Source organism: Mesoplodon densirostris, chromosome 5 (genome assembly GCF_025265405.1).
Source record: "Mesoplodon densirostris isolate mMesDen1 chromosome 5, mMesDen1 primary haplotype, whole genome shotgun sequence".
Classification (NCBI taxonomy): domain Eukaryota; kingdom Metazoa; phylum Chordata; class Mammalia; order Artiodactyla; family Ziphiidae; genus Mesoplodon; species Mesoplodon densirostris.
Genome location: NC_082665.1, coordinates 145,656,568 through 145,787,535, shown reverse-complemented (window position 1 = coordinate 145,787,535; position 130,968 = coordinate 145,656,568). Strand labels below are relative to the sequence as shown.

The window sequence follows — 130,968 nt, the reverse complement described above, 5'->3', positions numbered from 1 at the left end:
TATCATGTTATACTTTCAAGAGATGTTTTATTCACTACTCATATTGTATAAGAACCTTACAATCTATGCTTTCATTTCACCCATCCTAGCCTTCTTGATTTTGTTGTCATATATTTTACTTATATATATATTATAACCCCCAAAAGCCATTGTGGTTTTTGTTGTTTAGACAATTATCTTTTCAGTGAGATTTAAATAAGAAGAAAAAATCTTACAGGCTTACCCTTTTAGTTACCATTTCCAGTTTTCTTCATAAATGTACATATCTGCATATTTGAATTAGGATTGTAGATTTTCATACTGACCATCTGTTAGCAAATACAACTTCTATCTTCCTTCCTTTCCATTGTTTGATACTTTGCAAGCTTTGAACATCTTGACGCTTTTTCCATCTGTGGTGTGTCATATCTCTCTTTGATTGTTATAAGATCATCATCATTCAACTATGCTTTGGAATGTTCCAGAAAGACAGCCCATTCTCCCCTCTGTATGAAGAAGAATGTGCCATGAGCCTGCTGGTAAAATAAGTAAATGGAGTTTAACAATTTATTGCAAATGAATTGAAATCTGAACAGAGGTTTAAGGGATCATGGATGCCAGGGAAACTTCTCTTTCCTGAGGAGAGGCCATTCCGTGATTTCTGCAGGTCAGAATAAAGTCATAAGCCTGAAGAAATTTGCAAAGATATTTGGAACCTAGTTCCTGATGAGATGGAAGTATGAACACAGGATATTTTCCCCTCAGTGCTTTGCTCATAGTAGACAACAAATATCCACTCATTTCTTTAATAGGTAGAGGAATAAAAAATTATTATTGGTCCTCACACACTTGAGTTAATGTGTTCTCCCTCCCAGATTTCATCACTTTAAGCCTTATTGGTTGTTAGGAGATTGTAGACTTTGTCCCCAAGAGAGGGATGCAGTGGACAACTGTTATTCTTTCTGGCTGTCTATCCCCTTTGAACTGAGCTTGAGGAGACCCCACTGTATGGGTTAGGCCAGCTGGACGAGGGGAGCTCCCTTTCCCAGCTTCCCTTGCAGCAAGAGATCAGCCTGAAGCCCACTCTGCCAGTCAGATGCCCCATGCCAGCCTGTGATTCTGAAGCTCATGGTGTGAAGAAACGGGTCCCCATGGGATCCACTCAGCAAGCGTGGTAGCAGTGTGGGTTTCAGTGCCAGCAGGACCCTGCAGTGCCTGTTCCTACTTCCCCATGTGATCCGAGCATTATTCCTGACCTGAAGCCACTTTCTCTGGTTTTCTGGCTCATCCGGTAATTCTGAGAGTTATGTAATGTTCGCTAAACTTTGCTACATGGACCAGCAGGACAGGCATCACCTGAGAAAGCATTAGAAATGCAGACTCTCAGGCCCCACCCCAGACCTACTGAATCAAAATGTGCATTTTAACAAGATCCCCAGTGGCCTGAATTCTCAACTCCTCCACTGAAGGTTTCCATGATTTGTGATTAAGAATCTGCTGATGAGGGTACACGTCCCTGGTGCCCCAGTGTCTTCATCCATATATTGAGAAGGTTGGACTTGATGACTACTGAGGCTTCTTCCCACCCTGACCTTCTGGGTTCTTTGAATTTTAAAAGCCCCTCCTTAAGGGGTTCACTCCTCCAGTTTCAGCCCTGCCAATCCATTTCTACCTAAATCTCATCTTGTTACTTTCCTTTACCTATAAGATTAAGTACAGCTATTTATCACGACATGTAGACAGTGTAACAAGACACCCTGATTTGCCCTGTACAGTTGTGGTTTATTCCTGTTATTTCTATTTGCTCCCAATGTGTCTCATTTGGATCTAAGGCTAGGCAAAAAGTTCTTAGACCTGACACCAAAAGCATGATCCATAAAAGGGAAAAATGATAAATTGGATTTAAGTAAAATTTAAAACTTTTGCTCCATGAAAGACTCGGTAAGGAAGATAGAAAGACAAGCTACAGGGTGAGAGAAATATTTGCAAACCACATATTCAGCAAGACTGGTAGTATTTAGAATATATAAAGAACACTCAAACTCAAAAGTTAAAAGAAAAAACCACAATGCAGTTAGAAAATGGGCAAAAGACATGAACAGACACTTTACTGATATACAAATGGCAAATAAGCACATGAAAATGTGTTCAGCATCATTAGCCATTAGGAAGTACAAATTGAAACCAAAATAAAATATCACTGAGCACCTATCAGAATGGATATAATAAAAATTAGGGGCCTTCCCTGGTGGCACAGTGGTTGAGAGTCCGCCTGCCAATGCAGGGGACACGGGTTCATGCCCCGTTCTGGGAGGATCCCACGTGCCGCGGAGCGGCTGGGCCCGTGAGCCATGGCTGCTGAGCCTGCGCGTCCGGAGCCTGTGCTCCGCAACGGGAGAGGCCACAACAGTGAGAGGCCCGCGTACCACAAAAAAAAAAAAAAAAAAAAATTAAAAACTGGAAACAATCCAAATGTCCTTCAACAGGTGAGTGGTTAAAGAATCTGTGTCACATCCACACCATGGAATACTACTCAGCAATAAAAAGGGATGAACTATTGATACGTGTGACCACCTGGATGAATCTCCAGAGAATGATGCTGAGTGAAAAAAACTATTCCAAAGGTTACATACTGTATGATTTCATTTATATAGCACTCTTGAAATGACAAAATTATAGAAATAGAAAAATAGTTACCAGGGGTTAAAGAGAGAGCAGGTGGGAGAGAACTGGGTGTTGCTAAAAGGCGCAGCTGCAGAGATCCTGGTGGTGAGGTTCTGTATCTTCACTGTATCAATGCCAATCTCCTGTCTGTGACATTGTACTATAGTTTTGCAAAACATTACCATTGGGGGAAACTGGGTAAAGGGTACTCAGGACCTCTCTGTTTTATTTCTTACAACTGCATGTGAATCTATAATTATCTCAAAACAAAATGTTTAATTTTTTAAAGTGTCCCAATTTAAAGAATAATATATGGTCACTATAATTATAGGGAACCACCATGATCTGACATTTGTTTATGTCTCCAACTCCTGTCCTGAAACTTCCAACTTGCACTTCCCGCCACACAGGACTGCCTGTGTTCTCCGCCCTCCCCCGCCGACTCTACTGCTTCTCACCTCCCCCTGCAGCTGAGGCCCCTGTGCTTCTGGTGGAATCATAGATGCCTTTCAGACCCTGATTTCATAAAGACACCTCCTCCATCACTCAAAGGTTAGAATGATTACCTTAGGGCTGGCCTGAGGCATGTGCGTGTCTCACACAAGCTATAAATAAATGTGGCGGCCCTTCGATAGTTTAACAACGTTTGTTCCATGTGTATTAGGTGGATGCACTCTGGGTATTTTTAATTTCCCCTCCAGTGTGCTGTGTGCTTCCACAGAAGTGGGACCACAGTACATTCTGTCAGGTGCGGACGTCTGAGTTACTGGTACCTTGTTTTCAATGTATTCACTGATATCTTTGTCGTGGATGTAGAACGATAGCTCAATGGTTTGCTACCCCACACACTCTGGCCTGCCCGTCCCTATGGCTTCGCTGGCTGTGGTGGTTTGGGGAAGGTCAGGAGAGTCCTTTCAGCAGACACAGCTGCCCCAGTAACACACCTGCCTGGGTCAGGTGTGCCTTCCTCCTAGCTTTCTTGAACCCGTCTCTATTTGCCACCTGCGCTGTCTCTCAAAATGACAGGTTGCCTTTGGGGAACAGGATGTCCTGCTCTTTTTATATATACATATAAATTTATTTTATTTATTTATTTTTGGCTGTGTTGGGTCTTTGTTGCTGCGTGCAGGCTTTCTCTAGTTGAGGCGAGCGGGGGCTACTCTTCGTTGCGGTGCACAGGCTTCTCATTGCAGTGGCTTCTCTTGTTGCGGAGTGTGGGCTCTAGGCTCGCGGGCTTCAGTAGTTGTGGCTCGCGGACTCTAGAGCACAGGCTCTGTCGTTGTGGCGCACGGGCTTAGTTGCTCCGCGGCATGTGGGATTTTGCTGGACCAGGGCTCGAACCCGTGTCCCCTGAATTGGCAGGAGGATTCTTAACTACTGCGCCACCAGGGAAGTCCCCTGCTCTGTTTTAAAGTTCCCCTGAATGTCTAGATTTTGTCATAAGACCCAAGTCCTATTCTTCATCTTCTCCGCGACTCAACACACTGTGAGTCTTTAAAGATGAAGAGGCATTTTGGGCGGTCTCAGTTTCTTAAAAACCATTCTCTGCTCTGTGTTCCAGCTTCTTGACGCTATTTTCTTTTTTTTTTTTTTTTCTTTTGCGGTACGCGGGCCTCTCACTGTTGTGGCCTCTCCCGTTGCGGAGCACAGCCTCCGGACGCGCAGGCTCAGCAGCCATGGCTCACGGGCCCAGCCGCTCCGCGGCATGTGGGATCTTCCCGAACTGGGGCACGAACCCATGTCCCCTGCATCAGCAGGCGGACTCTCAACCACTGCGCCACCAGGGAAGCCCCTTGACACTATTTTCACTTGCTGTAGAAAAGACGCTTCTCCCTGTGTCTGTGCTGGACACACAGGATTTCAGTACAAGGGCTCACCTTTCAGGCGTCTCTCCTGTCTGATTTCAAAACTTTATTCACTCCAACCACTGAAATAGGTTTGCATTTGCTCCACAACACTCAAGGGCAACAAAGTCCACGTGACAGTCGGCCCTTGGTATCCACGGATCCGAAGATTCAACCAACCACGGATAGCAAACATTCAGATTAAAAAAAAAAATCCAGAAAGTTCCAAAAAGCAACAGTTGAATTTGCCACATGCTGGCAACTATTTACATAGCATTTACATTGTATTAGGTAGTGTAAGTAATCTAGGGATGATTTCAAGTACACAGGAGGATGTACAGTAGGGTATATGCAAATGCTACACCATTTTATATAAGGGACTTGAGCATCCCCAGATCTTGGTATCTGCAGAGGGCCCTGGAAATAATCCCCCCACTCACCTCAGATACTGAGGGACAACTGTGATTTCTTTTCTCTTAATTCAAGTTCAATCTGGCTCTCAGCCCCAACTTAGCAGGACAGTGAGATGCCCAACATAACTAATGATTGGGGATACCCTCTCTTCCCCAGGGTCACCCAAGAAGCCAGTGGGATTTGCACAGTCCTGAAAACTTGAGGAAATATCTCTGGTCTTCAGGTCATCACAACCACCACTGAGATTCTCAATGTCCATGTGGTCCATTTAAAATGGGTGGTGTCACCTCCTGTTGCCTAGCTTGGGCACAGCATTTGTTCACTGCTGGTCCCCGATGTCACACACCCTAGGGTCCCGTCCCCAGCATCTGTGCCTTCCCTCAGAGGACCTGCCATGAAAGTGAAGCGTCATCCTCACCTTGCATGCACTCACCGCCGCCAGCTTCCCCTTCACCCCCTAACGTCACACCCCGGGCTCCAGCCTCTACTTGTCCCCCTCAAAGAGAGCCGAGCTTAACCCCCTCCGCGTGGCACTGTCTTCTGGGTGCCGGGTCACTGGAGGTGCTCCACTCGTCACCCTAGAACTCACCTTTCTGGGGAAGCCGACGGCATCTTCCTACAAAGCCCCTGACACTCTGCCTGAGGACTTCTCCAGCTGCAGAAGTGTGCAGGGCCCAGCGTGCAGGCCAGAAGTGTCCAGATGCCAACGCCCTGGGAGCCACTTCAACCAATGACGAATAGCACTTGGGGGATAAGTCCGCCAGCCCCTGGCCCCTGGGGTGGACAAAGCAGAGCTGTGTTTCCCACGATCTCCCAGGTGGCCAGTGAGGGACAGGGGTGGCAAGTGCTTTCCTTCCTGCTCCCGTTTCACTCCCTTACCTGTGACTCCAGGGATCGCTTCCCATATTGTCCCAAATCCTTGTCTTGGGGTCTGCTTCTGGGGACCCTGACCTAAGGCTGCTGACAGTTTCTGTTCTGGGCTCTGAAACCCCAAAGCATCAACATCTCCAGAGGTAAAGAAGTCCAGACCCGCTCTGCCCTTATCTGTTCAGAGAGGCAAGAGAAGAGAGGAAAATTACCTTCTCTGCCTTTGGAGAGTCACCTGCTGCAAAAAGGACATAAGAAATGAACAACCAATACATTTTCCTGCCATAGAACAATTACTTACTGAATATCTAGTTCACGTCCAGCCTGATCCATGGCCATCCGTGGGGGGATAAAGAAAAAAAATGAGAGGGAAGGGGTATATATGTGTATGTATAGTTGATTCATTTTGTTGTATAGCAGAAGCTAACACAACGTTGTAAAGCAATTATACTCTAATAAAATTTTTTTTAATTTAAAAAAAAAGAAGAAAAATGAGGGGCTTCCCTGGTGGCGCAGCAGTTGAGAGTCCGCCTGCTGATGCAGGGGATGCGGGTTTGTGCCCCGGTCCAGGAAGATCCCACGTGCCACAGAGCGGCTGGGCCCGTGAGCCATGGCTGCTGAGCCTGCGCATCCGGAGCCTGTGCTCTGCAACGGGAGAGGCCACAACAGCGAGAGGCCCGCGTACCGCAAAAAAAAAAAAAAAAGAAGAAAAATGAGAAGGCATGGATGACCCAGACATCAGGAGAAGAACATTAACATCTGCGGGTGGGAATGAACACTTGGGGAGCACCTTGTGTGTTACACTCACCGCCCCTGGTATTTATTAGATAAATTGGGGCTCGGAAGAATGCAGTGACTTACTCAAGCTGAAGGTCACCCTATCCCACCTTGATGTGACCAGACATTGGCCAGCAGAGTCTACTGTCCTGATATGGGGGCTCCAGGCCACAAGGAAGGGACGTTGGCTAGAGCAGGTCCCACATTTGACATGAGTGAGGCCAGCTTCTCTGACTTGGCTGAACGTTTTAAAATCATGGACTCCAGGCCCACCTAACCCTTCTAGATAAATGATAAAATGACCACTCACGAAACAGGTCAACAATAGTGCGGGGAACACCTGATTCATTGCCCACCTAAGTGACCCAGGGGCTATAGGGGTCACACATAACAGAATTGGTGGACACTTCTCTGTAGCCAAGTCAGCAAGGGTCACAGCCACTGAAATTGGGGACCCAGAGTCCTCTCGGGGCCACTGTTGATGGCTGTCCACTTATTGTGGACTCCACACCCGTAACTTGTATAAGAGCCTGACGGGGCCGAAAGTCTCTGCTGAGACAAAGCGCAGGCTGTGTTTGGTCGAGCAACTTCTCAAAGACACAGTCTGTGTGGAGTGCGCCTTCCCTGGCTTTCCTCTTCTAAAGACCAAGAGTTTGCAAATATTACAATGAGAACTATGCATTAAAATTTTATACACTAATATATATTTTACTGAACTTTTTAATAACCCATGGAGAAATGGTTTTAAATAATTCAATATGGTGTTGGCCCCGAGCTGAACTATGTTACAAGTAACCATGTATAAAATATGACATTCATATTGCATACCTTCATAGAATAGATGTTTATCTTGATGATAAGCCATTTGAATTCAAGTAGTGTGGGAGTTAACGGTTGTCATGGCCGGGTCTTGTTAAGGTTTTACACAAGACGTCAACAGCAACAGCGACATAAAGACACGCGTTCACCTCTTGCTGTTTATAAACGAACCAAGTGGAGAGTGAATAGCTTATTCATCAATAAAAGTTTTAAATGCCATTTATGAAGCAGTTGAATGACTGAGGAAATGTGTCGCCAGTGATATATGTTCATTCTCAGAGCCAGCTTTAGGATTTTATACCAAGTCCAGCATGAGGATGGAGGGTACCCTCCCCACCCAGCAAGAAGGCCATTGTCAGAAAAAGGTGCCCCTGACATATAGTAGGTGCTCAGTAAATTCCTATCAGATGCACCTTTAAACTGCTGCTTTAGGAAGAAGAATTTAAGAATCTGAGTGGTTTCCAAACCTGGTTACATATCAAAACCACCTGGACATTGCGTTACAAATACAGATTTCTAAGCCCCACCCAGACACAGAGTCAGAATCTCCAGATTTGCAGTCCAGGAATCCCACCCCAAGTCCAGAGTAAATTTGCCTTTCATTAAATTTGTACAAGATTTTTAGGCAGAAGATCTTAGAGTTGGAAGCAACCCTGGAGATGACCTAATCCAACCCTTAAAATCACAGCAAGTTTGTGGGAAAGCTGGGACCCAAATCCAGTCTTCTGCCTCCCATGCCAAAGCTCTGAAATTCTTTCCAGTAAGACTGGGCCGCTAAACTGGGGCATGTGTCCACTGGTTGAATTAGTCAGAACTCTGTTGGTTACAAGTGAAAGAAACCTAATGCAAACCAGTTTAACCCCAAAATTAAGTGGCTTTAGGTATAGCTAGATCCAGAGATTTACATGACCCATTGGGACTTTGCCTCTTTCCATGTTTCAGCTCTGCTATCCTTTGGATTGATTCACTCCCAGGCAGCTTATCCTACTAGGCAGCCCCAAAACTTCCAGGCTATCTCGCAGCAGTTTAGCCATCCTAGCAGGAATAAGCCTTCTCATCCCAGTAGTAGCAGCTGAAGTCCTAAGGCTGATGCTTATTGGTTCAACTTGGGCCACGTGTTCACCCCCGAGCAAACACTGGGCTCAGAGGAATGTAACCTGATTTAGGGGTCCAACCCCAGGGACAGAGGGCAGAGTCTGACTGTGGACAGAGAGTGGAGAGGGATGGTTCTCCCAAAGGGAAACTGAGCCATCAGTACCAGAAAGGGACGGAGACAGGGCAGGATAAACAACAGCTGTCTCCACTCCAAGACTGTGCTGGCAGGATGTGAAGTCACAGGGAAACGCGGGCACCTTTCTGCAGCTTCTATTTTACTCCTGGAAAGAAGTTTAACACACAACATTACGTTAAAACAAGCCCAGAAGTTGAGTGCAAAAGCCTCATGAATTTTTAAGATGAAACAGGTAATTTTCAAAGAGCCCTCGAGCTTGTAGCAGGCTGTACAGGCTCACCCCAGACTCCCAGGGGCCCCAGCAGGAGCTCAGTGGATCCGCTCACTGGTGGAGTCTGGGAGGCCTGAACCACAGAGCATGGCCCTGAAACGTGGCTTTGAATTATTCATTATTTGTTCTCGTGATACATGTGATATCTCCCCACCCTGGTTATAACTCCCTCATGGCAGGGCCTGTCCCTTATCCCTCCTTGGGGAGCAGATCTTCCTTTGGGTAAAAGAATTTCAGAGACTACTCCCACCTCTAGCCTCAGATACTTTGCCTAGACTGAGTCCCACTGGAGGGCCGAAATAGGGTGCCCTGAGCCCAAGCTGAAGAGAAGTAGAGACAGAAGGTGTAGCCCCGGCCCCATCAGGCAGGCTGTGCAATGCAGCTGTTCAGTGCGGCTCCTGGCTTCCCTTGCCCTTACTTTGACAGTTGAGCTGGAGGACATGGGTGGGAGGCCACCCACTCATCCCACCAGGCCCTGTTCCTGGACACTGGGCTGTCAGAGATGAGTACCACAGTGTCTTTGTTCCCAAGGTGCGCCGCCGCCACCCCCGCTAAAACCAGTCTGAGCAGAAAGCTGGGCAGTTTCTTAAGCATCAGGATCACCATGGACGGTTGTTCAGGTTGAGCACTGCACAAAGGGCCCAAATGAAAGGCGAGTGGGACTGAAGTCCAGGCAGCGCTCCTTTTGCTTTACTGTGAACCCTGGCTCAGGGCTGTGTCTGCCTGGAGGAAGAGGCACAAAACCACACTGTGGGCTAGTGGCAACACTCAGGGGATGGTTTTCCCAAGACCTGAGTGAGAGCTGAGGAGAAAGCTGGGCAGCAGAGCAGTGGGGGTCTGAGGTGCTAGCCCAACACACAGTCTCCAAACCCAGCAGCAGGGAGAGGGGAGAGCAATTTCCTGCCAGTGAAAAGATCAGAAGCCTTCATCAGAAGCCAGAAAGAGCCTGGAAGCCAAGAGACAGGAAGTCAGAGGAGGCTGGCAGTGGGGGAGGGGCTTGAGGCAATCCGTCCGGGACGGGCAGGGAAACTGCCCATTGGCTCTCAGACCCACCCCCGGCCCTCTCACGCCCTGCTCTGTGCTGCGGAGACTGCCTTCCCCAGACCCTCCTGCCCTCTAGCTGCTGGGCAGTGCCCTGCGCGAACCCCAGCCCTGGCCCTGTGCCCCTCCCTCCACCAGCCTGACTGCTTCCGAACTCAATCCTGGGGCCACCTCAAGGAGGACAGCCTTTCCTCTGGCTCATAGCAGATCCCACATCTCTCCCCTGGTCCCCACAGTCCCCCGCGCGTCTATGTAGTAACAGTCACGCCCCCCGCGTGGTTGGAAATTGAATATGGGCGGATCCATCAGTCCCCCGACCCCGCCCATCCCCGGGCTCTGAACTCTCAGAGGGCAGGGTGTCATCGTCCATCTCTACATCCCCGGCATCTGGCACTGGCCTGGAAGATTGTTTATAAAGGGATTTGCATACCTTCTCACTGAATAATCAAATTCCGTCCCCTCACCACCACCCCACCCTCCAGCCAGCTGCCTACTCCAAAGAGGAGGCTAAGTGACTGGCCCAAAGTCACCCTCTTCAAAAGTGGTTCTTGAACCCAAGTCCCCTCCCACTTTGTCCCTAGCTCCTCCCCGCTCCTGGACAGCCTCCCCTGCTTTTCTTTTTTAAAATAAACACAAAGCCTCCCAGGATGGGTAACAGAGTTGCTGACCTCTGTCTTGAGACCTCAGAGTTTTTTGGAGCCAGATTGCCTGGCTTCAAATCCCAGTTCTGCTCTTTGCTGTGTGACCGTAAGCAAATGGCTTGATCTCTCCAAACTTTAGCTTCTTCATCTGGAAAATGGATTCAGCAGAGTCTGTACTTTGTAAAGTTGTGTGAAAGTTAAATAAGACAAGACATGCAAAGTCTTAGCACACAACCTGGATCATAGGAAGGATTTTTTTTTTTTAATGTCAACTAGTAGTATTGGATAAATTGATTTGTCAGATGGTGTAATCTACTCACTGCCTCTCAGACTTTAAAGCACATGTGAATTCCTGGTGGCGCAGTGGTTGAGAGTCCGCCTGCTGATGCAGGGGATGTGAGTTCGTGCCCTGGTCCGGGAAGATCCCACATGCCACGGAGTGGCTGGGCCCATGAGTCGTGGCTGCTGAGCCTGCGCGTCCGGAGCCTGTGCTCCGCAACGAGAGAGGCCACAACAGTGAGAGGCCCATGTACCACACAAAAAAAAAAAAAGAAAAGAAAAAAGTGCCCCAAGGGCACTTCCCCCCTCTCTTCTTGGAAGTGCCCTTGGGGAGGCTGGGATGTGAAGAGAAACCATACACAACACTCCAGAGCCTACTTTTAAGTTTTCTTAAAATGCACCTTCCGAAGCAGGAGGTCTGAAGTGGTGCCCCAAGACTCTGCATTTCCAATAAGCTTCCGGGTGATGCCCGTGCTGCTAGTCCAAGAACCACGCTTTGAGTAGCAAGGATCCGGGTCAGTTAGGAGCAGGACCTTGAGAGTCGGGGGTTGATGGAGAGGAGTGGTGCATTCTTATGGAATCAAGGGCCCTGTGAGAGGTGGGAGGAATCTGGGGGTCCAGGCGGGGTCTGGGGTGGGCAGAAAGCGGAGTGGTAGGAGGGACAGGAGGGTACCCTGAAGACCGGTATTCTCAGCTCTTCAGATTGGGGCAGAGGGGGAGGAGGGGAATGAGAAGGACAGGCCTCCCTTCCTGGGACCCGCCCTCCCACCTGTGCGTGTGTCTGGCAGCCAACACTGCTCCATCTGTCCTCTGGGAGGAATGCAGAATGGCCCAGGGGCTGGGGCAGCTGGTCCAGCAGGCAAGTGGCCCTGAGACCCAGTTCATCAGGCAGGAATGACCTCCCCCCCACCATTCCCTTGTCCGCCATCCCAGTCAGGGGTGTTCAGGAGGCATGGGGGCCCTGGATGGCCAAGCTCCTGCTGTCTGGGATCTGGTCTGGTTCCTTCCCTGCCACACCTCACCTGGGAGCCCCCCCTGAAGAGCCCTCATTCCCCTTCTGACCCCATCGGCAGCCTTCCAGCCCCGGGACCCCACCTGGTCACCTCTCTCAGGCCTCATTCAACGAGGTCCAACAGAGGAGAGAGGCCCAATTTCTTTGGGGAGAGTCTGAATGGCAACAGATTTCTCATCAAAGCTGTCTGTCAGTACATTTTAGATCTCATGAACTGCCATGGAATGGAGTATTGTCAAACAGTCCTCACCTCGTACATTTTAATCACAAAAAACCTCCATTTACTGCTTTGGAGTTTTTAGCACATGCACATGGTTGGTTCAAAAGTCAAGAAGCACAGAGGAGCTTGTAAGGAAAGGCCCCAGTCACCCTCCCAGTGGGACCACTCTGAATTCTTCCAGCTGCTTTGCTGGTGGTTCACTCTGTGTCTCAAGATAATGTGATTTTAACATGCTTTCTAGAATTATTAATATTAGGTATTATCTATTAGCTTCCTGATTAATCTGAGTTCAGATACTCATATGCATTCCTTGTTTGGATGACTTTGTCAGTATAAATACTACCTTTATATTTCTACTCCTAAGCCCACCATCTTTCCCCAGTGTCTTTTGACTTTCCTTTGGTGAGATGAAGATATCAATTTCCCTCTCTATTCCTTCCTCCCTGCGCTGGTAAGCTTTACTTTATTTCTTCATGATTACTGTTCTGTTCCACAACTACAAATAAGGTTTCTGTTCTTTGTTTACAGGCTGAGTCTAAAAACTGAAAATCGGGAAGCAATGTTTACAAGATTATGATAAGGCCCATATTGATGGTGGCTCAGCCAGCTACTGTAACATACTATGAGCAAACTATCTATCTGGTAAGCCTTTTGTTTGTCCTGGAGTTTCTACTTGCCTTTCTTTTCTTTGTACTGTTTGTCTATATCATATCCTCACTTTTGCTTCCAAACTTTCCTTCATATCAGATATTCTAATGAGCATAGAATTATGCTGAAAAGATTCAGTCACCAACAAAGCCAATTTAATTCAGTATATGGGGATCATTCATAGCAGGTAGCAACCAGAATGGACAAAGTGCTAGCCACCAAAGCCTGGGGCAGATGCAAGAAGCCCCCTGTTGTGCCAGGCATACTCCTGGGGTCTGGATCTGGATCGTGGTGAGGTCCAGCTGCTGGAAAGAGGCTGGACAGTGGAAGAAGCGTGGCTCATGTTAGCTGCTATTTAACAACCAGTTCAGAAGTACTTAAACTAGCACATCCTGGCTAAACATCAGGCCTGCCAACAAGTCATTTTCCCCAGAGTCCTCCAGCCATCAGCTCCATCTGAGCTGGCTGCTTTCTGGGCCTGACGCCCAGCAGCCATTCTGACATCCCCTGCCCTGCTGGGCTATGGGGGAATCTCCTGTGTCTCAAATTCCATGTCTCCTTTTTTGGTTGACCCCCTTGTTTTGCTAAACATAAAGCCAGTTTTGCCCTTTGATATTCAGTTCAGGGGATGATATTAACCATATTTAACCACCAACTAATTCAAAAATTTTAGTCACTCAATATCTTGTACAAAGTCACACAAAGATTTTGATACTTGAAGATCTCGCTTATATAAATTAACATCAGTGACACCACAGTTGAAGAATGACTGTATTTGCAATTGCTTGAAAACTAGCGAACAAGAGAGAGGGGTTCCCAGTAGTCTATCCACAGGTGGAAACTCCCATCCTCCTCTCAGGATGCTTCACCTACTAGGAGTGAGGCAGAACTACCCAGTACATCAGTGACACCATTGTCAACCTGGATATCAAATATCAGGAGAGGATTAATTATGTTCTTGCTATTTAATTAAAAATTAAAATGCAAACAGAAGTTTTAAAATGGTCTTCCTGCATTCCAGTGGATCATCTTAGACAAATCTTGAGTGCCCAGCTCCTGCTTTGGGCATCACTGCTTTATTAACAAGCGTTTACTGAATGTCTTACAGTTTCCCTTCTCCAGTTTCCTGTTCTCAGGGAACTCGCTGTTTAGAAGGGAATTCAGGCTAAAGAATAGACCATTACAACAGAGTGATCAGTGATGTGATAAAGGGAACACAGATGACTGTAGGAGCACTAAAGAGGGTGTTCCTTCACCCAGAGGAAGGAACATCTAAACAGTTGTTTAGATGGATGTACAGATAAATGGGTACATTCATGGTTGGATGGGTGGATGGGTGAGTGGATGAATTGATAGATAGGTGAGTGGATGACTTGACAGATAGGTGGGTGGATAGATGGGTGGATGAATATGTGGGCAGATAGGTGGATGGATGGACGGATAGGTTGGTGGATGGATGAGTGACTGAATGGGTGAATTGGTGGGTGGGTCTATGAATGAATGTATGGGTGAGGTGACTTCACAGAATGCAGTGGGGATGAGACCACAGTCCTGATTTCCCTAGAACGTGAATACCTGAAGTTTGGGGCAATATCTTAGTGCCTAGCACAGGCCTGATATGTGATAAGTATTCAATAAATGTTTCTCAAGTATGTGAATCAATGAGAATTAATGAACACCAGCCAGTTCACAGAGTTCAGCCAAATCTCATCCCCCCTTTGGCCTCAGTTTCTTATGGAATTTCTGGAATTTCTAATGCTGTTAGTGCTAGAGAAGGGAGACTGTGCTTGGGTACCTGCTTTAGAATTCACTATGTGACAGACCTCACTCAGGTAATCAGCATCTTTTACTTCACCCATGTTAGCACTCCACATCTTTGCCCTCTCTGAAGCACTTCACGTACATTACCTTATTCACCACTGGGATAGGTATTATAATTATGCCCCTTTAACAGATGAGGTGACTGAGGCTCAGAGAGGTTAAGAAACTTTGAACTTGGATCCACTGAAGTTGAATTCTGCCTCTGCTGTGTAAACTTGGGCAAGTTACTTCACCTCTCAGAACCCCTCCAAGATGTAAAGATGAAATGAGATAAAGCATGTAAAGCGCCTGGCACACAGGAGACAATTAATGGTGGTTCTCTTTGTTGGCCAAGCCAGGAAGTTGCAGAGATGGAATTCTGTTCTTTCTTCCAACCATGCTGATGCCTTTAAGTCAACAAAAAAGATTACAGTTCTACTTAGGCTGTGGTGCTTCAATTATATGTAAGGAAGATTTCAGTTAACACATTTTTAAACTTGTAATGTTTGTAATAACTAAAATAATCAATGAGCTTCTGTGGCCTTCCCCAGTCCTAAGGTAATGGGGTTCACTAGTCATTTGATAAGGGGGTTCTATAGTCTAGGGGCTGAGCCGCCCCTTGTGTGGCCCTATGTGCCATTTCTTTCCCCCTCCTGCCCCCTAGTGGTAAATGTGGGCACCACAGGTTCGGCATGCCACCAACGTGCCATGCCGGCCAGCCAAGCTCGAGACTGCCTCCCGACGCCACCTAGCGGCTTTTGTTAACACTGCAGAGAGGTAAAGGAGTTTGTGCTGTGAACGGAAATGATTGAACAGGCTTTGCCTGGACCTCACTCCCGGGCTCCATCTCTCACTCGCTGTGAGACCTTGGGCACGTCGCTTAGCTTTCCCGAACGTTAGTTTCCGCATCAATAAAATGGATGCTACACCTACCTCAGAGAGTTTTTGTGATGAATAAATAACTGAGGCCAAACACCTAGAAAAGGGCAGATGTGCTGTAAAATTTAGCTCTTCTAATACAATGAAAAAATTAAATATATGATTGAGTTACCACAAACTGGCTTATTGATTTTATGACAGAGTAAAGGGCCACAGGGAAGGTCAGTTTTGAGGACAGGGGAAGGAGGGAAAAGGAGATGGTTAGGAAAATCCAAGGCTTGGGGCACAGCTGGGGAGTGCAGGTGCACAGTCAAGAAGACATTCAAGACCCAGCCAGTGACCTTGATAAGTGACCTCTGCTTGCGTTGTTAGGACACAAACACGTAGAGATCACAGGACACGGCAGAATCCGAGGCATAAATGACAGCAAGTCTTCCAGGAAGGAATATGGGCCAGGGCAGTCCTGAAGGGCTCCCTGGAGGAGGGGATATTCAAGCTGGAGGGGGATCTGGGGAGTGAAGAAGGGCTCTAGGGGGTATTCCAGGCCAGGGAGGGGGAGAAGGGGGAAGCAGAGCAAAGGGTCCAGCATCTTCCTGAAGGAGACCAGCCAGAGAGAAGGCAGGAGCAGGAGGTCCGGTCAGACCACCTGGGGGCCAGGAGCTTCACCTGGATCCTCTGGTTGGGGAGGAGCCCGTGAAAATGTTCAAACGGGCTGACACGGGCAGTGCTGTGCCCAGCAGCTTAACTTGGCACCTCTGTGTAGGGGGGATAGAAAGAAGAGAGACGAGATTTGGTCAAATGCACAAAGAATTCAAAGCAACAATCCCTGAGCCCGGTACTGGGGAGGAATAACAGAGGGGCACAGCTGTCCCCTGGCACCTGCCCTCTTCAGCAGGCTCTGCAGGGCCTACTGCTGAGTACACTTCTTTCATACTTGGCCGGACCCCTGTACAGGGCAGCAGGTGCCTCATCAAGGCCAGCCAAGTGGCTTTCCCTCCCTGCTGCACTGGGGAGGCGGCAGCTTCTATCACCTAGAGGCAGCGGGACCTGATGCAGGGCCAGTCCTGGGCCTGCTGAGTGTCAGGATCACCTGGGAGACCTGGTGCCCTTGAGAAAACACAGACTCCCCAGCTCCAGCCTAAAACAGCTGAAGCAGAATCTCTGGGGTTTGGCTCCAGAATCGGAATTCTTAATAGCTCTGCAGGTGGTGGAGATCCTTAACCCAGCTTAGGATCATTGGTGAGCAGGAGAAAAGGAGTGGTTTGGAGTCAGACAGACCCAGGGGCCAATCCCAGGCCCATTCCTTTCGAGCTGTGCTGCCCTGGTGGCCCTGGGCAAGTCACTTCAGCACTCTGAGTCCCAGTGTCCCACCTACAAAATAGGCATGAAAAAGTCTCCCAAAGGATGGTGGAGGTCGTCAGCATGGTGCCAGGCTCACAGCAGGTACTTAGTAGATGGAAGATTAAACCTGGGAATGCTGGGGGCCTTGATTGCCTTTACCTACTCCACACACACAGCCTGTGAGTTGATAATAAGTCTCCCGAAGAAGAAGTGGCTGGAAGTGACTTTGGGGTGAAAGAGGGAAGTTCCCAGGAAGGGCCTGCTGCAGCCGAGCTAAAATGCCAATGTTGAGATTTGGCCTGGCTCTTCCTTTGTCTGTGACACCATCCCAGCTGGCTGGCACTGGAAGAAATGGTGGGGCAGACGGGGCTTGTCCCTGGGGCCTCACGTCCCTTCAGGGGTTCCTCCTCCCTTTTGTCTCAGGCGGGCCAGGCCTAGCTCCCAGGCACCTTCACCCATGCAAGTTTGTGCATTTGTCCTTTTTGTTTGTTTGTTTAAATACATTTAAATTATCACACTGCTGGCACATCTCATTTGCATGAAATTCTGCACCATATATGCTAATCATAGTGAAGTTACCACCCTGCTTCCTGGGGAGGGGAAAACTACTCTGGAAGATAATTTTCACTGAAATCTAACCAAACTTCCTTAAGTGGACTGTGACAGGATTATAAATGATATGAAAAATAACATTTTCACATTTGGCCATCAACTTAAGGAAATGGTTTGCCTATACAAATGTTTGTAATTTTTAATATATTCTACCCTCGTAGCTCGCAGGCACCCTCACCTCCCCGTCTCCCCTTTCGTCTCAGGCTTAGCTCCCAGGATCACTGCCTACGTCCAGCAGTTTCCCAGCATCCCAGGACCCCGAGAGCTGTAGGTGGTCATGGAGCAGTGGTTTACGGTGGCCTGAAACAGGGCCTAGAAGCAGTGTGCATCCTGAGATGCAATGGCAAGGCAGGTATGACAGGATTTGATCACTGGGTGGGTCTAAGGAGATAGGAGGGAATTGCACGTGACACCACGGTTTCTAGTCTGGACAAAGGGTGAGCCAGGAAGGGAGCTGGGAGGGAGGGGTGGTAGGGTACACAAGACGAGGAGCAAGTTTGGGATGGGAGAAGGTCATCAACTTAATGGGCAAGAGGAAGAGAGATGTATCAGGATGCCTGCTGACTCCCAGTCTCCCCAGGTTCAACAGGGACTTAAACACTGCACAAGTGTTCTGTTCTGTGTGTTTGTTTTCCTCTCCCATAAAAGACGTCCCGGTGGGCATGCAGGGCAGGTGTTGAGGCTCTACCAAGTTATGCAGACTGCTCCCATCTTTTTTTTTTTTTTTTTTTTCGGTACACGGGCCTCTCACTGTTGCGGCCTCTCCCATTGCGGAGCACAGGCTCCGGACGCGCAGGCTCAGCGGCCATGGCTCACGGGCCCAGCCACTCCGCGGCATGTGGGATCTTCCTGGACCGGGGCACGAACCCGTGTCCCCTGCATTGGCAGGCGGACTCTCAACCACTGTGCCACCAGGGAAGCCCTCACCCTCTCTTTGCTGCCTGTTTCTTGAGCTGGGTTCACGTCCCTGAATAGCTCTAGTCTCTCTGACTCTGGTCAGTCCAGGAGACATCCCCTGTGGATTTCATTCATCAGATCTTAGGGACCTGGGACCTTGCTTTTGCACTTGTCATAAGAGTTTGGTTTAGGACACAATGCGTTTGTGTCCTCTTGGGACATGTGGGTCCAGCAGGAAAACAGACACGCAAGTCAAGAGCTTAGGAAATCCAGCTGGACCAGGATTCAGGTTTGGTAAAAGAAGTGGATGAGATCACTCAGGGTACATAAAGGGGAAGGCTAAGAAGTTAACCTTGGGGAACACATCAGAATTAGGGCAGAAGCAGTAGAGAGGAGCAGGACGTAGAAGAACCATGTAGTTTTTGAAAATAAGAATATACTCATCAATGCTGCCAGCATGTAGTAATTATTCAACACATTTGAATAGAGTAAGTCCCCGACATACGAACGAGTTCCATTCCAAGAGTGCATTCATAAGTCCAATTTTGATCGTAAGTGCAACAAAGTTTGCCTAGGTACCCAACTAACACAATCGGCTATATAGTACTGTACTGTAATAGATTTATAATACTTTTCACACAAATAGTACCTAAAAAACAAGCAAACACAAAAAATAAAACCTTTTTAATCTTACAGTACAGTATCCTGAAAAGTACAGTAGTCCAGTACAACAGCTGGCATATGGGGCCTGGCATCGAGTGAACAGGCAAGAAGAGTTACTGACTGGAGGAGGGAGAGGAGGTGGAAGATGGTAGAGATGAAGGATCCTCAGCCATAGGAGACGGAGGGCAAGCTGCACTTTCACTCACGCCTGACGTTGATGGCACAGGCTCTGGTTCCTCGCTGGATTCAATTCTATCTACCCTCTTGAAACAATGATCCAGTGACGTCTGGGTAGTAGCTCTGTTTTTTCTTGTCATAGATGACACGGTAGCACTGGATTGCACTCTGAACAGGTGCTACAACCTTTGTGTACCGTTGTACATGCAGGTCCTGTGCCTCAAAATCTAACGGTGCCTCCTCAAATAGAACTAACTGACATGATTGGACATGTGAATACACATTCGCATCTTAAAAAGTTCACAACTTGAAGGTTTGTATATAGCGGACTTACTGTATTTGTTTCAGAGGTTTTGTGCTATTAGTATTGGTACCTAGAAAAGCTTCTTTGTGAATTAGGCACCAGAAGGACTTTGGACCGGATTCTGAGACCTCTGCTAATCCACTCTGACCACAACCATCTCAGAGAGTGATTTGAGGGAATCTCTTGGATTCTGGTCCCCAAGATTGAAGAGCAAAGTTTATCTGGACATCCTCCAGCAAGGCTGAGATGTGTGATTGCATAAATGGAGCTCAAGAGCAGTGGAGGACTTGGTGCTTGAGGAAAGGTACCCAAATTTGTGTGGAGAACAAAGATTAGACTATATGAAGACAGGGGCAGTGTTTGCCTCATCTCCAGTTTTCTATTACAACGTCTGGGTCTGTTTGGTGCTCATTAAATATTTGTTGGACGGATGGATGGGTGAATAAATAAATGAATGGATGGGTGAATGGATGGATGAGTGGATGAACAGATGAGTGGAAGGATGGATGGATGGGTAGGTGGATGAGTGGCTGGATGGCCAAGCTAGCATGACGCACTGAGAAAACATAGAGGCCCTTTACTTAAACTCTTTAAGTTCAGGGATAATACAGATTTCTCTTTCAAACCTGAGTTTTATGTTTACTTAACAAAAATATTGTATGTGTGGAACTCAAACCTTACAAAAATAAGGTTGAGGGATTAATAATAAATGTGAGTATAAAAAACATCTAGGGACTTCCCTGGTAGCACAGTGGTTAAGAATCCGCCTGCCAATGCAGGGGACACGGGTTCAAGCCCTGGTCTGGGAAGATCCCACATGCTGCGGAGCAACTAAGCCTGTGCCCCACAACTACTGAGCCTGCGTGCTGCAACTACTGAAGCCCACGTGCCTAGAGCCCGTGCTCTGCAACAAGAGAAGCCACCACAATGAGAAGCCCGCACACCGCAACAAAGAGTAGCCCCCGCTCGCCACAACTAGAGAAAGTCCATGCACAGGAACGAAGACCCAACAGATCCAAAAATAAATAAATTAAATAAATAAAAATTTTTAAAAAGTCTAATATGTTTATACAGCCTCTAAAAGAACACAATAGAGTACAACTCAAAAAAAAAAAAAAAACCACATCTGAATGGCATTTGAAACATTTTAGGTTAGCAATAATGTGTCCTATATAGTTCATTGACAGGAAACATTTTCAGAATCTTCTTTCTGGGTAATTTCAAAAAGATACCCATCGTATATATGTGCCACATATATACAATGGAATATTACTCAGCCATAAAAACAAACAAAATTGAGTTATTTGTAGTGAGGTGGATGGACCTAGAGTCTGTCATACAGAGTGAAGTGAGTCAGAAAGAGAAAGACAAATATAGTATGCTAACACATATATATGGAATCTAAAAAAAAAAAAACGTCATGAAGAACCTAGGGGTAAGACGGGAATAAAGACGCAGACCTACTAGAGAATGGACTTGAGGATATGGGGAGGGGGAAGGGTAAGCTGTGACAAAGTGAAAGAGCGGCATGGACATATATACACTACCAAACATAAAATAGATAGCTAGTGGGAAGCAGCCGCATAGCACAGGGAGATCAGCTCGGTGCTTTGTGACCACCTAGAGGGGTGGGATAGGGAGGGTGGGAGGGAGGGAGATGCAAGAGGGAGGAGATATGGGAACATATGTATATGTATAACTGATTTACTTTGTTATATAGCAGAAACTAGCACACCATTGTAAAGCAATTATACTGCAGTAAAGATGTTAAAAAAAAAGATACCCGTAAATTAGAAAAAAAAAATGTTTTCTCTACATCTACTTGCCTTGCTGCAAATACTGTCCATCTGAAAAGCACTGTTTTTCATCCGTTTCATCTCCCGTGCAAATATTCACAACCTTCTTGACATTATGATCAGGGCCCCCGAGTCATGTCTGGAGTGACTCACCATGTGTCCTGTCTCCATTCTAATGGGGCTCCTGAGTGTGGGAAAAGGACTCAAGAGTCCAACCATATAGATCAGCCTTTTGAACTAGAGGGATGCAAAGTTGGGGAGGAATTCCTGTACCTGCCCCATCTACTTCACAGGGCTTCTGGGAGAATCCCTGAAGCAAAATAGATGAGAGGCTCTTTGTCACTTCCCATGCCCTGTGTAGCTTCTGTGCGGTTCATGTTGTGGGTATGCGACAAGGATCGTCCTTCCAGAGAGACTCTTACCCTCAGGTCAGATGATGCCACTTACCTACTCGGAAGGCTCAGGGGGCGTCCTCTCACATGGCCAATATAAGCAAAGCCCTCCCCACGGCCTGCAGGGCCGTCTGTGATCTGACCCCACTAACTCTCTGAGCTCAGCTCTTACTCCCTGTACTAACTGGGATTCAACCTGCCAGTCCTGATCCCACCCAGACCTTTGGACTTGCTCTTTCCTCTCTCTGGAATGTTCTTCCTTCTGATACGCCCACTTCTTCAGTTCTCTGCTCAAATGTTCCCTCCACTCAGACAACATTACTCATTAACCCTACCTAAAATTCCATCCACTTCTTCCTCTATTCTCTTGCCTTAATTTCCTTTTCTTCATGGCAATAATTTATTAATTTACTTATTAATAATTTATTAATTTACTTTACTTAGTAATTTACAACTAGAAGGGAATGTCCATGAAGACAGCAAACTCTCTGTCTTGTCTACCAGTGTGTCTGTGTCACTTAGAACATCGGTAGGGGCTTGTATTCGTGTTCTACTACTGTGCAACAACTCGTCACAAAGCTAGTGGCTTAAAACAACATTTATTTATTATCTCTGTGATTGTGTCGGTCAAGAACCCAGGCATGGCTTAGCTGACCCTTCTGCTCCAGGATATCTCATGAGGCTGCAATCAAGGGGTTGGCCAGGGCTGGAGTCTCATTTGAAGGTATGACTGGGAAAGAATCTACTTCCAAGCTCACGTGGTTGTTGGCTGGATTCAGTTCCTTCCGGGTTGTTGGAATGAGGGGCTCAGTTCCTTTCTGGATGTTGGCCAGAGTCTGCCCTCGGTTGCTTGCCAGAGGGGGTCTCTCCATAGTGTAGTTCACTATATGGCATCTTGCTTCATCAAAGCCAGTGAGGGAGAGAGTCAGCTAACAAGACAGAAGTTACGTCTTATGTAACATAATCACAGAAGTGTCCACTCATCCCGTTTGCCCTATTCTATTGTTTAGAAGCAAGTCACAGGTCCTGCCCTCACTCAAGGTGAAGGGGTGACACAAGGGTGTGAATATCAGGAGGTGGGGATCACTGGGGGACTTTAGGGTCTATCTGCCACATTACTTGCTCAATAAATGCCAAATATTACTAAATCCAACGTTAAAAGATGGCACTGGGCAGGAGAGCTGTAAGATTCAATATTCTTGCAATTCCTGTCTTGCACAATGTAGAACTTCTGTGAAATTTACTTGCTTATTTCCCCCAAACTTCCTTCTGATACGTTGTCATCAGCCTGGTCTGCTAGCCTGTGTGGGCTGCCCCAGGTTTTGAGGATTCACTCAAGTGAAGTGACCCACACACAACCCAGGCCCTTCAAGGATCTACAACCCGAAGATCACCATTCACAGAGCTTATTCTTTATACGCCAGGATCTCTGGAATTAAGTTGTATCTTATTTATTCTGTGCTGGAAGTGGTGTTCTTCTTGAATGGGCACTTTGCATTTATGAGGTCTTGCTGCTAGCCAAGTTAATAATGCAACTAATAAAAGAAAGAAAGAAAGAAAGAAACATCGTTCAGTTGGGTAGATCTTATTAATATGACTCAATTTTAAAAGGGCCATTGCTTCAGAGTCTTGATGTCTGGGATGCTGTTAAAGAAAAAACATTTTTCAGAGTCACCATGACAACAGAGAGACACCCCCCCCCTTCTACACCCCTTTGAATCAATTACAGATTTGTCCATGTAAGAGATTGGAACACATCCAGCTTATTGGAAATTCTTTTCTGCCTCCTTTGGCAAAAGCCCTGGCTTGTTGTCCAGAGTGAGCAGGAGCCTCAAATCCATCAATATTTACTGATGAAGTCATTGCCATTCATGAACAGAAACTTGATCAGCAGACGTTTATTGATCAACAGGCATGTGCGAGAAACTCTGGGGGATTCAGCGCCATCACCATCTGAGAAGCTTACAGGCCTACTGCAGTGACAATGCACAGCCACGTGAGGCATCAGGAGCCGCATGGGCCCCACCTCTGAGTCGTACAGACCCTGCTGAAGGACCTGGGACCTGCACAAAGGACCCTGGTGAAGAATCATGATGTCATGACATGCATGCTGGACATTTCTGCCCTGCGAGGGGCATCTTGATCTGTGGGGGAGGGCTTCAGTGATGCAAGCGTTGGGGAAACCTACCCTGGGCCTTGATTTTATACAGACTCAACCACCAGATTGCTGGGTCACCCAGGCATGTCCTTTAACCTCTCTAGCCATTACTTTTATCCCTTACATAAAATGGGATTACATTTTTTCCTGCTGAACCCACAGTGATCACATTGAGATCTGTTGCTTGTTTGGCCAGATGTCTCCCCAGATACACCTTGGAAGCTGTTCTGGCAGTGACAATTCACTGTTGTCTTCGAGGCCCCCAGCACAGTACTGGGCATGTCCTAGGCACTCAATAAATGAATGAATGGGGAGTGGAGGCTTCTTGCAACCTCTCCATTCTTTGCCCACCCCTCCACACTGCCCTTATGCTGGCCTCTCACTCTTCCAAAGGGACTTGGGTCCATCCCCCCTTTCATTCTCCAGAACAGCAGGGAGCACCCCAGTTGTCCCAGGCCTGCTTTCCACTCCACCCCACATATGGTTCAACTCAACTTCTCTGCTTTGGACCATTTTGCAACCCAGGGAGGATCCAAGGGAGTGGGATAGGGTGTTGGAGGCAGGTAGGATGGATAGAGAGAAAGGGCAGAGGAGGGAGGGTGAGGGCTGTGTAGCTCCTTGCTCCCTGTAAGATGCATGTGAACATACTGGGTGCTCTGGGTATCGAAGGAGCAGCTAGATCTAATAGTGCTTTAGTTTCTTGGGAAACTAAAGAGTGGAAGGACTCTTTTGAGCCCTCATCAAAGTCAGGTGGAGAGGTTTTTCACTAAGCCCCAAGCAGGAGAGATGAAAGGAAAACTACAACAAAGCAAATCATCATCTAATTGCTTAAAACCAGTGATAGCGTGAAAATTATAAAAGCAACCAGGAGGAAAAAAGACACATTACATAAAGAGGAGGAAAGAGAAGAATGACAGTAGATTCTTGTCGGAAACAATACAAATCAGAAGACAGTGGTGCATCATCTTTAAAGGACTGAAAGAAACACTGTCAACCTAGGATTCTATACCCAGAGAAAATATCTTTCAGAAACAAAGGCGAAGTCATGATATTTTTCAAACATAGAAAAGATGGAAGAATTTATCACCATAAGACATATAGTACAAGAAATGTTAAAGAGAGTCCTTTAGGCAAAAGGAAATGATATTAGATGGATATGTGGGTCTACACAAAGAAATGGAGAGCGCTGGAAATGGTGAATATGTATGTAAGTATAAAGTGACTCTTTCTTATTTTAAAAATCACCTTAAAAGATTGTTGATGTTTTAAAGCAAGAATGATAACAATGTATTATGGAGTTTGTAACAAATGTAGATGTAAAATGTATGAAAACAATATTGCAAAGAGCAGGAGGGGGAAATCCAAGTATATTTTAATAGGTTTCTGATACTGTACATCAAGTGGTAAAACAAAACCAGCATGACTGTGATAAGCTAAAAATGTATACTATAACCCTAATACAACCATTGGAAATAAAAAACCAAAGAGGTATAACAAATAAGCAGAGAAGGTAAAAAGAAATAATAAAAAATACTCAAAAAAAAGAAGCAAAAAATATAAAATGGGACAAACAGAAAACAAATAGTAAAGTGATACCATTAAACCCAACCAAATTATTAAATTCATTAAATAAAAATAGTTTAAACACCTCAAATAAAAGGCAGAGATTGTCAGATTGAATAAAAAAGCAACGTACAACTTTTTGATACTTACCAAAAAACTACTTTAAATATAAAGACACAAATAGATTAAAGGGAAGAGGGAAGGAAAAGGATGTACCATAGTAACCAAAACAAAATTAGAGTGGCTATGTTAACCTCAGATAAAGTAGATTTCACATCAAAGAATATTAAAGGGATAAAGAGGCAATTCATCAAGTGTACATAAAAATCCAAAACATTTCTGCACCTAATAAAAGCTTAAAAACACATGAAGCAAAACTTAATAGGTCTGAAAGGAGAAATAAATTAGTTATAGTAATTATAGTAGATGCCAACTACTCACTCAATAATTTTTTAAATTAATTAATTAACTTTATTTTTGGCTGCATTGGGTCTTCGTTGCTGCGTGCAGGCTTCCTCTAGTTGCACAGAGCGGGGGCTACTCTTCGTTGCGGTGCACGGGCTTCTCATTGCGGTGGCTTCTCTTGTTGTGGAGCACAGGCTCTAGGTGCGCGGGCTTCAGTAGTTGTGGCGCACGGGCTTAGTTGCTCCACAGCATGTGGGATCTTCCCGGACCAGAGCTCGAACCCGTATCCCCTGCATTGGCAGGCAGATTGTTAACCACTTTACCACCAGGGAAGTCTCTCACTCAATAATTGATAGAAAAAAAAATTAGTGAGGATCTGGAAGAGTTGAAAAACACTACTGAATTAATTTGCATCTGTATGACACTCCACCCAATAATAGCAGAATGTACATTCCTTTCCATTACTGTGATTGATTTGGGGCAAATTGATTACCCTCTGTCTCTCGTTTTCTCTGAACATAGAATTCTACATTGGCAAGGACTTCCTTTCAGCATTCTAAGGCTGTTTCCTAGCTTCCATCTTCTCTGTTTTGGGTCCTAACAGGAAGTCTAGAGTGTCAGCTTGACCTCACTTCTCTCATGGACACTGACCTCCCATTTTTTGTCTCCCAAGCGACCATGAGATCGCAGAAAGCACCACCAGATTCCCACTCTCCTCCTGTCTCCTTTCTGCTTGGCTTCTAATTGTAAAATGAGAGGGATGGGCTCCTGGCCCATTCATCCATGCATCCAATTTTTATACGTCTGTTTTTAGCACTTTGGGCACTGTTGTAGATGAAATAGACAGCCGAAATCCTTGTTGTCCTTTTATGATTTCTAAATAAGATTTGTGTGAGTTCATCTAGTGCTTGTTTGTTTCTTTTTTCCTTAGAAACATCTTTTGGTTGGGCTCAGAGGTGAGAGGACAAAAATAAATATTTAGATCTATGAATCAGCAGATTACTCCAGTTCTTTGTGATTTTTTTTGGCTCCAGGTCAGGTTTGAAGCCATCTCTTATTTTTCTTTAACGTGGTTATTTTGTGTTCTGTTCTCCCAGATTTGCCTTTCTAATTAGATTTCACCCAGATAGATGGTAAAATGAGTTTGCACTCCCTGGCTGCTCTTAGGAGGGGCAGGGGTTTGTATAATAAGCCTGCTGGGGTGGGGAGAAGAGGTTGCAGCTGGTAGCAAGTACAATGAATCATGCACACATAAATAATAGAGCACAGACCACCCTGGAGCTGGGAGGCCAGGATTGCAGTTTTGAAAAGTATACGTGTGGTAGGGAGAGTGCAGGATTTTTGAAAGAACCTAAGAAATGACCCCTAACCTTTTGCAGGATATTTATCTCCCTGAGGCCCTGGGGTGGCCAGTGGTGAAATGGAAACATGTATGGATTAGTCTCCTCACTTTAAATCTTAGTTTGATGTTTACTATATTATTTGACACCAATTTATTGCAGATAATTAAATTTTTCATCTTTATGTGTACTTAGTCTTTTCCCAAGTTTTCACAATGAATGGGAACTTTTATAATCAGAGAAACAAAATCCATGGTACATGGAACTTAAGAATAATATTTGTCATCTAGATATTGTGGTGGTCACAAAAGAAATGTTTTGTACAGATGTATAACTCTGTCGGAAGGCAGGGTGGTGGGCAGCACAGACCTTTGGAACTTAGAACCTGGTGCTAATAAACCACTTCACCTGGGCCCCTAGGGGGCTCCCTGGTATTGTTAAGTTACCTCAGACTCTGTCAGAGACTTATTGTCTTCCCCCAGTCAACCCTTTCAGGGTGGGAGCAGTAGCCTATTGTTTCTCTAAGTCTACAGTGCAGGACAAAGGAGGCTGTACAAATATTTGTTCAGCTTTTTTTTGCTCAACGGATTGAAACTGAATTGAAGGTGGCATCTGCTCCCAGCAGCTCAGGCAGGGACTGCTTGCATAATACGACAGCAAGCGCTGCCTGGCAGAATATTTATGACTTGGCTGAGTCTGGGACTATTTTTATACGATGGGAGTGTTCGACTTTCAACAAATTTTGAGTTTCCCTGGGGGGCCAAAATGCGTGTGTGGGAAGGACAAAGGCTGGGAATAGAAGGGGAGACGAAGGTTTTGAACAAATGGCACTGCGCTTTTTTCTTTCTACTCTGTTTTATGGTCATCGATGGGCATAGCTTGCTCCTGTATCCGATGAACAATGATGCTGATAGTTACTCTTTTGCAGGGACCAATGTGCCAGGAGCTGTGCTATGGGTTTGTGCTACTCAGGACTCTTGGTTGCAAGCGATAGTAAAACCAATTCCAGTTTGCTTGGGGAAAAGCAGGGATTTACTGGACAGTTACTTGAAAAATCCAGGTCCTGGTTTTAGGAGCAACAGAAAGCTGCCTGTCTCTCGACTCTGTTTTCCTCTGTGTCGGCTTTGGCATGACATCCCCTGGTGCTGGCCAGAAGGCCACCAGCTGCTTCAGGCCCCATCTTACCTCAACAACAACAGAGGAAAGAGGTTTAATGGGGGGAATGGTTTTGAGATGCTGCCCAATATATATTTTCCCTGTGGAAATCTTTTTCTTTCCCGTAGCCCCTTCCTCCTTTAAGTTTCAGCCAAGAAGTGTTACTGCCCCAGGGGCAGGGAAGGGTGGGTACCGCTCCGAACCCAAAATCCACAGGAAGGAGGGAGAGGACACCTCCTTCAGAATGGAAGGGGGGATTAAGCCATCAGAGAATAGGGAAAGTGAGGAAAGAGATTGAGAGGGTGTGTCTAGGAAGAATATGACGTCTGGTTCCCCGAGGGGCCTGAGGCCACTTCCGTACCAAGTCTTGACTTATGGAGGGGGTAGGACACAAAGACAGAAATCCCAGATAGGCTGAGGAGGAAGTTGTAAACAGAGAGGGCCTGTGCCCCACTTCTTGTTTGGAACAAAACACCCCATGCCAACACAGGAAGGTTGCAGTTAGGTGAAGCGTATTGTGGTATATTTTGTGGGGAAATGGTTACCAATGCTGTCCCGTGTCACCTTCAGTCCCACTGTGACAGAGAAGGGATCCAGGAGCAGGCACTTGTTCCCTGTGGGGGATGAGAAAGTAGCAGAGAGGGAGGGGTCACAGTGGCTGGGAGAACAGGATGGACAGGTGACCCAGTCGTGCCAAGCAGAGTCGGGACACAGGCTTGCGGAAATGGTGGGCAAACAGAAGCCGTTTTTCTGCTGGACTTGTTGCTGCCAGGTTGTGAGCCTGGATCTGCTGGGGTCTCGCATGGAGCCTGAGAGTATAGCTCACATGGAAGGAAGCAAAGCTGGGAGATGGAGAGTCCTTGAAGGCTTTGGTTTCCAGGGCCTGAAGCAGACAGTGCCCTGAGCTTTTAATTGACGTAAGTCAATCAGTTCCTTTTTGTTTAAGCGAGTGTGAATTGGGTTGCCCGTCATTTAGAGCAGGCAGTGCCCTAACTCGTGTAGGGAAGAGGCAGGCAGCACCTGGGAAGGGTAGAGCCTGGAATTAGTGAGACTCAGTCAGCAGGATCGTGGAGGGAAGGAGGAGAGGTGCTTGGTGGGGGTGGGGTGGACTGAGAAACAGGTGGGAGAGTCTGGGGCGATGCTAAGGTGGACAGTGAAAGGATTTTGTGCTGGGAGGTGCGGTTCACGACTGGGAAGGGGTTGTGTCAGTGGTCAGGGCAGGAAGGAGCTGAGCACAGTGTGGCATCCCAGAAATGGGGTGAGAAAAGCAGGTTATCAGGATTTAGAAGCAAAGCCTCCCTGGACATTGAGCCTTCAGCTGAGGAAGGCAAACCAGGGGGCTGCGTAAATGGTGAGACCATAGAGCAGATGCAATTGGGAGCTGGCAAGAGATAGAATTTGGTGCTGGGAGTGCTGAACTGAGATGGAAAGTTCTAAGCAGAAACCCAGAGAGTAGGTAGAAATATGGGTAAAGTATCTCCGTGTCGAGTGTGGATTTGGGAGCCATCAATACAGGAGTGAAAGCAGAGGCCAAGTGAGAAACTCCTCCAGAAAGTGCGCCCGGGAGGTCAATAGTAAATATACTTAGGAGCCTATTTTCCGCAAGACCAGTTGCTCTAGAGCACGGAGGGGTCACTGCAGATCTTGAACTGACACCAAAGTCCTCTCTGACAGTCGCAGTTGGTCAGATCATCTCGCGCAGAGAAATCAGGTAGGAATCACCACCAGCTGAGACCCAACATTTGAAAGAAATGACCCCCAATACGGTATCATATCAAGTTCAACTGCACGTCTCTCCGGTGTCTTAACAGGGAGTTACAGACATCAGTCAAGTGCTCTGTGGCTCTCCAGTAGCTCCGAGAACACTGAGAACCACGGAATGGGGAAGGGGTGGGGAGAGACGCCGCCCGGACCGCGACCTCGCCGGGGCGCCTGCAGGCCACCCAGAGACAGCTGCGTGAAGCTCTAGAGTTGACACACAGGGCCGGATGTGGTGGGAGCCGGAAAGGAAACGTGGAGTAGCCTGGGGGGGAGGGGGAGGGGGCAAGGTGGCGAGAATCGTGACAGTTTGGATCAGTCACCGGCAATGGTGGACCCCAAACACGCGCGTCCAGCTCAGCAGCGGCCCCCGGGTGGCGCCGGGTCAGGCACACGGTCCACAGGCACCCACACTAGGGCTCCGGGCCGTGTCTGTGTACCCGGCCTAGGCGTGCGTCCACGCATCCCTGATCCCGAGTCCCGCGTTGTTACGCGCGCAGAGGCCGTGCGCTCAGGTGGCCGCGGTCCCCGCGCACTCAGGGTGCCCGTGCCCGGGACTTTCGCACGCTGGGATCTCTGAAGACTGGCCCGTCTCTGGGGCCTGTGTTTGACCTCCTCCAATCAGTGTCCTCTCCGCAGCCCCTTCTGCTCCCTTCCGGCAGCCCGGGCCGCACCGCATCGCCGCCTCCGGGGCGGAGCTCGAGGGCGGCGAAGCCACTAGGGGGCGCTGCGGGCCGTCGCGCTGCCCCGAAGTCGCTGCGCGCCGCCCTCGCCTCCCCCTGCGCCGGGCGGAGCGGGCGGCGAGCGCCGAGCCGGGCGCGCTGTGGCGGAGCTGGGGCCGGGCCGGGACCATGGGCGGTGAGCGCGGCGCGGGCCGCGGTCGGGGTGGTTGCCTTTGAGGCTGAGCGGAGCCTCCCGCGGAGGCTCGAGGCGGGCGGGTGTCCCGGGGTGCCGGTCTCGGAGACCGAAGGGGTCCTCTGGACGCGCCAAGGCCGGGACGACCGGGCAGTGACTCCGGTGGGAGAGGGGTGGGGGGTCGGGGACGCGCTTGCGAGCTCCGGGCCTGAACCCCGTTACTGAGCTCCCTCCTCTATCCCCGCCCCTTCCCCAAACCCCAGCCCGCGAACTCGCTTCCACTCCCCGAGCCACCCCCCGACGCCCACGCGCCCGGATCCCAGTCCCCGCCTTCTCATCCACCGCCCCCTCTCCTAGCCCAGCGCCCCCTAACCCGGCCTAGGATTCCGCCGCCCTTTGCCCAGGCCTTTGCCCCGCAGCCTCCGGTGGGTGCCTCCCTTCATCCGCGCTGCGTCTTGCTTCTCCACCTCCAGCCCCGCACCTCGCCTGCCTCCATCCGCGGTCCCGCCCCTCCAGCCCGCTCCTGCCCGGCCCCCGCACTCCTGCCGCCTGATTCCTGCCGGAACTGGAGCTCGCAGTATCCCCCTTCCCCGGCAGTGGCGAGCCAGCTGGTCTCCAGGTAAGGAGGCTGCGGTGACGGCAAGTTCTTTGCCGTCTTCCTCGGGGGTGGGGCCGGCTCCTGCCGGCAGCTACCTGCGCCCGGCGCCCCCGGGAGTCCCGGGGTCCAGCGGAGGGGGCCGTTGCGTGCGCAGATTCACATTCCGGGATGCGCAGGTTCACATTCCGGGATGCTCAGGTTAGGACTGCGTGGTTTACACCCCCCGGCGTTGTTTTTGCTCGTGAAATTGCTTAGGTCGCAGTCTTTTAAAGAAGCCGGCTTTGTTACACACACGAAATTGGTTGTGCTTCGAGCTGGTGGCCTTCTTGGCGGCTGCAGCGGTCTTTCAAGGTGTAAGTGTGGGTGGTTAAAGGATTAGCAGTGCCCGAGGATGTGGAGCCATATTTTCCCGCTTCGGCGGGGCGTTGCGTGGGGAGGGAGGACATCCCCGCCTGGGTGGCCAGTGCCTTCGTGGGAACACAAGGATGCTTTAAGCATTCGAAAAGTATAATCAGGAGAGAGATGGAATCAGATCGCGTGCGAATGGACAGGTGTGGGGTGGACGGCCAAGGGAGCCTCAAGAAGGCTCCACAACTTGGGGACATCTGTTGCTGTTTGCAGAAGGCCCGCGGGTGAACCCGAGTGTGGAGCAGGCAGTGCCCAGCCAGCCTCACAGATGTGACGTGACTGCGGCCGGAGCTTGGCAACAACTCCTCCTCCGAGGTGCCCCGTCTGGACATCTGTGCGAAGAGGGTCTAAAGCAGGTGGTTTGAAAAGCCTCGTGTTCCCTGGAGAGAGGAGGAGATGCAGGGTGACAGCCGGAAAGCCAGTGCATGAACCTGCCGCATCCCTTCTCCTCGCTTTCAGTAAGTCTTGGATTAAGTTAATTGCCTATTTTAGAGAAAGGGCTCGTAGGAGTTATGTCTCTTCTACAGATTAGCTCCTGGCCAGCCCACCCTCACTGATGATGCTTGGGAGGCTACTTTTGGGCACCAGGGCCTAGATGGGCCACCAGACCTTTGGAGCACTGCATTTGGAGCATTTGCGTAACTGCGATATCTGCAACTCTTTCTTTTTAGTGATTGGCTCGAAGAGTAATCAGCTCGATATTCGTTCACTGTTGAGTAGTGAATTAGTAATTAGCCCAAGGTCACACTGGGGCTGGGTAGGCTCCCTCTGAGTGCCTACACACTCCTGTGGGTATCCCCTCAACACTCGCCAGGTTGCTGTGTGATGAGTTGTTGAATGTCAGATGCCCCACTGCCCAGGATCACCTTCAGAGGTGGGGTGGAACCATCTCTGTGGCCCCAGAACCCAGCCTGGCACCCTTTAAGTGACAGGTACTCAGTGTTGGTCTAGTAAAGAAGTGGGTGTCTTTCCTGAATCCAGGCTGAGTCCATTACCCATGGTTTTCCATTGTGCTGCACTGTTTCCAAAACATTATCCTTCGATTTATCAGATTTTAAAGAAATATCTTATCTCAACAGAGACATTCATTTCTGTGTGTATTTGGGGCAGAGAGCGCAATTTATGGGTCAGGCTTCGACAGCTGGGTCTCTAACCTCAGGGGGCACTCCAGAATTTCCATGAAGCAAAGCAGTTGTCCTCATGCCACAGCTGGGATGAGGGGGTGAGGGGCACTGTGGGCAGCTAAGGCTTCCTGCTGAGGGGTGCATCCTCCACAGCTTAGCCTCTAGGGCCCTGAGCTGTGGCCACAGCCCGCTTCAGCATCCCTCATCCCCGCGCATGGTGGGGGAAGCCACTTGCGGAGCCCTGCTGGCTGCTTCAGACCAGAGCATCTTCACTCCAGTGGATGCTGCCCACACCAGGGAGAGCTGGGAGCGCCTCTTCTTGGACTTTTCGGGCAATCTGATTTGCTGTGCTATTGCGGGGGAGGGAGGCTGGTGTTTGGGGAAGGTGTTTCTGTCTGTGGGAGGTGGCCGTGACCCACTGGCGGGTAGATCAAAGTCTAGCTCTTTGGCCTCTGTCAAAGGCCAGCTCTGGAGAGAACGGCCCGAGGCTAAAGGGGTGGGAGCAACCTGTGACCTCTTTTTTCAGGAGTATGGAAAGGGCTGGAATTCAGAATGTCACTTTGATGTGGGAGCCTGCACTGCCCACAGGTCCACAGTTATCATGGGCTTATCTTCCTCGCCTGGACTGTCTGTGTCTCCAGGTCTGGCTCATACCCAGGGTAACTGCAGCTGGTGAAAATCTGTTTTCTAGAAGACATTTAATTAATGCCTGCAGTTTGTGAGTGAGAGAGAAAGGCGGGGGGAGGGAGAGAGGAAGAGAGAGAGAGAACTTGCTCTATGGAGGGGGTAGGAAAAAGGGTCGCGGAATAGCCAAAGGTCCTGCAAACTCACAGAGGTAGACTTCAGCCTTGGGACGAGGCTCTGGGTTGGTGGATGAGGACGTGGGCCCACATTCAGGTGGAGGGGTTGCCATTCGGAGCAAAGTCACTGTGATAGGAAAAACGGCCCACAGTTACCTGGAATAAGGTGTGCTGGGCCCACTGTTCTGCTTCCTAGAAAGCCTTGAAAGCCAGGTGAGGGCTGGGCACAGTGACGTGGGAGAGCACTGAGCCATTTGAAGGTTTGGATGAGGGCTGTGCCCCTTTGGAAAAGGTGGCTTGAGCGATGCCATTGGTCTGAGGTCTGGCCTGGGGGAGGCAGCTCACACCTGAGATGCTGAGGGGAGCGTTCAGGCGGGTGGCCAAAAGAGCTGGCGGCTGGGAGGGTCTGTGCCCCTGCACTTAGGGGGTGGAGAAGAGGCAACAGCTGCCTTCTGGTAGGATGGTGGGCCTGTTGGCAGAAGCAGCCTCCCGCAGACTCTTCTTGAGCCTGCTGGGCAGCCTTGCGGATGGAGTAGGGCCTGCTAAGGCCCCTCAACCTGGAGATCCTGCAAGGCAGCCATGAGGAGGCACCCGTGAACCGGGAATGACCTGTAGGTCTGCTCTGAGTCCAAAAGGCAGGAGGGCCAGGGTGGCCTAACTGAGCCGCAGACTCCAGGAGAGTAAGTAGCCTTCATCCCTAGAACCAGGAGGGTGCTCTGAATCTTCTTGGGCCTTGGTTAGGGAGGCCACTGGCTTTGGAAAAGAAACAGGGCTATCAGTAATGAAGACAGGAGACATTGCAGGAGCATGGAGGATGTTAATGATTAAAAAGGCATTGAGGGCTCCCCTGGTGGCGCAGTAGTTAAGAATCCTCCTGCCAATGCAGGGGACACGAGTTCGAGCCCTGTTCCGGAAAGATCCCACATGCTGCGGAGCAACTAATCCCGTGCGCCACAGCTACTGAACCTGTGCTCTAGAGCCTGCAAGCCACAACTACTGAGCCCGAGCGCCACAACTACTGAGACTGCGCTCTAGAGCCCATGAGCCACAACTACTGAGCCCTCGTGCCACAACTACTGAAGCCCACCTGCTCTAGAGCCCGTGCTCCACAAGAGAAGCCACCGCAATGAGAAGCCCACACACTGCAATGAAGAGTAGCCCCTGCTCACCGCAACTAGAGAAAGCCCGCGCGCAGCAGCGAAGACCCGACACAGCCAAAAGTAAATAAATAAATAAATAAAATTGATTAAGAAAAAAAAAAGCATTGAGAAAGGACTTGGAGGAGCCTAGTTACGTGGTTCCTGCAGCCAGGAGGCAGCCTTCACCCATATCCTCTCCTCCGCAAGGAGTATCTGGGATTCATCCCTGCGTTCTGGTCCCTCCCTCCCTCCCCCCTCCTCCCTCAGCACCATCCTCCTGCGCTGCACACATTGATTGAGCCACCTCTGTGCTGGTACTAGGGTGGAGAGGTTGGGCAACTCAAATATCTAGTGGTAGCAACTTAGGAACTTACAAATTCTGTGTGTATTTGCGTAGTCACTTCCCCAACGTATGTGTTCATGTTTCTGTATTATGAGGCATCCTTTGGTCATCTGCTTACCAGTCTCTCTGTCTCTGTGTATAACCGACTTCCTTAGAGAGTGCCACAGTCAACAGCATAGAAACCAGAGCTTTAAAGAACAGACTAAGATGAAAATTCTTGCACCGGGTTCTGACACCGCCTGCCCTCTCCTCTCCCCTCCACTCGTGTTTGTGGTCAGACTCATCATTTACACCCAATTTACAAATAGTTGGAATACTATTTGAACTACCCCTCAATTACACGGAGACATGTGTCTTGCCAGCTAACAGAAACCACAGCTTACTTTCCTAGACCCACCTCATTCTTGGATCTAACACCAAACTTCAGGCCTACAGAGGTAGAGCAGTATCATTTTGAGCTTTTTAATGATAAAGCTCAAATGAAGCTCTGTTTGCTAATTGTGTCGGCTGCTAATATAGGAGAATTTGAAGTTAGAATAAGACATGTACTGCCTTGTTAACTCTTTATGCTTCTAAAATGAAAGGAGCAGTTGGATTAAGGTAGAGAATGTAGAAATGTCTGGAAACTCAGAAGTGATAACAGAGGGACACAGTCTTACAGAAATAAATTAAGCTTTAAACATTGTTACTGAAATGTGGAGAGATATAAATAGGAATTACGGTAGAAGTATATGCAAGTACAGAATTTTGACAAGTACAGATTGATAAGTAATAGAAATTCTGGTCTGTCATTTTATTGAAATATATTAATTATTATGATCATATATTATGCTTATGTAGTAGCTTACCATTTAACTAGGCAACTATGTCCATGATCTTGTTCAATCCTTCTAGCAAGTCTGGGATCTTCTTAGAGATGGGGACATTGGACCACAGAGTATTTATAAGAGTTCCCCTAGAATTCAGATCTCTTGATTGGAGAAATACTACGTACGTAGATTTCCTGCGACAGTTGCTTGATAACTCAATGTGGTTACGTAGTTATTTGAAAATTACAGAACATCTATACAATGTTCTGTAAGTCAAACAAACAAAAACAGTGTATGCTTAGCGCCATCAGAAACTGGAAGGATTTTTCAGGGTTTGTGGATGTCAGAGGTTCTCTCTTTTAATTTAATTTTTTTTAATCAAAGTATAGTTGATTTACAGTGTTGTGTAGAGGTTCTCTTTTGATGACTTCCGAATACAAAAGTTCCTGTGATTGTGTCCTCAGCACAGTGCAGTGGTTCAGTGTGTAGGCTCTGAAGCCAGATTGGCTTTAAATCCTGGATTTATCATTATTAAACTTGTACCCTTGGACAAGTTACTTAACCTCTCTATGCCTTGGTTTCTTCTCTTTTGTGAAATGGAGGTGATGATAATAATACCTACTTCATGGTATTGTTGTGAAGCGGAAATGAGATAGTGCATGCCAAGGACTTAGAACACATAGTGCATGCTTAAATGGTAGCTGTTTTTTGTTTTTTGTTTTTTTTCACTATTCATTCATTCCTTAACATATTCATCCAAAAACCATTTTTGGTACCAACCGACTGCACTGAGATGGTGGGTATAGGATGACGGGTAAGATACACATAGCCTCTCTCCTCATTGGAACGGAGAATACCACACTTAAGTTCACAGTGACGGACAGGAATAATAGCGCAGGCATTTCCCCGGCACTCACCTGGCTCCAGGCAACCTTTTATGGCCCTGAGAGGCTAGGGTGTAGCCTATGAAGGGTGCACCGTGACTGGGGGTGGTGGCAGGGGGCCAGCGGATGATCTTCAACTGGTACACAGTGGTGACGTGGCCTTGCCAGCTGTTGAAGACAGGCACTCATTTGACTGGTCTGTGTCTGACACATGCTGGTTGTTCACGTTTTAACTATCACTCTTGGCCTCACGTTGTTAGTGGGAAGCGTGATAAGAGACTGTAAACCCAGTGTTTACTCACCTGGTTTGCCAGCGCTATTCTTGGTCCTGGTCGACAGCACCAGATGCCCTGACCACTGTTCTGGGCTGGCTCTCTAGCAGCCCCAGAAGCCCACGGTTCTGTCAGAGACTCAGTTCTCTGAGTGAGGAATGGCACAGCTGTTCCTGAGGGCGGGTAGGGGACTAACCTGAGACAGAGGCCAGACTACTGTTCACACACAAAATTCAACCGAGGAAATGTGAAGATCTAATTGGCTTTATTCAAAGAGTCGTGAATTGGACAGCATCCCCTCTAGTTAATAGAAGCCCCCTCTGAGGGGCTGCACAAAATAGAAGGTTTTTATAAAGAGGGGCAAGGAGGTTATTAGTAAAAGAAAGTCAAGGGTTGCTTCAAGCCAGGTCACCTTCTGGGTGAGGGGCAAGGGTCTATCATGTCGTTTACCTCTACTTCCTTTGGGGGATGCTGGGGGATAGAGGGGACCCATGTGACAGATTATTTCATTGGTGCTGGCCAGAAAATTCCAGACTGGCCAATTAAGATTACATTTCTGGGGAAGGCTGAAGCTGCAATTAGGTTAGGTCATAAAACTAGGTTTGGTATCATGGGTTTTAACACAGTGATGCCATTTTGGGCCTGTGGTTTTCTCTTTAACACTATCATGTGTCCTGTGTCCGCCATAGCTGGAATCTTCTTCATCGGAAGGTCTCTGGGAAACTGTTGATAGGCTTGGGTTTAATAACAGGTCCTGGAAAGGGACGTCCTTCCACCTCAGACCTCACCCTTCCTTGCTCCATGTGTCCTACAAACTCCAGTGCAGCAGCCTGCCCAGCTAAGCCCTTGCCATCCTGCGGTGGCCCCCAGCGGCGGGCTGAGGACTAGAGAAACCTGTGGTGGCTGCCTTAGAACTTGAGCGCTTCTCTGCCTCGCGTGATTAGCACACCCGCTGCTCTACACTGGAGTTCTTTGTACTCAGAAGTCAGCCGTCAGACTGGAAACCTGATAATCAGTTCTCTTATTGGAGAGCCTGCTTATTTTATTCATTTTTAAACTTCTGGAATCTGAAGTCAATGAGGCTTTGTCTTTTTTTCTTAAAACACTTTCCCCATTCTTGGAAAGTAGAAATGGCAAGTAATGCCATTCATTAAAAAAAAAAAAATTTGTGTGTAGGCAGCATTGAGTTAAAAGGAGGAAAACCTTTTCTCTAGTTTCCAGTTTGTTCCCTAGCTGCTCTAACTTCTCTGGTTTGCTTGCCTCTTGATTTCCCAGATGGGGTTGACTTCTGTCACGAGTTTGTCTCCATCACAGTTCTTAATGGAAGCACAGACCTGAGAATCGGAGCTTGGACCTTTACGGTTGAAGGTCATGGCTTAGACGTTTGATTCTTTTGGCTCTGTCTTCAAGGTGAAAAATTACTCTGTCTTTGAGAAAGAGAGTATATTTTAGGAGATCCTGATATCAACAGGCAGGAGGATCTAAGCCAGCCTGCCTCATCCTCGGTTCGCATAATTTCCAGCATTTCTAAGTTAGTGGCATATGAGTTATTATGTTCTCCTCTTGTGCATCTTGCTCTAACGACTGCTGATTATCTTGAAACAGTTGCATTAATTAACTGTGTTTAGGGACTCAACATGCAGTAAGTAGTTGCAGTTGCCTGGCTCGGCTGAGCATAGCACGTTCTTGCTACTTGCTTTTTTAGCTTGAGGGGTGTTTGCTGTGTGTGCCCAGGGCCAGAAAGGGAGTGGGGAACTCCTTGCCTCAGTGCGCACCCACCGCCCAGTGCTCCCCCTGCCCCCACCCCCAGGACACTGTGTGTCACTGCAGCATATCCGTTCCCACTGCATGCAGATTGTCTGCTCAGAGGCCTTCTCCCCAGCTTAACTGGGAGCTTCTGGAGGGCAGGGGCTACACCCAGCTCACCCCTGAATCTTCATCCTTAGCCCAAGAACTGGCATGAAATAGGCCTCAATAAAGGTTGGGTGAATGAATGAATGAATGGTTGCAAAGCAGTTTGGATTGTGTTTGGCTGCAAAGTAACAGAAAACCCTACCTTAGTGGCTTAAGTAGATAATGGTTTATTTTTCTCATGTAACAAGATGTTTGAAGGTAGGTGGTTGCTGGCATTGGTTTCAACAGCTGAGGTCTGTCTGGACTGACACTCTGTTATTTTCTTGGCCTTTTCTTCATGATGGCAAAATGGCTGCTGCAGGAAGGAGACACCAGCCACATTGGTACCTTTTATTAGGAAAGCAGACATCTTCCCCAAAACATCCAGCAGACCTCCTCTGACATGCCATGGCCAGAACTGTGTCACACGGTCACTCCCAGTTAAAATGGCCATGTGAGTGTTTAGCAGGGCACATTGCTGCTTAGAAGAGTTAGGGAAACAAACCGAATACAGTTGACCCTTCAACAACACATGGGCTTGGGGCACTGACCTCCCCCAACCCCCAAATAAAAAATCTGCAGGTAACTTTATAGTTGGTCCTCCATATCCACAGTTCCGCATCTGCGAGTTCAGCCAGCCTCAGATCATGTAGTACTGTATTTACTATTGAAAAAGATTTGCCTATAAGTGGACCCATGTTGTTCAAGGGTCAGCGGTACATTTAATGACTCAAATATGATGGACATTTACTTTTTGCTCACACAAAGTCCAAAATGGCTGTTCCTGATTAGGGAGGTAGGGACTCTTTTCCAAAAGGTCATTCAGGGACCCAGGCTCTTAAGGCTGCCATGCTCCTTTGCATCCATCAGTGGAAGAGGAAGGAACATGGAGGATGGAGGATGGGAAGATTTTATGGGCCAGACTTGAAGATGGAGAATTACTTCCACTGACATTCCATTGGCCAGGGCTCAGTCAGATGACCACACCTCCTGCAAGAGAGGCTGGGAAATGTGGTCCAGCCCTGTGCCTAGGAGGAAGAAGAGATGGGTCTCATGGTGAGCCGGCCATCTCTGCCACACTTTCCCTCCCCCGCCCTCCACCAAATCAAGATTCTGTTGGCAAGGAAGGAATGAATATTGAGGGGCAACTGGAGGTGTCTGTCTTGGAAAGAAATGCTGTGCTAAGAAAGCTCCAGCCAAAAATAGTCTCTATTCCCAGATCATCTGTCTTAAATCCTGGCCTCTGTTCCCGTCTTTGGGACCCGGACTAACAGGACAATGGAAAGTCCTCATCATCCCTCTGTCTTGACTCAGGCCATGTTCTTAACAGCTTTGAGGGAGTGAGTCCTAGTGGATTCCCTTCAGCGGTTGGAGGTGACCCCAGAAGACATGGCCTTTAGCCTCCTCAAGACCAGAGGAGCCTCTGAGAACTCGAGCCCGTGAGAACCGCTTGCTCATGAGCCTTCCGAGTGCCCCCACTCACCCGGCCTCCCAACGTTTCTCCTCCTCTCCATCCCCCACCCAGCCCCCCTCCAGAGAGGAGGAGAGGCCACAGCAGAGTGACCTCAGCTCCCACTTAAACCCACTGAGAAGTATTTTCCTACCACTTCCTGCTATCTTTTCTCGGATACCTTGTTGGTCAATGGTTCATTGATCTATTGGGTCTCAGTGCTTTGTTCTCGTTCAGTTTGCTGTAGGTTTCAGTGACAGCTGCTTCTCCATCCCCAGCATCCTTCTTGGTGTCCTTTCTTCCCTCGTCCCTTCCTTTTTCCCACACACATCTAATGAGTACCTGCTGCTTTCTCAGCTCCGCATCCACCGAGCCCTGGGGGGAGGTAGGCAAGGAAGCTGACACAAGCCTGTGGCGTTGGGTATTGTGGGAGGGCTGTGGTTGCCCAGTGTGGGGGGACCTCACCCAGCCTTGGGTTCAGAAAAGGCTTCTGGGGGGAGGTGGGATTTGAGCTGAGTTTAAGGTTGAGCGAGAGTTAACAAAGGTCAAGAAGGCATCTGGGCCGAGAGAGTGAAATGGCACAGACACTGAGTTAGCGGAAGGGGCTCTTGGGGTTGGGGGGAACGGTGAGGAGTGCAGTGCGCTGGAGTTGACGCACTGGGACGTGCGTCGTTCACTCATTACACACTCCTGTGCTCCAGGCCCTGGGGTTAGAGCAGTGGACAAGGCAGATAAAGTCCCAGCCCCAAGGGAGCTCGAGGTCTGGGCTGTAATGGGGGATAAAGCCGCAGAGGAGGGTGGGCTTGGCTGCTGTCCTAGACTCTGCTCGGAAGGGTTTGCTGTTGGAGTCCGAGTAGGACGTGGGCCCCGTTGCTTGTGCCATTGCCTCTCGTGCCCTGTCCCTCTGTCTCCAACTCCCGTCTGGTCCTTTGCATTACGCAGGCTATAAAAATAGACGCTGGCATCAGAACATCAGCATGTAGTTGGTGAGGAAAGCTGGAAACTTTCAAGATATGCGCCAGCTAGATTTTTGGTGGAGCTCATTCTTGGAGCCCCAAAGATAACGTCCGAAAGTTGGCTTACAATTTTTTTTTTCTCCTTTCAACTCATACCAAAACTTCTGGCCACTTGGCTCAGAATGAATATGTACTGGTTGTGCCGATTCTCCACCTATGAGCTCATTGAAATGAACGTTTAATGCTGAAATCCACCAAGTGAGGACTGGCCTTGCCCTGGGCCGGCCTGATCGGAGGGGCTGAGGCATCTCCACAGGGCAGTCCATCCAGGGTTCGTGTCCAGGTGAGGACTGTGGTCAGCACTGCCTGAGAAGGGACCAGCTCTCACCAGCCTGAAAAGTTTTACTCATCTCCCCAAGGAAATGAGGGGTGAGCCAGGGTTTGGAAGAGCCATCAGCTGCCTTTTCTGCGAAGAATGGGCTCAAGTGTGGTTTCTTTCATTCTCCCTTCCCAGCCCTGTTTATTAAGGTGGAATTGTCAGTGCTGGGGGTGTGGTGCGGAGTGCAGAGAGAGGAAGCTTCATGCTAGTCTGAGCTCAGGGCTGAGTGAAGGGCACTTTGTTTCCAGATAGAGGGATCTCAATCTGCAGGCCAGTCCTATGGTGTTTATTGGGTACCTTTTTGGAGCCAAGTGCTGTAGGGAACGTGCATAATAATAAAATGAGGAGAAGGAGGATCATTACAACCTGTGATGCTGTGATTTATAATAAGAAATATATATTTGTTCTTTGTCACTGTTTCTGGCACAGAGCTCCTACAACTCTTGATATTTCCTAGAGGAGACCAGAAAGGTGTCTTTTATTATGTTAATAGGGTGACTTTTGGAAAGCCCTCAGAACCTATGGGGGCTGGTTGCCAGGAGAACCAACCTTGTGATTAGAGGATTGGAACTTTCAGTCCCACCCCTGACCTCTGGGCAGGGGTTGGGGGCTGGAAGTTGAATCAGTTGCCATTGGTCAATGACTTAATCAGTTACGCCTATGTAATGATGATCTTGGTTCTTGTCTTCCTTGAAAAAAAAATTTGGAAAGTGATGGAGATTGTAAAGCAGCTAAAGTGTTTATTAGAAGCAGAGTACATGTGAACAGGACACATGGGTGGACTCAGAGGGAGAGTTGCCCTTTTCGGGTGACTTAAATTGCTTATACGGGGACTTTTTCCAGGTTTCCCCAGGCCAGTCATCTTGCTAGTTGTCCATATCTGATCTGATTCAGGGCCCTGCCCAATGTGCGCCTGCATCTTTTAGCCAAGATGGATTCCAGTGTGAGGGTTTCTGGGAGGCTGGCAGGACATATTATGGGCTGGCACCTCCTCCCTTCCCTGACCCCTGGGCAACCTTTCTGTGCACATGTAGTTTGGGAGGTCTCCTTGACCCCAGGAATGAGAAATATGTGGCTTCCTTTTTCACCCAAGCAGGGATCAGCTCCTGCAGAGAATTATCTTTATCTTGAAGTATCTGTCCTCAAGAGACAAATTCCAGCTGCTCAACTGGGGCCCATCTATCTCCTCCCTCAATGATGCCTCCATAAAAACCCAAAGGACACAGATTGGAGAGCCTCCAGGTTGGTGAACGCATGGAGATGTAGGGAGAGTGGGAGAGAGTGGGAAAGGTATAACACTTTTCCCACATACCTTGCCATGTGCATCTCTTCCATCTGGCTGCCCCTGAGTCAGATCCTTTTTTGTGTGTGTGTGGTACGTGGGCCTCTCACTGTTGTGGCCTCTCCCGTTGCGGAGCACAGGCTCCGGACACGCAGGCTCAGCGGCATGGCTCACGGGCCCAGCCGCTCTGCGGCATGTGGGATCTTCCCGGACCGGGGCACAAACCCGCGTCCCCTGCATTGGCAGGCGGACTCTCAACCACTGCGCCACCAGGGAAGCCCCTGAGTCAGATCCTTTTGTAATACACCGGTAATCTAGTAAGTAAATTGTTTCTCTGAGTTCTGTGAGCCTCTCTAGCAAATTAATTGAACCCAAAGGGAGGTGGGTCATTGGAACCTTCAATCTATAGCCAGTTAGAAGCACAGGTGACAACCTGGATTTGCAGTTGGCATCTGAAGTGGTAAGGGGACAGTCTTGTGGGATTAAGCCCATAACTTGTGAGATCCGAGGCTTTTTCCAGGTAGATGGTGTCAGAGTTGAGTTTCTTGACTGAAAAAAATGCATAACCTAAATTTTGAGAAATATGTTTTATTTGGCAGACAGAGCTGAGGACTTAAGCCCAAGACACAGCATCTCAGATGCTCTGAGAGACTGCTTCTGCAGAGGTAAGGGAGGAGCCAGGATATATAGGAAGTTTTGCTACAAAGATCACGCAGTCAGAACATCAAAAGATTACTGTTAATTAAAGAAAACCAGGTATCTCAAGTTAAAGAATTTAGCGCTTTTCTACGTATGGGAAGATGCAAAAGTCAGGGCCTGTTGAAATCATTCCTTTGATACGCACCTCAGCTATCAAGGGCTGGTATCTTGTGCTTTCTCATTCTGAGTCTCCTCAGGGTGCACCTTGGGGGGTGGGGTGAACAACCAGCTGGTGTTGGAGAAATGCTTGGTGCTGTGGGGAAGAAAACCTCACACACATTGGAATTCGATGAAGAATCATCAATACCCTAAGTGCTTTCCAGGAAATATCTAATCCCTTCCACAAACCCAGGAATGGGGAATTGTACATTCCCCTAGAATGTAAGCTCCACGCGGGTAGGAGTTTGGACTGATTTGGTCACTACTCATCCCCAGTTTCTATGACTGTACTTGGCATATAGCAGATGCTCAGTACCTATTTGTTGGATAAATAATTGAATCACCATTTACAGGTGGGGAACCTGCAGCTCAGAGAGGTAAGGCTACTTGCCTGAGGTGCCACAGCCTGGATCTCAATCCCAGGGGAGGTATCATGAGCTGCGGCTTGGGGTTCCCAGCCCTGTTGCCCTTGGAATACGGATGACTTCTAGGATAGCGCTGACCGAGTGCAGCACAACCGTGACAAAACCTTGAGTTGAGTGGCCCAGGAGGTGTTCTGTCTTCTTTCTGCCAGTGCGTTGTAACTCGAGGGTAGGGTGAATATGCAGGAGTGTACCCATCAGCAGATGGATGCGTTCGGGAACCTCCCGTGGCTCCCTTCTCCTACGGGAACCTAGGCTGGTCCCAGCCGTTCTCCACCTGTTCACGGATGAGTCGCTGTGTAGAGCCTGTCCTCAGTCGACAGCTCAGGGAGGACTTGGCTGCCCCGCCGCCGGCTCTGTACCGCCGCCCACAGCCTTCACCCTCCTGCAAACGCCTGCTCCCATCAGGCGCGCCCGCTGATGTCCTCCTCGCCCTTTGAGTTTTAACACAGTTTCTGCCGCTTCCCCGAAGCCCTCTCTGGCCATTCTAGCACGAGCCACCGCCATCCCCCTGCAGCCCCAGTCTGTTTGTACAGTGCATTTCCTAATGGTGTTCCCAGAATCCCGAAGTCTGCAGTGTGATGGGGCTTCTGCTGAGTGGGGCATGAGGCCCCTCCTAGCATACTCTGCCTTTATCTTTCTAACACATCAAGTTCCATGTTGCATTGTGTTTTCAAAGGGGGTACTCTTTCAAAACCACTGGTCTCTTTATAATTTATCCTGTACCCACCTGGTGACTTCTTGCTTAACTACATGGTAAATAAATTTTACAGCTTGCTTGCTTTTCTGATTTTAAAAGTAAGACATGTCTACTTAAGAAAATTTGGAAAATGCAGAAAATTACTGAGGAGAAAAGAAATCTTCTAAGATCCCACCACCTGCTTAAAGAAATGTAAGCCAGTCCTCTGTCTTGAGATTTGTATTTATTTATTTATTTATTTATTTATTTATTTATTTTGGCTGCATCAGGTCTTAGTTGCGGGATGTGGGATCTTTTATTGGGGCGCGGGCTCTTCGTTGTGGTGCGCCAGCTTCTCTCTAGTTGTGACATGTGGGTTTTCTCTCTCTAGTTGTGGCACACGGGCTCCAGAGCATGTGGGCTCTGTACTTTGTGGCACGCGGGCTCTCTCATTGAGGAGCGTGAGCTCAGTAGTTGTGGCGCACGGGCTTGGTTGCCCCGTGGCATGTGGAATCTTAGTTCCCCGACCAGAGATCAAACCCACATCCCCTGCAATGGAAGGTGAATTCTTTACCACTGGACCACCAGGGAAATCCCAAGATTTGTTTGTTTTAAAGAAAATTAAGATGACTTGTAATCCCAGCTGTAAGCACTTGTAACATTAAGGGCATTTTTTTCCTCTTTCCATTGTTTTTTTTTTTTAATTGTTACTTGTGTTATTTTTTTAAAATAGTAATAGGTTCAAAGTTCTGAAGAGGAAACAATAAAAAGTCCCACTCCCGCCGCTGTTTCAAACCACTCAGTCCAGTTTGGTAACATATCTTCTTTATAACATAATTGAGTTCAAACATAATTGTATTAGAGCTTGCTTTTTTCATTTAGCAGTATAACATTTTCTGCTATCATTACTAGTCTTATAAAATTTGTACACAACATGTTGTAAAAAGAAAGCATTAAATATGTAAGTAGATATTGAAAAGTACACACTAGAGGTTAAAAGTCCACCCCTGTTAATTTAGGGGGCTGTCTCCTTCCAGACCTTTTTCTAGAAGTTTACATGTTGTCTTACAATTTCCATATGTCTGTTGAGATATGCAAACGTACATCTTACCTACATGAGATGCTCCTGTATCTGTTAGGCTGCTGCCAGCACCGGCTCGTCTGTCTTTCTCTGGGCAGTGTCTCCTGGAGGTTTGTCCACCTCCACACATAAATCTCCCTCTTCCTTTTAAGGCTGAATCATGTTCTGTTGTATGGACAAACTAATTTTCCAGCCATTTCTGTACACGTGAACATTTCAGTTGTTTTCAGATTTTTGTAGTTATTCCTATTGCTGCTTTGTACACACGAGTGAGCAATTTTGGGAACTGGATACCCAGAATACGAATTCTTAGGGCAAAGGGCATGTGTGTTTATTGTTTTAATAAGACCACTGGTTCTCTACAGATTCCATTCCAGTTAACCCTCTCACCAACAGTATGTGAAAGAATTCATTCCTTTCGATACTAGCATTCACTGGAGATGAACAATCTTTTATTTTTTTGCCTATCCAAAGGGTGAGAAATGCCATGTCTCTTTTTTTTTTAATATTACTTATTTATTTATTTCTGGCTGTGTTGGGTCTTCATTTCTGTGCGAGGGCTTTTCTCTAGTTGCGGCAAGCGGGGGCCACTCTTCATCGTGGTGCGTGGGCCTCTCACTATCATGGCCTCTCCTGTTGCGGAGCACAGGCTCCATACGCGCAGGCTCAGCGGCCATGGCTCACGGGCCCTGCCGCTCTGCGGCATGTGAGATCTTCCCAGACCAGGGCTTGAACCCGTGTCCCCTGCATTGGCAGGCAGATTCTCAACCGCTGCGCCACCAGGGAAGCCCGCCATGTCATTTTAAAGTTTGTATATCTTTCCATCCTAGTTTTCCAAGCATATACGTATATATTAGCGTCATACACACATAGCGTTCTGTGTGCTTTTTTTCTTTTTCATATTAAGTCACATTAAAATTTTCATATTTTCTTCTCCCAGTCATTGCATTGTCCTCAAAAGCTCAGTTCGGGGGTGGTGTCTTAACTGAACTGTTGCAGATCACCTGCAGTTTATTTCTGTCCTCGATCTCCAAAGACCCTGGGAATGACAAGGAAGAGAAAAGAAACCCTCTGTAGAGAATTGACACAGGGTCTGTCCAGTAAATTGGAGCCAAATTGAAATCTGAATTCGATGTTTGCTCAGGGGCTCACCCTGTAGGCATTTGGCAAGGAGGTGCCTAAAGAATCACCATGAGCTCTTGTTTCATATAGGTATCGAATACCATGTGTTCAGTGGTAAGAAGCCTCACCGGTTTCATATGTTCCATTATAAAAAGCTCCCAGCTTTGTTTGTTGTTACAGAGCGTTTACCATCCGTGAAAATATCCAGGAGGCAGTGTAGTGTAATGGGAATAGCGTTGAACTGGTGAGGCAGGGAGCTGGTTCCAGATTCCAGCTCTTCCCCTGACTGCTGTGTAGACCTGGAGAAGACACTCAACCTCTTGGGTCTCCCGGGATCTGTGTGCTGAGGATGACCAGGGTGTGAGTAGATTTGGAAAGCCTGGTGGCGGATAGGCTAGTAGTTAGAGGCCAATTCTAGCTCAATATTAATGAGAATTCTAAGAATTCGCAGCTTCTAATAATGGGATTGGCTGTTGTGCTATCATAAAAAACTCAATAGTTGGTCTTTATCCCAGGTTCCTGGCACACAGCTCCTAAAACCCTTGGAATCTCGAGTGCCAAGAGTGTCTTTCTATGCTAATGAGATGACAGGTTGTGGCGGGGAGGCTACATAGCTTCAGGCTGAGGGCCTGTGTCTAAAAGACCAAGAAATGACTAAAGGGTTGTAATGATCAGCCCCACCCCGCCGCCCGGTCGGGGAGAGAAGGGAGCTGGAGGTTGAATTCAGTCATCAGGGGCCAGTGGTTTAATCACTCTTGCCTACATGAAGCCTCGATAGAAAACTCAAAACAGCGGGGTTCAGAGAACTTCCAGGTTGACAAACAGAAACATGCGGGGAGGGTGGCAAGCCTGGAGAGAGCGTGGAGGTTCTGTGCCCTTGCCCCGTACCTTGACCTTTGCAATTCTTCTATTTGGCTGCTCCTGAGTTGTATCCTCCATAATAAATCTATAGTAAGTAACAGAGTTACTTATTCTGTTTCCAGATTTGTGAGCTCTCCTAACAAATGATCACACCTGAAGTAGGGTGTTGTAGGAACCCCCCTGGCTTTGTAGCCAGAGCAGGACAGAAGCGGGCAGCCTGGGGACCGAGACTTGTGACTGGCATCTGAAGTGGGGCCGTCTTTGGGACTGAGCCCTTAAACCTGTGGAGTCTGAAGCTAACTCTGGGCGGTCAGTGTCAGAAGCGAATTGAATTGTGGGACACCCAGAGCTGGTGTCCGGAGACCGGAAAATTGGTTGGTGTAAGAAAAAAGCCCCACACATTTGGTGTCGCAACTATTGTGAGTAAAAACAGCTGAGCTGAATATCGTCCTTCTCCAGAAATGTTCTGACGTGCCGTCAGCCGGCTCTGGGCCAGGCTTTGTCCAGTGCTGGAGACACACTTGTGAACAGACAGACCCCGTCCCTGCTGTTGGGTGGCTTACGGTCAATCACAGGTGACAGCGGGCCAGCCAGGAATTTCAACGTGCTTGGTTGTGTAATGACAGTGCTGAGAAGTGTCATGAAGGAGAAGCACAGGGTGACTTGACAGTGTCAGACAGGATGCTGATCTAGATAGGGGAGTTCAAGGGCAGCTGCCCTGAGAAAGTGATCCAAGGGCTGATTGGGAGTCAGCAAGGTAGGAAAGAGGGAGGGACAGGAGAGGCAGCGTGCCGGCCGGAGGAAGGCCGGGAGGATAGATGGCTGGTGGCTGGAGTGAGCCTGTTCTCTGTTCATTCTTTCCTTCATTAATCCGACAAATATTGACTGAGGACCTGCTGTGGGCCAGGCATCGTTCCTAGCACTGGGGATACAAGAGCAGGGAGCAAGACTGAAGTTCCTAGCCTCATGCCACTCACTGTTGCTGCAAAACAAATCATCCTCAAACTGAAGGCTTAAAACAACCATCCTTTTACTCTCATTCTCATGGTTTGGAGGTGAACCAGGCCCAGCCAGTGATTCTCACCCAGATCTCTCACACAGTCATTCAGGCAATGGCTGGTCTGGAATCATCTGAACGTTCCCTCACTCACACGTCTGCTGTTAGGCATGCCCACCCCCGGGTGCCCTCTCATGTGGTCTCTCCTGCGTCGTGGCCTCAGAGCTCTGAAGCAAGTGATCCAGGAGAGAGCGAGCTAGGTAGAATCTGCATAGACTTTTCTGACCTGGTGTTGGAGCTCACACAGCATCATTTCTACGCCTTTCTACTCCTCAAGGCAGTCCAACGCCTGTTCCCAAGACCTAGAACCTCCTCCTGGTGGGAGATGTGAGAGAGAATTTGTGGACGTGCATTAAAACCACCACGCTCTCATGCTCTTCTCTCCCCAGCATTTCAGCCTTGGCTTCAAACTTACCTACCTGCCGTGGCTCACTCACCAGAGTCTTCCCGAAAGAAGGCAGCCTGATGGCCCTGGGGGTTCCACCTCCCTCCTCTGCCTGAGCAGCTTCAGAAAGGTACAGTTTTCTCCACCTCAGGTTCTTTCCTGTGAGGGGTTGTGCCCCTGGTGGACTAACACCCCAGGCATCTGCCCAGCTGCCCCACCTCCTAATGGGTTGTCAGAGGACAGGCATGGACACAGGTCCCAAGTCTCCAAGGAGCAAGGCTCTTCTGTGGGGCTGAGAGATGGCCAGGATGGCTGGAGGGCTCTCGTGTATGGGCTTGAGGTGAGGCTGGGCCTGCAGGCCACGGGCAGGGTTTGGTCATCATCCCAAGAGCATTATGGGAAACCACTAAAGCGCCAGAGTTCTAATGACCACCTGCTGGGAAAATGATAGAAGACTGTCCTTCTGGGGACAACAAGATTTTGGTTGAACATGGTTTTAAATGAATCTGTTAGAATGGTTTATTTTTCTCACAAAGGAAGATGTCAGGTATGTTCCTGACTTGAGAAAAAGAAACAGATCTCCATCCTGATTCGATCAGTCATAACGAGACTAGTGATATGGCAGGCTGCGGTTAGTTATCACAAGGTTGGTGGGCAAAGCCAATCTTCCATAACCAACAGTTCACAGCACTGTTACTGAACACGATCCACAGCAAACATTCCCACCACTGTGATGTCCTGTAATACACACAATAGTGCCCAACTAATAACGCCACAGATTTTGAAAGATGACTATTAAGACTCTAAATATTACAGGATAACTCTTTGCCCTGTTTAGTAGACATACTTAGTCAATTTAGAAACTCAATTTTATGGTGAGAATACAGAATAGGTATTTGCTCATCTAGCCTGAGTTTGTGGAAACTGGTGAGTAAACAGGGATCGTGGTGATCCCCATACTTGGCATTCTCAAAAGCTCTTGCATTGACAGCTTCTTTCTTCATGTTTCTCATTAAGCATCGCTTAATTTTTTTTTTAGAACCCCTAGTAAAGTACCAGTAAGTATGACTCACTTTGGAAAACTTGGAAGGACCTGCCATCCACTGAGTGAGGTGGCTGTCTTTGTTCCGAGGTCTCTCCCTCTCTCAGCTCCAAGTTAGGGTTCAAGGCAAACATCATATTCCAGATCACAGAATGATTTAAAGATGTAAATAGTCAGAACTCTCCAGAAAATGTTGCCTGATAATAAGCTTAGGGGGTTAGCCCTAATCTGTACATTTAAATATTCCTAGAAAATGCTTGCTCCAAAGCAAAAAAAAAAAAATTTATTGGTGTATTTTCCAGTGGGTAGCAGAAAGGAATTAACCGTTACTGAGTTACTGTGACTCAGGTGTTTCATGAATATTTTGCTTAATCTTTATCAAAAGCCTATGTGTATGGGAGTTCCCTGGTGGCACAGTGGATAAGACTCCAAACTCCCAATGCAGGGGGCCTGGGTTCGATCCCTGGTCAGGGAACTAGGTCCCACATGCGTGCTGCAACTAAGAGTTCGCATGCCACAAGTAAGGAGCCAGCATGTCGCAACTAAGACCCGGCAACTAAGACCAAATAAATAAATACATATTTTTTTAAAAACCTATGTATATGGACAAGTAACTGTTAGGATTAGTGTTAAGCTGCTATAACAAATAAACCCCTAAATTTCTGTGGCTTAACACAATAGATGATTTTTTCCTTACAAAAATGGTCCAGTTTGGTTCCAAGACAATGGTATCAAGGCTGCTGGTGTGCGAAAGTGGTGGGAGCTCTGCTGCACACAGATTTGGGGCCCCAAGCTTGTGGAAGCTCTGCTTCTGTAGCATGTAACTTTCAAGTTTGCCTTTTTCTCTTTTCTTTTGGTTATTTTATTTTATTATTTTTTAACACTGTACATTCATATTTACTCAACATCAATTTATATCCTATCTTCTTTTTTCCTCCAGTTTTATTGATATAATTGACATACAATATTGTGTTAGTTTAAGGTGTACAACATAATGGTTTGATACGTGTGTATATTGCTAAATAATCACCACAGTAAGTCTAGTTAATATCCATCACCTCACAGAGTTACAAAAATTTTTTTTCTTGTGATGAAAACTCTGAAGATCTACTCTCTTAGAAACTTTCAAATATACAGTAGAGTATTGTTAGCCATAGTCACCATGCTGTACATAACATCCCAAGAACTTATTTATCTTACAGCTGGAAGTTTGTACCTTTTTACCACCTTCACCCATTTCGCCTAATGCCCACCCTCCACCTCTGGCAACCACCAATCTGTTCTCTGTTTCTGTGAGTTCAGTTTTTTGTTTTTTTTTAAGATTTCACATATAAGTGAGATCATACCATATTTGTCTTTTTCTGTCTGACTTATTTCACTAAGCTTAATGCCCCCGAGATCCATGCATGTTGTCACAAATGGTAGAATTTCCTTCTTTTTCATGGCTGAATAACATCCCATTGGTATGTGTGTGTGTATATATATAAAGAACCTCAGTGTCCATCAACAGATGAATGGACAAAGAAAATGTAATATATGTATATAGATGTAGATATAGATATATACCTTGGTTATTATAAGTAATGCCGCAGTGAACATGGGATGCAGATACCTCTTTGAGGTAGTGATTTTGTTTCCTTCAAGCATACACCCAGAAGTGGAATTACTGGATCATATAGTAGTTCTATTTTTAATTTTTTGCTGATCCTCCATGCTATTTTCTATAGTGGCTGCACCAATTTACATTCCCACCAGTAGTGCATATGGGTTCCCTTTTCTCCACACCCTCACCAACACTTGTCATCTCTTGTCTTTTTAATAATAGCCATTCTAATAGGTGTGAGGTGATGTCTCATTATGGTTTTGATTTGCATTTCCCTGATGATTGGTAGTATTGAACGTCTTTTCAGGTACCTGTATGTCTTCTTTGGAAAAATGTCTATTCAGTTCCTCTCCCTTTTTTTAATCTTTTTTTTTTTTTTTTGCAGCTGAGTTGTATGAGTTCTTTATATATAGTTTAGATATTAATCCCTTATTTGATATGTGATTTGCAAATATTTTATCTCATCACGTAGGTTGCCTTTTCATTTTGTTGATGATTTCCTTTGCTGTACAGAAGCTTTTTAGTTTGATATAGTCCCACTTGTTTATTTTTGCTTTTGTTACCTTTGCTTATGGTGTCCATAGGAGCCAAAGGAGTTTACCCTTTATGTTTTCTTCTGGGAGTTTTATGGTTTCAGGTCTTATGTTCAAGTCTGATCCATTTTGAGTCAATTTTTGTGTATGGTATGAGATAGGGATTCAGTTTCATTCATTTGCATGTGGCTTACAGTTTTCCAATACCATTTATCGAAGAGGCTATCCTTTACCCGTTGTATATTCTTGGCTCCTTTGTTGTAAATTAATTAATCCTATATGCGTGGGTTTATTTCTGGGCTCTCTGTTCTATTAATCTATGTATCTTTTTATGCCAGTAGTATACTGTTTTGATTACTATAGTTTTATAATACAGCTTGAAATCAGGAAGTGTGATGCCTCCAGCTTTGTTCTTTCTCAAGATTGCTTTGGCTAATTGGGGTCTTTTGTGGTTCCTTACAAATTTTAGGGTTGTTTTTCTATTTCTGTGAAAAATGCCAGTGGAATTTTGATAGAATGTGTAGATTGCTCTGATTAGGATGGACATTTTAAGTTCTTCTAATCCATGAACATGGAATATCTTTCCACTTATTTTCCCTTCCGTTTCTTTCTTCAATGTCTTATAGTTTTCAGTGTACAGATCTTTCACCTCCTTAGCTAAATTTATTTCTGGTATTTTATTCTTTTTGATGCAATTGTAAATGGGATGATTATTTTCCTAATTTCTTTTTCTGATAGTTCATTTTTAGTGTATAGAAAGGCAACTGATTTTTGCATATTGATTTTGTAGCCTGTAACTTTACTGAAATTGTTTATTAGTTCCAAGTTTTTTGGTGGAGTCTTTAGGGTTTTTTGTATATATTATTACATCATCTGCAAACAGAAACAGTTTTACTTCTTCCATTCTGATTTAGATGCCTTTTAATTCTTTTTCTTGCCTAATTGCTCTGGCTAGGATTTCTAGTACTGTGTCGAATAAAAGTGGCGAGAATGGACATCCTCATCTTATTTCTGATCTTAGAGGAAAAGCTTTTAGGTTTTCACCATTATATATATGAGTACCATTGACCTTGAGGCTTGTGTTTCATTACAACTTTTAGCTGAATCAATCTAAATGGAGCTTATTACAGTGTTATTCCCTACTTTATGGGAAGGGAGCTGGGGCTAAATAACAGTTCGGATTCCTTCCAAGATAAATGTCTGTGATTCTATGTGACCGTGTTCTTAGCTCTGTTTTTGCTCTACCTGTCTCTTTATACATGCAAAGAAACCAAAAAAAAAAAAAAAAACAGTTTTGAGAGTTTCTCAAAACATCTGAATCAGAGAATCCTTGGATCTCAGCACATGGATGCTCCTACAGGTCACCCATGCCAGCCCCTCCACAGCACCTCCAGCAGGTAACTGCCCATTTGACCACCTCCTTGGGCAGGAGGGCTCATTCTGTATTGACACTGATGCTGCCAGCCTCCCACTGACTCACACAGCAGTTTTCTGAAAGTGTTTTTAGAGGCATGGAGTTCCTGCCCACCAGCACTGGCAGTGATGTTGACACACAGAGGACCTGGGGCCCCATGCCTCATCATGACCGAGTCACGGGATGGGCCAGCAGTGAGCACAGGTTTTGTCAAAGCTCTGTCGGTGAGTGTGCTTCCAGCCTGAAAAAGGCCTCCCTGGGAGAAAAGCCTTGATCTGTTGCATGGATGAGCGCTCCATTCATGTATCCACCCAGAGCAAAATTCTATTTCCACGTAGTACTGTTAACAGAGAAAAAAATGCAGCTTTCAGAAAGCATAAGTGGCCTTGGCAACCTGCACTTTCAGGCATGCCTGGTTCACTTTGGACAGCTGAGATTCTCAGGACAGTGTGAGCTTTTTTGTTGTGTTTTTTTTTTTCCTTTAAAATTTTGACTTCATCACTGAAATCTTCCATTGTACATCACTTATAGTTCCAGTTTTATAGCCCTGCCTATTTAATCCTTTTGTGCTTTCCTTGACATTTTAAGAAACTTTTAATTGACACAGTTTGCTTGCAAAATAAAAAGAATCAGCTGTATTTTTTTAAGTGGCTTTGTGGTGAGTAAGGCATGCCAACTGCGTGTTCTCCCATTTTTGTTGAAATACTTACCGTTGCTCTTGACATTCTAAAATAAGAATGCCAGTTTCAGATGTGATGCTTCTAAAACTTAAGAAAGAGCAAAGCAGCCAAGTTGGCTGGCACCCAGACTTCTCCCCAAATGTCAGGAAAAAAATCACTGAAGAGTACATAAAAGTGAAAATCCTGGCTTGCTGAATTATTTATTTCAGTCTCTTCTGGTCCTGAGAAACGATCAGTAGCCCTGACAAGTTTATCCTTTGTCGAGCTGGAAAAAACCTCAAAGGGAAGAGTGGTGGGCATGTGTAGCTCACACATGCAGGGCAAAAAAAAAATTTTACTATTTCAGGGATTTTAAAATACTAAGTCTGCAGATTATCTGCCTCAAAATCCTTTTTGGAAAGAAACGATAGTTAAATACTTCATGCTGCATATTTCAGCACATGTGAAATATGGGGAAAAAAGTCTTGTCAGTAGAACATGTAGTCAGTAGTCTGAGGGATGCTGCTCTGCTGGTTGTACCCAAGCAAACTGATGCTCATTAAACATACAATTATAACGACATGTGCTTTGATTGCTGGATCTGAAAAGGGCTGGGACTGTCATCAGATGACTGGGTTTGAGAATAATTTTTTAGAGTAATTGTGTGTGTTGTCAAATCTTCTCCAGCTGTGGGTTGTTACAGGCATCCCCTCCCTCCCTCAGTCCTAACAGAACTCCCATTCTGTTCACCATCTCCCTCCCTGCATGGGCCTCCGCCAGGAGGTGAATCCTGATTGGTTTCACCCAGTCTCGGCGGTCCATTTCTGGTGCTGGTGATCAGTCTGGGGCATGGGCCTGTGACACAGTTCTGGCTGTTAGACGTTTGGGGAAGTCCGCTGGAGGGTTTCTGGGAAAGGCATCCTGGCGTCCAGTAGAAATGTGCAGGATCATCCCTTCTGCGTCTGCATATTGCCAAGGGGGATGCCTGGAAAGTGGTCACCATCTGTGATCCTTGAGTGGAGCCATCCTAGGGACATGACAAACACGGAGGACGGCAGAGAGCCCAGAGATGGGAAGATCCTGACTTCCTGATGATGCCTTTGAGTTGCTGAATTAAGCAACCCTGCTGCAGCAGTTCCTAGCACTGTGACTCATGTGAGAATGTCGATGGGTCCCTTTGCGTTAGCAGGGTTTTCTATTACCTGCAGCCAAGCCATCTTCATAGATACATGAATTGTTTGAGATAAAACAAAACATGTAACTCAAAAAGAACAAAGGGGGGCTTCCCTGGTGGCGCAGTGGTTGAGAGTCCGCCTGCCGATGCAGGGGACGTGGGTTCGTGCCCTGGTCTGGGAAGATCCCACGTGCCGCGGAGCGGCTGGGCCCGTCAGCCGTGGCCGCTGAGCCTGCGCTCCGCAGCAGGAGAGGCCACAACAGTGAGAGGCCCACGTACCGCAAAAAAAAAAAAAAAAAAAAAAAAAAAAGAACAAAGGTTACCCCAGCCATGTCTCATTTATATCACGTCTAAGAGTGATGTTCAGCCTGGTCAGTGATGAACCTAATGCAGTTAATCAGGAGTCTGTGTGCTAATTCATCACAGCCCACAGAGGGAGCCCGCATGGAGAGGACCCATGTTCTTTAGAGCTAGTGGCGAGTTCTAGTTAGGGGATTGCTCTGGCTGCTTTAACAGAAATGACAATGACTTTTTTGTTCTTTTTAAATTTAATTTTTATTTTATATTGGAGTATAGTTGATTTACAATGTTGTGTTTGTCTTGGGTGTGCAGCAGCCTGGTTCAGTTATACATATGCATGTATCCATTCTTTTTCACATTCTTTTCCCATATAGGTTCTTACAGAAATACCAATGACTTTAAAAGATTGTGAGATTGATTTTTCTCTCCCAAAACAGTTTGAGCTGGTAGGCAGTTAAGGAGATGGATGACCCATGGGGTCCTCCAGGGTTCTTCTCTGTCATCTACAAGGATGTTGTCTCCGTGGGCATCGAGAAAGCTGGCTCACCACCATGCCAGGGTTGGGGGTGGGGGGAAGGAGGAGGGGCAGAGTCAGGTAGTGGACGCAGCCTCCTGTTGACCCCGCATTGCACATATTACCTCCAGTCACAACTCATTGACCAGAACCTGGTCACATGATGACAGGTAATCGCAAGGGAGCCTGGGAAATAGCTATCTCTAGCTGGGTGGCCACGTGTCCAGCTAAAACCTAGAGGATTCTGCTAGTAAGAAGGCGAGAATAGACACTGGGCGACAGTTAGGAGTGTCTGCCACATACGTGCCCTCTACGGTGAAGAGGAAGGACGTGACCGAGGCAGAGTGCTGGCAGCCACTCTGTGGTTGTGAAGCAGGGCTGTGTGCCAGGAGGGCCAGGCTCCCTGCGCAGCCTGGAGCCTCGCGCTGGTCGTGACCTGCCCTTGGCCTGTCTTCCGTTCAAACAGGGGACTTGAACCAGGTGGTGTTCAAAACCTCTTCAAACTGACTCGGTCTGTTTGCCGCAGTGCAGGCATTTATCTCTAGGGTGGGCACAGAGACAAGGCGGGAGCAGGGTGAGGACCCCACGTGTGGGTGGTGGGTACTAAAGCCATAAGAGAAGTCACTGCTGACACTGAGAGCTTAGTAGGAGCCCGGAACTGGGCTGTGTCCCTTACAAGGATTAACCCCATGAGCCTTACACACCCTATGAGCTGGATTGTTCCCATTTCATAGATGGGGCAGCCGAGGCTCAGGAAGTGTTAGAGAAGGGCCCTAGACCTGGCCAGCTGACCCCGGAGCCCACATACTTAACTCCACGTCGCGGGAAGCAGGACTGGGGCCTGCAGAGGGATTTGTGGGGTGTGGCCAGGTCATAGTGAGCCCAGAAAGCAGGGCCAGAGAGCGCCGGGCCTGATGCTGCCCTTATCCAGGGCCAGCTTCGGGCGTGATCTGCAGCATTGATTGCTCCCCGCCCCCCACCCCGACTGGTGACCCTGTAGCCAAGGAGGCGGGTGTTGCCACTCCGTGTCACATCTGGGCATGACGCTGTCTTGGGTTACATCACCCCTCCTCCCCAGCCCAAGGTAGAAGACAGGCTGTCCTTCAGGAGGAGAGTAATGTGGGTGAGAGAGGCGTCCGGGAGGGTTGGCGTGAGGCACAGCGCAGAATGTTCCAGGGGAGGCACGTTGCGTGGCTCTCAAGCATCCTTTAAAGTGTCACCCCTGCTGAGAGGGGCAGGGAGGCCTCAGGGCCTGCTCCTGTCCTGTATTCCCAGCAGAGGCTGGTGCTGGGAAGAGATAGAGAATCCCAGCCCTAGGAAATGAGGGTCAGTCCACGAAGTAGGCCTGTCCCTCAAGCTGGCACTGCTTGGTGCCCTGGCTCCTGAGATCAGACTCCTCCCCTTGCTCCAACCTGGAGGTCAGTGGCTTTGGGCCCTGAGGGGACTCCAGGAAGGGAGTGGGCATCAGTGGGTGAGCAGTCCAGCCCCTTGGTGGTGGGATTCCTTGGGGTCCATGGATAGGCTGGCCCAGGTGGGGGGAGTGGGGCCCTTGTAGCCACCTGCCTGTCGGCGCCGGGCCACAGGCAAGCTCCCCGTAGAGGAGCAGACCCAGGTGAGGGGAGGGCTCCCTGGCCCAGCCCTGGTGGGGCCTCTGGGCTGCCGGCTGTCCCCAGGTGCAGCAGACTCACTGGCTCCTCTCACACACAGAGGTGCAAACCCTCAGAGTCGGGACAGTCTTAGTGCTGTTTCTTTGGTTCGTTCCTAAAACGCACATGTTTTCCTAAAATGCAGTTGTGAACCCGTCAGCTCCAATCTGCTGTTGAAGATTGAGCTCAGCTCGGGCCCAGCTTTCTCCACAGGAAGCAGTACCACCTGCTCTGGGCCTAGGTGGGTCCCCTCCCCTCCCCGGCTCTGCTTCCCCATCAGGGTACTGGGTTCACAGGCCAAATGTTCTGTTTACTCATTGCTCCACTGACCAGACTGTGAGCTTCCTTTTTTTTTTTTTTTTTTAACACTTAAAAAAATTTTTTTTTAACCTCAAACATACACAGAAGCACAGAGGATCATATGATGTGCCCTGAGGGTTCATCACCCAGCTTCAGCAACTGTCAGCAGTTTGCCAATCTCGTTTCACTAATTCCTCCTTGACCTTCCCCCGCCGCTCCCCCATCCCGAATATTTTAAAGCAATTTCTAGATCTCATATCCTTTCTCTCATAAGTACATTTCAGCTGTGAGCTTCAAGATGGCAGAAACTGTGTCCTGTATCCTGTGTCCTCAGCACTTTGGATGGTGCTTGACACATACTGGCTTTGGGGAAATATGTTGTTTTGAATCAACTGATTGACTGGATGAGTGAATCATCGGTTTCGGCCTTTAGAACCCAGCCTGCAGGTTAGCTGGAATTTGAATAACTGGAATGTGAATGACTTCTGGGAGCTCACAGCCCCCTTGGTGCTTTCCAGGAGGTTCTGGAATCTATCAGGCTCTCACTCATCAGACTTTAAGATTGGTTTATTCTTAGCCAAGCGTCTTTGATTTTGCAATTAAACTCCACTTTGAGGTGACCTTGGAGAGGGAGGATTACGAAGATGTAGCTTTTACCTTTGCTTGGTTCATATTTAGTTCACAATTATAGACTTGAGGGTTTTTTGTTACTTATAATGCTGTATTTACTTAGGCCAAAATGATTAAGACAGAAAAAATATATACCAAAGTATAGAATACATCTAAAGCATTTTCTTTAATACCGTCTTTCTATTCCTGGTAATGGTATTTTAACTACACATATGAGATAATTGAATGCATATTTTTCTTTCAAACGGTCATGGTCACGTTTAAAACCCCCAATTCTGTACACTTTGAAGGGGACTCTGAGACCGGAGTCACCAGATGTGGCATTTCCAGCTTTTACAAGGTGAAAATCAGGCCAGGGCTTGGGCTTTGGAAATCTCTGGTGGTAGAATGGTAGCTTGTAAAAATGCCTTTGATATATTCCTTTTTCCTCTTAATTCAGAAATGGTATTTACCATAATACAATAATGGGAACTGCCTATTTACTAGTGCTTTTTTTTCAAAATTACATTCTAAAATATTTTCTTTCACTATTCAAATCTGTTGTAAAGTTGAATTAAGTTAACTGAGTTTTCTGTTAGCTTATTTGTTTGTTTTCTTTCTGGCTGCTTCATCAGGGATTCAGAGTAATAATTGTGTTTCTGGATTTAAGATATTTTTACCATGTGGGTTTAGCGGTGGGGACTAAGGCTGGGCCCAGTAGACATTTGATGATTGGTAACTGTTAATATGTTCAGCCTGCAACATGAAACAGTGGTTTCCACTGAAATATTTACAGGGGTTGGATTTGGTCATGATGTCATATTGAGTCAAGAGCATCTTCCACGGAAGGTGATGGGACTTGAGAGACGTTTGACGGTTAGGAGAGGTGGGAGCTGTACTGAAGTAGGTCGCAGTCCTGCAGCATCTCACCCTGCTGACGTGGCGGTGACTCTTCCTGTGGACTTTGCTTTCTGGGCTGTGGGCAGGCTGTGGGGTTTCTGCTGTGGGCCCGGTCCCTGCTGTCTCTTGGCATGACCTGGACAAGTTCTATGGTTTATCTGGAGGAGCTGCAGTAGATCCCAGGGGTGTGCGTGCTCTGAACTCCTGTGGAGGAAATATGCAGGAATATGACTGGAAGAAGACCCAAGGAATGCTTGATGTCTTGAGTGGCTGAGAGCCTCCTCGCTAGGGATGGAAAAGGAGAAAGGGTCTCTGGAGGATGGGGCTGGAGCTTGGGCCAGAGAGACGGAGAGAGCCTGTTGGCTGGTAATCCTGTCTTCTTAGGATGGGGCCCAACAGAAGCTGAGACAGACTGGAAAACCTGTGGCAGGGCGGGACACCACAGCTGAGTCAGCCCCAAGGAAGGCCGGCATGGTAGGGCAGGCCAGGAACGGGCTGCAGATGTGGCCGCCCGCCCTGACGGACGGGGCTGGGCTCGTGAATAAGGCAGTGGCCCGTGGCCAGGGTTTGGAAGGGGAGCCACAGCATGGGGCAGAACAGCAGCCCCGGGAAAGGGTGACTCTTTGTGCTTAGCTGGTGGGCAGAGGTCTGTGTGACTCCTCCAGAGCTGGGGGTCACACACAGCACATCCCTACTCTGCGCCAGGTGCCCTGCGTATTATGATATTTACTCCTGCTCTTTATTTTATTTTTTAATAAATTTATTTGTTTGTTTGTTTGCTTATTTTTGGCTGCATTGGGTCTTCATTGCTGCACGCGGGCTTTCTCTAGTTTCAGTGGGTGGGAGCTACTCTTTATTGCGGTGCACGGGCTTCTCATTGCGGTGGCTTCTCTCGTTGCAGAGCACGGGCTCTAGGCGCACGGGCTTCAGGAGTTGTGGCTCACGGGCTCAGTAGTTGTGGCTCGTGGGCTCTAGAGCGCAGGCTCAGTAGTTGTGGCGCATGGGCTTAGTTGTTCCGTGGCATGTGGGATCTTCCCAGACCGGGGCTCAAACCCGTGTCTCCTGCATTGGCAGATGGATTCTCAACCACTGCCCACCAGGGAAGCCCTACTCCTGCTCTTTTACGCTCTTATCCCTAATCTTATTTAAAGATCAGGGTCCTGAAACTCAGCAAAGTGAAGTTGTCAGGAGGACACAGAAGAAAATAGCGGCAGAGCAGGGAATTGACACAGATATGCTGGCCTCTGAAGCCTCATGTTTTCCACTCTATCAGGGCTCCCCGGATCTCTTCCACTGAAGAAGTGAAGAAACACCCCAGGGCGGAGCCATGCACCGGGTTCTCACATTGGGGTCCTAGCTCCAGCTGCAAATGCAAACTTCAAAGCCTTGTAATTATATCGTTATTCTTTAGCCATTTTTTAAAAAAAAGAACAGAGCGTGACCTTCCTTTCCAAGTATTCTAGGAAAATTAGCTCCAGGAGGAGGCATGTATGTGTTTATCCCAGGTTCGGTGTTAATGTGCTGCCCCTTCCCCCTCCCCCCGGCCCCTAGGCTTTGTGCCACCAGGCTGGTCCTAGCACAGTGGCAGTAATGAGATTCTGACTATTATTTGCCATTTGCAGTCTGCCAAGGGAGAGTCAGAAGGTAGGGGCACAGAAACCCAGAACATATCAAGGGGAAATGGTGCGTGTCCCTTGTTGGAGGCCTGTGTCATCAAATGAAAAACCACAGATAACGTGGAGACGTCAGTAGCCCCAAAACTAAAAGCAGTACGGCAGTCATATGATCCCAGCCATCTGGTTAACCCAGCATATCCTCGGTATTTTAAATCTAGAACTAAATATAGCTCCTTTCCCCAAAAGCCCTCAGCATGTTGAAGAATGTAGATGAGATGGAGCTTTTGTTTGTGGTGCCTGCAAAAAAAAAAGATGAGGATATAGGGATCTAGACCCTGGCTTAGAATTTCTTGGTAAAAACCCAAGGTATTTTCTCTTTATTGGATCAGTTAGCTTTTGCTTTACAGGTCTTAAGCTCCCCCAAGCTTAGTGGCTTACAACAGCAACCTTTACATATTTGCTGTGATCTGGGGCTTGGCCGTGCAGTTCTTTTAGTCTGGGCTGACTCTCCCGATCTGCATCTACGGGTGGTAAGCCTGGGCTGGATGGTCTCGGATGGCCTTGCTCACATGTGTGGTGATTGGCAGGCTGGTGGTCTGAAGATAGCCGCAGCCGGGACTGCTTGCCTTGGCCCCCTGTGGTCTCTCATCGTCCAACAGCTCACCTGGGCGTCTTCACACAGTGGTCTTGGTATTCTAAAAGCAGCCAAGGAAGACGAGCCCTAATGCATAAATACTCTTCATGCCTCTGTTTGCAGCTCATTTGCTATCGTCCCATTGGCCAAAGCATATACCTCGTCCAAGCTTAGAGTCGGTTTGGGAGGCATCTACACAAGGCCGTGGATACAGAAAGGCATGAACAGACTGGGGGCCACCACTGCAACAAATCAAACCTGTCTATAAGCCTGAGATTTAACTTAGCAAAAGCAGTTGTTTCCACCTGATGCCCACCTGAAGATGACTCTGAACCAGGCTGTGACTCACCCTCGTGTAAAAAGGCAGTTCTAGTGGCCTCCTCTGTCAGTAATTGTGGTGGAAAATCTCCCGAGAGCCTGGAGGCAGGAAGTGCTTAAAGGTCAGACCCAGCCCAGCACCAGAAGAAAGTTCTCACCACCCACACCGAAATGCAGGGCAACCAGGAGGCAAGTCTGGTTCCCGAGGTGCTAAAGCAAGAGCCACCACCAAGCTCAGAAATCAGTGGTGGGTGGTTTCCCCCGGGCAGCAAGGCTGCATCCCAGGCCCACAGTGAGAGGCTGAAGATGGCATCTGAGCCAGAGCGACAGAGGGACGGGTGGGGATGAGAACAGGTGACCATTTTAGCACTCACATGGCTGGAGGAACCAGCAAACACGTTAAGAAACTCTTCCTTTTTCCCGGGAGGAGGGAGGAAGCAGCAGAGAGAACTGACAGAAGATGAGTAGGTAACGAAGCCATTTTCATTACCATTTTCTTTTTATTTATTTATTTGTTTGTTTGTTTTATTTATTTTTGGCTGCGTTGGGTCTTTGTTGCTGTGCGCGAGCTTTCTCTGGTTGTGGCGAGCGGGGGCTACTCTTCGTTGCGGTACACAGGCTTCTCATTGCGGTGGCTTCTCTTTTTGCAGAGCACAGGCTCTAGGCGCGTGGGCTTCAGTAGTTGTGGCTCGCAGGCTCTAGAGCTCAGGCTCAGTAGTTGTGGCGCACGGGCTTAGTTGCTCCATGGCACGTGGGATCTTCCCAGACCAGGGCTCGAACCCGTGTCTCCTGCATTGGCAGGCGGATTCTTAACCACTGCGCCACCAGGGAAGCCCACCATTTTCTTTTAATATTTATTTATTTTATTTATTTATTTTCCTTATGTTTTTTGGCTGCGTTGGGTCTTAGTTGTGGCACACGGGATCTTTGTTGAGGCAAGAGGGATCTTTTCGTTACGGTGCACGGTCTGCTCAGGTTTCTGTCTAGCTGTGGCGTGTGGGTTTTCCTCTCTCTAGTCATGGCCACGGGCTCCAGAGCGCGTGGGCTCTGTAGTTGGTGGCACGCGGGCTCTCTCGTTGAGGTGTGTGAACTCAGTAGTTGCGGCACGCAGGCTTAGTTGCCCTGCGGCATGTGAGATCTTAGTTCCCCAACCAGTGCTCGAACCCGCATCCCCTGCATTGCAAGGAGGATTCTCTACTACTGGACCACCAGGGAAGTTCCTGACAACCATCTTCTTTTGAGCGTCTACCATACGCTAGAGATTGTACTTAGCCTCACAACATCCCCGGGTAATTAGTCCCAATTTACAGATGAGGAAACTGAGTCTCAGAGAGATTAAGTAACTTGGCCCATGGTCGCCGAGCTCGAGGTTCTGACCCAGCGCTCTCTGCCTCCGTAGTGCCGTGTGCCCTTTCTCTGCACATGCTGCTGATGTGGTCCCACAGAGAAGCATCTTCAGGCAGCAAGAAAAGCAGAACCCTCCTAACAGAACTCTGAAAGGCCCCAAAGGCCATCTGCTGGGCAGGAACACTTGAAGATGTTCGTGTAAAGGAAATGGAGCCCTTCCAAAGGTGGAATTAGCCTCAAAAGAAGGTGGTAGCATAACAGAAGGGACAGGAGGGCATGAAGGAAAGCCCCAGGATGTTTATTTTGGGAGGAACAGGGACACCCAAAAGGAGACATTGCTCCGAACCTTCTCCACATTCTGTGATCTAATCTCCATCCACACACCCCACTCACCTTCCCTGAATTAAAAGGATCCCCTTATAAGAGGGTCATTGTAAAGTAGAATAAATCCAATCGGGAACGACTGGGTTAGTGAGAGGGTTCTGAAATCCACAGGCTGGTGAGCCAGAAGCAGCCAGCCGTCCTCAGGTAGCCAAGCAGCTGGCACGTGCCAAGAGTTAACTTGTTCTGCGTGGATACACGGGTTGCAACTAGAATCAGTATGTGGACATGTGGGGATGACGCCGTAAGGCACAAGAAAGAGCTTTAGAGGCACAGATCTCATTTCATATCGTGTCATCACCACTTCATAACCTTGTGCCCTTGAGCTTCGATTTTCTGCTTGCATGTTAGAAATTACCAAGCCTGTCCTCAGGGCATGTCACGGGAATCCTAAGGGAATGGATGGTTTTGAGAAGTTAGAAGTTCCTGGTTCCCGGAGGAGTGGAGCACAGGTTGGAAGCCGCCTAGGGGAGGCTGCTCCGAGGGGACGCTGACATTCCACCCGGGTGGGGTATATTTTGGAAATACTGGCCAGTGTTTGTAGCTGAATGTCGGTGCCTTCCATGCTCATCCCTGGGGAGCTTGGCCAGGCAGCAGAACCTGTCCAGGGTGAGGGGTAGAGAGACTGTGACTTGGATTTGACTTAGGTTGTTTTCCTTTGGGCGGGGAGGGGGACGGTTGCTGTTGAATCATCAGATGAGCATTGCCGAGGACACCCCCAAGGTCGAGGATATGAGAGAGTAGACTATGACGCCTCCCAGACACCCCAGGCAAGGAACTCGCCAGCCTGGATCGGCAGCCCAGAGCCACCCAGGCTTGATGCTTTATATCTGGGATTGGGGTTTGTCCACATGAAGGCTTCACCCTCTTTGTTGCCTCAAGGGGGAACAGCTACAGGGCCACAGTCAGATGGGCCCACATCCTGTCTCTCATTGTGACCTCAGCCACCTTGGGGGTTTAGTGCAGAAGTCCTGGCCTTGGCCTCTCACCAAGTGTAGATTCTGGTGAGCTGCTTTCAGGGTCTGTGGGTGTCCTTGCAAACACCCCCAGGGGGAGGCCGTGGGGAGTTTGAGTTTGGGAAACAAAACATTTATTTGGGGTCCTAAATATATTAAATTCTGGGTGGGATCAACCAGGGTTGTGTGTTGTTTTAGCCAGAAATGCCAGAGAGCTTGTGAGGCTGGTGAGTCCCCACCAGGGCAGGGAGGTGAGTGTCCCCAGGAGGATAGATCACCTTGGGACATGAAGTACCGGCCCCTGGATAGGAGTGGTGACTAAAGTGACAGAAGCAGTGCTCATCTGAAGGTATAAATTGGGATCCATTTGTTAACAGAGCTGCCGGACGCTGGACGTACAGGCTCAACTGTGAGGTGCAAGTGTATTTCCGTCAGTCTTTTAGCCACTGTTCTCTTGTGATAGAAAGTCTGACAGGTCTTTTAAAGCAGTGGTTTCTCAAACTCCCTTGTAGGGCCCCGGGTGTGGAGGTGGGTGAGTTGGGGGAGGGCAGCTGGGAAGCAAGAGACCCCAGGGCTCTGGCTCCTGCGTGTTCCCTGCACGTGTGCTTTTTTTTTTTTTTTAACAGCTTTGTTGAGGTATAATTCACATACCAAACAACTCACCTGAAGGGTATAATTCAATAGCTTTTAATATATTCATAGATTTGTACAGCCCTCACCGCATTAGCAGGTAAGCTTTTATCTGATTGCTTTTCTATTGTATTTGAAGGAGAAAAAGATTCTGCCACTAAAATCAGGTTTGAAATAACTGTTGTAATCTTGCTGTGGTTAAGAACCTTTTGTGAAGAGGCCGTGTTTTTCAAGTTCTATTTTAAACCCCAGTGAGAATCAGGAAATAAATTTGGTATCTAAGACTGATGGGGTAAAACCCATAGCAACCATTCACTTTTTTCACAGGAGGGACATTTAGAGCCTCATTCAGCATTTTTTTAAAGTCCTTTTGCACAGTTCTAACATGGTCAGAGAAAATTAGAATGGTGAGTGGAGCTGCAGGAAGACCCATGGGTGCAGCTGAAATAGGCCCAGTGGTCCAGGATCAGGGGAGGTCTCTAATTAGCAGATGTTCCTACTTGGTGTAGGAACAGATCCTCGACACAGCCCAGCTGTCCCTAAAGGCATTAAAGTGGGGCATGAGGCAGTGATTGACATTCAGGGCAATGATCGAAGTTAAAGAAGCAGGGTCATCGTAGCGAAATGTTCATCAGAAACGGGTGAAGATTTAGTAGTCGGGGGTCAGAATGGGATGAGCATTTGCTGGTTCTTGTAAAGGCTTCATGTGTCTGGCACACTGTAAGTGCTCAATAAACATCCTGTCTGTTTTTCTTTGGAAAGGCCATGCTGTAAAATCTCCTTCTCTCTTGAGGTCAGATAAACGAAGCATTCACAGACCGTCCCCACTTGTTAGTTTGAAGGGCACCTTCTCAGCTGGGCTAGTTTGGGGGCGAAGACATCAGCAACAGCGCAGGAATGTTCTCCGAAGGGGATTCACGCTTCCCTGCTGGAGGATGGGGCTAATTAGATGATTTCCGGCTGACAAAACTTGGTTTTCCACCTTGGAACACATGTTTCTTGCCTCTCCTCTCTTCACAGGATGTGTTCCTGATCCGAGGTGAAACCATGAAGAGAAGATAAAACAAATAATAATGCTTTTCCGCAATCGCTTCGTGCTGCTGCTGGCCCTGGCTGCGCTGCTGGCCTTCGTGAGCCTCAGCCTTCAGTTCTGTGAGTGTGGCTGGGCTGGCGGGTCCTGGCCGGGGGAGTGCTTCTCTCTGAAATAGAAGGCCCCATGGGGAGGAAGCACATCGGTCCCAAAGCCTTTGTTCTTTCAGTGAACAGTGAGGTTTCAAACAACCAGTCTTTTTTATTGTTGGCCCTAGCGGTGGGTGGCTGTGATTCTGTGCCTGTGAGGAACAAGAGCAATCACTAAGCCTCGTGACTCGTTTTTGGCTTCTCCCTGGATTCCTAAACTGCCTGGTTATTCCTGGATCTTTAGTTCAGGTTCCCAAGGCGAAGACGGTGAGTGGTCAGCTCGTGTCCTCATGCCAGGTCACACAGCAGAGGTGCCTGGCCCACCAGTTGGTTCTTTGGGGGTTGGGTGTCCGTTATTAGGGAGGGTAGGGGGATTAGGTCCCAGTACCAAATGCAGCCCCTGGGCAGCAGGGACCGTGCATGGGAAACCCCACATGGCGAGCACAGGTGAGGAAGCCAGTCCATGGGCCTCACCGCCTGCACTCTGCTCTTCACTGGGAGCCTGTGCTCAGGCTGGGCCCCAAGTCTATGTGCCCCACTGCTCCCTGAGGGTGGTTGTCCTCAAATAACAGATCCAGTCTGGTACCTTGCTGGTTGTAACCCTTCAGTGGTGGGTCTCTGGGAGGCCCCTTGCCTTCCTGGGGCCCCTCTCTCACCTTGAACTTTACGCCATAGGCTTGTGGAGTGGCTTGCCATTCTCTCCACATCCAGGTTGTGCTCTGTGCCCAGATCCTGCCAGCCCCTCTGCCTGGACTGTCCTCCTCACCTCCCTTCCGTCTTCTCCTCCACACGGTTCACTCAGCCCTTTCTTTTTCAGGATCGTTCCGTGACTCCCTAACTGGGTCTGGGCTTCTTGGCCCTACTCCCGGGGTTCCCCGAACCTGCTCCCCTCTTAACACTAGCCGTGCGGCATCATACTTTTCAGTTCTTGTGTCTTTTCCATCTACAAGGCTCTTTGAGGGCAGGACCCACATCTGTTTCCCTCTTTATCACGGGAACCAGCACTGCCAGCCACACAGGAGGTGTCTCAGGAATGTTTACGTGAATGCATGAGTCTGCACCTGCTCTGGAAAGCAGGCTGACCCTAATTCCCTGTCCTTCTGGTGCTGTGTACTTGAAGCCGAGAAAATATCTGGGCAATGCCGGCAATTGTGCTTTTGCTGCGACCAACCTGCCCTCCACTTCCCACCTCACCCCACTGGGTGGGAGACAAGGGCTTGGCCCCCGTCACCGCCTGGGACGTCTCTGTGAGGAGGTAGCGTTGCTGTCACTGTCTGCCTGATGGAAGGAAGGCAGGTGGCTGCGAGGGCAGGATGTCCTGAGTGTGCCGGGGGACGTGGGAAAGACTTGGCATTCGGAATCAGTGGTTTGAAGGGAGGAGACTTGGAGCACGTTTCTCTGCTTCACCTCCAATCTGTGACATATCCCATGCACACCTCTAGTGCATGTGACAGGCACTTCTAACAGTAAAGAGAATTAAGAAGACTCACTTTGTCCTTCCAGAATAGAGAAAGAGGTCAAGAGAAGGTACTTGTGTAAAGTTTAAAGATTCTCCAGATGGTTAATAAACTGTTTAAAAAAAAAAAGAATCTTTTCCAGAAAGTGTGTTAGGACCGTCATTCATTTAATTGTTTATAACTTTTCATTAAAAACTTTCCATCCTGTCACTGGAGAGGTAGGATGTTACAATCAATCAACCTTGATTGTTATTCTGAGACCCTGGCAGGTTCTGAGACGTGAATGTGGGTTCCTTGTGTTTGCTGCGTTTCTCTTGCATGAGGTGGTTTCCGCATCGCTCAATTGGCCTGTGTGTTTCGCTTATATAACTCTTCTGAAAGTACCTTCTGTTTTAGGAGAGCCGCGTTTCAGCCGTACTGTTTTTCGGGAAAATTTTTCAGGGTAAATTGGCCTGCCTGGGTCTGAGGTCTTTATTCTTGAATACACTGGAGTTCGGGAAGACATTAGGATATGAACGTTCTTTCTGCTTTTCTGCTTCTAGGTAAACTGTAACTTTGGAATTTAACTATTTCCATGTGAAAATTGAGTTACATTGCTTTATTTTTTAGTCGCTTTACTGGTTGCTAATTATTGTGGTGTAAGAAACTGGACTAATTTGTAATACAAAGGTGTCTGCTTAAGTAAGCCTTATATTTTCATCCTTACCCTAAAATATATGGACTTTTTTCTTTACCGTTTCTTTTGACTTATTTTTGAATACTGGATTAGCACATATAATTGTTTTAGGTGATCTATTTGAGGCAATCAAATAGAACTTGGTTTTCTCATGTTTTAAATGAACAATATTGTTTTATTTGTTTTCTGAAATGATTGTATATTTTATTTGGTCTTGTTGGTAGTTTTCTTTTTCTGATGTTTTGAATATGAGAAAGTTATGACCCAGGTTACAATGAAAGAAATCAGGTTGTTTAAAAAAGCATTTCTTCCTCTCAGTACAGAAAGTATGTATGTGAACCCACATTTATTTATTAAGTGCTTATGTGTGTTGGATATTTTTCTACACTGTCGGGGTAGAGGTGGTAGGGAAAGGATACAAAAAAGATTAAAATACAGTTCTTAGTTTCTCAAACTACGTTTATTTTAAATGGTAGTAGTGACTCCCTGTATGCTAGTAGACATTAATGAAAATCATTCATTTTGTGTTTTCAAGTCCTTGATGTTTTTGAGTTTGGAAATAGAAGGATTCTGAAATTCCCGATATTCAAATGGAAGAAGGGAACAAGTAAGGTATATATATCATTAGTTATTCTAGTTAAAATGTGTACAAGTGGAAAAGTAACTTCTCAAATTGAGGGACTCCTTCCGTGCGACAGGGAAAGACCACTGGCTTATGAAAACCTGTGGATGATTTGTTATTTTGCTGCTTTTTCTGCTCGTTGGTAATCGTCCGTTTTCCTGCTTCGACCCATCCTTTCCTTCATGCTTATCCTGTGCTCAGTTCACCACGTTTCAACCACCATTCCCAAAATGGCGGCGTGGCAGGAGCTCAGCTCGCAGACCCTGGAACCACAGCCTTGGGTTTGAATGCCGCTCTGCCACTGAGCAGCTGTGTGCCCGCGGCAGGTGTGGCCTCCTGGAGCCTCTATTCCTTCTTCTGTACAATGGAGTTCATTGTTGCTACTTTGAAACATTGGCGTGAGAACGGAGATTTTGTGGGAAAACCCTTGGCTCGGGGAAGCACAGTCAATGTAAACAGTAGAGTCCTGTCATGATGTATCATCCCCAGAATCCAGGGCTCTGGGTGTTCCAAAGGCTGCTTCAGCCACTTGTGGAGAGAGCCTTTGAAACAGTATATCATGCATTTCTTTCTTTTTGATCAGAGTTCATTGGCCCTGATAGGAGTCAGTCTACACTGGGCACCTGTATCTTGGGCAGGGCCCTGGTTGACCAGAGCAGGTTTCTAAGGGAGATGTCCAAGGTGGACTGGAAATGCAGATCCCCAGGTAGAAGAGGGGAGGGTTAACCTGCCAAAGTGAAAGCCAGAGTGAAGGCTGTCTTCAGTATCTGAAGAGCCCTGTCTCTATCCAGTATCTGCAAGAGGAGTGAGATCAGCTCTGTGTGGCCTGGTGGCCAGGGAGACACGTTTTAGTTAAGCATCAAGTGAAACTTCCTGAATGTCATCGTCAGGTGGAGGTGGAGCGGGCTGTGTGCACATCCTGGAGTATCGCTCTGCGAAGAATAGGACAGTAGACAGGTCACTGGACCGGATCCCATTTAAAACCTCTTCAGACTCTGAGGTTTTGGGAATTTTATCTTTCCTTGTTGATCCAGTGCCATGAGTTTGCATAGCTTTGTCCTTCAGCAAACATTCCACTGTGTGCTGGGCCAGGGCTAGGCGTTTCATCTCCTAGGAGCCACAGGAGCTCTCTGTCTGGTGGAGGAGAATCCCGAGCAGATACTTGGAACACAGTGTACAATATGCTAGGACAGGAGAGAGGCAGCCCCACGAGGAAGTGGGAAAGAACGTGGACTCCAGAGCCAGACTGCCTGGGTCGAGTCCCCGTCCTGCCACTTACCAGCTTTGTGAGGTCAGGCACGTTACCTACCTTCTCCGTGCCTCAGTTTCCTCATCTGTAAAATGGGGATAATGAGGGTTCCTATTTCATTGGGTTGGTAAAGGATATTTATAACACACCTAGAACAGTTCCTGGCACATAATAATCACTCTATGCATGTTTGTTAAATAAAATGAATGAGAGATGACTCGTGACAGGGTGACATGGGCGGAGGAGGGACAAGAAGCCAATCCAGCGTAGGAGGTCAGGGAAGACTCATTCCCAGAGGAGGTGACATCCGAGCTTCAGCCTTGAGGGGTGAGTTGGAGTTGTCCAAAGAGGAAGCTGGGAAGGGCATTCCTGGCAGATGGAGGTGGGTGTGCAAAGGCAGGGCAGGAGAGAGCAGGACCAGGTTAGTCACCGGTGTGTAGCTGTGAAGGTGGACAAAGGCCCAGGCCACCTCCATCACCGTGTTACATCCTGAAAGTATGGGGAGCCACTGAAGCAGGGAAGACAGCAGCACATCATTAGATTTGTCTGGGAAAGACCACAGTCTGGTACAGTGTTTGCCAAAGAGTGGTCTCCTGAGCACCCTGATCAGAGTAGCCCCGGGCGTCTGTTAAAATGCATGTTCCAAAACCAAAAAATGAGCACATTTGTGCCCCTCCCCATAGAATCAGGATTGTGGGAGTAGAACTCCCTGGGGGTTCTAATATACACAATATTTGGGTGTTACCCATTCAGAGGCTGGTGGGAGGCTGATACTGAGAGACAACTCGGGGCCACTTTCCTCCTCCAGTTAAAGGCTGGGAGGGGCTCCGATGAAGGTGTTGGCCCCGGAAGGAAGGAGCAAAGCTGAGAGCATCAGGTGGTTCTGTGAACTTTCAGCTAAACGATCGGCCGGTGCAGCAGGACCGGGGTGAAGAAAGAGAAGGGAAGGCCCTGCCGCGCCGTGTAGGGCTCAGGTGGTTCAGTGGGTGCTGCCTTCATCCACGCATCCACGCAGCCGCTCACACAGACGGCCCCTCCACCTGGCTTAAGTGTGCTGAAGGCCGAAGGAAGTACCCAGTGCACATTCTGGGAGGTCGACCACGTGGAGCTGTTGGCTGTGGAGGAGGAGGCCCGGGGAGAGCATTCTGAGCAAGCGGAGAAGCAGGACAAGCCCAGGCAGCTGGGTGGGAGCGGGGCAGTGCCTCCGCCTGCTTTGCTGCTCTTCGAGGTCGGCTGTCGGCATTTGCAGCTCCAGCTCTTCGTGGGCCACCCCCCCGAAGGTCCGTGGCGTACGGTGGCGGGGACTTCGCTGAGGCACAAATGCACATAATCATAGCTGTGAGTGGGCACCTTGGGCCGGTCCTGCGTCCCGCCCTGCAAAGCTGCGGGGCTTTGTCATTCTCTCTTCTCTGTCCTGTGTACATTTTATGGGGGAAAGCATGTGTCCGGGTGAGGTGTGTAAATTTGGGGATTCATGAAGATCTTAATATCTTTTGGTGGCAAAGGTTTGGGGATGCAACCCTTAGGATGCCAAGGCTCTAATGTACTGTGTCGTTAAAAAACACAATAAGGTTCCTGCTGGGTTTTTATTTTGGTGAGTCGAAGTCCAAAAATGAGAAATTTAAAATGAGGGCTTACATTTTAACCTAAGGGTTCATAGGTTCTAAATAAATTCTTTATTTAGTATTTTTTAATTGATCTTGATCCTTTTCTTGGAGATTTATTTTCTTTGATTTCTGAGAGTTTTAACATTGCTTTTTCTTTGAATGTTTCATGCCCAGCTACCACATAGAGTTAAATATCTTTGGCTAGGAAAAATTCTGTAGGTAAATGACAAAATTAAGTCTGACAAATCAGCTTTTATCATAACGTCTGAAGCTCATGTCATAGTTATTATCGGAGGAGGTGAGGGTATCATGTACCACGCAGGCCCTTCCACGAACTAAAAATGGGACACAGTTCTGTCCATGGGTTCTTTCTAGTTTTCTTCCAGGGTGGGGACATTGTTTCTGTGTCTGTCTCTCTCTCTCTTTTTCTTTCTCCCCCCACCCCGCTTTCCCCTCTCTCCCTCACCCTCCCTCTCTTCCTCCCTCCTTCCTTGTTTCTGATCTCAGAGAATTTCTCCTAAGGATAGACAGAGGACAAAGATGTATGCTCAAAGATGTTCATTGCATCACCGCTTATAATAGGAAACGGGGGTAGACAGCCAAATTGTCCAACAGGAGATACTGCTGCGTCCATTATACCGCGTTTACACAGACCTGTCAATATTGACTTGGAAGGTTGTCCATAATATATCTACTAAAAGGACATGTGGTACTTCTGTGTGTGTGTGTGTGTGTGTGTGTGTGTGTGTGTGGTCAGCGATATTGATAAGAAGGGGAATCTCCCATTTTAGAGGAGAGGAAACTATCCAGGCTAGGAAGTGTTAGTAAAATGAGTCAGTGAATTCAGGAGGACATGTGCCAGTCGCCAAGACTGTATGAGGAGAGAGACAAAGTAGGAAAGGAAGCTGCAGGGTGTTGACGTCGGAGTACCCCCTGAGTGGAGCTGGGCCAGGGGTGCAGTGGGAGTCTGCCCAGGTAGAGTTTGCACTGATCAGCTTGGGCCCCACTCCTGTTGTCTTGGCAACAGGGCTCCAAGCTGGTGACATTAAACAGAAAGGAACTTGAAGTGAGGTAAGTGGTCATCACAGGCAGAGCCCTGGGATCTTGGTAGCATCCCACCAGGGGGAAGGGGTTGGAGGGGGAGGTTTTTGAGACTGATCAGCCATGAGGTCTTGGGGGACAGAATCTGAACCCCAAATAAGAAGGTGAAGTCAGGAGTGCCCACAGAGAGAGCTCTGGAACAGTCTCACCATCCTTCCTGCCAGTGTGGCCCTGGCACACGACGCCTCACTGGGGCCCAGCAGAGCCAGGCCACCCGGAGTGGGAGGGACAGGGAGTTCGCCACAAAGCAGGGCCCTCTCTGAATTAACTGTTTTGGGCACCTCTTGCCCTCCCTGTCTCCCTCCCTCTTTTTTCTGTATCATCTGAGGGGCTGGACCCCACTGGCCAGGGGTTTTGCCTCCTGGGGAACCTGGAACCCCACTCTGCTTCTCCCCAGTCTCAGGTATCTAGCAGAGAGTGAGATGGCCAGTCTTCACAGCGTCCAGATACCTGAGGCCCCCTTGCCCCCTGCAGTGCGTGGTCTCTCACTGAGGTGGCCTCCCCAAGGCTCTCCCACCCACCTGACCGCTCTTCCTTTTGACCCTTTTCACAGAAGCAAATGACCAGCCTTGACCCACCTTTCTGAGCAGTTGGTTTGGTGGCCTCAGTGGGCTGCAGACCTTTGAGACACAGAAAACTTTTTGCTCTTGGGGAAGGGGGAACAACGTCCTTGGGCCGTAGTGACCCTGTCACCATTCCCACCGGAGCAGGGACAGGAGCACAGTTTCACCTCTGGCAGGACATCCCAGCCACACACCCTGCAGCATTCACTGTGGGTTCTCTGGGTGGGAAGAATATGCGTGACTCACTTCTTTTTATACCTTAGTATCGATGGCTATTTTAGGAGGAACACGTGTTTATATGAATTGTAAAGATCCCTTTTCATTTTGTAAAAAGAAAAAAAATCTCTTCTCGAGGGTGTTGAAATTGGAAACCTATTTCCAGGTACACTGAGTTCTTAGCCTGAGTTCATGGACATCTGCATTGTCTCACATGGTTTCAGGGGTGCTGTGAACCCCCAGAAATCAAATTTAAAAGTAAGTGTACGCAGTCCTTTGTCAAGGGTGAGGATCAGTAGCTCTTATCAGATTCTCAAAGGTAAGATAGAGGGGATCCAGGCCCTGAGATGGGTAAGGATGTCTGAGGTTCTTTTCATAGCTCTTTTTGGGGACCTGTCTTGAACGTCTCTCTGATTTCTAGTCTCTGTCATGATTTGGAGTCCTTGGTGCTCGCAGCATCTAACCCAAGGGACCCGCTTAGGTCAAGGCCAGTTACCAGTGGTCCCATAGGAGTGTGAGGTTTCCTGGCTCCTCCAGGAGTCCGCAGCTGGGCTCAGGCTCAGGTCGCAGTGGGTCCCCTGCCCCTGCACTCTGGCCGTCCTGTGGACTTGGGTCTCAGTTGTCAGAAGGCAGTCAGGCAGGGAGGAGATAAGAGCTTGCAGACAGCCTAGGACAGGAACTGAGTCCTCAGCCGCATGAGGCCCAGCCTGCTGTGGGCTCTGGTGGTGTAGTTCTGGTTTTTATTTGAGACTTACACACATTTTTATATTCAGTGCAGGCTGGAGACAGAAAGGACGTTAAAGACGCCTTAGTGGATCGAGGAACACAAAGGGAGTTGTGGGAATTACCTGTCAGAGCAAATCATTCTTCTTCGGCAGGCCAATGAAGGAGAGAATTCAAGAGCCTTTTGGACTATCGGGAGGAAGAAATCGGAGACGTCAGGTGACAGGACTAGGGGTGTTTAACTTATGAGAAGGCACCATCTTGGAGAAGCAGAATTATTTAAGGAAGTCGTGGCCCCAGGGCTGACTGAGGACAGACTTGAGTGGCATGAGGAAGAGGTGACTCTAGTCCCCTAAGGAGGTGACCGGCCCGGGGCTGAGGTCCCAACAGGCGTGAGGCAGGCTGTGGAGCTAGGAAGCTGAAAAGCAGGTGCTGGGGCCACACGTCGGCCCCACCAGGTTCTTTGCCGGCGCAGTCAGTGGTGAGACCTCCGGGGCAGCTGAGCGCACAGCCATGGAGACAGAGGTCAGCCAACACTTGCCCACCTGCCCTGGGACACCTGTGGATCCCTGACACCTGTCTGCAACCTGCCAGGGTGTCTTTGTAATCAGAGGAAGAGCTGACAACTAAACAACAGCAGGATAACTAAATAGCTAAGGCAGGGGTGGCAGGAGGTGCGGGTGTTCCAAGGTCACCTGACTCCCTGTAAAACTGACTCTTCCACATGGGGAAGTTCTCTCTCCTGGAAAGGGCCTTTATTGGCACAGTGGGCTAGTTGCCAGGTCCCATCCCTGGGGCTGTCAGGATAGCAAGGGGAGGGTCCTGGAGGAGGGGCATGACCACGCCCACCACAGCACAGGATTGGCATGGGAGAGGAGGCACCCACAGAAGGGAAGGAGGGGCGGTGCTCTGACCCAGGCGTGGGCCCACGGCGCTCCATCAAAATCTCCTTCCTGTGAAGGCCTGTATACAGCGGGTTCTTCAGGCTAGAGCTGCTGGGGGAAGGCCAGGAAGCAGGTGGATTCTTGTCCTCTGCCCTGGGCCAGAGCCCCCCTATGGAGTGAAGAGCTGGAGGCCGTGGGCACCGGCTTAGTGCCCTGGAGGAAAGGCACTGGCCTGTCTTCGTGCAAGTCAGAGTGACTCCCAGGGAATAAGCTGGCTGCACACATTTGGCTGTAACACGACCCGCTGGCTGTGTGCATCACTGGGCATCTGGAAGTAACTAAGGGGGCCTGAGGCCGGAGACCAGACAGGAAGGAGCCCTCTGCCTAGCGGCCTGTGCTAAGTCCTGATCTGACCCTGACCCTGGACTCTTTGTTTCTCTCCTTTCCTCTCTTCCGTGGGGCCATCAATAGAATAAATAAAAATTAAAAAGAAGCAGATCATCATTGGATGAAACATCTCTCTTCAGACATGTTCATAGCATTGGCTGCTGAGCAGAGACTTGCTGATAGGCCGTATTGCACCTGAGGCTCTTCTCGAGCACTCTTGTGGTACTTCCCAGTATCTCCTTTATATCCGAGTCGTTCCTGTATTCTTGCACCTGCACCCCCAAACCAACGACCAGGGTGTGCAGGGGCACCATGACAGGGCATTTCCCTCTAAGGACCATACGCCCTTCTGCTCCCGTCGTCTTATTTAATATCTTAACACCCTCCCCAACTGGATTGTAAGCTCCAGCAGAGGGCCAGAGACCTTAGTCTTTTATTTTCTGAAGAATTCCCAGCAGGTGCTCCATAAATGTTGGATGGTTGGATGGGAGATGCATAAATACCCGGCCTGGCAGGTCAGCAGGCCTGGCTTACAGGCTGTGGAACCCCAGGCCAGTCCCTTGACCTGCCTCTGCCTGAGGTCCATTGCCTGGCTGATGGTTGCTCTTCCTAGGATGAGGTCCAAGGCTGGAAAAAGCAGTGTGGGCCAGTTGGCTCAAATTCTAGTCACAGCTACAAGGATGTCTGCTAATGAGGCACATGGATCCATCCTCTGTACATTGAGGAGGGTGCGGGTGAGACGGAGAGGGCCTACGTGAAACAGCACCTGATTGTTTTACTCTATGGTTCTAAGAAGTTTGCTAGTTGCTTTTATGAGTGAGGGGGCCCAAGGAACTGCTTTAGAGGTCATGTTCCCTGCCATTATTTGACATTGAGACCTCGTTGGAATCTTTTATTTATTTATTTTTTTTTGCGGTACGCGGGCCTCTCACTGTTGTGGCCTCTCCCGTTGCGGAGCACAGGCTCCGGACGCGCAGGCCCAGCGGCCATGGCTCACGGGCCCAGCCGCCCCGCGGCATGTGGGATCCCCCCGGACCGGGGCACGAACCCGCGTCCCCTGCTTCGGCAGGCGGACTCTCAACCACTGCGCCACCAGGAAGACCCCTCGTTGGCTTATGGATGTGAGGACAGGATGAAAATGACTGTACGAGAGGTGAGCAGGTAAAGCAGACATAAATGGGAGAGACTCGTATCCATGGGGTGGCTTATGAAGTGCTCTCTTCTGCTGGGAAGTCACACCACAAAGAAATTGCATGCCCATTGGTGCTGAGTTCATTATCAATTAAAGGTGTCTCCTACTCTGTAATTCATGTTGGCCACAGTGATGCTGTGGTCCCAGGGCACTCATCTAGGTTCATGGGGTTTTACACCTACATGGTGGAACTTGTTGTCCTTCCGTCTCTTTGCCCGCTGTTCCTTCTGACGCTCCCACAGTCCTTTTTTCTTCTGAGCTGCTGTCGGCGCGGGATCAGCAGAGTTCCTCATTGTCCTGAGGGCATCGGAGGAGCTGGGGAGGCCTGCCAGGAGAAGCAGCATCCTGCAGCGCCAGGCCCCAGGTGTGGAATCTGCTCCCCAGCCCCCGAGTCTGCCCCGCAGCCCCCTTCGAGATGAACAGGGCAAGCCCAGGACTCCTAATGGGCAAGTCAGGCAGCAGCCGGGGCAGAGGTGCCTCCAGCCCGGGTCTGCTCCTTTGCAGCCGACCTTTCCCCGGATCCCTGCGCGTCAGCCCTGGTGGGACCGACTGGCCCGGGCTTCAGAGGGATCTAGATCCAGCCTCTGCTGCCTCTTGTCTGCTGTGCTTGTCCTCCCGCGTCCTCCTCTCCTCTTCCCCGTGTTGCCAGCTTCATTTCTGCCTTTCAGTCCCAGCTGGGGTGTCTTCTCGAGGAAACCTGCTTGGACGATCCCCACCCCCCGGGCTGGTCAGGTGACTGCTTTCCCTTAGTGTTCCCACATGAGGATTCAAGAAGGTGTTTCACCAGAAGCATGGAGCACAGTACCTGGCTCAGGGCAGACCTTTAATTCAACAAGTATTTATGGAGGGCCTTCCCTGTGCTGGTTGCTTGGGGGAATATAAACTTGAAAGAGACATAGTTCTGGCCCTCTGGACATTTGGATTGGTGAGTTGATAAACTGTGGACACCTCTGCTTACATGTACTGTAGTGTGAGCTAGGAGGGCAGCAAGAACCAGGTGGGCTCATAGAAGGGGGATGTCCAAACTACTTGGGGATTCGGGGTGGACTTCCTGGAGGAGGTGACCCCTGGGATGAGTTATGGAGTTGGCCAGATCTGGGAAACAGAGGTTGGGGTGAGGGTAGAGGCATAAGCAAGAGGAGGGAAACATCCTGAAAAGCACCCTGTGGGAATGGGGGCAGCTCTGAGCAGTTCAGGACAATGAGATCCAAGGTAGGGGAGGGGACACAGGGAGACGTCTCACCCCGTGGCCTCTATGCGTCAGAACTTCCCCTGATTGTCTGGTATCTGGAGGACCCTTCAGTGGACCCCACATGGACTGATGCTGTGTCCTGGAGACTCAGGAAGGTGTGAAACAGGTGGAAGGTAATCTCAACAGCTCGTGGGCGAGGTTGACACGCCCAGATGCCAGAGGAAGCAGCAGATAAAAACTTTCTGGATGGAAGGTTTCTTTACCTGTGGCTTTCAAACCATTGCTTGCTTGAGTTGTGGGTGGTTCCTATCTTAGTCTGTTGGGCTGCTAAATAAAAATACCATAAACTGGCTGGCTTATAAACAACAGAAGTTTATTTCTCACAGTTCTCGAGACTGGGAAGTCTAAGATCAAAGCACTGGCAGATTTGGTGTCTAGTGAGAGCCCACTTCCTAGAAGGCATCTTTCGGCTATAACCTCACATGGCAGAAATGGGGGTGGGGGAGATCTCTGGGGTCTCTTTTTTTTTTTTTTTTTTTTTTTTGCGGTATGTGGGCCTCTCACTGTTGTGGCCTCTCCCGTTGCGGAGCACAGGCTCCGGACGCGCAGGCCCAGCGGCCATGGCTCACGGGCCCAGCCGCTCCGCGGCATATGGGATCCTCCCAGACCTGGGGCACGAACTCGTATCCCCTGCATCGGCAGGCGGACTCTCAACCACTGCGCCACCAGGGAGGCCCTGGGGTCTCTTTTATAAGGGCACTAATCCCATGCGTGAGGGCTCCACCCTCATGACCTAATCACCTCCCAAAGGCCTCACCCCCAAATACCATCACCTTGGCAGTTAGGGTTCAACATGTGAATCTGGGGGGACATAAACATTCAGCTTATAGCAGCTCCCAGGCGGCAGCCCCAACAAGCCTAACCCCGTGTGCTCTCAGAGAAGCCAGCAAACTGGGGGGACTCTGGGATGTGCAGGGATCCATGCCCCTCTGTCCCTGTGTCACTCATATTATCATGTCTCCTTAGCTTCGCATTTCCCTGGCCCAGACTCAAAGGGAGTGTGCCCACAGGCATGGCCAAGCGGCCAGAACCTGATACCACTTTATAACAGAGCAGAGTAAAGGATTGAGGGGTGCCGCACAGCCGGAAGGGCTGGGTCATTGATATACTGCCTTAGGACATATACTTTTCATCATTCTCTTGATCTGGCACAAATCCTCCCATGGTAAGTGACCTCTGGACACCGGAGCTATGTATTAGCAGTTCTGGGGCTTTCTAGCTGTTAGGAAGAAAGTGGCTCTAGGACCAATCAAAGGGCTAATTTGAGTTGGTGAAGGGCCAACTCGAGCTCTGTGGTTGTTGTTTTATCATAAGTAATGAACGAAAATATGCTTATTGAAAAAAAGCATATCTAGACATTATTTCTACCTATAGAATATATGTAACATATGCTTATTGTTAATCCATATCTACATATGTACGTGCGTGGATTTGTAAAACAATATAGACAGTTAGAGAAAAACAAGTGAAAATAGTTCTTCACACCCCATTCTACCCATTTCCCAAAGGCATTGTGATGGATGTCCTTGTAGACATTTTTCTGTTCATTTACATACTAAGAGTGCCTGTATATTCCATACGTTTATGGTTAATTTTTTCTTTCCACAAAAAGGCTTATATAAATATCCAGTGACTTGGTTTATTCACTTCATTTATCTTTGATTCTTTTCCATTCTTTTTAACTGTGGCAGAATATTCCACTGTGGATGTAACATTCTGTTCTGCTGATGAAAGATATTTAGGTCATTTCCCTTTTTTGTTGTTGTTGTAAACAGCGCTGCAGTGAATCTCTTTGGCCATACATCTTGGTGATGGGAATGGACATCTTTGTCGAATCGATTCCAAGAGGTAGAATAATGGGGTCATGGATAAAGCACATGTAACCTTTTAGTGGCAACTGCCAAATACTCCTTCCGAAAAGTCCTTCCAGTTTCCTCTCTCACTTGCAGTATATGGAAATGGAGGTTGCACACCCTTGCCAGTACTGATATTATTGTTAAAATATGAATTTTTAGGGCTTCCCTGGTGGCGCAGTGGTTGAGAGTCTGCCTGCCGATGCAGGGGACGCGGGTTCGTGCCCCAGTCCGCGAAGATCCCACATGCCGCAGAGTGGCTGGGCCCGTGAGCCATGGCCGCTGAGCCTGCGCGTCCGGAGCCTGTGCTCTGCAACTGGAGAGGCCACAACAGTGAGAGGCCCGTGTATCGGAAAAAAAAAAAAAAAAAAAGTGAATTTTTAGTCTGGTGAGGTGGGGATGAATCATATCCTATTGTTTTATTTTGTATTTCTTTAAGTATGTATAATGTTGAAGGTTTTTTAGTGTGTTTATTGCCACTGGTATTTATTTTTCTTTAATTAGCCCGCTTATATCCTTTATTGATTTTTCAATTGTAGGAGATCTGTGCACTTTGGATATTAATAATTTGTAATATATGTTGCAAATATTTTCCTCTCAGTGGATTGCTTATCTTTTACTTTTGTTTGTAACACCTGTTTGCCAAAGGGAAGTTTTAAATATTTACAGAAGAATTTGTAGGAGTAGCTAGGGAATTTAAGTGGATTTAGACTGGTGATTGGGCCCTGTTTTAGCTGTTGTTCAAATATATGCATATATATTATATGATGATTAATAAGCCTTTTAGAAGTTAAATGATTCATGGGCACACCTATTTCTGTGTATTTCCTCAGTTGGCGATGCTAAAAATCCAACCATTATTTTGTAGGGAGTTCCAAATTGGGAACTCTTAGAAAGACTGGGGACCACTGACCCAGAAGATGGACTTACATCTGCTTATAAATAATTGATAAAGTGTATGAACCAGGACTCATTTCACTGAAAGTAACAGAAACCCAACTCAAACTAGCTGAAATAAGACGACTTTCTCGACTTACAGAACTGGAACATCTAATGGACACTTTGACCACATCTGGACCCAGGGGCTCAAAGGGTGGATGTCCTCAGGTCTTCCTTCCTCTTTCTGATAACTCTCTTCATTTGTTGGTCTGGCTTATCTCTACTTAGCCTCATTTTCTTCCACTGCAGAGGCTGCCCATGAGCAACAGATGGCTGGGGCAGCCCCAGGTTTCCATTCTTAGAGATCAGCGTCCAGGAGAAAAGGAGCCCCTTTCCCCAGGTCTGTAGTGTACCTCTCTCAAAGAGGCAGGATGATGTGATTGACAGTTCAGCCGAACCACATGCTGGGGAAGGAGTGGTTCACCAACAGAAAGAGCAGTGGACGGACAGACAGAACAGACTGCAGGGCCCACCCATGATATCCAGCAGACAGTGGGGGAGAACCTGGTCTGGAGGCAGAGGGCGAGCTTGAGACGGCTTTCCATCCACCACGTACACCTTGGGCGGCTGCCTCAGCCTCCCCTTGGATCCCTGGCTCTCTGCTCTGTAAACTGGTCTCTTGAGGATTAATGAGCGGATGCCTGTGCTTGGGCTCCAGGGCCCACAAAGTGCAAAGCAGATGATATTAAATGAGATACGTCAGACACCTGTCTAGCACTTTGTAGGCACTCAGTAGGTGATGGTTTTCCTCCTTAGTATTTACCAGAATTCAGAGGGTGTTGAGAACGAAGTAATCGGGTTGCATGAAGTTAGTGTGTAAGTCCTTCCTCTACCACCATGGGTGAGGCCCCCTCTCTCTGGGGGGCCCACCTGGTGTTGCATAGATAATTATTGATAAGGAAAGGATAGTGGCATTGAGAGAAGGAGGCGGGGCTTGGAGGGGACTCAAGAAACAGTTGAAGCTGACCTTTTGCTACGTTGAAGTCCAGCCTAATCTGAGGGAGTGGATAGTTACGGTGAAAATCCAGCCGCCCTCTGGGCCCGTCTAGCTGGCTTGGGCACCCGATCCCCTACCCCCGCCCCCCGCCCAGGACCGTGTGTGTTGTGACTTGCTTTGCTTTCTCTGCAGTCCACCTGATCCCAGTGTCAGCAGCTAAGAATGGAGTGACTAGCAAGAATCGAAAGAGGATCATGCCTGACCCGGTGACGGAGCCCCCCGTCATGGACCCCGTTTACGAAGCCCTTTTGTACTGCAACATTCCACATGTGGCCGAGCGCAGCATGGAAGGTAGGCCTGGCTGCGCTGCCCAGCGTGGTACCATCTTCAAACAGCATCTAAGGAGCTAGACGGCTAGGGCCCAAATCTTGCAGTTGCCACCAAGCTGTGTCCTTGAATGAGTTTCCAGGTCTTCATTTCCTTGTCTGTAAAATGGGCATAACTTGCAGTCCCTACTCACAGGGCTGCTGGGAGGATTAAGTGACCTCTTTGAGCAGCACGAGGCTCATGATTAGCCCTCCACAAATGTTTGCCATCATCCTGATTATCCGTGAGACAGAAGTGGGATGGAAGGGTGGCCTTGGCTGGCCCTAGGGTGTCATCCTCAGCTAACTCCTTTCCCGGGCGGGCTCTCTCTGGGCTTAGGACCTCCACAGCATGCCCTGCTGGTGTCTTGAAGTGAAAGTGTAGGAAAATATGATTTCTATGTTGAGTTTTGCTTTTTTGAAAGTGTATCAGAGAATGATGTTGAATATTTATCTGTTTGTGTCCTGCTGTGTTTTACGAGAGGGAGATTTAAAGCAGAAGTCATTGTTTCCAGTACTTCTGTGGGCATCCCCTAGTCTGTGGATGTGCGTGAGGCTACATGAATAGTCTTTTTTTTGCTTTACAATGATGTGTTAGTTTCTGCTTTATAACAAAGTGAATCAGCTATATGTATACATATATCCCCATATCCCCTCCCTCTTGCATCTCCCTCCCACCCTCCCTATCCCACCCCTCTAGGTGGTTTTTTGATATGTTACAGTAATCAAAATCACCATGGAAATAACACTTGGAAATAGAAATAACAAGTTAATTGTGGCCAATTCCATTTAGTTATTCACCATCCACTCATCAACATACTGATTGAACACCCAGGCCAGGGAGCCTCTGTGTTAGCCTCTGGGAGGTTTAACAGGAAGACCCCACAGAGAAAGCACAAAACAATAAAACCCCAAAGCAGTACTCACTGTTACACACTGGAAAGGTGCTATGGAGAAAAGAACAGAATAGCATTAGAGAGAGTAATGGAGAGAGGGGAGAGAAGATCCGATTTAGGATGGGGTACAGGCTGGCCCCTGAAGGCGAACGACGCTTAAGCTGGAACTTTATTAAAGCATGACTGGAGTTAGCTAAGGGCAGAGTGAACATAATATCCCTCTTGGCCAGTCAACCGCAAAAGTTAAGCTCCTTAGGATGGGAAGATATAGGGGCATTCAAAGAACCGAAAAAAGAAGGCCAAGCTGCCCATCTCACTGCAGCTTGAGAGGAAGTAGCAACCAAGTGGGAAACTACTGAAGACGCTTAGGTGAGAAGGTCTGACTTATATTAAATACTTCGCTTGGCTCCTCCCAGAGGACTGGGCAGACAGAGGGAGGAGGCTTTGATGTAATCCACACAAACAGTGGTGGCGGCTTGGACGGGCAGGTGACTGGGAGATGGAAAGCAGCATACAGATTTTCACTGTGTTGGAGATAAAAAGGAAATGACTTTGGGATTGGTTAGGTCGTAAGCACCTAGCTGATCTCCCTGTGCTATGCGGCTGCTTCCCACTAGCTATCTAGTTTACATTTGGTAGTGTATATATGTCCATACCACTCTCTCACTTCGTCCCAGCTTACCCTTTCCCCTCCCTGTGTCCTCAAGTCCATTCTCTACGTCTGCATCTTTATTCCTGTCCTGCCCCTACGTTCTTCATGACCATTTTTTTTTTTAGCTTCCATATATATGTGTTAGCATACGGTATTTGTTTTTCTCTTTCTGACATACTTCACTCTGTATGACAGACTCCAGGTCCATCCACCTCACTACAAATAGCTCAATTTCGTTCCTTTTTATGGCTGAGTAGTACTCCATTGTATATATATATGTGCCACATCTTCTTTATCCATTACGTGAATAGTCTTGCCCACGTTTCACTGGAGGTCAGGTGACCCCCGCCACACCCTAGAGCCTCCCCGTGACTTCCAGGGGGCTGGGGTGTAACCAGCCCTCTCACGTTCCTCTGCCCTGCCCTGTGAGGCTAGTCAGAGGCCTCCCACCCAGCACAGCACCCTTCCACCATGGTCACCCCTCCCCTCCTCTGCGAGGTCAAAGGGATGGACATCTCCTGGGTGATAACCAGACAGTGTGCTCTCTCGCAGGTCACGCTCCGCATCATTTTAAGCTGGTCTCAGTGCATGTGTTCATTCGACATGGGGACAGGTACCCACTGTATGTCATTCCCAAAACGAAGCGCCCAGAAATTGACTGCAGTCTGGTGGCTAACAGGTAAATTGCAGTTTTCCTAAAAGTCATTTTCAAGAATCTGTTGCCTCTGTTGAAATTAAAAGGCTGACTGGAGAATTACAGAATCGGGGAGTGGCCTACACTTGTCCAGTGAGTACCGTTTGCCAGGAGTCTGATCTTCAGAGCAATCCTGCAGGTGAATCCCATTTCACAGTTGAGAGGACAGAGGCGCAGAGAGGTGAGAACACCTGTCTGAGGCCACACAGCAGATAAACTGAGATTTCAGCCCAGGCCACCCTGCTATCTGCAGTCTCCCACCCTGCTATTCTTCAGTTTGAGAAACAACTGGGATGGGGTGCAGTGAGCACTGGGTTAGGAGTCCTCGGACCCTGGCATGGCTGTTCCATTGAGGGGAGCAGGTAAGTCCCTTAGGCTCTCTGAGCCTCAGCCTTCTGTCTCTAAAATGGGGATGACGCTGCTGACCAGACAGGGCTGGGGTGAGGAGTAAGTGGGATGATGAGGAGGATGCACATTACCGGTTGCAAAGCCACAACCGGAAGACATTTACTTCTTCAACCTTTTCATTCTTCACAGGAGTAGAGACAGCCTGCCCTTGGTTGAGAGCCCTTACGATGAAAAATACTTGAAAAGAGAGTAGAAACTGTGCATGTGGACATGGCATGGCTCTAAAATGAGCGGCACAGTTAGCAATAAAGTGATGGGCCAGGCCTCAGCAAACGTGTCAGGGGACGCATAACCTCCCAAGCAGAGTTTACTGAATGAGGAGAGGAGGCGGGGGAAGTGCTCGATGGGGATGACGTTCTTTTGATGGAATGCCTTGGGTGCCAGCCTGCCCCGGGCAGCGCCAGCCTGGTGGCACCATGGATTGCCTCCCTGCAGCCAGGGCTCTCCCTTCACAGTGGACTGCAGTGTGGACCCGGGAATTCCAGGTTAACCCTTTGCATCTCAGCCTTCTTACTGTCTAATATCAAGGGGAAGATGAAGTGAACCATTTTATGTAAAAACATCACAAAATACCATGTGACTCTAGGCTTTCATTTCCTGCTGGAGGCCACGACCCTCGCAGCCTGGGGATTTACGTCTTCTTTTCTGTGTTCAGCAAGTACGGATGCATGTCCTTGTGTCCCGTGGGCTGGGAAACACCCTAGATGAAGTCTAGCCCGTGTCAGAGCACCGGGCAGTCCCTGGCTTTCTTCCTCGTCTCTTCCTCGTCTCTAGCCCTCTGTGCTGGCCTTTCTGCTGGGACCCTCGACCCCTGCCAGCCACTGCGTGCCAGCCCCTCACCCTTCAGGCCTTTGCACCCGCCGTTTGGCTTGCTGGCCCCCTTCCAAAGCTCCTTCAAGGCCCCCTGAGAGGGTACACCTTCTAGGAGACCTCTCCCAGTGCGTCAGCGGGGATTCTCTGCTTGTATCAGGCACCGCCACCGCCTCACTCAACCTGAAAAAGGGGGACGTAGGGAAGAATCTCAGAACAAAATACTTAACGACCAGACCTTAACTGGCTTAGGACTAGGCAGGGGTGGAGGCCACTTGCTGTGCTGGGTATTAACCCTTTAGTTTCTGGGCTGGAGCATCCAGGGTGGCGGGAGGACACAGGGAGGGCAGCTGGGGGGGGTGGCTTTGCTCCTTTGGGCGCAGCAGAGTGTCAGTGTGCTAACAGCTGGCACAGTCCTGCCGTTGTACAGGACTTTGAACAGCCCAGGGACAGGCGGGCCACTAGGCCACTGAGCTGGCCGGACCCAGAGCAGCCTCAAGGGCTTTGTGGGAGGCACCACGCTTCAGCCAGCAGCTCGCAGCTTCTGCTCCCCTTTCTCTGGCTGGGCTTCAGGTTCCCAGGCGTGAGAATGGGTCTGCCCCCAGGCCAGTCTGCTGTTGCTGAAGAGGTCCCTGAGCACCGTGAGGCCTCTGAGGGCCACCTGGCTGTTCCCAGGGAAGGGCCCAGTGGGCAGGGCCGCCGGGCGGCGTGCAGGCCTCCAGTGGACGCGCTGGTGCTCTATGACTTGTCCTCCCAGCATCGTTGTCTATGCTCTGCCTACACCACCGGCCCCTCAGGGCACTGAATCTTATTCCTTCCATATCACTGGTGCCCAGCCCGAGCCTGGCATGTAATAGTTTTTGGACTGGGTTGGTTGCAGAATGAATTCAGGAGCCCAGTGAGAATCACAGGTCATCATTGCCTATCATGTATCTATCACAGGAGATTTGAGTCTTGACCATGAAATCCTTTGAGGCCATTGTCACCGGTTTGATGTAGGGCAAATCCCTTCACCTCTCTGAGCCTCAGTATTCTGTCTGAGAGCATGCGGATAGTAATCCGGTAAGTCCCCTGCATACAAACAAGTGCCATTCTGAGAACGCGTTTGTAAGTCCAGTTTGTTCGTAAGTCCAACAGAGTTAGCCAAGGTACCCAAGTTTTACAGATGACACCAGACACGTGAACTAACTTACGTGATCGGACATGCGAACGTACGTTCGCATCTTTGAAAGCTTTGAAGGTTCGTATGTAGGGGACTTATCGTACCTCCCTGAAACATCCTCGTGAAGTCTACTAAGGTGATGGAGTAAAGTGCTGAGCCTGGTCCCCACTGAGAGCTTGAGAAATGGTGTTTCATTTACCAGAGCAGCCTGGAATCTCCCAGGCCCGGCCTCTTTTCCTCCCTGAGTGGTCGTGGTCACAGGGCCAGGTCGGGTCCCAGGGTCCCTCATTCTGCCACAGCCGTGACGGGGCCACTTCTGGAGCTCCCAGCTGAGAGGTGCAGTTCCTGGGGACCAGCTGCCCCAGCTGCTTCTGCCTCATTTCCCCTGGCCTTGGTCTTTTGGTCTAGTTCTATTTCATATAAATACAGTCTGTATTTTTAGGAGCTACTTTCAATCCTTTATAGAAAGTGGGTGGAGTATGCATGTTTAATTAATTAATGGCATTTAATGAATTCCATCTTTTATAACAATAAAAGTTGACTTGTCATTATAAACGCACCTTTAGCGTAAGAGTGAGCAGGACCCCCAGCTAAGGGGACCCACTCTGGGCCTCTGAACCCCCTGGGACTGTGGGATCTGGGTCACCAGCTGTGCCTGCTGCCTTCCCAGGTGCCAGTTCGGCTTCACAAATTATTAATTTTTATGGCCTCCTCAAAGGCGGAGCGTCCTGAATTGTGCCCATTACTCCCGTCTGGTGAAGGACACTGGGCTGGCGGCGGGCGCGCAGCGAGCTGAATCAGCAGGAGCCGGACACCCCAGTGTTTCCCTTCCTGAGGACACCTTCCACGACTCTCAGAGTCTTTGTAGTGGAAGCTGCCTCTTCGTGAGTAGTTGTGGGGCTCAGGAACATTGTCTGGCTGGGAGGTAGAGGTCGACTTGAGAGTTTAGCGTGTAGATGGCCGCCGAAGCTGTGGACTTGAACGGTATCACATACAGAGCCTCTGGAGTGAGGTAAGGGCCAAAACCAGAGCCCTGTAAGAGCCCCAGCCAATTACAGCACAGAGAGAAAGGAGGGTCCCAGGAGGAGATGGAGAAGTTGCAACAGGAAGGAGGCAGGAGAGTGATGTTATGAGAGCTGAGGAAGCAAGAGTTTCAGGAAGGGGGACGGGGTGGGTAATCACATCAAACAGAGCAAAAAGGTCCAGAAAGCTAAAGACTGAGAAAAGGATACTAAGTTTATCTTTTTAGAATTTCACTTTATTACTAATATAAAATAATAAATTCTTTAATTAGCATAACTTGTAAAAATCCGTGCTATGAACTTACTATGGTTTCTAGCCATATACGCTTTTTTGAATTGTGTTTCCTGGTAACAGTGTCACTGGTCTTACACCTCTTCTCTGCTTGTCTTAATGATCTGTACAGAACTCAGTAATTGCTCAGATTATGGCTAAAGCACAATAAGTTTTCTTATAGGTGTGTAGATGAGCCTTGGGGTTCCATGTATGTTTTGTGGCATAAATAGGTGTGAAAAATGCATATAAAAATGTAAACAAGACCTCTGAAGTGAATGGTTTGAAGGCTTAAGATGGTAGCACTGCTGGTTCTTTGCATTTTCAATATGAAAATAGATTTCCAATGAGAATACAGTAACGTGGGTTTTTCCTGAAGAAAAATCCATCATCACAGATATAAGCATTTCTGTGTTGGTCAGGGTAAGGCTAGGCTGCATGCTGTTATAATAAAGAGAACCAAGGAGGAATTCCCTGGTGGTCCAGTGGCTAGGACTCAGCATTTTCACTGCTGTGGGCCTGGATTCAATCCCTGGTCCGTGAACCATAAGCCGCATGGTGCGCCCAAAAAATAAAAAAGAGAACCAAGAATGCATTGGCTTAGATAATAGAAGTTTATCTCTTGCATGAAGGTCTGAGATGAGTGTTCCAGGTTGTATAACTTGGCTTTACCTGGTCATTCAGGGCCCCAGGTTCCTTCCAGGTTGTTGCTCCCAGCGTGCCCTAGGCATGTCTACGTGACTGAACCTGGGTTGCTGCAGTGCCTGAATAGTGGCCAGAAGGAAGGAAGAGAGTGTGAAGGGGGCACGCCTGTGATCTGAAAGCCTAAACACAGATTGGCATACATCCTTCCATTCCACTGGAGAACACTTAGTCACGTGGCTCTACCTGACCACTAGGACTTCAGAAATGGGCTCTAACCAAGTTCCCAAGAAGAGGAGAATAGATTTTAGTATATAGCTGTTAAAGAAAAACCAGAGCCAGAGAACAGATAAAGTAGTAAAAGCAGATCTTATTCAGGAGTTAATGCAGAGGGGTAGAACTGGACTCAGTTCCAAATACAGCACGGACAAGTGGGGTTTTATAGCCAAGGAGCAGGGTGTGGGTCGGTGGATGGGAAATTACTATGAGGAGACATCAGGGGTCAGGGGGTTCTGGCTAAACTCACTCCACAGGATTCTTACTGAAGGCAGACCAGGGTGATCAGATGCCGCCGGCGGTGAGGAATTTGATCATGTATCAAGGGTGATCAGATATCAAAAGTGGGAGATTCTGGCTAAACAGACTTAGCAGGATTCTTGCTGAAAATGGGCAATGCAAAGACAGATATAAATCCAAAGAACATGAAAGTCCAGAGATCAAGGCTTGGTTGGGAAGAGGGTTCAGAGGAGACGAAAATTTGGTCAAAGAGAGTCTGTTACAAGTAACAGTCTCACTCACAACAGCCTTTATTTTTAATATTTCCATCAAAATCTGGATACTTTCATAAACACTATGGGAACTTGCCGTATTCATTGCTACAGGTTAAGAAGGCTTGGACTTCTCCTGAAGCATCGAAGGTTGGGGCACTTCCCAGTTGAAATCATTTCCGTGTGCTTCTGAGGTATTTACCATGTGCTGGGTACCCTCTCCGCTGCAGGAATGGAGCAGTAGATGCAGTTGGCAGGACTAATCTCGGGTGGCTTTGGCTGTGGCAGCTTGAAGTGGGAATCTCAGTTGCCTGACCAGGGATCGAACCCAGGCCACAGTACTGCCCTGGCTCTTGTCTGCTTGGAAGAAAGAATTCAGCAAAGAGACAAAAAGTAGTGAGGCAAGTAAAGTGTTTATTAGGAGAGAAGATACATGTAAAGAAAGCATGGGCGGGCTCAGAGAGAGAGGAGAGAGCCGTGGGCTTTTGGGGTGGGTTAAATCACTTACATGGAGGCAGTTCTGGGTTTCCAGTCATCTTGCTTTGTCTGGCTTTGAGTCCATATCTCGTCTGGCTCAGGGCCCTACCCTGGGTGCACGTGCATCTTTCAGCCAAGATGGACTCGGGCACTAGGTTCCCTGAGAAGTTGACAGAACACATTATGGTCTAGCACCCCCTCCCCTGAGGAGCCTTTCTGCACATGCATAGCTTGGGGGTCTCCTTGACCTCCAGAATGAGAAATATGTGGTCTCTTTATCTTTTATCTCGGCAGGACTCAGCTCCTCGTGGCTCCCGCCATTATCTTTATCTTGGAGTATCTGTCCACAGGCGACAGATGTCAGCTGCTCAGCCTGGGGCCCATCTATCTCCTGCCTCAGGATCTGGTCATTCAGATCCAGGACAGGCCCAGGGACTCAGGTTACTCAGGTCTTTTGTTATTCTCTTCCATAAGTGAAGTTTTTCTTCCACGAATTGTCATCTTTCCATATCGAAAACAAGTTTCCATGAATACAGTTAGATATTAATGCATCATTAAGGAGTCAGATTCCCTGAAAACTCTCAGTAGTGAAATTTCATTTCTAAAACTGGTAGCAAAGCTTTTCTTAGATCCTCAAACATCACCAACCTGAAATAACGTCCTGGAGCGGAACATTTGACCCCTGTTGATGGATAGCCTTTGTTTATGTGGATTTGTTTTGGCAGCCTCATTATCAGTCTGGACATTTTATTTCACAGTTTGCAAATATTTATGTGTTTTAGCCTCAGGGAAAATAACACATTCTCTGTTTTTATGGAAAGCCGTAATGCCCTATAGCAATCCAGGGTGATTTATTAGACTATATACTCTATGTCAGGATTAGCATTCTCTAATTTTAAAACATATTTCTGGAATGGATTTTTTTTTTTAGCTTTATATTTTTGAAAGATAAACCCATTTGGGCAGCCATTGTAAAAGCATTGCCAAAGTTAGTTAGGCTTTCAGACAGCAGGGGTCTGCCATTAGACAATTTATCTTTGCTTCTTTTCGTGCTGATTTAGTTGGGAACTACTCTCTCTGTCCACCTCTGTTCAGCTGGAAATGTATAAACGTTCATAGGCCATTTCATTATTTAAAGAAAAGGTGTGTATACTCATAGGTCATCTCATTATTCAGAGAAAATGTGTATATATTCATGGGTCATTTCATTATTCAGGGAAATTGTGTATTAGTGACTAGAACAATAAATCTTGATTTGCCATGTGTACTTCATGGCAGAAATAGAAATAATGTCAGATCTCATAAATAACCTGGTGTGTTTTTTTTCACTATTCACCCCCACCCCACGTGCAATGAGACATATGTGCAAAATGCATAGTGAGCTGTAGAGATCTGGGTTATCTTAATCAGTTAATTTTCTTCACAGGAGTTTTTCCAGAGGTCACATAAGTTAAGGATTCAGGGCTACCCCAGTGAAGGTCGGGATGCATTTTCTAGGAAGAAGAGGCAGCATGTGGAAAGTCTTGGAAGCCTGAAAGGACAGGTGTGCAGGGCCCACAGAAGGCAGATGCTGTGCGTGGCCAGAGCACAGCATTAGGATGCACTGGGCCTCAAAGTGAGGCGGGGCCAGAGTAGACTGACGGCTGTGCGTGGCTTCTTGGGAAGGTGGCCCCGTGGAAGAGCAGTGGCAGTCGGGGTTGCCTTCTACGTCGACCGCACTGGCTGTGGAGGAGGCAAGATGCGACGGCAGGCGGGCCAAGGAGGGGCCCATGCCATCCAGACAAAAGCTGACGGAGGCAGACCCTGCTCAGGGATGCAGGGATACAGGAGAGAGGGGCAGAGAAGCCCAGGAGGGCACCTGTGCAGGGCGCAGGGGAGGGAGAAATCGAGGAGGACCCGCAGCCTTGGCTTGGCTGCCTCGGGTCGGGGGGTTGGTGGCTTCCTGGAGGGGGAGACGGGAGTGGGGCGGCCTGGGGAACCGGGTGGATGAGGTCCACCTGACTCCCACGGTGCTGAGGATGATGGGTATTTCGGTGGAGGGCGGGGTCTCGGGCTGGCCTTATGGAGTGGGGATTTTATGTGTAGGTGGTAGCGGGCATGTAATCGTGAAACTGGAATGTGCTGTTATCGTGGGTGAGAAAGGGCTTGGCTCACTTGGGATCCTGCTTGCTGAGGCTGAAATCGTCACGGACGGTTCTGGAGCACGCTAACCACTAACTCTCTCTGTGTTGCCTCTTTAGGAAACCGTATCACCCTAAACTGGAGGCTTTCGTGCGTCACATGTCCAAAGGATCCGGAGCCTCTTTCGAAAGCCCCTTGCACTCCCTGCCTCTTTACCCCAGTCACCAGCTGTGTGAGATGGGAGAGCTCACGCAGACAGGTATGTGGGGCTGCCCCTCCCCTATCAGTCTCCCACCCACTCCTGTATTTGGCGGACGCGTGTATCGGGGCCTCCTGGGAAAGACGCTGTGGGCGCAGGGGTGAGTAGGGCCTGCGCCTCAAGCAGCTGTGTGCCCACCAAGGTATCTGATTCAACGTGTGATTTCTAAATATTAAAAATAACCTTTTTTCTTATTACACAAACCATATATGTTCATGGAAGAGAAAGCAGGGAAGACAATTAAGCAAAAGGAAGAAAATTTAAAGCACTCATAATCCTACCAAAGAAATTAATAATCTTTCTTCATGTGTTTATATCTGCATGCACTCATGGGCGTGTACACACACACACACACACACACACACTCTCTCTCTCTCTCTCTCTCTCTCTCTCATTCTCACAGGTGGTATCTTCCTAAACACTGTTTGTTTGGTTTTGTTTTTTTTTTTTGTTTTTTTTTTGCTGTACGTGGGCCTCTCACCGTTGTGGCCTCTCCTGTCGTGGAGCACAGGCTCCGGACGCGCAGGCTCAGCGGCCATGGCTCACGGGCCCAGCCGCTCCACGGCATGTGGGATCTTCCTGGACTGGGGCACGAACCCGTGTCCCCTGCATCGGCAGGCGGACTCTCAACCACTGCGCCACCAGGGAAGCCCTAAACACTGTTTTGTAACCTACTTTTTCACTTAACAATATATTGAGATCATCTTTCCCTATCAATAAGTGTTCATCAACAACATCATTTCTGACAGCTGCATATTATTCCACTATGAATAGGCCATGATTTATGTAACCAGTCCCATGTTCTTAGCTACTCAGACAAAACAGCTGAAAGGTTTTAATGCACCAGATCTCAGGGAGACACGCATATGGCAGAGCCCCACTGAGCATGGAGTTTATCTGGCTTGTGTGTTCCTCACAGAAGCCCCTCTCTCCCTCTGCAGCCCTGTCCATACTGTTGTGCAACCAGTTCACTGTCAGCCTAGGTTGGTGATTTAACAGTGGGGTCACCTTTGTCGGTATGAGAAGGAACTGGTGGTCCCCTAAGAGGTTCCAGCTTCCTGCTTCCTCAGTCAGGGACCTTAAAGGACTTTTGCGTGCTCACCAGCCTTTCTGGAGGAATCAAGGCGACTGATCGGCCACGTTCTGTTTCTTGATCCACCAGAACCTTAGGACCTCAGCTTTGATGGAAGGAAGGTCTCTGTCCTGTACTTGGCCCTGTTGGTTTCACCATGTTTTGAAAGCCATTATTATTGAGGATACTGAGTGACAGAGTGGGGCGAGCTTAAGTCTCTGGAGGACTAGCCTTGAATAAGGAGTTCTGTCAAAAGCTTTTGCTAATTAGTTCACGTGCACAAGCTCTGCATTAGTTTAAAACAAGAGTTCTCCTCCTACCAGATCCAGCACCCCCTTTTATTAGCAAGTGTTTTGTGGTGCTCCCTGAACTATCCTGAAGTGAAATTTGAATATAACTTTTCTATATACATAATTTTAAAAAACAGTCATGTCAGGCACTCTAATTGTAATATGAAGTAGAAACAACAGGAAACTAATTTATTATATAATTCTGTGTATCTCAATATAAATGCCTGAGCGCACCTTTGTTAGAAAATAGGATGAAATAATCAATTGCTTGGGCTTCAGTGTAGACTGGTGTGTGTGACAGCTACAAATGCAGACTGATCAAGGGATGCATGTTGGTGACTCTACTACTCCGTGTCAGGACATGATTTTTTTGACAAGTTGTGATCAAAACAAAAGACAGGTGTCCCTTAATTTATATTGCATTTCTGGAAAATTCAGTGGATGTTAATGTTGTGCAAAAATGGTTTTGTGTTTATAGACACAAAAAACCAGATTTGAGATTGAAGTATTTAAACAGGGTTTTCACACGAGGGAATGTCTTCTACCTTCAAAAGTTACGTGGAACAGAAAACAGTTCCTCGTGAAGACTGTCTGGCCCTTGGACCCCACCCACTAGGGATCAGGAACGCACTTCCCCGTATTACTGTGACAACCCAAGCCCTCCCTGAGGGCAGAACCATGCTTGCCTAGAACCACTGACTGCAAGTAATAGAAACCAACTCAAGCGGAAAAAGGACATTTATTACAAAGATTCAGGGTGACTCACAGATTCTTAAGGGCAAGAATATGACCAGACCTCCAGAGACTGGTACCAGCAATAAAGAAGCTGTCTGTCCCTACCTCTATGGTTTTGCTGTGTGTCTGTCAACAGAGACAGTCCTCGCCACGTGCAGAGATGAATTTACATGTTCAAGTTCCTGAGGGAATCTAACGGGGTCCTTGAGGGTCAGCGTCCGTCAGCTGGCTAGGAAGTCAGGGTAATTGCATCGGGCAGCTATTCATTCTAACCTTTCCTCTCCGTTGACCTATGATCATCATCGTTTTCTAAATTAGTATTACCCTAGAAATCATGTTTGCAACCAAAGGAACCTGCAGCTGCAGTGGTACAGCGCATGGAGACCCCTGAGGGTGTTGCTGCGAGTGGCAGGCTCTTACAGAGTAAACATGGGTTTTGGAGTAGACAGACCTGTGAAACGGGGCTCGTAACATCTTCCCGACAGCGCTGGTGGCAAGCTGCAGTAGACAGCATGTGTAAAGCGCCTAGCGCAGTGCTAGCATATGCTAGGCTCAATGTATGCAGCTGTTGCCTTAGCGGTCCAGCGGCCTGTGCAAACAGGAGGGAGCGACTCATTGGACCTCTGGGGAGTGGGGGAGGGGGAGGGAGACAGAGAAGGTAATATTGGAGCCAGGATGAGGATTTCACTGGGAAGAGAAAGGGAAGGGCGTGAACAGAGTCATGAAGATGCAGCCTGTGTTTGGAGGGAAGGAGAAGCCCTGAATGGGTAGCGTTTCTGCAGGAACATGTCGGGAGGAGGTGATGTGAGCACAAGGTTGGGCCAGGGCAGGGGCTGGAGTTCTGCTCGGCCACGTCTTAACTGTGAATGGCTTGGGCCTCAGTTTCCTCATCTGTAAAATAAGGAAAAGGGGGATAATGATAATATGCCTTCTTTGCTGGGTTTTTGTGAGGATTAAAGGAGAAAGGTTGGCACACAGTAAGCGCGCCAACCTTAATGTACATAGCCTCAGAATACAGGGTGGGCCCAGAGGGGAACGGGGGCAGACACAGATTCTGGATGTTTGTCCCTCATGGTTGGTCCCTTTATGCGGGTCATGTGGAAACGCGAAGGCCTGCCCCAGCCCAGATCTCTCCGGGAATTCTGCTGTCAACACCCTTCATTCAAAGTAGGACCTAGGATCCTTCCTTTTTTTTTCCTGAGCTATTCCCCCTTCCTGGGCCAACACCGTTCCCTCTGTCTCACGCATTTCAGCCTGCAGTTGTCTCGTCTTTGTGGTGGGGCTTTTCAAACCATTCGGGCATCTGAATAAGTGGCATTACTGGTCAATAGGGCCTGCCTTCGGTTGACACTCTCAGAGAATGCAGATCTTGCACTGAAATTCCATCCCAACATCCTGCTGGCTGCAGGGTGAGCTTGCTTTTATCTTGGACTACCTTCTCCTGCTTGAAGATAAGGCTTTTGCAGTTTTTTCCTTTTTTTGTTTTCAAGATACTATACTGTGGTATAGTTCCTGTGTGTAGTTCAAAACTGTAACAACTAAAGGGTAAACTTAAAATTCACGCTCCTACCCATGTTCCACCTCCCCCCCATTTCTGTGCCCCCATCATCCCCAGGTAACCATTGTGCATCCTTGCAAAATTTTTCTATGCAAAACACAGGCAGCTGCCAATACACGTTCTTATTTTCCCCTCATTTTTATTTAAAAGCAGCATAATAAACATACTGTTCTGCGGTTTGCTTTTTTTTTTCCCCCAAATATTCTGTGTATCTGGGAGATCATTCCAGATCCATACAGAGACAGTATCCTTCCTGATGAGCAGGTAAAGCCCTAGCAGGATTGGGCAGAATGCACCCAGAAGGTGAGCAGAGAGCCTTCAGCTGGGAGAGTAGGGAGGCCGGTGTGAAGGAGGGAACGTCCCCAAAGTGAGGGGACCAGGCAGCCAACAGGTGACTTGTTCTCCTTACCTGACAGATTTCCATGAACTCCCCGGGCACACTGAGGAATGATGTGTCCCAGGGCGGGAGGGAGAAAGCTCTCCTTAGGCCCCTGCCAATTACCTCCTAGACGTCCACCAGTGCAATGGTTCCTACCCTCTGAGCCCCGCCAGTCACAGCCCTCCTCCAGGGGAGGGACCAGTCAGAAGGGAGGGATCAAGGCAGATAAATGGTCCTCGTGCTTCCCAGAAAGGCGTGGGTCCAGAGGACCGGGCCCCACTCTGCTCGTCCCTTTGTGGATAAGCCTGAGCGGCTCCCTTTGCACGCAGACGTGAGCCCGTTCTCGGGGCTTCCACTCACTGGGGGCCAGGCTCGAGGATGCAATCGTTCGCTGTCTAAAGCATTCCAGAGTGGGACGGGCCTTGACTCCCTGTGCTGTTCCCTTTGCTAAGCTGGTAGTCAGGCAAGCGTGTGGCACTCTTGTGTTTCAGGGATCGTGCAGCATCTGCAGAATGGCCAGCTGCTGAGGGACATCTATCTGAAGAAACACAAACTCCTGCCCAGTGACTGGTCCACGAAGCAGCTTCACTTAGAGACCACTGGCAAAAGCCGGACGCTGCAGAGTGGGCTGGCTCTGCTTTATGGCTTTCTCCCGGATTTTGACTGGAAGAAGATTTATTTCCGGCACCAGCCCAGCGCTCTGTTCTGCTCTGGGAACTGCTACTGCCCGCTGAGGAACCAGTACCTGGAAAAGGAGCAGCGTCGGCAGTACCTGTTGCGTTTGAAGAACACGCGACTGCAGAGGACCTACGAGGAGATGGCCAGGATCGTGGACACGCCCACCGAGCGGCTCCGGGCCGCCAGCCCCATGGACGCCATGCTTTGCCTCTTCTGCCACAACGTCAGCTTCCCCTGCACCAGGAAGGGCTGTGTGAGCATGGAGCACTTCAAGGTGATCCAGAGGCATCAGAGAGAGGACGAGAGGGAGAGGCAGGAGAAGAGACTGTACCTGGGGTACGCGCTCCTGGGCGCCCACCCCGTCCTGAACCGGACCGTGGGCCGCATGCGGCGCGCGGCCGAGGGCCGGAAGGAAGAGCTCTTCGCGCTCTCCTCTGCTCACGACGTCACTCTGGCCCCGATGCTCAGTGCCTTGGGCCTTACAGAAGCCAGGTTCCCGAGGTTCGCGGCCAGGTTGATCTTTGAGCTCTGGCAAGACAGAGAGAAGCCCGGCGAGCACTCGGTCCGGGTTCTCTACGACGGTGTCGATGTCACGTTCCACACCTCCTTCTGCCTGGATCACCACAAGCGGTCTCCCAAGCCCATGTGCCCCCTCGAAAACTTCGTCCGCTTTGTCCAAAGGGACATGTTCGTGGCCCTGGGTAGTGGTAGCACTAATTATTATGATGCGTGTCACAGGGAAGGATCCTAAAAGGTACGTGGTGCGGCGCCAACAGAATCTCTGCCCATACAGAGGGATGGGAAAGGTCCGCTTCTAGTTCTTGGTTGCTAAGGGTACAAGGTGATTTTTAAAGGCCGGAAATCATGCTTGGGGGCCACATAGATTTAGGGTTGAACAGTGAATATGTTGCTGTAATTGGGTACTTGAGTTACTTGGTACATAATGGCCAGTTCACAGAGAAAGGAAGGTACTTTATCACAGCCAGACTTTGCTTAGGATGCCAGAATAATGCTCGGTATCCAAAGCTGCCAATCCACATATGTGTTTTTGATCTGCCTTGGTACTGTATGATGGAACCAGCAAACCTCAGCCAGAAGTTTCTTAATCTGGGACAATCTTACCTTGTCCTTGTTCAGTGAACGATTTCCTGAAGTGATTTATCTAAAATAGGGGTAGGCCAACTTTTTCCGTAAAGGGCCAAATAGTAAATATTGTAGACATTGCGGACCAAGAGGCCACATATAGCGTCTGTCACAGCTACTCGATTCTGCTCTTGTAACTTGAAAGCAGTGACAGACAGCGTGTGAATGAATAAGCATGGCTGTGTTCACAGGCCGCACAGAACAGGCAGTGGGCCAGGTGTGGCCCGAGGGCTGTAGTTTGCTGATCCCCGTTCTAAAAGCTAGGCTCTACTACAATTGCACTTTGAGCACTTTGCGAGAGAACCAGTTGAATACCCAGAATTATTCAGTGGTGCCTCCAGTAACTTCTGCTAGAAACACAGAATCTGGTCTGTATCCGACATTTTAACAAAACTTGAGGGGAAATAAACATTGAATCAAAATGAATCATAGAAAAATTATTAGAATAATACTTGATGTTCATGATGATTATGGTATAATATCTGAGTATGTCTTAAATATTTGTCTGCTGTAGTCTATTTGCTGTACATGCTGAAATTTTTGTATTCCATTTAGTATTTTTATAGTCTAGGAAAATATTTTCTAAGACCAGTTTTAGATGTGCTCTGATTCCTATGAAATATTCAATTTACTGTATCTGCCTGGGGGTTAGAAGGGAGCCAGAAGCTGAATTCAGGCACTTTCTTCCAATAAAACTAATTATGGCTCATTGCCTTCGACAAGCAGTAGAATTGGATCGATTTTTAAACCATTTTCGTGTTTCAGATGGTAAATTCGAATTGAGTTTTAAATAAGTTTTTGGAAGAACTTTGTTACTAGATAGTTAAATAATCTTTATAAGGTATTTTATATATTAGAAGCAATTATAATTAAATCTGTGATTTCTGACTAAAATGGTGCTAGTTCTGTGCGAAGAAATATAAAGTGAGATTCCCCGATGTCGCTGGTATTCCAGCCTTTTCTCTTTGTTTTTTGTCCAGTGTTGCATTTGAATACGTCCGTTTCTATTAATAAATTTTTGAAGATTACTCGTACACACAACTCATGGTTTGTACCTGTAAGTCACTCTATTTCCTTTCAAGTGAGTTCATATGTTTTTTTTCAATTTATCTTTTTTTTTAATAAATAAAAACATCTTAAATTAGAAAGCTCTACAGCAGGGGTCCCCAACCCCCAGGCCACAGACCGCAGCCTGTTAGGAACTGGCCGCACAGCAGGAGGTGAGCTGCGGGAAGGCGAGTGAAGCTTCACCTGCTGCCCCCCGTCGCTCCCCATTACCGCCTGAACCATTCCCCATCCCCCCACCCTGTCCGTGGAAAAACTGTCTTCCACGAAACCAGTCCCTGGTGCTAAAAAGGTTGGGGACCGCTGCTCTACGGTACACGTGGGTAAGGGAGGGCCAGGCCCCAGCCTAGTGTGGCCAGCCACAGGCCAAGCTGGGCCCTCAGGGGTGACGGGAAAGGACAGCCGTCCTGCACTGGGTGGGCCACACAGGGGCTGCAGCTTCCTTCTCTGACAGCAGCACCAGGGCTCGGTGGCCGAGAGGATGTGTCACAGCTGGTGGCCTGGGACTGGGTGAAAATTTATCCCCAGAGCTTCTTTTATTGCTGAAAATGGTGTGTTATCTCTTGAGTATTTAAAGCCTAAGCAGGTTTTTTGTTGTTGTTGTTCCCACTCACAGTCTATCTGAATCAGAACTGCTAAACACAGCTTGAAGATTTTAAAAATAAAGGTGAATCAGAAGATGTTTTAAAAATCAGTTCGCAACATCTGTGGGTAAAGGTGGATATTTTGCATAAGAGCCACCATTAAAAGTGTAGATAGAGGTTTTGCCTCCCAAGACATTGGGTATGCATGGCATTAAAGTATCCTCCTTAGTATCGACTTCTGAGACATTTCGTTTCCATAAACACTGAGCACCCAGCTGAGGTTTCCTTTAATAATATGTCTTTTAGATATATTTCTCATTAAGTTGCTTCCCATAACAGTATATCTTGGAGAGTTCCACATTGAGAGAGGGTGGTGGGGTGGGGGAGAGAGAGAGAGAGAGAAAGGGAGAAGGAGAGAGAGAGGTGGTGGGGGGGGAGGGAGAGAAAGAGGGAGGGGAAGGGGGAGAGAGAGGGAGGGAGAGAGAGGAGAGAGAGAGGGAGAGGGAGAGGGAGGGAGAAAGAGGAGGGGAGAGAGAGAAAGAGAGAAAAAGAAGGAAGGAAGAAAGGGAAAGAAATAGAGGAAAAGAAAGAAAAAAAGAAAGAGAAAAGAAAGGAAGGAAGGAAGAAAGGGAAGGAAGGAGAAAGAAAGGCAGTCAGCTCTGGGCAGCTCTTTTATAGCTATAGGCATAATTCATGATTTCATGATATAGATGAGACTTTTTTTTTTTTTGCTGTACGTGGGCCTCTCACTGTTGTGGCCTCTCCCGTTGCGGAGCACAGGCTCCGGACGCGCAGGCTCAGCGGCCATGGCTCACGGGCCTAGCCGCTCCACGGCATGTGGGATCTTCGCGGACTGGGGCACGAACCCGCGTCCCCTGCATCGGCAGGCGGACTCTCAACCACTGCGCCACCAGAGAAGCCCTAGATGAGGCATATTTTTTAATTTTCATTAAAAATAAATGAAATTAAAATGTAACACCAAGGTACTAAAATAGTACTACAGGCTTTTGAGGTACACAGAACAAAGTAGAGAGACCAGCAATTGTATGCATTGATTAATATGAGTAGAGTACATGTTCTTTCTCTAAATTCACTTAGAAATAGAAATGAAGAACTTAACCCAATATTGCTGTTAAGCCTATTTGAGGGTCTTTGTAGCTATAGCAGAATTAGATGTTTGTAAGATTTGAGTGATTCCTTTTTCTAGAACTCATAGAGACTGACGCGGGATAGGCAGGGATGCTTCCGTTTCTCTGAATCTTTACAAAGCCTTCTGGACAGATGGAGCAGTCTAAGCGTGTTTAAACACAACATAAGTAGAAAGCAGAAGACAGCTGGGGTTCACGTTGTGGGTCACGTTGATCGGGGCTCACTCAGAGCTCTGGCCCGGGCACCAGTTAGCTCCCATTGTGCGAGGCCCCTGAACTGAGCTCTGGGTCGTGCCCTGGATAGGGCCTGCCCAGTGGCCAGCTCAGGCTTGAGAGGAACCAGCTGACTTCATCAGAGTGTCCAGTCAGGCCTTCCGGGCCTGTGAAACCCGACTGCCAGCTGAGAGTGGCCTTGATGAGGAGAAGGTATCCCTGGAACAGCTCCTCCCAGGGCTGCAGAGCCCCTCACGGAGGGGTGGCCTGAGGCCTGGCTTCTGGAGAACTCAGTAGTAAAGGCAATATTTTGGGGGTCCTGCTTCCCTCGGGGGGGAGGCACCCTGTAAGCATCTCTATCAATCTAACCCTCCGAGGGGGGTCCTATTACTCCTAATTCAATGAAGAAACACTCTCATCAGGGTGAAGTCACTTTTCAAAGGAAGAGTCAAAGTGCAGAGTCTAACCCAAGTTTACATGACATCAGTGAAACTTACAGCACATGGACTGTGACACAGCGTGTCAGAGGCTTTCCTACACTCATTTAATCCTCCCGATAACCCTACAATATACCATATTTGCTGGCGAGTATCAGTGAGTACTAAAATATAGTGGGATTACAACAGCTATAAATTTAAATCTAAATGGTTAGGAGAATATTCCAACTCTGCCTCTGACCAAAAACTGGTTACAGTTTTTGTTAAGAAAAAACTACTTACATGAATAATTTTACAAACGCATTTTTGCAGTGATGTTATATTATACTCAGCCACTAGGGGGCAGCATCGAATATAATTGTTAGCCTTCGGGACCCAGTCTTCCATTTGTAAAGGAGGTAGGTATTTTGGGAAGTGTTTTAATAGGATGGCCAGCTGTCCTGGTTTGCCTGGAAACTGAGGAGTTTGCCAGGATGCGGGAGTTTCAGTGCTAAAAGTGGGCAAGTTCCAGGCCAACAGGGACACGTTGGTTACCCTAGTGTTACATGAGCCATGCACTAGGTGGTACTGTCATTTCCACTTTATAGAAAAAGGGAAGTGTGATGGAGTGAATTCTCTGAAGTTGCACACAGCTAGCTAGTATGCAGCAGAGCTGAGGCTCAAAGCTGTCGTCTGTTAACCCAAAGGCCCATGTTCTTAAGCAGAATATGATTACGCATCTCTGAACCATCCAGGACTGTTTGGTCACATCCAACAGAAAACCGTCTACAGTGATTAAGCAAATAAAGCCTTCCAATTTCTCCAGTGGCTCCACCATGTCATCAGGAACCCAGGCTGCTCTCTACATCTTACTGGCCAGAATGGGGTCCCATAAGCCACTGCCACTGCAGAGAAGTCTAGGAAAGGGAGTATTTTTATTGGGCACATTGCTGTCTGAAGCAGATCAGGCCGCCTTAATAAGGAAGAAGGGGGAAGTGGATACTGGTTAGAGAACCAGCAGTGACAGTCACATTCTCCAAAGCCACCCCTTAGAACTGAAGTGTGGTGGATGCTCCCCTACCCAGATTCCCCCCTTCAGGACTTCTTTCCCCAGTGGCTGGGAGTGTGCAGGCTGGCAGCGCCTCTTTCCCAGGCAGCCACATCCACTGACTGGGCAGGGCAGGGCAGGGATTGAAAGACCTGGGGACAACCCTGAAGGGCCATCCCAGCTTTGGTGCTCCCCGCGGGGTCTGTTGAGGCCTCGTGACTGCGTTGCAGCCCATGTCTTCTGCCGCATCCTGCTTCCTTCCCCTCCTCCACAGTGTCGACCCCAAGAACACTCCCCAATAAACTTCCTACATCTACATCTGTCTCAGAGTCTGCTTCCTGGGAACTGAGCTGCAATGGAAGGCAAGCAAATCCTAGGGACTAAGGCCTCTGCTAGTCTGGGCAGTAAAGCTGGAGTCATTTATTTGAAGGAGACAATGTAGCTATTGATCACAAATTTCTTCTATCACTGCCTGTGAGAGGCTTACCATTTCATTGCGGAAGCTAAGTAAGCACACGTGAAGCGACAGGAGACCCAGGGCTGTTACAGTAAAACGCACCGTTTATTGAACACATATTAGGGGCTGGACACTGGGCCAAGCACTCAACTGACAGAGTCTCTGTCTCAGTATGAGTAGGCATCTATGACCTCCGTTTTACAGGAAAGGAACAGAGGTTCAGAGGCAGACGCCTGCCTCGGATGGCGAGGCCACTAGTGAGCAGCAGACCCAGGACTGGGCTGGACTACAGAGCTCTCCCAGCTTCCTTAGCTCACCCCTTCCTCTACCCTCACACAAGTGAATAAGTAAAACTGGGGACTTGGGGTGTAGGCAAGAGTTTACCCAACCCAGGGAATGATCGCTGTTCCAGATGTTCATGTTTCTAGCAGTTTCTAATGCAGCATTTCAAAGAAATTAGGATCATCTTATAATGGTTATCTTCGCCTGGGTTCCTTTGAAAAGCAGAGTCTCTGAGAAAAAAACCTTAAGTGTAGGTATTCAGTAGGAAATGTGGTCCCCAGGAGCAAAAGTGAAGGACAGAGAGGGGGAAAAGGGAGGGGAAAGCCAGCGCGAGGATGCACACTGAGCTGACCGTGGTGATAGGCCATCCGGCCGAGGGACCTCCCAGAAGCCTGTGAGATGCACCTCCTCACTGGTCACCTGGGGGAAGGGAGGGGTACATTTATCCCTCAGCTCTGTCCACAGCTGTGTCTCCCTCGCTTCTGGGTGGAACATGCATGAGTTGGGTCCACCTGAGCATCTGAGAAGCCCTCGGGCAGGAAGCAAGAGAAGGAGATGCTGCAGATCAAAGCCTGCAGGGCCTGGTGGTCACACTGTGGCTGGGAAAAGACACGAGGCCGAGAGGATTGGAACTGGAGCAGGCGATGCACAGGGTGAGGACAAGCCGGCGTTCGCTGAGCGCTTTAACGTGCCAGGCGCTGTGCTGTGTTTCATCATAAGCATTACCTTGTTGCATCCTCACAGCAACCCTATGGCTTAGAAATCATTGTTCTCATCTCTCTTTTGTGAGAGGAGGAAAGAAACAGAGAAAAGGTCATTTGCCAAAGCCTCACAGGCAGGAAGTGACAGAACCGGGAGTCAAACCAGCCTGACCCCTGAGCCCTCGCTCAGGATCACTGTACCATTATATTAAACATTCCTCCCGGAGCCCCACGTGAAGTATGTGTGAGTGCTTACTAATATGCACTGAATACCTACTCAGTATTTCTGCCATATATGGATTGTACCTTTGTGTCAGTGCAAATCAAATCATGCCACTCCTGGTTAAAAACCCTCCACTGCCTTCTAGAGAAAATCCAAGCTCCCTAAGGTGACTCACCAGGCCCTTTACGGTCTGGCTCCCACTTACCACTTCAGCTTTATTACTTGCAATAGTACATGACTGAAGGGCTTGTCCACAGAGGGTAGTTGTGATGTGGTTTTTTTGCACACCTGGGAGAGAGAAAAAGGGTCTTTGTATCACCACGTGGGATGTCAGGTTTTCAGAGTCTCTGAAAGGCCCAGTCCTGTCCAGAGCCACCCCCAGCAACTCTCCCTCAGGACCTGGCAACTCCCAGTCCTTCACCGTCCTCCCCTTCCCCGCCTGTGTCCCCTTCCCCACATCCCAGAAAAGGAAAGCACTTTGGAACCACACAGACTGAGTTCAAACCCAGTTCTGTGTCACTTTCCAGCTAGGAGGGCTCAGGCAAGGTATCTAGTCTCTCTAGGCCTCAGGTGCCTCACCTGTAAACCAGGATGGCACCTCCCACGAGAGCGCAGGTACAGCCCCGCGCACGTGGGTCACCTCCACAATGGAGCCTCCATTACTGCCCCCACTTACGCTTCCTTTTAACTGTGCAGAGTCACCGAAACCAGCTAGAACCAGAATATTGTCCCGCCCATTTTTTAATTTATTTATTTTTAGTTTTAGTTTTAGTTTTTTGCGGTACGCGGGCCTCTCACTGCTGTGGCCCCTCCCGTTGCAGAGCACAGGCTCCGGACGCGCAGGCTCAGCGGCCATGGCTCACGGGCCCAGCCACTCCGCGGCACGTGGGATCCTCCCAGACCGGGGCACGAACCCGTGTCCCCTGCATGGGCAGGCGGACTCTCAACCACTGCGCCACTAGGGAAACCCCCTGCCCATTTTTTTTTTTTTTTTTTTTTTTGCGGTACACGGGCCTCTCACTGCTGTGGCCTCTCCCGTTGCGGAGCACAGGATCCGGACGCGCAGGCTCAGCGGCCATGGCTCACAGGCCCAGCCACTCCGCGGCATGTGGGATCTTCCCGGACCAGGGCACGAACCCGTGTCCCCTGCATCGGCAGGCGGACTCTCAACCACTGCGCCACCAGGGAAGCCCCCCCTGCCCATTTTTTAAAGCCAGGAAGCCCACCAGGAGGCACAGCATCATGCTCTAGGCATAACTGGGAGATACAACTCCCTGAGCTCATGCACTTCTCTTTGGGGGAGGAAAGAACTTGAATCCTCTGAGTCCTGCCTTTGTGACAGTGTCGTATCTGGCACCTTATATAAACGTCTCCATTATTTCTCAAGGGAAAGGAAGCTCACTGCTCGTCCTTTCCTCATGTTTCTGTCATCATCTATGTCTAGCCTCCAGCTTCCTGCCTTAGTTAGAGTGGCTGTCCGCTGCAGCAGCAGCAGCTGAGCACAGCATTCAGCAAAGGAATGGCAGTCTGGAGGCTTTAGGCCATTGGTCTGGCCCCTCCATGGCCCCCTCGAGGCACTGAAGGAGAAGCAGCCCGGGAAGTGACGCGCACCTCGACAGAAGACAGATCCTGCCCTGGGTGGCTCCGCTGTAGGAAGCTGCACCCCTCCCTGCTCCTGGGGCCCACCAGTGAGGCACTCCTTCTCCATCCTGCCTCCTCCCCAGTGCTCAGGAACGGCAAGTTTTCCTGGTGGGCAGCTGGCTGCTTCCTCCCAGCATGGAGCCAAGTGTGTCTTGGCTAGGCACTCCCCACATGAGAAGTCCTTTCAGGAGCCTTTCTTCAGAAGCTGGCCAGAGACGGGGTGGGGGCGGTGGGGGGCTTCCACACGTGAAGGGGCGCCACACCGCCCTCTAGTGGCAACTCCGTCTGGCCCTGTTCTGCAGTTTTCCCTCTTTCCCAGCAAACTGAAGCTCCCTCTGGTGGCCTAGGAGTCAACTCTTCTCTCCACCTGTGTCCGCTGTCTTCAAGATGTAAGTAGAGACACACTGTCTCCATATGGTCTCACCCCAACTGCCCTTTTGTCTAACTGATGAACCAGCTGTTTAGCAGTCTCATAACTGGCTCCCTGATGGACAGACCATTAAATTGACCTTCTCACTGATGGATCCTGATGGACTACTGTCCATCTGAAAAATTAATCCTGACTGGCTGGTTGGCTGATTAAGTTTCTAAATCACAAATCATTTGATTGACCTACAGTCTAACTGACCTACTAAGCCTAGATAATTCAACACCACCTGATAAGCTTTTTTTTTTTTTTTTTTTAGGCCACACAGCTTGTGGGATCTTAGTTCCCGGGCCAGGGATCAAACTCGGGACCTCTGCAGTGGAAACACAGAGTCCTAACCACTGGACTGCCAGAGAATTCCCTACACCTGATAATCTTGAACTGCCTGCCTGGCTGACTCACCCACTAACCAGCAGAGAACTGGCAGGATGGACAGCCTGGCTCTAACCAGGGCCAGCACTTGGTTGGGAGGAAAGGCTGCCCCTTCCCCATACCTTGATCCCTCTTCGGGCTTGGGGGCCTACTCTTCTCCCCTCCAGAGCCACCTGAAGACTGCAGAGGGGGCAACCAGGAAGCTGACCTTCTGATCTACCTCTAGTGAGGTTCTTAACCAGGGCTCCACAGACGGGTTTCAATTCTGTTTTCCAAACAGCGTGGCTATAAAGATGTGTGCTATCTCGGAAGAGGGTTCACAGCTTTCACAGGATTCTCAGAAGAATCCAGCATACACAAATATCTTCAGAACTACTGCTCGGGGAAGATCCTCAGCAAACACATTCAGATAGGCAAAGCCCTTACCTAAATTCAAGCCCCATTTCTCTCTCACGTCGGGCCAGGGTGGCAAGAAGGTAACTAGGAAGACTGGAGAGTCATAGTGGACATGGATGTAGTAGGGTGGAAGAATAAAGGCTGAGCTGTGTGTGAATTTTCCAGAGAGAGGCCCAAGGATATCAATGTGTGTCCTTTTGGTTTGTAGGCTACCCTTAGCCCAAGATGCTGGGCACCCTCCGCTCTGGGCAGAGACTCTGAGCTGAGACAAAGGATACATTTACTAGCGCCTTTGTCTGGGGTGGGGAGTATGTGGGAGCGTGTGATTACGAGCTATGTGGCTGTGTGTATTTACACACCAGGGTGCTCACAAGGGTGGGCCTAACAGAGCCGTGTTGCTATGTGCGTGAATATCCTTTGGGTCAGTGTACATCTGAATAGTTTTGTGACTATCTACACATGTGTGCTCACTTGTGGACCCCCTCAAGTCTTTGGGGCAGGTTGAAACAGATTCTGAGTAAGAATTTCACTAAGTGAGAATATCCACAGACAGGCCAGCAGCCCACACCAGAAAGCTGGGAATTCTCTACTCCTCCCCCTCCTTGAACCCCCCTCATCCCCTCAGTCCACTGTCACCATCGGCTCCCATCACCTCTCCCTGGACTACTATTCGGTCTTCAATGCCCTCCCCTCGCCACCCCTCCGAACCGCAGCCACAGTGACCTTAAAAAATGAAGTTAGGATGGCAGTGCGCCCCACCCGAAACCGACAACAGATTTGCACTGTCAGGGGATAACGCCCATCTCCCCCGTGTGACTCGAGGGTCCCTGCATGGCCGTAGCCCTGCTCACTGGGAGCTCTGCGCTCTCAGGCCCCGGGCTTTAGATGCGTCGCCCCTGGGCCTGGTCCTATGCCACACCCCGAGCTTTGGCCCTTAGGCGCTGCTCCTAACCCTCACATCGCGGAGATTATCACTTGCTGCTGCAACTGCCCAGTTACAATTGGCAACTGTAACTGACAGAGAACCCAAGTCTGTCTGTCACGTCCCACCTCGGGACCCCTACCCACAGGACAAAGCCTAAGCCGCCGTAGGTCAGAAGCCCACCACGCACAAGCGGACACGTCTCTCTCCCGCGCCGCGGAGCCCTGGAAGCCGGGACGTGCAGATGGAAATGCGCGTGCGCATAAGGACCAGCAGGAACTACGACCCCCAGAATCCTCCTGACCAACACTCCATTTCCCACAAAGCCTCGCGGGGCCCACCCCGGAACTGCGCACTTTTCCTGAAAGCGGAAGTTAGGGTGAGTCCGGCCTTGGAGTTGGTTTCGGAGGGAGTAGAACGGTGCGAGGTTTTGAGTATTGTCTACCTCCAGGGGTCGTTCGTGAGTCAGAGAAACGGGGACTTCAGAAGGAAAGGAGCTGGCGAGATTCCTCAGTGCATTGTTCCGTTCCCTCTGGCGCGCACCATCAGGCCCGCTGCAGCCTTGCGCTCTGCCCGCTGCGGCTTTGTCGCCCTCCCGCCGCTGCGTGCTCTCTTCCCACCTCTGGGCGTCTCTGGGGATAGAGGCCGATGGCTAGATGGTCTCAGGTACCCCTTATTCCCAATCCTGCATTGCCTGCCTTCCACTGGGAAGAAGTGAAGACCTTGGCCGTAAGGGCATAACCCACAGGGCTCCCGCTGTGGGTCCCACAGCTCTTTTGCTTCTTCCAGCAGTAGCTGCAGGAGTCGAAGCTGTGGGCAGTGGGGACAGGTGTGGACAGTAGCGGGGGGGGGGGGGGGTGGAAATTTGTGGTTCCTGACCTGCTGTCCCGGTTCCCAAGAGGATAACTTTCCTGTGGCCCCAGTCTTATGGCTATATAGGGTCCGTCCAGCACATGTCCTTAATTGCTTGGAGTCTGGAGAAAAGTCAGCCTCCTTCTTCAGACCCTCCAGTCCCAGCCTCATCCCTCAGACCCCAGCAACTCCTGTCTGGGCCCCACTGCCTATTTAACCTTTTCACATTTTCGAAAGTGTGACTGGAGCTAGACTATCTGCTGCCAGGATGGCACACTCACGTGGCTGTTGGCAGAAGCCTCAGTTTGTCACCATGTGGACCTTTCCATAGGGCTTTGAGTATCCTCGAAACATGGCAGCTAGCTTCCCCCAGAACAAGTGATCCAGGAGAGAGGGAGCAAGACAGAGGCATTGATGTCTTTTTTTTTTTTTTTTTTTTTGTGGTACGCAGGCCTCTCACTGCTGTGGCCTCTCCCGTTGCGGAGCACAGGCTCCAGACGCGCAGGCTCAGCAGCCATGGCTCACGGGCCCAGCCGCTCCGCGGCATGTGGGATCTTCCCGGACCGGGGCACGAACCCGTGTCCCCTGCATCGGCAGGCGGACTCTCAACCACTGCGCCACCAGGGAAGCCCGGCATTGATGTCCTTTATGATCTACCCTTGTAAGTCACACTCTGTAATTTCTACCACATTGTATTCATTAGGAGTGAGTCATGTGTAAAGCCCATACTCAAGAAGAGGGAAATTAATCTCCACCTCCTAAAGAGAGGAGAACCAAAGAATACATGGACATATTTTAATAGCACTACATTTAGTGAACCAATATTTTCCAAATGCCCAATGCATGATGTTACAAAACCATGATGCATGGGTTAAAAAAAATCTATTTCAATTGCAAGATAGCCCAACTGGTTTTTAACGTAACAGAGTATGAAAAGTTCATTGATGTAGTGTTAGATTCCACATTGCTACTAAGCTTTAAGAAGCTATCATTTGTTAAGTTTTGGTATAGTATCAAATAAGAATATCCAAAATTATCTGAAAAGGTTATTAAAATACTACCTTCATTTCCAACTACTTATCTCTGTGAGGCCAAATTTTCTTCATATACTTCACCCAAAACAATATTAGAACAGACTGGAATGCAGAAGCAAGTGTGAGAATCCAGCTGTCTTCTATTAGGCGAGACAGATTTGCAAAAATGTAAAACAGTGCAGCCCTTCTCAGTAATTAATTTTTGTTTTTTCCTTAAAAAGTGAGTGTGTGTGTGTGTGTGTGTGTGTTTGCATTAACAAGTACTGGATTTATTATTGTAATTTTTAAATGAATTAAATATTTTAAAATCTTCAATTTCTAATATGGTCACTACTGATAGATATAATCCGTATAAACAGGGGACTTCCCTGGTGGTCCAGTGGTTAAGACTTGTCTTCCAATGCAGAGGGTGCGGGTTTGATCCCTGGTCAGGGAGCTAAGATCCCACATGCCTTGCAGCCAAGAAACAAAACATAAAACAGAAGCAGTATTGTAACAAATTCAATAAAGACTTTAAAAATGGTCCACATCGGGGCTTCCCTGGTGGCGCAGTGGTTGAGAGTCCGCCTGCCGATGCAGGGGACACGGGTTCGTGCCCCGGTCCGGGAAGATCCCACATGCCGCGGAGCGGCTGGGCCCGCGAGCCATGGCCGCGGAGCCTGTGTGTCCGGAGCCTGTGCTCCGCAACGGGAGAGGCCACAGCAGTGAGAGGCCCGCGTACAGCAAAAAAAAAAAAAAAATGGTCCACATCAAAAAAATCTTTTTAAAAAATCCTTATAAAACAAAGCCTTTTGGCATCCTCAATAATTTTTAGAGTGTAAAGGGGCTCTGAGACCAAAAAGTTTGAAAACCACTGTCTAAGCAATCACGATGGTCCTGTCACCCTTGAAATGACATGTTTAAGTATGGGCATGCGGTGCAGTTCTGGCCGATGACATATGAAGTGAGGTGTAGGCACTGTGTTCAGTTCAGGGTATTAAATGGAAACATACATAGGGTCTTCAAAGGGATTGGTAATATTCTGTTTCTTATGCTAGATGATTGATATGTGATATTTATTCACCTTCTTTATCTCTCACATATTAAATTATTTTGTATGTGAAATATTTTATAACAAAAAAATTAAAAGAACACATGTAAGAGAAGATTCCTCTTCCTCTATGTAAGTATTGTGTCTGTTTTGCAGCATATTCATCTGGTATATTGGGCCCAAGTATGCACTGTTGGGCTCTGAAGAATTTTGTGTGTGTTTCATGGCTCTTTGAGCCTGTATCAACAACATATTTGTGATATTTGACTTGTAACCTGAGAGTCCCCAGACCTCTCGCCACATACACAATCTCACCACATTCACAAGGCTGTCAGTTCAAGTTGTACAAAGTCCCTCATAAAGAGACCTTCCCTGCTCTGGTTTAGTCCCTTCTCCCCTAAGGTCAAGCAGGATACCAAGGTCTGTCATGCATCACATCTTTGCCAAGTTCTCTCACCTAAGGCCCTTACAAGAGTAGATATCAACTGGGCTTGCCAGCTCACCAGTTCTGCAAACTACCACACACTGAATCCACTTTAGACCCCTTTTAGAATTTGTATGAGCACCTTCTAAATGGAACCCACAACAGATACAAAGGCAGGCTCACTACACCGTTGTTGAGTGAGTGGACCCTCTCCCAGTGTGGTCACCCATGTGGTTCCAGCAACCCGCAGTCACACTGAAGGACCTAGAGCTATGAAACCATGGTTTCTGGGTTTCTCCTACCCCTCCTCTTAATGTAACTTTCTCAGAAATTCATAAATCAAGTAGTAAATTAGAGAATTAAACAATCCAGTTAGGTTTGAGTGAATACCTGAAAGAAATCTGGGCTTGGCTATCATGGGTGAAGGGGGAATGCCTATTGGCCAAGTACAAAACATGTCTGCTACAATTGTCTACATATATATGTATATTTTAAATCTTTCCACAATAAAGTGTATTGCTGTGTGACTAAAAGAGAAAATGAATAAAGGTAATGAATATGAAGGGGAAATAGACAAAACAAAGAAATGCGGACACATTTTGAGGTATTGAGACAGATATGCTTAGAGGAAGCAGACCCATTTGCTGAAACCCAATTTACTGATCAATGCACCATATTTACTTGCTGCTTTTGCCTGTTTATACAATTTACAGCAATTCATACTGGATGGAATTTTTAAAACAACCTTTGAACATTTCTAAGGTTTTGGACTACTGGCCAAAATCTAAGTAGGCCAGTATTCCATTATATCTGCATAACAGCACTTTAAGGGCTCTTCAGTCTGTCACAGCCCAGTTAGAAGAGAAGAGATGTCTAGGAGAAGATATTCATGAGACATATAAAAGATAAAAGCCATAGCCCACATATGTAAATCAATAAGAAAAAGGCAACCTAGTTAAAAAATGGACAAAGAATATAAACAGGCAATTCACAGATTCAGAAATACAGTTGACTGAAATACATTTGACAAGGTTTTCAACATTAGTAGTAGAAAATACAAGATAAATACAAGGTAAAACAGCAGGAATATGCTTATTTTTACAACATTATCAGTTAAAAACAGTAATAGGGTTGGTGAAGGTGTTTCTGACATCAAGAGTTTTCATAGAGTTCAATGTTGATGTGAGTGTAAATTGGTACAGAATTTTTGGTAGGCAATTTGGCTGTAATCAAAACAGTATGGTACTGGCACAAAAACAGAAATATAGATCAGTGGAACAGGATAGAAAGCCCAGAGATAAACGCACGCAGCTATGGTCAATTAATATACATCAAAGGAGGCAAGACTATACAGTGGAGGAAAGACAATCTCTTCAATAAATGGTGCTGGGGGCCTCCCTGGTGGCGCAGTGGTTGAGAGTCCGCCTGCCGATGCAGGGGATACAGGTTCGTGCCCCGGTCTGGGAGGATCCCATATGCTGCGGAGCGGCTGGGCCCGTGAGCCATGGCCACTGAGCCTGCGCATCCGGAGCCTGTGCTCCACAACGGGAGAGGCCACAACAGTGAGAGGCCCGCGTACAGCAAAAAAAAAAAAAAAAAAAATGGTGCTGGGAAAACTGGACAGCTGCATGTAAAAAAATGAAATTAGAACATTCTTTAACACCATACACAAACTCAAAATTGATTAAAGACCCTAATGTAAGACTGGATACTATAAAACTCTTAGAGGAAAACATAGGCAGAACACTCTGATATAAATTGTAGCAATAACTTTTTTGAGCCCTCTCGTAGAGTAATGGAAATAAAAACAAAAATAAACAAGTTGGACCTGATTAAACTCAAAATCTTTTGCACAGCAAAGGAAACCATAAACAAAATGAAAAGACAACCCACAGAATGGGAGAAAATATTTTCAAATGATGCGACCGACAAGGGATTAGTCTCCAAAATTTACAAACAGCTCATGCGGCTCAATATCAAAAAAAAACAAACAACCCAATCCAAAAATGGGCAGAAGACCTAAATAGACATTTCTCCAAAGAAGACATACAGATGGCGAAGAGGCACATGAAAAGATGCTCAACATCGCTAATCATTAGAGACATGCAAATCAAAACTACAGTGGGATATCACCTCACACCAGTCAGAATGGCCATCATCAAAAAATCTATAAACAATAAAGGCTGGAGAGGGTGTGGAGAAAAGGGAACCCTCTTGCACTGTTGGTGGGAATGTAAATTGGTACAGCCACTGTGGAGAACAGTATAGAGGTTCCTTAAAAAACTAAAAATAGAGCTACCATATGATGCAGCAATCCCATCCCTGGGCATATATCTGGAGAAAAACATGGTTCAAAAGGATACATGCACCCCAGTGTTTGTGGCAGCCCTGTTTACAATAGCAGAGACATGGAAGCAACCTAAATGTCCATTGACAGACGAATGGATAAAGAAGATGTAGCACATATATACAATGGAATAGTACTCAGCCATTAAAGAGAATTAAATAATACTATTTGCAGCAACATGGATGGACCTGGAGATTATCATACTAAGTGAAGTAAGTCAGACAGAGAAAGACAAATATCATATGATATCGCTTATATGTGGAATCTAAAAAAGAAAATGATACAAATGAACGTATGAAACAGAAAGAGACTCAGAGAACGAACTTATGGTTACTAGGGGAGAGGATGGGGGAGAGGGATAGTTAGGGAGTTCGGCATTGACATGTACACACTGCTATGTTTAAACTAGATAGCCAGGGACTTCCCTGGTGGCACAGTGGCTAAGAATCTGCCTGCCAAGGCACGGGACATGGGTTCGAGCCCTGGTCTGGGAAGATCCCACATGCCGCGGAGCAACTAAGCCCGCGAGCCACAACTACTGAGCCTGTGCTCTAGAGCCTGTGACTCACAACTACTGAGGCCCCCGTGCCTAGAGCCCGTGCTCCGCGACAAGAGAAGCCACCGCAGTGAGAAGCCCGCGCACCACAACGAAGAGTAGCCCCCGCTCACCACAACTAGAGAAAGCCCGCGTGCAGCAACGAAAACCCAACGCAGCCAAAAATAAATAAATAAATAAATAAATTTAAAATAGATAGCCAACAGGGACCTACTGTAGAGCACAGGGAGCTCTGCTCAGTATTCTGTAATAACCTAAATGGGAAAAGAATTTGAAAAAGAAGAGATACATGTTTACGTATAACTGAATCACTTTTCTGTACACCTGAAACTAACACAACATTGTTAATCAACTATGCTCCAGTATAAAATAAAAATTAAAAAAAAATCCTTAAAAAAATCACCATTAAAACACTTGTGTTTCCTTTGAGGTAGTAGGCGGAGCTAGGACAGAGTGGGCGAGCCTAAGGAATGACATAGTGGGAGGGGCTAAAGGACTGGAGTGTAGGGGAGGGATCTGTGGGACTGGGAGTGATTTGGCCAGACTGGGATTGAGGGGGAAAGAGTCGAGGGTTTGGAGGAACCAAAAGGTGCTTGAAAGGACTGGGGGAAGTGGGAGGACTGAGACGGATTAGAAACAACTGAAGAAACTTTAGTTTCTTCAGGGGAACGGCTGGAACCGGCAGGGACTAAGAAGGTAAAATGGAAACAACTGGTTTTCAGTGAATTGACCCAGAGTCACTGTCAAACAGGACCTGTTAACACTGAGCAAGGCTCCTGTGGAAGAAGGAGGTTTGACGCAAACAGGAAACACTAATTTTCAGAATTCTACCAACTGTACCTTGCAGAGTTCTTTTACTTCCTCTTGTCTTGGCTCTGTTATTATGTTGTAGTTTGCCTCTAAATCAGCTGAGATCTTTGAAGACTCCTTTGTCTGACCGTCAAAAGGTGTGACTCTTTCCCACGTGATCCTAGGTACAAAATAGGCATTTCAGCTGCCTCTAGTAGAAACTTCCTCTGTCACTCTTAAAACTTGGGAAGTCGCTTCAGATCCTGGGAGGGCATGAAGAAGGCTCTCTCTGCAATAGAGTGTAGGTGTGCATAAGGACGCGCAGATCTCTTTCTCTTCTCTCTTGGTTTGAGTCATGCATTCTTTTAACAAGTAGAGGGCCCTATGGTCACTGGCTTTCTCTGTGGTTCATGCTATTTTCCACACAGTGAATCACAGGGCAACCAAACAGCAAGATTCTTCAGGGGGTGGAGGTGTGGGGTTATGGGCTGAATCATATCCTCCCAAATTTCATACATTAAAACCCTAGCACCTGTTACTTCATAATGTGACTATATTTGGAGATGGGGCCTTTGAAAAGGTGATTAAGTTAAATGAGCCTGTTACAGTGGGTCCTAATCCAATCTGACTGGTTTTATTATATAAGAAGAGTGAATTTGGACACACAAAAGACACACCAGGGATGTGCACACGCAGAGCAAAGGACACAGCAAGAAGCTACCCACCTGGAGGCCTGAGTATAGATGGTCCTGAGCCTAAAGATGTGGATAGTGATATGGCCTTGCGAGGCTGAGAGAATGAAAAAAGGGGGAGACAACCTCAGACTAGGGAAAGGATGAGGGAGTAGGTGACAGCTTGTTCCGCTAGAAGGTTCTTTGAACGCTGGTATTCCAAAGAAACTAGCCAAACTCAGCAGACTCAAGGTTTGGGGTTTTTTTTTTTTTTTCTTTTTTATTGAAGTAAAGTTGAATTACAATGTTGTGTTAATTACTGATGTACAGCAAAGTGACACAGTTATACATATATACACATTCTTTTTCATATTCTTTTCCATTATGTTTATCACAGGATATTCAATATAGTTTCCTGTGCTATACAGTAGGACCTTGTTGCTTATCCATTCTATATATGCCAGTTTGCATCTGCTAATCCCAAACTCCCACTGCTACCCTCTCCCACCCACCTCCCCCTTGGCAGCCACCAGTCTATTCTCTATGTTCCTGATTTTGTTTTTGTTTCATAGATAGGTTCACATGTGTCATATTTTAGATTCCACATATAAGTGATATCATATAGTATTTTTCTTTCTGACTTACTTCACTTAGTATGATAATCTCTAGTTGCATCCATTTGCTGCAAATGGTATTATTTTGTTCTTTTTTGTGGCTGAGTAGTATTCCATTGTCTATATGTACCACATCTTTTTTATCCATTCATCTGTTGATGGATATTTAGGTTGTTTCCATGTCTCGGCTATTGTAAACAGTGCTACAATGAACACTGAGGTGCATGTATCCTTTCGAACCATGTTTTTCTCTGGATATATGCCCAGGAGTGGGATTGCTGGATCATATGGTAATTCTACTTTTAGTTTTCTGAGGAACTTCCATGCTGTTTTCCACAGTGGCTGCACTAACTTACATTCCCACCAACAGTGTAGGAGGGTGCCCTTTTTTCCACACCATCTCCAACATTTGTTATTTGTAGACTTTTTAATGATGGCCATTCTGACTGTTGTGAAGTGGTACCTCATTGTAGTTTTGATTTGCATTTCTCTAATAAGTAGTGATGTTGAGAATTTTTTCATGTGCCTCTCGGCCATCTGTATGTCTTCTTTGGAGAAATGTCTATTTAGGTCTTCTGCCCATTTTTTGATTGGTTTGTTTGTTTTTTTGTTGCCGAGTTGTATGAGCTGTTTCTATATTTTGGAAAGTAAGCCTTTGTCAGTCGCATCGTTTGCAAATATTTGCTCCCATTCTCGAGTTTCAGCATTGCCTTTTTCTTTGTATAATCCCTACCCAAATTCCAGCCAATTGCTCATTGTGCCTCCAGCAGGTTCCTGAATTTCAAGCTTGTGTTCACTGCTATATCCTCAGCACCATGATCTAGAACAGTGGTACTCAACAAGTATTTGCTGAATGGATCAATAGATGTATGTATGGGTGGATGAGTGCATGTATGAATCTATCTGGGTCTAAGATGCAGAACCTGCTCCTACTTCCCACAGCAATTTGTGATTCTCTTTGTGGTGGGTCCATTTCTCCTTCCACCTGCCCCCTGATGGCTCTAAAAGCCCTTAGTCATTTGGCTCAAATGCCCTAGCTTTGGAGACCAGCTACTTATTAACTAAACCGTTGCACCACTCGCTCTTATAGCCTTAAATTAATTTGGGTTAATTCTTAACTGTTTCCTTTCTGTTCATGTGTCATTTAATGGTTTGCCTTTATCTGATTTTCCCCAATTTCCTGTGCATTTGTGGTTTTCTACAGGAGCTCTGTACCAGAGGCCTCATGCGGCCACACCAAACGAGTGTGGACACCTAAGTTTTCCAGGAGGGTTCCCCTGCTGCTCTGGGTCTCAACCAATTGATGTCCATCCAGATATTCCCAGCCAAGGTTATTTATGCTAGAGGAGGAAGCATGCCCGCCCCAGAGCCAGTTCTTGGGGAAAAGAAGAATTCTTGATATAGCCTGAGCCCCCAAAGAAGAAAGATTTCTCTGCAACAGCTAAAGGTTGGTGACATACTTTTCCTCCAGCTCAGTGAAAGTTGTCCATGTTTGCTTTCTTTCCCATGCATTTCATTAGTGTGTTTTGTCCAAATGACCTTTGGAAGAAAAAAGAAGGAAAAAATTTTAAATCAATAGGGTAAGCTTTATGGGGGACTGAGAGTTTATCCATCACTGATTCTCAACATCTAGCATAGTGCCAGATGGGCAGATACTTAATAAATGTTTGATGAAGGAAGGAGAGAAAGACAGGAGGAAAGGAGAGAAAAAGGAAAGGATTGGAGATTGCCATGAATGGAAAGAATGCTAATTTATTATTTAGAAATAATATGGTGATAACATAGTTGTGTTTTCAAAGCTAATTAGTTGCATTATCACTGACACCTTGCATTTTATTGATTTTAGAATCAATAAAACGAATTAAATCACTTTACAAATTGAAGGATGTATTTATAAAGATAAAATAAATAGTAGACAACCAGGATAGCAACAACAAAAAAGTGCTCTTTGGCACTTAAGCATAAACAGCACTGCTCATAGCTTAAGATAAATTCAAAACTCTGTAATGTAATAGCCATTTACTCTGTCAATGCTGAATTCTCCAAAGCAAATTAAAACAATCAAGGACTTTATTTATGGATAAATGCAAGCCTATCATGGAGGTGAGAGAATTGACTGTAACTGGTCAGTATGGTATTTAGAAAAGGTCAACTAATCAGAAAGGTCAACTAATTTAGAAAAGGTCAACTAATCAGAAACTAATGTGCACTAAATAAATTTACAAATATCTAGACTTCCTGCTGTTGAGAGGGATTAACCACTCAAAAGTATTTTCTTATGTGTCAAGGAAAAACATCTCAGTGCAGAAAAAGAAAAAGATTATGGAAATAAGCATTTTTTTAGTATCAATCTTTCATTTATTCAAGATCATACAGGCTACCAAGTTCAGGTCCAGCAAAATAATTCTAAATGACACATACATGGCAAAAGAACACACCACCGTGATGGAGGTAGAAGGGGAATAATTAAGCTATATTGTTTTTATAAAATCAAGATCTCAAAAGGGATTGTTTCTTCAGCAATTCAGTTAGTGACGTATATTAAACTTCTCAATGTTAGGAAAAGTCACTATAATTTTGTATCATTTTAATTTGGGGAAAATAAAATATAACATAGGAGAAAAATCTAAAAACATTTCCAAAACAAATTCAGAGAAACATCCATTCTGATACCAGTCTTGCAGAGATTGTATTAATGAGGCATGTAATTTGTTGTGAAGGATTTGCCAGAGTGATTTAGACTATTATGATCCGCACAACTGTATTACAAAAGAAAACTGTTGGTGATGTAGGTAGATGATGACTGGTGACTGCCAAAAAAAAAAAGAAAAAAAAAAGTTACTATCTTAGCTGCTGTGGGGTGTTCCCAAAGTTATAATAAGATGATTCAGGCTTTTGTGTCAATAAATTTCACCTGTGAAACTGATTCGTGCAAGAGTTCAGTGGGTCCCAAACTTCAGTCAGTGATCATCTTTGTCCTGTTTTTCTGCCACTCGTACTGCCATTTAACATGTTTTTTTTCCTTTAAATTAAATTATTTTTTAACCTAAATATATTTAAAAAGAAACTCAGTGGATATTACCACCTAATGTCATCTGTGATAGGCATTCTTTGGAAAACTCTTCAATAACAAACTAATAATAATAATTAATAATAATAATAATTTAAGACTATTTCAAAGCTAACTCTATGAGATAGAGACATACTGGTAGAGAAGAAATTAGAATCCTTAGAACTCATGGGAAAGAGTTTGGATAACTCGTATGCTCAGATTACAGTTTGCTTTTTGTGGCTTCATTGAAGAAGCAAGTTAATGTTTATATGACACTGAACTTCAAAGTCCAGGCCAAAAGGAGGAAAACAGAGAGAGAGAGAAAAACAGTTGGCTTTTGTCACTTCTCGTTTTTCCTTACCCTGTGGCAAGGCCCCAGGGGGCAGAAGCACACAGACATGGGAGAGAACCAAAGCAGGGGGATGGGGTCTTGTCTTACCAGAGTACAGTACTTTTCAATTAAATTATAAAAATGTATTATGCTAAGATACAAGCGCTGTGTTTCCTGACTCACGTGGCACTTATTCTTGTTGGAGTTTCACCATGTCTTTAAATAATAATCTTCTTTTCTACAGTCTTGGTGTAAAATTCTTTACCTTACCTCCTTTGTATGCTGCAATCTCTGACCATGTTGTGTGTCTTTACTGTGATACTCTTGGTTTATAGATGTGAGTGCTGTTATTGTAACAAAGTAGGACATTTTCTATATAATACAATGAAACAGTATTCTTCTTTTCAAGTACTTCCTTTCTGATTCTTCCCTCTTGTGGGGGATTTTCACTTATTCTAGCCTCATACGTAGAAATGTCAAGTCCTGGAAAAGGTCCCTTTAAAGTTGGACTCCACAGTTGACAGGTCTGTGTGCTCCTAAAAGAGTATCTGAAAGACAGGAAAGGAAGCTGAAGAGATTTTCTTCAAATGAAACGCAGGATGAGATTTCAAGAGCTAACTGTCTCGCCCCTCAAAGACAGGGAACATAACTCTGCACTCCTTAAGTGTCGGCTGCACAGCATGACTTCCTTCCAAAGAGCACAGTATGGAAGCGGGCAGGGAGTGACTTTACAGTGGAGAGACCTGACAGACACAACCTCAGCCAGGTGACCAAGGTCGGCATCAGCAGTGATAACTCATGTCGATAGCGTGCACCTTGATGTGAGGTGATGAAAATGGCCCTTTGCCTCTATGGTCGTCCTCTCCAAAACAAATGACCCCAGTCTAATAATGAGAAAAACATCAGACACACCCAAACTGAAGGAAATTCTATAAGTATCTGACCAGTAGTCCTCAAAACTGTCAAGGTCATTAAAAAAAAAAAAAAAAAAAGGGTGAGAAACTGTCACAGCCCAGAGGAGCCTATATTAATAGTAATGTATCCGTATTGGTTCATTTGTTACGACAACTGTACCACACTCAAGTAAGGCGTTAACAGTAGGGGAAACTTGGTTGGTGGGTACGTGAGAATTCTCTCTGCTATCATATCAACTTTCCTCTAGACCTAAAGCTATGCTAAATTAAAACGTTTATTTAAAAAAAAAAGCTAACTAACTGCCAGAGAAACCACAGGTTGGAAAACTACTGAGACGCTTCGTGACTTCCAGTATTTCCTGAAAATCCAAGAGAAACTTTGTAACCACATCAAGACTTAAGTGCTGCCTCTGGTGACTGTTACCCCAAGATTAATGGGGACGGATTCTAGTTGTACAGTCTAGTGCTTGAAGTTACCTCAAGAGGGAGGAGCCAGGAAGAAAGGCAGGGATAAATCATTTAATATACACATTCATTCATTCATTCATTCACACACACACCCCTGCAATGAAACAGTGACACTCTCCTTCCCAGTCAACTCTCCTAGTCTCCATGGACTTCTCTGTGTCTATCCATCTTTACAGGTGGTGTTTCTCATACACTTTCATGTACCTACTGCCCTACATCTTTCTGTCCTCAGCTTCATCTGCCACTTACTTGCCATAATTCTCTCACCTGTAAATAGATCCACCTGCCTAAAACGTCCCCACATGCACAACACGCAGTGGTGCTCAGTGCCCCTCAAAACTTGCTGAGCCTGTGCTCTTTTTTTTTTTTTTTTTTTGGCGGTACACAGGCCTCTCCTGTTGTGGCCTCTCCCGCTGCGGGGCACAGGCTCCTGATGCGCAGGCTCAGCGGCCATGGCTCACGGGCCCAGCCGCTCTGCAGCATGTGTGATCCTCCCAGACCGGGGCACGAACCCGTGTCCCCTGCATGGGCAGGCGGACTCTCAACCACTGCGCCACTAGGGAAGCCCAGCCTGTGCTCTTTTAATCCCTCTTTTTGTGAATGATGCCACCAAACCCTCAGGCACCCCGATCAGGAGCTCACCCTGTGCTGAGCTATCCCACAAAGCCCCTCAGCTACCAAATTGTGCAGATTCTACCTCCTAAATGGTTCTCAGAGCTGAGCCCTTGTCTCCAACCTCAGAGCCTTAGCTAGGCTTCTTACCATGTCTCATCCCAGAGACAGCCTCCGTCCCCTAGCCAGACTTCCACCTCCAGCCCATCTACCCCTCACCCTGCCCACACAGGGGTGTCTCTCACACACAGACCTGACCGTGCCCTTCCCCTGCAGGCGCCCTCCAAGATTACCTGTCACCCCTGGAATAAAGGCCAGGTTCGTCAGCCCGGCACACAAGTCCCTTTGTGAATGACAAGCCTCCTCTTGTCATTCTCCCCTCATCTCATGCCATGTTCCCAACTCACCTTCTGCTTCTACCATATGACTGGGATTCTCTTGCCCAATTTCCTTCTGTGCCCTCCTCCTACTTGGGCTTCAACATCCGACCCAAATTCTCTTTGGCAACGTCCTTGAGACTTCAAGCCTGAGGCAGGCGCCTTAAGGGCTCCTCCTTAGTGTTCTAAGTGCCCCCCTACCAATCCAGTCCCTATTCCCCCCCCACTCCACCCCCACTGTGCATAACTCTGGCATCGAGCTCAGTCATTAATTCAGTAATTGGCTAAAGACTAAAAATACAGCAGTGAACAGAACAGAAAACAAAACAAAAAACCCTGTCTTCTTGGAGTGTTCACCCTTTGCACACGGCCTCTGATTTTCCTTCTCCCTAGGGAGATTTTGAAGGCGAGAACTGCTCTGATATGCATCTTAAATACTTAGCATAGGACTTCCCTGGTGGCGCCGTGGTTGAGAGTCTGCCTGCCGATGCAGGGGACACGGGTTCGTGCCCCAGTCCAGGAAGATCCCACATGCCGTGGAGTGGCTGGGCCCGTGAGCTATGCCCACTGAGCCTGCGTGTCCGGAGCCTGTACTCCACAACGGGAGAGGCCACAACAGTGAGAGGCCTGCGTACCGCAAAAAAAAAAAAAAAAAATACTTAGCATAGTACGCAACACATAATTGGTGCTCAAAAAACACAGATGAATAGTCCATGAATGAAGGCCCGTGATTCTGTTCCTCCCATCCTTCATGCCAACGCAAGGATAGGAGTTAGAGGAATGCCTTCATCGTGCCACGGAAAAACAACTTGAATGCCTCACTCCATCCCTTCCCCAATCCTCCCAGTTCGTTCATTTCTTTTCCCTTAGAGCAGCGGCAGTTCAGTGGCGCATCTGCGTGTTCTTCTCTGAGGGTGTCCACTTGCTTCTGGAGGGAACAATTCCTACACAATCAGAATATCATAAATGCTGGTTGTTTTTAATTTTAAGAATCAAGCTCTAGATGAAGCACAAACAATTCTATTTCTAGAACAGAACAAAGACGTTTTAAACTTTGTTGCCATGGCACCATGAGAGTCCGGGGGCCCGAGCTTAGGGATGGGGCGGAAGAGAGCAGAAGTGGAAGGACAGGCAAAGGGGGTTAGTTTCCTCGGCTACAAAAACACAAGTGCGGAAGTATCGTGAAGCTGCCTTGCACCGATGTGTCAAGAACTAGAAAATTATCCTTAAACCTCTGTTGCTTCTTTTTATCGGACAGCCTGTGGTACTGTTTGGGACTTTTTTTTTTTTTAAATTAGGTGCACACTATTATATTTGTAAATGTAGGAAACTAGTTGGATTAGCAAACCAGTGAAGGGATGGCATGCATATTGTGGAAGAGGCATGTATACTGTGTGTGTGGCAGGCATGGTCACCAGGAGGGTGGTTTGTGTTCCCTCCTCGCGGGGAAGGGCGTTGGGAGGTGGACGAGCCCAGTGTTGACTGCAGCCGGTGACCTCAGGGAGCTTTGGCCTTCCCATCAGTGCTGAGTCACTGGCTGAACTAAGGCTGACATGCTGTCCTGACTTTAAGGCCACCATGGTGGCCTCCCCTCGGCCCCCAGAGCCTCAGGAACAGACTCCTAGGAATTCAGCAGAGGTGCTGGGAAGTCTAGCACAACCTTCCGGAAAGCCTTCCTCCACCCGATGGGGGATGTACGGTGCCGTCCTCCTTCCTCTTTGTCCTCTTTTCTGATGATGTCATTCTCGTCCATCCTGTGGAGCTGTTGGACAGAGCACAGCCTCTGCACCTGGAGGACCAGGATGAGTGGGGGGCCACGTACCGCCTTGTCCAGAAACCCTGTGCAGGATACTCAACTCTATACCTCATTTCCCTCCCATCTTCCCCACATCTGTGGATTCTTGATTACGTAGGGGACACAGAGGCAGAGAGAGCTGGCCAGACCAAATGTTTTACCATCTAACTGTGCCTGGTGAGGGAGCATCTTAAACCGTCATCCCCAGGGAAGTTTGTAGCATCAGGGCCCTTCCCTCAGGGCAGGCTGAGTGCAGCCTGCACCTTTCCAGGACCCGTTCATCACTGTTGCTCATGTCTGCTCCAAGAATGCCTGTGTGTGCATGTCATGCGTGGGGGGTGTTTCACTGTGATGACCTTGGAGAGGTTTCAACATAAGGCTGTTCTTCTCTGAATTCCTTTGGCTGTGTGTCGTAAGCTGGGGCTATAAGCTGAGGCTGAGCTGGGAGAGAGTTTGGGTGTTCCCCGTTCCTGGATTTGGGCAGAAAGGTCTGAGAAGCACAGATCTAGTGGGGGACTGTTCCCACTGGCCGCTGCACAAGTGTCTGGAGATCATGTGTTCTTACCGGAGAGGGTTCTTCCGGGAAGGCCTGTGAGTCAAGACCCCTGGAGTCCTCAGCGGGGTGACTTCACATGAGTCACCACGCTGCTTGATGTCTGACGAATAAGTGGAGATAATGCATTTTGCCTTCACTGATCTCAAGGCGTGTGACTCTTTTGGGGGAGGGTCAGCGGCGGGAAATGTGTCATCGTTTCCCGTTGCTGACCACTCTCTTTTCCTGCAGACCGCGTCACACAGCACATCTGAGCAGCTCGACGTCTGATTCCTGCTCTTATCTTGTTTTTCTTTTTCTTAATGTCTTATTTTCTCCTAAGTTGAATCATTCACGGCTCTTCGTGGCCTCTGAACTGAGCTGAATTTTCCTGGCCTTTCGTTCGAATTCTGCCTCCTTCCCATTTTCCCATTCCCAATGCCCTGTTCTCCAACCAAATTCATCAGCTAACCATTCCCTGGACACCTCACGGACATTTCCACCCCTGCCTGCGCCTCTTGTCTGGATGCATCCATCACTCCCACCCCTCAGATTTTACTTTCTCTGCTTATGTAAGTACACAGAAGCCCTGCCCAAGCCCCACCTGGTCTCTCCTCCCATCTCTGAGCCCGTAGCCCTCAGTGTGCTTGTGACACCCTTGTGCCGGGCCGGGTTGATGGCTGCTGGCATCTTATCTACCCTGCCTCCCCTTTGTGCTGGGGGACAGGTCTTTCACTTTGCTGTGTTTCCAGAACATTTCCAGAGCTTGGGGCAGGCTATAGTATGTCTACAATATGTAGCGGGTGCTCCTTGATGTTTGCCTGAGATAAGGATGAAACAAGCTGCCGCCCTGAGCACTGCACCTAATGTTTGTTCCCAGGGCCCTTGGGTTTTAGGGGAGCCTGCAGCTGAGAATAGGGGAGGGGCTCAGAGAGAAGGAACCCAGAGCTAACTAGGCTTATAGCTCTTCTGTATGGAAGTTTCAAGTAACATTAAAAAAAAAAGAAAATCTGTGCTGAAACTTTGAAAGCCATTGCATCCCACTGTTCTTATTTCCATGGCTCATGTGATAAACAGTAGGAAAAAAATTCATGCTCACCATTGAACAGTGCACCTGTAACCCTGAGAAACCATCAGAAAAGGAAGGGTTTGGCTCAAAGAGTGGGCATGTTACACAGAACCAGGAAAAAAACCTGACTTGTAAGCAAGAGACAAATGAACTTGCTGAGACCATCTAAATTCTAGAAGTTTGCATTTTGGGTCACCAGAGGGCACAAGTGATGGAAGCTCTGACATGCATCGTCACGTGGTTACACCTGTCTCCTCCGTGCAGGCCTCTGAGGCCCCCAGGGGTCGGCGTGCAGCCAGGGCCGGTGAAGCCTTGGGTGGATGCAGGAGAGAGAACGGAGAGGACCAGTCCAATGAGAGGGGCAGGCGGTGTGAGGCTCCGGGGAGGAAGGCTGGGACAGCCACCCACCCGCTTGGTTGCTCAGCTCAGCCTCCCTCAACCCCAACTTCTCTCTGCTGGCCTCTGCTTGTCAGCCCCTCCTTGTCCTCGAGGTGGCCACCAGCCCAGAGTCCTTGGGTCCTCCTGGCGCCAGAGCCTGCGGCTCTCTGACCCACTGCCCCGCAGGTCACGTTGTAAGAGGGAGACCCTGGGGCTGACTGGGTCCAGCTGGCGCTGAGTGGAGGCGAGGGGTCGCCAGGGGGTCAGGCTGGCCCCAGGAGGCCCAACAGGGCAAGCGGCCAGCAGACCCTGCGCTATAGTTCGCAGGGGTTCTGAGCCCACATGTCCATTGTGCGAGCACAGGGGTGTCGCGGGGGGAATTGCACTGTCAGAATCCATCAACCACTGTGAGGCTCTTGCTTCCTCCGGAGGCTGCAGCCTTGTTTCCTCTCCCCCAGGGTGGACTTTGCAGCATGGGACAGGGTCTGGTTAACAAGCTTCTCAGCTTTGGCACTAGAGGAAGTCAGAACACAGGAGGCCTTCCTACACAGTGCAGTATCTTACATACAGGGCAGGGTCTGAAGCCGGCACATAAGGTGAAAATACGTGTCATCAAAACGTCTCTGGAAAATCCTTTAAATCACCCATAAGGTATGGGACCCGTACGTCTCTCAGCAAACCCGACACAGCCGGTTTTTCCTTTAGCACCAGAGCAGACTGTGTTTTTTGGCTGACAACCAGGGGATGTGATCACTGTGCGTTCAGGGGGCCATGTGTTATGAAAAAAAACCTTTAAACGTTAGATCTATTCTCAGCTAGAGAGCTCCATGGGCAAGTGCATGTTCTCTCGGAGGCACCTCCTCATAGGAATGTGGGGGGAATACCTCCCAACCTAAGATCATCCCCCTGTCCTTCCCTTCTCGTCCCCAACCTCCTCTCCCCTGCCTGCCCCTCCCTCCCTCCGGTCTTTCTTTCTTCCTCTCTCCCTCCCTCTCTCTCTTTCTCTCTTTCTTTCCTTCTTTCCCTTCCTTTCTCCCTCCCTCCCCCCGCCTCATTTCTTTCTTTCTTTCCTCCAAGGATATATTATGGTTACACTGACCTCAGTTATTTGTTCCTGGGATGGGATGTCGCTGTAAAAGTACAGTACCTCTATTTTTTTTTTTTTTTTCGGTATGCGGGCCTCTCACTGCTGTGGCCTTTCCCATTGCGGAGCACAGGCTCCGGACGCGCAGGCTCAGCGGCCATGGCTCATGGGCTCAGCCACTCCGCACCATGTGGGATCTTCCCGGACCGGGGCTCGAACCCGTGTCCCCTGCATCGGCAGGCGGACTCTCAACCACTGTGCCACCAGGGAAGCCCTACAGTGCCTCTATTTGTCCCCCATTCGGCGCTTGCTATCTTTGCTCCACAAGGGGACAAGGTGCTCTCTGAGGCAGGAACAATATCTTGTAGTTTGCAGCATCTTCCCTGTACCTTCCCCAACCCAGGCACCAGCAACCCTGGCCATCTGCCTGTACCATGTCCTGCTTAGATGTGCCTTGGTTAACTGGTTGATTCCACCCATGCTTAGTTCCTCTACCTGAGAAGTGAACGTTAACTAAGGAAGGGAAAAGGTACCTTAACACAAAACACGTAGCTGATTTTGAACAATTAGCTAACAATGGAAGGCTCACCCTTCAGGTCATTTCCCTAAAAATGAACAGGTGCGCTGGATCGGTGGTCTTCAACTTGGCCATCCGTAGGAATCCCTGGAGAGAGAAGATTCTGATTCAGTAGCCTGGGCGGGTCAGGAATCTGCATTTCTGACGCCACGGCCGCTGCTGCTGTGTCCCCCAGCCCAGTGCTGATGCAGGACCACACCTCACCATCACGGAAGGGGCTGTGATGGGAGAAACAGCCCCACAGCCTCACGCATCAGCTGAGGAGTCTACTCTTCCCCAGGGCCTGGTATATAGGTTTGTTGTGAGGACAAAATGGCTTAACATTTGTGAAGCACTCAGAGCAGCGCCTGACACAAAGTAAGTGCCATACAAGTGTTTTTAGGTAACAGTAACTTGTAAAATCCCACGCTAGTTGTCTGCCAGTACAGTCTACCTCTGCACCTCCTAAACAAATGAAATCCACTTCTCAGTTGCAGGTGAAACCCTGGGGGGAGACAGCTAGGAAACAAAATAAGAAGTGTGAATACTACTCATCATAATTTTCCTTGCCATGGAGCAGGTAAAGGTGTGGTCCGCATCCGCTGTCCTAGGCGGCTGGGTTGGAAGAAAAGCCCCTACAGACACAGGCCTTCCACGGCTGCCAAAGCCTGAGCACAGTTATTCTTCCCAGGGCCCAGCTCACCTCCTCAGACGGCCTCCCCACAGAGGTCTCTGCTGGCCTCTGTCATATGTTGACACCACCCCTAGTTTCTGTCCATCACATTACCCCATGTTATTTCACCCTAACAGTCATCACTACTTTAAATGATCTGATTTACGTATATCTGTTTAGTTATGATGTCTTCCCTGCTAGAACGTAAGGATAGCTGTCTCATTCTCTGGTATATCCTGCGCCTAGCGCAATGCTTGACACCTAGTAGATGCCCAAATAATATTTATGAATGCATGTACCACAACAGTGTCAGAGAGTAGAAATTGAAGGGGAAAATATACCACATGGGTTCTTTTTTGCCCATCGTTATCTTTCTAGCTCTCATTACTGGGAGCTGGGAGCTGCTTCCCAAGGGCTGGACATATGAGGGCAGCCCGTCCTGTATGGGAAACTGAACCACTGGAAAAGGACCCCTGCCAAGGTCCTTTGCCTGGAAGGCTGTCAGCCCTGGCCTGACTGCAGACCGGTGGGACATTTGTCTTCAGACCTCAGCTAGGTACAGCGGCACTGGCTGGTGCCTTAGACAACCCTTATTCTCAGAAATATTCACACGCTCTACATGGAGACATAAAACCCGAGCCATTTGGGCTTCCCAGCCAGAGCAACGGGCATGCTTTTCAACTTCCTTCCCTAGCCTGTCAGGTATAAAATTTACTGTTTTATATATCCAGATGGATCATGGGCTGGGTATCTCGGTAGCTCAAATCAAAGACAGAAAATTCCTAATGGGGAGTCACAGATGAATTTATAAGTACAACCAATCCAAGCTTTTGTAGTGTCTCTCACCAAGACCGCTGTTGGCATTTGGGCCGGGATCCTACTTTGCGGGGTGGGACTTGCTCACGCACTAGGACATTTAATATCCCTCGTCCCTGGGGAACTAAATGACAATACCCTGGATGTCAAAAAAGTGTCACCAGGCATTTCCACACACCCGCTGGGGGTAAGACTGACCCATTTGAGAACTGCTAGTTGGGGAAAGTGAATTGCTTCATTTGACCTTAAATGTGGTATTTTAGCATCAGCTTGTTTGGGAAGTTTTAAAAATTAATTTGTAATTACAGGAGTAGTCGTCTCCGTAGAAATTTATTTTAGATAAAGCTGAAGTCTCCTTTGACACCTACTTCCAGTTTTAGTCGCCTGCCCACTTCTCTGTGAAAATGAGGGTAATGGTTTCTATCGGTTTCTATGTGCTTCCATACATATATAGAAACCTGTATACAAGTCTAGTAGAGTGTAGCTGGTGTGTGTTTGTACACACGCATCTCATCTGCAACTTGAGATTTTCACTCGGCAACGTGTGTTAAAGGCCTTTGCGTGTCAGCACACGTAGAGATGCCTTCTCCATTGCAACGGCTCGCAGTATTTCACCGTGTCGATGGGCCTCTTAGCAGACAGCAGCAAAGGAAACTGCTTGCTCTGGTCCTGTGACCAGAC

The 130,968-nt window shown here is 48.0% G+C and overlaps 1 protein-coding gene and 1 long non-coding RNA gene across 10 annotated transcripts; one reads left to right on the top strand and one right to left on the bottom strand.

Annotated features, from left to right (window-relative positions):
* The first annotated feature begins 30,731 nt into the window (after window positions 1-30,731).
* On the top strand, window positions 30,732-100,459 carry PXYLP1 (2-phosphoxylose phosphatase 1). 9 transcript variants are annotated; one of them, XM_060099602.1, is made up of 10 exons: window positions 30,732-30,805; window positions 31,276-31,421; window positions 32,022-32,266; window positions 49,609-49,734; window positions 64,266-64,437; window positions 67,201-67,332; window positions 83,210-83,368; window positions 85,483-85,609; window positions 93,424-93,563; window positions 98,089-100,459. In XM_060099602.1, exons 6-10 carry the CDS (start codon window positions 67,254-67,256, stop codon window positions 99,024-99,026), a joined length of 1,443 nt encoding a protein of 480 aa, XP_059955585.1. In that variant the 5' UTR covers window positions 30,732-30,805; window positions 31,276-31,421; window positions 32,022-32,266; window positions 49,609-49,734; window positions 64,266-64,437; window positions 67,201-67,253; the 3' UTR covers window positions 99,027-100,459. The 9 variants fall into 9 exon arrangements, with proteins under 9 accessions (XP_059955585.1, XP_059955587.1, XP_059955583.1 ...); XM_060099604.1 differs by lacking the exon at window positions 49,609-49,734; XM_060099600.1 differs by lacking the exon at window positions 64,266-64,437.
* LOC132490864 (uncharacterized) lies at window positions 95,686-109,547 on the bottom strand. Its single transcript, XR_009532610.1, has 3 exons — window positions 109,504-109,547; window positions 105,761-105,843; window positions 95,686-96,551 (listed from the first exon to the last, which is right to left on the bottom strand). It is a non-coding gene; the product is annotated as an uncharacterized LOC132490864 (long non-coding RNA).
* Window positions 109,548-130,968: the final 21,421 nt, after the last annotated feature.

Coding starts and splice junctions, on each gene's coding strand:
- PXYLP1 (XM_060099609.1), top strand. CDS start 67,254: ATGCTTTTCCGCAATCGCTTCGTGCTGCTGCTGGCCCTGGCTGCGCTG. Junction 67,333..83,209: donor GAGCCTCAGCCTTCAGTTCT/GTGAGTGTGGCT, acceptor CTTTCTCTGCAG/TCCACCTGATCCCAGTGTCA. Junction 85,610..93,423: donor TGCAGTCTGGTGGCTAACAG/GTAAATTGCAGT, acceptor TTGCCTCTTTAG/GAAACCGTATCACCCTAAAC.